At 44.5% G+C, this 144,179-nt stretch overlaps 3 protein-coding genes across 7 annotated transcripts; 1 reads left to right on the top strand and 2 right to left on the bottom strand.

The window, feature by feature from the left end:
- Window positions 1-29,105: 29,105 nt before the first annotated feature.
- LOC139549071 (pleckstrin homology domain-containing family G member 3-like) lies at window positions 29,106-88,372 on the bottom strand. 4 transcript variants are annotated; one of them, XR_011669826.1, is made up of 16 exons: window positions 87,818-88,372; window positions 65,099-65,176; window positions 58,749-59,152; window positions 52,300-52,400; window positions 46,216-46,282; window positions 44,357-44,403; window positions 42,452-42,602; window positions 40,636-40,767; window positions 40,130-40,312; window positions 39,821-39,913; window positions 39,628-39,714; window positions 39,384-39,417; window positions 39,176-39,253; window positions 38,764-38,862; window positions 38,329-38,526; window positions 38,018-38,129 (listed from the first exon to the last, which is right to left on the bottom strand). XR_011669826.1 is itself a non-coding variant. In XM_071359180.1 (15 exons), the coding sequence occupies exons 2-15, from the start codon at window positions 65,145-65,147 to the stop codon at window positions 38,426-38,428; spliced, it is 1,626 nt and encodes a 541-aa protein (XP_071215281.1). In that variant the 5' UTR covers window positions 65,148-65,176; window positions 87,818-88,372; the 3' UTR covers window positions 38,061-38,425. The 4 variants fall into 4 exon arrangements, 3 of the variants coding, with proteins under 3 accessions (XP_071215279.1, XP_071215280.1, XP_071215281.1); XM_071359180.1 differs by having other exon boundaries at window positions 38,061-38,526; XM_071359178.1 differs by lacking the exons at window positions 39,821-39,913; window positions 40,130-40,312; window positions 40,636-40,767; ... (5 more) ...; window positions 65,099-65,176; window positions 87,818-88,372 and adding exons at window positions 29,106-32,082; window positions 34,574-35,732; window positions 36,030-37,668 and having other exon boundaries at window positions 37,875-38,129; window positions 39,628-39,711.
- Window positions 88,373-103,692: 15,320 nt separating this feature from the next.
- On the bottom strand, window positions 103,693-122,782 carry LOC139549070 (kunitz-type protease inhibitor 2-like). The gene is made up of 7 exons (XM_071359176.1): window positions 122,112-122,782; window positions 120,260-120,430; window positions 114,340-114,405; window positions 111,791-111,871; window positions 108,218-108,388; window positions 107,137-107,181; window positions 103,693-104,724 (listed from the first exon to the last, which is right to left on the bottom strand). Exons 1-7 carry the CDS (start codon window positions 122,536-122,538, stop codon window positions 104,534-104,536), a joined length of 1,152 nt encoding a protein of 383 aa, XP_071215277.1. The 5' UTR covers window positions 122,539-122,782; the 3' UTR covers window positions 103,693-104,533.
- A 1,969-nt stretch (window positions 122,783-124,751) lies between these two features.
- Window positions 124,752-143,769, top strand: LOC139549069 (protein phosphatase 1 regulatory subunit 14A-like). 2 transcript variants are annotated; one of them, XM_071359175.1, is made up of 4 exons: window positions 124,752-125,109; window positions 140,300-140,380; window positions 140,585-140,614; window positions 142,497-143,769. In XM_071359175.1, exons 1-4 carry the CDS (start codon window positions 124,912-124,914, stop codon window positions 142,629-142,631), a joined length of 444 nt encoding a protein of 147 aa, XP_071215276.1. In that variant the 5' UTR covers window positions 124,752-124,911; the 3' UTR covers window positions 142,632-143,769. The 2 variants fall into 2 exon arrangements, with proteins under 2 accessions (XP_071215276.1, XP_071215275.1); XM_071359174.1 differs by lacking the exon at window positions 124,752-125,109 and adding an exon at window positions 138,767-140,106.
- The last annotated feature ends 410 nt before the right edge of the window (window positions 143,770-144,179 follow it).

Below are 144,179 nucleotides of genomic sequence, written 5' to 3'. Positions count from 1 at the left end.
ACAACTACCTAATACACACAAATCTAATAAAGGAATGGAATAAGAATATATACAAATAAATATATGGATGGGCAATGACAGAGCGGCACAGGCAAGATGCAATAGATGGCATAAAATACAGTACACACATATGAGATGAGTAATGCAAGATATGTAAACATTATTAAAGTTACTAGTAATCCTTTTTTAAAGTGGCGGATGATTTCAAGTCTGTTTGTAGGCAGCAGCCTCTCTGTTAGTGATGGCTGTTTAACAGTCTGATGGCCTTGAGATAGAAGCTGTTTTTTCAGTCTCTCGGCCCCAGCTTTGATGCACCTGTACTGACCTCACCTTCTGGATGGTAGTGGGGTTAACAGGCAGTGGCTTGGGTGGTTGTTGTTCTTGATGATCTTTTTGGCCTTCCTGTGACATCAGGTGCTGTAGGTGTCCTGGAGGGCAGGTAGTTTGCCCCCGGTGATGCATGGAGAGCCTTGCGGTTGTGGGCGGTGCAGTTGCCTTACCAGGCTGTGATACAGCCCGACAGGAATCTCTCAATTGTGCATCTGTAAAAGTTTGTGAGGATTTTAGGTGACAAGACAAATTTCTTCAGCGTCCTGAGGTTGAAGAAGTGCTGTTGAGCCTTCACCACACTGTCTGTGTGGGTGGACCATTTCAGTTTGTCCATGGTGTGTACGCCGAGGAACTTAAACTTTCCACCTTCTCCACTGCTGTCCCTTCGATGTGGATAGGGTGGTGCTCCCTCTGCTGTTTCCTGAAGTCCACGATCATCTCCATTGTTTTGTTGACGCCACGTGATAGGTTGTTTTGCTGACACCACACTCTGAGTGCCCTCACCTCCTCCCTGTAGGCTGTCTCGTCATTGTTGGTAATCAAGCCTACTACTACTGTGTCATCTGCAAACTTGATGATTGAGTTGGAGGTGTGCATGACTATGCAGTCATTGGTGAACAGGGAGTACACCACCTGGGGGCGGCCCGTCAGGAAGTCCAGGACCCAATTGCACAGGGCAGGGTTAAGACCCAGGGCCTCAAGCTTAATGATGAGCTTGGAGGGTACTATGGTGTTGAATGCTAAGCTGTAGTCAATGAACAGCATTCTTACATAGGTATTCCTCTTGTCCAGATGGGATATGGCAGTGTGCAGTGTTATGGTGATTGCATTGTCTGAGGACCTATTGGGTCGGTAAGCAAATTGAAGTGGGTCTATGGTGACAGGTAAGGTGGAGGTGATATGATCCTTGACTAGCCTATCAAAGCACTTCATGAGGACAGAAGTGAGTGCTACGGGGAGATAGTCATTTAGTTCAGTTGCCTTTGCCTTCTTGGGTACAAGAACAATGGTGGCAACCTTGAAGCATGTGGGGAAAACAGAATGGGATAGGGAGAGACTGAATATGTCTGTGAACACTCCAGCCAGCTGGTCTGCGCATGCTCTGAGGCTAGGGATGCCGTCTGGGCCAGCAGCCTTGCGAGGGTTAACACGTTTAAATGTCTTACTTACGTTGGCCATGGAGAAGGAGAGCCCACAGTCCTTGGTAGCGGGCTGCGTCGGTGGCACTGTATTATCCTCAAAGCGGGCAAAGAAGGTGTTTAGATTGTCTGGAAGCAAGACGTCGGTGTCCGTGACGTGGATGGTTTTCTTTTTTGTAGTCCGTGATTGTCTGTAGACCCTGCCACGTGTCTGAGCCGTTGAATTGCGACTCCACTTTGTCTCTATGCTGACATTTTGCTTGTTTAATTGCCTTGCGGAGGGAATAACTACACTGTTTGTATTCCGCCATATTCCCAGTCACCTTTTCATGGTTAAATGCGGTGACTTGTGCTTTCAGTTTTGCTCGAATGCCGCCATCTATCCACAGTTTCTGGTTAGGGTAGGTTTTAATAGTCTTCTCCTATGCACTTCCTTATAAACTCACTCACCGAATCAGCGTATACGTCAATATTATTCTCTGAGGCTACCCAGAACATGTCCCAGTCTGCGAGATCAAAACAATCTTGAAGCGTGGATTCCGATTGGTCAGACCAGCGTTGAATATTTCTTAGCAAGGGTACATCCTGTTTGAGTTTCTGCCTATAGACAAGATGTGGTGTATGTTTAACCGAGATAGAGAGAGCCTGGAGGAGCAGAACAAATGCCTCAGTATTCCTAATTATCCTGGCATCTGGGAGACAACACCAGAGGCTGATGACCAGAGGATGAACCCAAAGTGGCTTATGGTGCCCTCCAATTTATATGGTAGGGTTTGAACCAGCCATGACTGAGCATTCTTGGTATCAGCTATATAAGAAACAGCATGGTCTGTAAAGGGTAGGCTGCTGGGCTGACTAGTCTCAATTATAGCAATAATTAATCAATATTAAATAAAGATGATTGTTTGAAGAAATGACAAAGTCTTTCTCAGTACTGAATTTCCACGACAAGGCTGGGACAGCGGGAGGGGGGTCGGACACTGTGGCCCCGTCCGACCAGGCAGGATATAACCCCACCCAATTTGCCAAAGCACAGTCCCCACACCACTAGAGGGGCATCAACAGACCACCAATTTACTACCCTGAGACAAGGCTGAGTATAGCCCACGAAGAACTCCTCCACCGCCCGAGGGGACATAAAACCGGACAGGAACATCACGTCGTTGACTCAACCCACTCAAGTCACGCACCCCTCAGAGGTATGGCATGGAAGAGCACTAGTAAGCCAGTGACTCAGCCCCCGCAATAGGGTCAGAGGCAGAGAATCCCAGTGGAGAGATGGGAGTTGGAGTGTGGCTCCAGTACCTTGCCGTTCACATTCGCACCCCTGGGCCAGACTACACTCAATCATAGGACCTACTGAAGAGATGAGTCTTCAGTAAAGACTTAAAGCTCAAGACCAAGTCTGCAGAATTTTTACTAGGATTAATTGTCAGGAAATGTGAAAAACTGAGTTTAAATTATTTGGCTAAGGTGTATGTAAACTTCCGACTTCTGTATGCACGACAGGACCAAATCTGAGGGATAGGTAGGAGCAAGCCAATGTAATTATTTGTAGGTTAGCAGTAAAACCTTGAAATCAGCCCTAGCCTTAACATGAAGCCAGGCTAGCACTGGAGTAATACGATCCAATTTTTGGGGTTCTAGTCAAGATTCTAGCAGCCATGTTTAGCACTAACTGAAGTTTATTTAGTGCCTTATCCAGGTAGCCGGAGAGTAGAGCATTGCCTAGTCTAATCTTGAAGTGACAAAAGCATGGATTAGCTTTTCTGCATCGTTTTTGGAAAAAGTTTCTGATTTTTGCAACGTTATGGAAAAAAGCTGTCCTTGAAATATTCTTGATATGTTTGTCAAAAGAGAGATCAGGGTCCAGAGTAACGCTGAGGTCCTTCACAGTTTTATTTGAGACGACTCTACAACCATCAAGATTAATTTTCAGATCCAACAGCAGATTTCTTTGTTTCTTGGGACCTAGAACTAGCATCGCTGTTTTGTCCCGAGTTTAAAAGTAAAACATTTGCCGCCATCCACTTCTTTATGTCTGAAACATAGGCTTCCAGGGTAGGCAATTTTGGAGCTTCACCATGTTTCAGCTAAATGTACAGCTGTGTGTCGTCCGCATAACAGTGAAAGTTGACATTGTGTTTCCAAGTGACATCACCAAGAGGTAGAATATATTGTGAAAACAATAGTGGTCCTAAAACGGAATCTTGAGGTATGTCGAAACATGCAATTGATTTGTCAGAGGACAAACCATCTACAGAGACAAACTGATATCTTTCCGACAGATAAGATCTAAACCAGGCAAGAACTTGTCCGTGTAGTCCAATTAGGGTTTCCAATCTATCCAAAAGAATGCTGTGATCGATGGTGTCAAAAGAAGCACTAAGGTCCAGGAGCACGAGGACAGATGCAGAGCCTTGGTCTGACGCCATTAAAAAGGTAATTTATCACCTTCACGAGTGCAGTCTCAGTGCTATGATGGGGTCTAAAACCAGACTGAAGCGTCTTGTATACATTATTTGTCTTCAGGAAGGCAGTGAGTTGCTACGCAACAGTTTTTTCTAAAATGTTTGAGAGGAATAGGAGATTCGATATAGGCCGATCGTTTTTACATTTTCCGGGTCAAGGTTTGGCTTTTTCAAGAGAGGCTTTATGACTGCCACTTTTAGTGAGTTTTGGTGAAATACGCAGATTGAAAAAGGAGTCCGTAATTTGCTTTCTAATGATCATGATCTTTTCTTCGAAGAAGTTCATTAATTCATCACTGCTGAAGTGAAAGCCACCCTCTCTTGGGGAATGCTGCTTTTTAGTTAGCTTTGCGACAGTATCAAAAAGAAATGTGGGATTGTTCTTATTCTCCTCAATTAGGTTGGAAAAATAGGATGATCAAGCACAAGTGAGGGCTCTTCGATATTCCACGGTACTGTTTTTCCAAGCTAATCGGAAGACTTCCAGTTTGGTGGAGCACCATTTCCGTTCCAATTTTCTGGAAGCTTGCTTCAGGGCTCGGATATTTTCTGTATACCAGGGAGAACATTTCTTGTGACAAATGTTTTTTGTTTTTAGGGGTGCGACTGCATTTGAGGTATCACGCAAGATTAGATTTAGATCCTCAGTTAGGTGGTTAACCAATTGTTGTACATTGATGTCCTTGGGTAGGTGGAGGGAGTCTGGAAGGGCATCTAGGAATCTTTGAGTTGTCCAGGAATTTATAGCACAGCTTTTGATGATACTTAGTTGGGGTTTGAGCAGATTATTTGCTGCGATTGCAAACATAATAAAATGGTGGTCTGATAGTCCAGGATTATGAGGAAAAACATGAATATCTAAAATATTTATTTCACAGTACAAAAAGATCCAGGGTATGACTGTGGCAATGAGTAGGTCCGGAGACCCACTAAGTCGATGATGGCTCTGAAAGCCTTTTGAAGTGGGTCTGTGGACTTTTCCATGTGAATATTAAAGTCATCAAAAATGTGAATATTATCTGCCTACAAGGTCCGATAGGAATTCAGGGAACTCAGTGAGGAACACTGTATAAGGCCAAGGAGGCCTGTAAACAGTATCTATTAAAAAATGATTGAGTAGGGTGCATAGAAGCTCAAAAGATGAAAACGCAGTCTTTTTTTATTATTGAAATTTGCTGTCGTAAATGTTAGCAACACCTCTGCCTTTGCGGGATGCGCGGTGGATATGGTCACTAGTGTAACCAGGAGAGGCCTCATTTAACACAGTAAATTAATCAGGCTTGAGCCATGTTTCAGTCAGGCCAATCACATCAAGATTATGGTCAGTGATTAGTTCATTGACTAAGACTGCCTTGGAAGTGAGGGATCTAACATTAAGATTTTCCGACAAGATAGATTGCGGTGTTGTAATCTACTGCAGAGATAGCCTGCAGAGTTCTGTCTTACTATCCAGGTCTATACCCAAACAATTTGAGCTTCTACTTTGAAAAATCCACCTTTCCAGAAACAAGTCTCTCACCGTTGCCGCTTGCTATAGACCACCCTCTGCCCCCAGTTGTGCCCTGGACACCATATGTGAATTTATTGCCCCCCCCTATCTTCAGAGCCTGTGCTGCTAGGTGACCTAAACTGGGACATGCTTAACACCCCAGCCATCCTACAATCTAAGCTTGATGCCCTCAAGCTCACACAAATTATCAATGAACCCACCAGGTACAACCCCAAATCCGTAAACACAGGCACCCTCATAGATATCATCCTAACCAACTTGCCCTCCAAATACAACTCTGCTGTTCTCAACCAAGATCTCAGCGATCACTGCCTCATTGCCTGAATCCGTAATGGGTCTGCGGTCAAACGACCACCCCGCATCACTGTCAAACGCTCCCTAAAACACTTCAGCGAGCAGGCCTTTCTAATCAACCTAGCCCGGGTATCCTGGAAGGATATTGACCTCATCCCGTCAGTAGAGGATGCCTGGTTATTCTTTAAAAGTGCCTTCCTCACCATCTTAAATAAGCATGCCCCATTCAAAAAATGTAGAACCAGGAACAGATATAGCCCTTGGTTCTCTCCAGACCTGACTGCCCTTGACCAGCACAAAAAAACCCTGTGGCGTTTTGCATTAGCATCGATTAGCCCCTGTGATATGCAACTTTTCAGGGACGTTAGGAACCAATATACACAGGCAGTTAGGAAGCTAAAAGCTAGCTTTTTCAAGCAGAAATGTGCACCCTGTAGCACAAACTCAAAAAGGTTTTGGGACACTAAAGTCCATGGAGAGTAAGAGGACCTCCTCCCAGCTGCCTACTGCACTGAGGCTAGGAAACACTGTCACCACCGAAAAATCCACTATAATTGAGAATTTCAATAAGCGTTTTTCTACGGCTGGCCATGCTTTCCACCTGGCTACCCCTACCCCGATCAACAGCCCTGCACCCCCCACAGCAACTCGTCCAAGCCTCCCCCATTTCTCCTTCACCCAAATCCAGATAACTGATGTTCTGAAAGAGCTGCAAAATCTGGACCCCTACAAATCAGCCGGGCTAGACAATCTGGACCCTCTCTTTCTAAAATTATCTGCCGAAATTGTTGCAACCCCTATTACTAGCCTGTTCAACCTCTCTTTCGTATCATCTGAGATTCCCAAAGATTGGAAAGCTGCCGCGGTCATCCCCCTCTTCAAAGGGGGTGACACTCTAGACCCAAACTGCTACAGACCTATATCTATCCTACCCTGCCTTTCGAAGGTCTTCGAAAGCCAAGTTAACAAACAGATTACCGACCATTTTGAATCCCACCGTACCTATGCAATCTGGTTTCAGAGCTAGTCATGGGTGCACCTCAGCCACGCTCAAGGTCCTAAACGATATCATAACCGCCATCGATAAGAGACATTACTGTGCAGCCGTATTCATCGACCTGGCCAAGGCTTTCGACTCTGTCAATTACCACATTCTTGTCGGCAGACTCAACAGCCTTGGTTTCTCAAATGATTGCTTCGCCTGGTTCACCAACTACTTCTCTGATAAAGTTCAGTGTGTCAAATCGGAGGGCCTGTTATCCGGACCTCTGACAGTCTCTATGGTGGTGCCACATGGTTCAATTCTTGGGCCGACTCTCTTCTCTGTATACATCAATGATGTCGCTCTCGCTGCTGTTGATTCTCTGATCCACCTCTACGCAGATGACACCATTCTGTATACCTCTGGCCCTTCTTTGGACAGTGTTATTAACCTTTCTGAACCACCCATCCCGGATCCGGGATAATTGTCATCAGAAACGCTGACTAGCATAGCCTAGCCTAGCGCCACAGGTATATAATAAAATATAATTTCATGAAATCACAAGTGCAACATTGCAAAACACAGTTTAGCCTTTTGTTAATCCATCTGTCGTCTCAGATTTTGAAATTATGCTTTACAGCGAAAGCAATACAAGCGTTTGTGTAAGTTTATCGATCGCTCGACAAAACAATAAGTACACCTAGCATCAGGTAACTTGGTCACGAAAATCAGAAAAGCAATCAAATTAATCGTTTACCTTTGATGATCTTCGGATGTTTTCACTCACGAGACTCCCAGTTAGACAGCAAATGTTCCTTTTGTTCCATAAAGATATTTTTTATATCCAAATACCTCCGTTAGTTTGATGCGTTATGCCCAGGAATCCACCGGAAAGAGCGGTGCCGACAAAAATTGCCGACAAAAATTCCAAATTATATCCATAATGTCCACAGAAACATGTCAAACGTTTTTTATAATCCATCCTCAGGGTGTTTTTCAAATATCTATTCGATAATATATCAACCGGGACAGTTGGCTTTTCACTAGGACCGATAGTAACAATGGCTGCCTTTCTCTTTTGCGCACAAGTCACTCTGAGAGCCCCCACCTATCCACTTATGCAATGTGGTCGTTCACGCTCATTCTTCAAAATAAAATCCTGAAACTATGTCTAAAGGCTGTTGACACCTTAGGGAAGCCATAGAAAAAGAAGTCTGGTTGATATCCCTTTATATGGGCAATAGGGATGCATAGGAACAGAGAGGTCTCAAGAACAGGCGCACTTCCTGGTTGGATTTTCCTCAGGTTTTAGCCTGCAATATCAGTTCTGTTTAACTCACAGACAATTTTGGAAACTTCAGAGTGTTTTCTATCCTAATCCGACTATTATATGCATATTCTAGTTTCGGGGGCTGAGAAATAGTCAGTTTCAAATGGGTACGCCTTTTTAGCCAAAAGCGAAAATATCGCCCCCTAGTCTTAAGAAGAATATAGCCCCCTAGTCTAACCTCCAGACGAGCTTCAATGCCATACAATTCTCCTTCCGTGACCTCCAACTGCTCTTAAATGCAAGTAAAACTAAATGCATGCTCTTCAACCGATCGCTGCCCGCACCTGCCCGCCCGTCAAGCATCACTACTCTACAAATACCTAAGTGTCTGGTTAGACTGTAAACTCTCCTTCCAGACTCACATTAAACATCTCCAATCCAAAATTAAATCTAAAATCGGCTTCCTACTTCGCAACAAAGCATCCTTCACTCATGCTGCCAAACATACCCTCGTAAAACTGACCATCCTACCGATCCTCGACTTCGGCGATGTCATTTACAAAATAGCCCCCAACACTCTACTCAACAAATTGGATGCAGTCTATCACAGTGCCATCCGTTTTGTCACTAAAGCCCCATATACCACCCACCACTGCGACCTGTACGCTCTCGTTAGCTGGCCCTTGCTTCATACTCGTCGCCAAACCCACTGGCTCCAGGTCATCTACAAGTCTCTGCTAGGTAAAGCCCCGCCTTATCTCAGCTCACTGGTCACATAGCAGCCCTCACCCGTAGCACGCGCTCCAGCAGGTATATCTCACTGGTCACCCCCAAAGCCAATTCTTCCTTTGGCCGCCTTCCCTTCCAGTTCTCTGCTGCCAATGACTGGAATGAACTGCAAAAATCACTGAAGCTGGAGACTCATATCTCCCCCACTAGCTTTAACTTCTTTGGGGTAGGGGGCAGTATTTTCACATCCGGATGAAAAGCGTGCCCAGAGTAAACTGCCTGCTACTCAGGCCCAGATGCTAGGATATGCATATTATTAGTAGATTTGGATAGAAAACACTCTGAAGTTTCTAAAACTGTTTGAATGATGTCTGTGAGTATAACAGAACTCATAAAAACCTGAGAAAAAATCCAACCAGGAAGTGGGAAATCTGAGGTTTTTAGTTTTTCAACTCTGCTTCCAAGATACAGTGGAAATGGGGTCATGTTGCACTGCCTAAGGCTTCCACTAGATGTCAACAGTCTTTAGAGCCTTGTTTGATGCTTCTACTGTGAAGTGGGGGAGAATGAGAGGGGATTGAGTAAGGTCTCTCCCAGAGTGCCACGAGCTGACCATCTGCGTTCATGTGAGAGTTAGCTTGAGTTCCATTGCATTTCTGAAGACAAAGGAATTCTCCGGTTGGAACATTATTGAACATTTATGTTAAAAACATCCTAAAGATTTATTCTATACTTCGTTTGACATGTTTCTACAGACTGTAATATAACCTTTTGGACTTTTCGTCCACACTTTCCGCTGGACTTGCACGTGCATCGTGAATTTAGATTGTGTACTGAACGCGCGAACAACAAGGAGGAATTTGGACATAAATGATGGACATTATCGAACAAAACAAACATTTATTGTGGAACTGGGATTCCTGGGAGTGCATTCTGATGAAGATCATCAAAGGTAAGTGAATATTTATAATGCTATTTCTGACGTCTGTTGACTCCAACATGGCGGATATCTCTTTTATTTTTTTGAAATCTGACACAGCGGTTGCATTAAGGAGAAGTATATCTTTAAATCTGTGAATAACACTTGTATCTTTTATCAATGTTTATTATGAGTATTTCTGTAAATTGATGTGGCTCTCTGCAAAATCACCGGATGTTTTGGAACTATTGAACATAACGCGCCAATGTAAACTCAGATTTTTGGATATAAATATGAACTTTACCAAACATAACATACATGTATTGTGTAACATGAAGTCCTATGAGTGTCATCTGATGAAGATCATCAAAGGTTAGTGATTCATTTTATCTATATTTCTGCTTTTTGTGACTCCTCTCTTTGGCTGGAAAAATGCCTGTGTTTTTCTGTGACTTGGCTCTGACCTAACATAATCGTTTGGTTTGCTTTCGTCGTAAAGCCTTTTTGAAATCGGACACTGTGGCTGGATTTACAACAAGTGTATCTTGAAAAAGGTGTAAAATACATGTATGTTTGAGGAATTTTAATTATGGGATTTCTGTTGTTTTGAATTTGGCGCCCTGCAGTTTCACTGGCTGTTGACGAGGTGAGACGCTACCGTCCCACATACACTAGAGAGGTTAAGCACCAGCTGTCAGAGCAGCTCACAGATCACTGCACCTGTACATAGCCCATCTGTAAATAGCCCATCCAACTACCTCATCCTCATACTGTATTTATTTATTTATCTTGCTCCTTTGCACCCCAGTATCTCTACTTGCACATTCATCTTCTGCACCCCTCCAGCTAGGATGGAGTCCGTCACTCCTCAGCAGACCAGGAAGAGGGCCAATTATCTACAAATTCTATCTTTCGGGAGGGGCAGAAAACAGTTTTCAACCAGTAATTGAGTTGTAAGACTCTGCTGTAGAGCTCATCACTCCCCCTAAGGGGGCCAGAGACAATTACTTGATGCCGACAATTTGAGTAATTGACCCACTGCAAAATTAAACTATCCCAGGGTTAGGTATTCAGACGTCTGAGGCGGGCTTTCCTTTAACTTTTTACCTGGGCTTTGCTTCTTTCATATTTATTTTGATCCTGACAAACTCCCCAGTCCTTGCCGGTGATAAGCATACCAATAACATGATGCTGCCACCACAATACTTTACAATACATAGGGTTCACTCTTTGTTGTGTTGTATTGGATTTGACCCAAAACTATAATTTTTAACTCAGGCCAAAAAGTTATTTTCTGTGTTGTGGGATAGGAAAATTAAATAATTACCTGATTTTGTTTGAAATTAATAGTTAACGATTATATATTTAATTAAGAGTAAAGACTGGCCTGCTTTTATGGTGTCCACTCTAGCTTCCTGCAGCTAGTCTGGGTGTCGAGTACATGGGTTTTACTAGAGATAGCTTGAAGCTGACAATTGATTGATGTCTCTGTGATAAAAAACCAAACAGCCACATTTCATTCTAGGATTAGTGGTGCGTGTGAGACATATGTCTCCGGTCTGTTGGATGGACGACCTCAATACTGCAATAATTTATCGATATTAAATAAAGATGATTGTTTGAAGAAATGACCAAGTCTCTCTCAGTACGGAATTTCCATGACAGTTGTCTTGCAGTATTACCTAACGACCTTGTTGCAAACAGAATGGATGATTTTGACCTAACATAATCGTTTGTAGTGCTTTCGCTGAAAAGCATATTTGAAATCGGACACTTTGGTGGGATTAACAACAAGATGACCTTTAAAATGGTATAAGATACATGTATGTCTGAGGAATTGTAATTATGAGATTTCTGTTGTTTTGAATTTGGCGCCCTGCACTTTCACTGGCTGTTGTCATATCATCCCGTTACCGGGATTGCAGCCATAAGAAGTTTTAACACAGGCTTCCTTCTTTTCAGTTTGTCATACAGGCCTGTAATGTTAAGTGAATGCAATATTGTTGATCCTCTGTATTTTCAAGTATTATGATGGCAGCATCGTGGTATGGGTATGATTGTTTATTCCAAAGACACACCAGAATGGCTTTAAACCAGTGTTTATGACTGGTTTAGTCTCAGACCTGGCTTAAATTTTCTTGAAAATCTGAGAAAAGGTTTGAGTACAGCTGTCCGTCAACAATTCCCAACCAAATGTACTTATATTATCTTGAGTAATTTGGACAAAAACAATGGATATATGTTGCCCTAAGAGTTGTGCATGGTTAGTTGAATTTTATTCTAAATTATTCAATGCTGTAATGGCTGCCAATGGTGCTTCCACCAATTATTAACTCTGGGATGTGAAGACATACGCAATCAATACATTTTTTTTTTTTAATGATTAATTAATTTGGGAAATGTTCTATACTTTTCTTACACTTTGAAAATGTGGAGTAGGTTGTGTAAATCTGTAGGAAAAAATCCAGTTGAATCCCTTTTTAGATAAAATTTTTAAGACAGCAAAATATGAAGACTGCAAGGGGTGTGTAGGCTTTCACTAGCGACTGTATTAGGTATGCAGAAATAACACATAAAAAGATACCACATACCTTATAATCAGCTAAAGTTGGGGTGTACAGTCTGCAATCAAATGATTCCTGGTATAACAGAAAATAACAGGCTTCAACACAGATAATGTAAACATAAAAACAAACAGTCAAAAAGTATTGAAAATTAGTGCTGTAACAGATGGATGTTGATTGTACAGTGACTTCAATGTATTCCATCATACACTGAGTGTACATAACATTAGGAACACCTGCTCTTTCCATGACATAGACTGACTCTGTGAATCCAGGTGAAAGCTATGATCCCTTATTAATATCACTTGTTAAATACACTTCAATCATGGTAGTAGGCTCCATCCGCATCGATTTGAGTATGTCAACTTGCAACGCTGTCGGGTTTTTCACGCTCAACAGTTTCCCGTGTGTATCAAGAATGGTCCACCACCCAAAGGACATCCAGCCAACTTGACACAACTGTGGGAAGCATTGGAGTCAACATGGGCCAGCATCCCTGTGAAACGCTTTCGACACCTTGTAGAGTCCATGCACAGACAAATTGAGGCTGTTCTGAGAGCAAAAAATGGCCCCACTCAAGATTAGGAAAGTGTTCCTAATATTTCGTACACACAGTGTATATTTCATGAGGTAATATGATTTTTTTTTATACTGAAAACATCTTGGATACCATCTTGTGAACTTCCTCCTTAATAAATGTTTGCACAATTTGGTGAATTTCTGGAGTGCTAATGGATTGTCCATAAGCCTGTGTCATTGTCATGTCAATGAAGAAGAGAAACCACAGCAAAACGTTTAGAAGAGAGTCAGTCCTCTGTCTCCTCAACATGGCATGGGCCCACTCTGTCACAGGAGCTTCAGATCAGTGGGAAAGTCGCTTAAATGAGGAGAATTAGTTTAAAATCCTCCATTGTTTTGGGGTTCAGCCTCTTGTCCATGTCATCTGCAGCCTTCTTTGTGACACAGTATATCCCCTGTGTGTAGTAGTAGCAGTAGTAGAGATGAGTCAAGACTCCAGCTATATGCCTCCTCCTTAGCCAGTAGGCTCCCCACTTTTGGAAGAAGGGTAAAACGTCCTATCTTCTATCTTCCTGGTGACTTATTATGCAGCATCTTTCTTGTGTGTACTGGAACGCAGCAGAAGAAATTAGTCAAGTCTTCAGCATCTGCCTCCTTTTTCTTGGATAGGCTCCTCACTGTTGAGAGAGAGAAAGAGTAACTGTTTAAGTGAACAATGCTTATGAAGAGAATATTGCTGACATTTATGAAAGAGAAGTCATACATCATTTATCACTGATTATAAAAGGTACAACATTTACATTGTTATCTATGTTATCTACTTGAAAAAAATAAATCACATTTCAAAGGAGAACAAGGCTGCCATGGAAATTTGAATGTTCTTGAGAAATGACATTTGTTTTATATGAATAACATTCTTCACTATGTGTAATACTTTTCTAATAATAAGGCTATAATATATATATATTTTTATATATATTATTTAACTAGGCAAGTCAATTAAAAAGAAAATTCTTATTTACAATGAAAAAACCCGGACGACGCTGGGCCAATTGTGCGCCGCCCTATGGGACTCCCAATCACGGCCGGATGTGATACAGCCTGGATTCAAACCAGGGACTGTAGTGACGCCTCTTGCACTGAGATGCAGTGCCTTAGACCACTGCGCCACTCGGGAGCCCCGTAGTCTATTTAGAGGTATGGAATGGAGACATGACACATTGGACACTGGACAAAGACATGACTCAAATGAGCATATAAATGACATAATGAGGAATAGGCCTAATATATTTTGAATCCACCGTTGGCAACTTATGTGACCATAAAAGTCTGTGCGCGACCATGCACAGTAAAACTATTTGGTTGCAAAAGTTACTGTCCTGCCATACAGCTTAAGGCAGGTTTTCAGTTTGTCTATCGACATGTCTGTCGACATGCAGTGACATCATAAACATTCTATTGTCATCCGTCATCATACTTATCGTTGTCGTTATGAAAATAAACACAAATATTACCGGCTGCATGACATCAGCAGCCTGGTGGTCCAAAATAGCATAACTGCTGTATTTTAACACCAATAAACCCATCCTTTTAAAAATAAATGAAGTTTATGTCAATTTAGCAAACCAGGCAACTAAAAGCAACTGTCTAAACAATGTTTTGGTTATTTTCTAGCTTGTTAGCTAGCCAGTTCAAATAATGACCATATCATAGCTGACAACAGCTTTGTATTTATTATTACAGGAAAATAAACTTACAACAAGATCATTATTTACAAGTTAATGGTGAGCTAATTACAGAAAATAGCTTGCAGTTGTGTGTGTGACGAAACAAAAACAGGGCATTCTAACAGAATTTTCAAACTTGTGCATAAGTGGTGGGGAGTCCCATTTCTGGGTGTGAAGCTTCGATTCTGTTAGGAATCGACTCCTCGACTCCTAAGATTCACTACTTTTGCAACATTGGAAACTACACTACATGTCTAAAAGTATGTGGACACTCGCTTGTCGAACATCTCATTCCAAATCATGGAAATGAATATGGAGTTGGTTCCGCCTTCGCTGCTATAACAGCCTCCACTGTTCTGGGAAGGCTTTCCTTTAGATGTTGGAACATTGCTGCGGGGCATTGCTTCCATTCAGCCACAAGAGCATTAGTGAGGTCGGGTACTGATGTTTGGCGATAAGGCCTGGCTCACGGTCTGCGTTCCATTTCATCCATTTCAAAGGTGTTCGATGGGGTTGAGGTCAGGGCTCTGTGCAGGCCAGTCAAGTTCTTCCACAGCGATCTCAACGAACCATTTGTGTATGGACATCGCTTTGTGCACAGGGGCATTGTCATGCTGAAACAGGAAATGGCCATCCCCAAACTGTTGCTACAAAGTTGTGTTTGATTCTAGCTTGAAATACTTGCTATACTAGAAGTTAATGATTACATGTACAAGGAATGTATATGACGGGATCAATGGAGAGTGAAAAAGCACTAGGGATATGGAAAGTTACTGAGTGAGGAAAACTGCAGACACTTGATTGCGGTCACTGATAAAGTTGAATAGCCGTGGATTAGGGAGGAGTGAGGAATTTGGGCTGAGGTCAGGTCAGATACAGTTTTATTACACACACCACTTAAGTTCCTGCCTAGCAACAGAGATGTATTGGCTATCAAGATGTGCAAGGAGTTGTCTCCACCAAAATTGAGTGTATAAATACTTGTGCTGGTGGAAACATGTCTTTATCTTTTCAGCTGTTTGACCCATTGGGTGAACTTGGTTGGAGCTTTACTAGTTGTCCTGAGTTTTACTCTGTTTGTTCTGAACCTTACATTTGAAAGCACAGAATCGTCTAGAGCGTCATTGTATGCTGTAGTGTTAAGATTTCCCTTCCCTGGAACTAAGTGGCCTAGCCCGAACCATGAAAAACAGCCCCAGACCAAACTGTACAGTTGTCCCTGTGCATTGCGGCAGGTAGCGTTCTCCTGGCATCCACCAAACCCAGATTTGTCCGTCGGACTGCCAGGTGGTGAAGTGTGATTCATCACTCCAGAGAACGAGTTTCCACTGCTCCAGAGTTCAATGGCGGTGAGCTTTACACCACTCCAGCCGAAATCCATTTCATGAAGCTCCCGACGAATAGTTCTTGTGCTGACTTTGCTTCCAGAGACAGTTTGGAGTGAGTGTTGCAACCGAGGACAGACAATTTTTACGTGCTACACGCTTCAGAACTCGGTGGTCCAGTTCTGTGAGCTTGTGTGGCCTACCACTTCATGGCTGAGCCGTTGTTGCTCCTAGACGTTTCCACTTCACAATAACAGCACTTACAGTTGACCGGGGCAGCTCTAGCAGGGCAGAAATATTACTAAATAACTTGTTGGAAAGGTGGCATCCTATGACGGTTTTGGTGAAAGTCACTGAGCTCTTCAGTAAGGCCAATCTATTGCCAATGTTTGTCTATGGAGATTGCTTGGCTGTGTGCTCGATTTGATATACCTGTCAACAACGGGTGTGGCTCAAATTTTCAAATCAACTAATTTGAAGGGGTGTCCACGTACTTTTGTATATATAGTGTATCATGGATGTAGGTGACGGGTAGCTTGGGAGAAGCTAGGCTGCTCCTATTGTTGTGTTCTGTATGACTGGTAGTTTGTTTTTGAGTCCAAGGGAGGAGTACTTGAAGACACACGAGCCGATAGTCGATGTGAGTAAGCCAACGTGAGTTAAACAGGTCAACATTCACAAGGCCGCAGGGCCAGACGGATTACCAGGATGTGTACTCCGAGCAATGGTTGACCAACTGAGAAGTGTCTTGACTAACATTTTCAACCTGCCCCTGACCGAGTCTGTAATACCAACATGTTTCAAGCAGACCACCATAGTCCCTCTGCCCAAGAACACCAAGGTAACCTGCCTAAATGCACTCATGTCTGTAGCCATGAAGGCTGGTCATGGCTCACATCAACACCATTATCCCAGAAACCCTAGACCCACTCCAATTTGCATACCACCCCAACAAATTCACAGATGATGCAATCTCTATTGCACTCCACACTGCCCTTTCCCACCTGGACAAAATGAACACCTACGTGAGAATGCTATTCATTGACTACAGCTCAGCGTTCAACACCATAGTGCCCTCAAAGCTCATCACTGAGCTAAGGACCCGGGGACTAAACACCTCACTATGCAACTGGATCCTGGAAATCCTGACAGGCCGCCCCCAGGTGGTAAGGGTAGGTAACAACATATCTGCCACGCTGATCCTCAACACAGGGGCCCCTCAGGGGTGTGTGCTCAGTCCCCTCCTGTACTCCCTGTTCACACATGACTGCATGGCCAAGCACGACTCCAACACCATCATTAAGTTTGCCGCCGACACAACAGTGGTAGGCCTGATCACCGACAACGATGAGACAGTCTATAGGGAGGAGGTCAGAGCCCTGGCAGTATTGTGGTAACCCTGGCAGTGTTGTGCCAAGATAACAACCTATCCCTCAATGTGATCAAGATAAAGGAGATGATTGTGGACTACAGAAAAAGGAGGACTGAGCACGCACCCATTCTCATCGACGAGGCTGTAGTGGAGCAGGTTGAGAGCTTCAAGTTCCTTGGTGTCCACATCACCAACAAACTATCATGGTCCAAACACACCAAGGCAGTCGTGAAGAGGGCACGACAATGCCTATTCCCCCTCAGGAGACTGAAAAGATTTGGCATGGGTCCTCAGATCCTCAAAAAATTATATTGAGAGCATCCTGACTGGTTGCATCACTGCCTAGTACGGCAACTGCTCAGCCTCCGACTGCAAGGCACTTCAGAGGGTAGTGCGTACGGCCCAGTACATCACTGGGGCCAAGCTTCCTGCCATCCCGGACCTCTATACCAGGCGGTGTCAAAGGAAGGCCCAAAAAATTGCCAAGGACTCCAGCCACCCTAGTCATAGACTGTTTTCTCTGCTACTGCACGGCAAGTGGTACCGGAGCACCAAGTCTAGGTCAAAAGGCTTCTTAACAGCTTCTACCCCCAAGCCATAAGACTCTTGAACAGTTAATCAAATGGCTACCCGGACTACTTGCATTGTCCCCACCCCACCACCCATTTCTACACTGCTGCTACTCTGTTTATTATCCATGCATAGTCACTTTACCTCTACCTACATGTACATATTACCTTGACTAACCAGTTCCCCCGCACACTGACTCTGTACCGGAACCCCCTGTATATAGCCTCGCTACTGTTAATTTATTGTTGCTCCGTAATTATTTGTAATATTTCAATTTTTTCTTTCAATTTTTTCTTAAAACTGCATTGTTGGTTAAGGGCTTGTAAGTAAGCATTTCACTGTAAGGTCTACACCTGTTGTATTCGGCGCATGTGACAAATAAAATGGGATTTGATTTGATGTAGCTCTGGTACACTTTCAAGACAGTAGCCTAGTTGGCGCTGCTCCAGTACTCCTTCCACACAGTGCTTTTTTTGGGTGGGGGGGGGGGGTAATTCTCTTTTTTCCTTCTGTTTCAAGGTTTTGAATGTATGTTGTATATTTCATATCTTGCTGGAATGTCACCCCCAGGAATTTTGCAGTTTTTTCTGTCTTTTGGTTTCGTCCATACATGTTTTAATTTTGTTGTTAGTTCAACATATTGAGAGTACAAATTGATTGGCATGAATTTGTTGCTGTCAAAATAGGGCTCCAGAATTGCACATTTATTTTGTTCAACAGAGATTAATATACTTACATATTTTGTGTACCAATAGGCTGTCACATAGGCTAATTCACTTGTGGCTAATCACTGAGGAAAGGGAAACTTTGAAACCAAAACGACAACTGTAGCCTACTGTTTTTGTTGTGTGATTGCATTGTGAAATGTTCTCTCCGTATACTCGGAGTGCACAGGGAGAAACAGGGGCAGGGCAAACACTTTAATGCAGGAATCAAGACTCCACTGACCAAATTATGGTTTTAGCTGCCCCCAAAACTAGAAAGTTGAGTGAAGCGACCAGCTAGAATTTGTATCTCGCACGGATGCGACCACATCCAAGTGTGGAAGTGTAGTAATTTCCACCTCTCCAGTGTGTCTACCAACTCACGTTTGTTGCCTATGTTAAGGTCCTAGTGCTTATTTGACTCATTATATAGGCTTCCTCAATCCACTGCATCTGCCGATGTCGCACTTCCGCATCTGTGGTGAAAGGTGACCGAGCTACAACAGTGTTTGTCAGACCATGACACATCCCGAAAATCAATCTTCTCACGAAAACGTCTAGCCTACAAACTATGACCACTCTATGGATAGGGGAGACTCTACCGAACACGGCTCTACGACCCCCACAAGTGTCAGGGGGCTCATCTGAAGTTAACCGGTACCGGGGGATTTTTTTTATGGAAGTATGAAGGTAGTTTTGTGCCTACCACCCAAAAAGGGGTTAAATATGTAAAGAAGAAAAAAATATATATAGCCCATAATGACAAAGCGAAAACTGGTTTTTAGAAATGTTTGCATTTTTATTAAAAATAGAAAACAGAAATATCTTATTTACATAAGTATTCAGACCCTTTGCTATGAGACTCGAAATTGAGCTCAGGTTTATCCTGTTTCCATTGATCATCCTTGAGATGTTTCTGCAACTTAGAGTCCACCTGTGGTAAATCCAATTGATTGGACATGATTTGGAAAGGCACACACCTCTCTATATAAGGTCCCACAGTTGACAGTGCATGTCAGAGCAAAAACCGTAGAGCTCCGAGACAGAATTGTGTCAAGGCACAGATTTGGGGAAGGGTACCAAAAAATGTCTTCATCATTGAAGGTCCCCAAGAACACATCATTCTAAAATGGAAGAAGTTTGGAACTACCAAGACTCTTCCTACAGCTGGCCGCCCGACTTAACTGAGCAATCGGGGGAGAAGGGCATTGGTCAGGGAGGTGACCAAGAACCCGATGGTCACTCTGACAGAGCTTCTCTGTGGCGATGGGAGAACTTTCCAGAAGGACAACCATCTCTGCAGCACTCCACCAATCAGGCCTTTATGGTAGAGTGGCCAGACGGAAGCCACTCCTCAGTAAAAGGCACATGACAGCCTGCTTGGATTTTGCCAAAAGGCACCTAAAGACTTTCAGAACATGAGAAACAAGATTCTCTGGTCTGATGAAACAAAGTTTGAATTCTTTGGCCAGAATGCCAAGCATCATGTCTGGAGGAAACCTGGCACCATCCATACGGTGAAGCGTGGTGGTGGCAGCACCGTGCTGTGGGTGTCACGCCTGCTCCTGCTCCCCCTCCCTGGCGCTCAAAGGCGCCAGGCTCCCCAGCATTACGCACTCCTGCCATCATCATTACGCACACCTGCCTTCCCCCCATCACGCGCATCAGTGATTATTGGTCTCACCTGGACTCAATCACCTCTGTCCTCACCTTCCCTATATATGTCTGGTTCCCCGCTCTGTTCCCTGCTTCAACATTAATTGTTGTTTGTTGTTGTTTATCCGTGTGCTTACGCTGTTCCTGTTTTGTTACCTGTCTGTTCCTGATTAAATGTTTGACTCCTCGTACCTGCTTCACATCTTCAGCGTCGGTCATTACAGTGTGGATGATTTTCAGCGGCAGGGACAGGGAGACTAGTCAGGATCTAGGGAAAGATGAACTGAGCAAAGGACAGAGAGATCTTTGATGAAAACCTGTGCCTGAGCTTTTCTTATATCTCCTAGATATAGAACAAGCACTTAAAATCCATGTTTCTTATGAATAATTTTTTGACTGTCTTTTTTTGCCATTTATGAATTATTGTTATTCAATGTTATTCAGTGTTATTCAATGCGTTTCTCTGGGCTATAGTAGTAAAGACCAAATTCAATATTATATCAAATATGTATTTATTTAAAAAAATATATACCTAAAAGGGTCCTACATTTCTAAATCGAATAGCTTAATGATCCATAGTATGACCATCTTAAAACAACTCCATATGTCAGCTTAGAAAATAAACAAATACCCATCTAGTCGTCAAAGTTAGTTAAAAAAACCTCATTTTTATTTATAACACTTTTGCCCAGTGAGCTTTGCAGCCCAAATGATGGTTAGTGAGGGTGGTTAGCTGATGGTTAGTAAAGGACTTATGGTCTCCTCCTGTTGTACCTCACCGTCTGAGTGGCTCTTTTCCTTCTGGACCCGTGCTTTTATCTAGGGTGCGTTCGTAAATTCATTCTGGGTATCTACTCCGAGTTCAGTGGACTTTCGTCTGCGTGTGCCAGAGCGCAGAATAACTGATGAATTTACGAACGCACAACCCCCGTTGACCGGTGTCAGTAAAAACGTCGCCAAAAAACGTAGCCTAATTCAATTGTTGCCAGCAGCACAGTCAACAACTCTCTAGATAACATGAAAACAGCCTTACCAGCTTTGCTAGGGCGAGTAAAATGGTCAGAGTGAGGTTCTCTCTCATTTGTGTTAAAAGTAGCTAGCAAGCAAGCCATCTTTAGCCAGTTAGCTTGTGAGGTCAGAGCGCTCGGATCAACTCTACTTCGCGGCCAGAGCTTCCATTGTGCGCTCTGAACGCTCCGAAAGCGAACATTTATGAATGGACAATCTGACAACGGTTATGAATTTACGAGTGATCATCCCGCATTTTATAATCCGATAGGATAGATGTGTAAACAATTGCCATTGGTGCAATTTATTGGTTATTATTGAACTTCAAACATTCAATTGAAAGCAGTGCGCAACTGGTAGCTGATCCTAAACACCATAGGATTCATGAATGCTACTGTATGGGAAATTATAAGAATCTCATACAGCCTAGCCTACTGTAAAACTGAGTCACAGAGCGATTTATGCAAAGAAGATAGTTCATTTTTTTCAGTGGCATTTGGGATAGGTACTCTCAAGAAATACAAATTATTCTCTGTTACAGTAGGCTGTTGGTTAATACACATAGCAAAAACTTACCCTGGCATGGTAAATCAGCTTGAGCGATTTTTGAAGTTTGCATCATAGGTAGGTACAAAGTGAAAACAAAAGTTATTCCGTCAAGAAGCAGACCTAGAACACTTTTTAAAATCCACAGTTGAAATGCAAAAATGTAAAATATGTGTTGCTGCCGCAACAAGATCCTGAAATGTCACATGCTCAGAGCACTTGAGTCCACCTCCATTTTTGAAAAAATCTTACTGAATCGAGAGTCATGATTCATTTTTCTGATTGACTCTACATCAGGATTAATACGGGCATTTCCGGTGACTCAAATGAACGAAATTAGTCGAAAGATTCGTTCTTTTGGCTGAACGAGTCGAAACGATCCGACTCAGTAAAAACAGCCTAACTTCCATCACTATTCTTCATCAGTGGTGTAAAGTACTTACATTCCTAAAGAAAACAATGTACTTTCTACTCCATACTTTTTCCCTCACACCCAAAAGTACTTGTTACATTTTTTTATGCTTAGCAGCAAAGGAAAATGGTCAAATTCACGCACTTATCAATTGAACATCCCTGGCAATCTCTACTGCCTCTGATCTGGTGGACTCACTAAACACAAATGCTTTGTATGTAAATAATGTCTGAGCGTTGGAGTGCGCCCCTGGCTATCCGTAAAAAAAAATACATATGAAAACAAAATTGTGCCGTCTGGTAAGGAATTTGAAATGATTCACACTTTTACTTTTACTTTTGATACTTAAGTATATTTTAGCAATTACAATCACTTTTCATACTTAAGTATATTTAAAACCAAACATTTAGACTTTTACTCAAGTTGTATTTTACTGGGTTACTTTTGCTTTTACTTCTATTAAGGTATCTTTACTTTTACTCAAGTAGGACAAGTGGGTACTTTTTCCACAATTGTTCTTCATAATCATTCACCCACTTCTGATCGATCTTGACACAAGCACATCAACCAGGAGCAGGGAACTATTTTCCTTTTTAAATGTATGCAAGTATGGAAATATGGGCATAGTGTGATGGACATTTTCTTTGTGTGTATGAACGTATGTTTAGCACAATGCTGATCTTCAAATAACCAACTTGGCTGAGTTCATGCGAGTGACTGATTGAGGAGGAATCCACACTATCTCTCGCAAGCAATTGGCAGTACGCCAAGAATAATGTTATAAACAAAACAAATCAAATTGTATTCAAATCAAAACACATTTTATTAGTCACATGCACCGAATACAACAGGTGTAGTAGACCTGACAGTGAAATGCTTACTTACGAGCCCCTAATCAAACAATGCAGTAAAAAAAAAAAACTGGATAAGAATAAGAAATAAAAGTAACAAGTAATTAAAGAGCAGCAGTAAAATAACAATAGCACAACTACATACAGTGGGGGGTACCTGTACAGAGCCGGTTAGTTGAGGTAATATGTACATGAAGGTAGAGTTATTCAAGTGACTATGCAGCGTGTAGCAGCGGTGTAAACGAGGGGGGGGGGGGAAATGCAAATAGTCTGGGTTGCCATTTGATTAGGTGTTCAGGAGTCTTATGGTTTGGGGATAGAAGCTGTTTAGAAGCCTCTTGGACCTAGACTTGGCATTCCAGTACCACTTGCCTTGCGGTAGCAGAGAAAACAGTCTATGACTAGTGTGGCTGGAGTCTTAGGGCCTTCCTCTGACTCCGCCTGGTATAGAGGTCCTGGATGGTAGGAAGCTTGGCCCCAGTGATGTACTGGGCCGTTCGCACTACCCTCTGAAGTGCCTTGCGCTCGGAGGCCGAGCAGTTGTCATACCAGGCAGTGATGCAACCAGTTAGGATGCTCTCGATGGTGCAGCTGTAGAACCTTTTGAGGATCTGAGAACCCATGCCAAATCTTTTCAGTCCCCTTGGAGGGAATATGTTTTGTTGTGCCCTCTTCACGACTGTCTTGGTGTGCTTGGACCATGTTAGTTGTTAGTGATGTGGACACCACGGAACTTGAAGCTCTCAACCTGCTCCAATACAGCCCCGTCGATGAGAATGGGAGCGTGCTCGGTCCTCTTTCTCCTGTAGTCCACAATCATCTGCTTTGTCTTGATCACATTGAGGGAGCAGTTGTTGTCCTGGCGTATTGATCACATACACATGTTTAGCAGATGTTATTGCGGGTTTAGCGAAATGCTTGTGTTTCTAGCTCCAACAGTGCAGTAATATCTAACAAGTAATATCAAACAATTTCACAACAATACACACAATACACACAAATCTAAAGTAAAAGAATGGAATTAAGAATATATAAATATTTGGACGAGCAATTTCGGAGCGGCATAGACTAAATACAGTAGAATAGAATAGAATACAGTATATACATATGAGGCGAGTAATACAAAATATGTAAACAGTATTAAAGTGACAAGTGTTCCATTTTTAAATTGGCCAGTGATTTCAAGTCTATATATATAGGGCAGCAGCCTCTAAGGTGCTATTTAACAGTCTGATGGACTAGAGATAGAAGCTGATTTTCAGTCTCTTGTTCCAAGCTTTGATGCACATGTACTGACCTCGCTTTCTGGATGATAGCGGGGTGAACAGGCAGTGGCTCGGGTGGTTGTTGTCCTTGATTATCTTTTTTTGGCCTTCCTGTGACATCGGGTGCTGTAGGTGTCCTGGAGGGCAGGTAGTTTGCCCCCGGTGATAGGTTGGGCAGACCTCACTACCCTCTGGAGAGCCTTCCGGTTGTGGGCGGTGCAGTTGCCGTACCAGGCGGTGATACAGCCCAACAGGATGCTCTCGATTGTGCATCTGTAGAAGTTTGTGAGTGCTTTTGGTGACAAGCCGAATTTCTTCAGCCTCCTGAGGTTGAAGAGGCGCTGCTGCGCCTTCTTCACAACGCTGTCTGTGTGGGTGGACCAATTCAGTTTGTCCGTGATGTGTACACCGAGGAACTTAAAACTTACTACCCTCTCCACTACTGTCCCGTCGATGTGGATAGGGGGGTGCTCCCTCTGCTGTTTCCTGAAGTCCACAATCATCTCCTTTGTTTTGTTGACGTTGAGTGTGAGGTTATTTTCCTGACACCACACTCCGAGGGCCCTCACCTCCTCCCTGTAGGCCGTCTCGTCGTTGTTGGTAATCAAGCCTACCACTGTAGTGTCGTCCTCAAACTTGATGACTGAGTTGGAGGCGTGCATGGCCACGCAGTCGTGGGTGAACAGGGAGTACAGGAGAGGGCTCAGAACGCACCCTTGTGGGGCCCCAGTGTTGAGGATCAGCGGGGTGGAGATGTTGTTACCTACCCTCACCACCTGGGGGCGGCCTGTCAGGAAGTCCAGTACCCAGTTGCACAGGGCGGGGTCGAGACCCAGGGTCTCGAGCTTGATGACGAGTTTGGATGGTACTATGGTGTTAAATGCTGAGCTGTAGTCGATGAACAGCATTCTCACATAGGTATTCCTCTTGTCCAGATGGGTTAGGGCAGTGTGCAGTGTGGTTGCGATTGCGTCGTCTGTGGACCTATTGGGTCGGTAAGCAAATTGGAGTGGGTCTAGGGTGTCAGGTAGGGTGGAGGTGATATGGTCCTTGACTAGTCTCTCAAAGCACTTCATGATGACGGAAGTGAGTGCTACGGGGCGGTAGTCGTTTAGCTCAGTTACCTTAGCTTTCTTGGGAACAGGAACAATGGTGGCCCTCTTGAAGCATGTGGGAACAGCAGACTGGGATAAGGATTGATTGAATATGTCCGTAAACACACCAGCCAGCTGGTCTACGCATGCTCTGAGCACGCGGCTGGGAATGCCGTCTGGGCCTGCAGCCTTGCGAGGGTTAACACGTTTAAATGTTTTCTCTCACCTCGGCTGCAGTGAAGGAGAGCCCGCAGGTTTTGGTAGCGGGCCGTGTCAGTGGCACTGTATTGTCCTCAAAGCGAGCAAAAAAGTGATTTAGTCTGTCTGGGAGCAAGACATCCTGGTCCGCGACGGGGCTGGTTTTCTTTTTGTAATCCGTGATTGTCTGTAGACCCTGCCACATATGTCTCGTGTCTGAGCCATTGAATTCCGACTCCACTTTGTCTCTGTACTGAGGTTTTCCCTTTTTGATTGCCTTTACGGAGAGAATAGCTACATTGTTTATATTCTGCCATATTCCCAGTCACCTTGCCATGGTTAAATGCGGTTGTTCGCGCGTTCAGTTTTGTGCGATTGCTGCTATCTAGCCACGGTTTCTGGTTTGGGTAGGTTTAAATAGTCACAGTGGGTACAACATCTCCTATACATTTCCTGATAAACTCAGTCACCGTATCCATGTATTCACCTATATTATTCTCAGAGGCTACCTGGAACATATCCCAGTCCGCGTGATCAAAACAATCTTGAAGCATGGATTCCGATTGGTCAGACCAGCATTGAATAGTGCGTAGCACGGGTCCTTCCTGTTTGAGTTTATGCCTATAGGAAGGGGGGAGAAAAATGGAGTCATGATCAGATTTGCCGAAGGTGAGGGCGGGGGAGGGCCTTGTAAGCATTTCGAAAAGTTGAGTAGCAGTGGTCCAATGTTTTCTCAGAGCGAGTGCTACAGTCAATGTGTTGGTAGAACTTCGGTAGCATTTTCCTCAGATTAGCTTAGCTAGTTAAAATCCTCGGCAACAATAAATGCTGCTTCAGGATATGTGGTTTTCAGTTTGCATAGAGTCCAGTGTAGTTCTTTGAGGGCTGTCGTAGTATCGGCTTGAGGGGGAATATACACGGTTGTGACTATAACGGAAGAGAATTCTCTTGGCAGGTAATACGGTCAGCATTTGATTGTGAGGTATTCTAGGTTGGGTTTATAAAAGGACATGAGTTTCTGTATGTTATCACAATCACACTATGAGTAGTTAATCATGAAACATACACCCCCGCCCTTCTTCTTCCCGAATAAATCTTTATTCCATTCTGTGCGATGAACTGAGAACCCAACTGGCTGTACGTACTCAGACAGTATATCCCAAGAGAGCCATGTTTCCGTGAAACAGAGTATGTTACAATCCCTGATGTGTCTCTGGAAGGAGATCCTCACCCTGAGCTCGTCAACTTTATTATCCAGAGACTGAACTTTAGCGAGTAATATACTCGGAAGCGGTGGGTGGTGTGCATGCCTCCTGAGTCGAACTACCTCTTCTCCGCCAGGTAGTGTTTTGGATCAGTTCAATTGTTCTGGGGGGTACGAACAAAGGATCCAATTTGGGAATGTCGTATTCCTGGTCGTAATGCTGGTAATGCTGGGGATTTACCGATGCTTTGATATCCAAAAGTTCTTTCCGGTTGTATGTAACACAAAAGATTTTCTAGGCTAATAATGTAAGAAATAACACATAAAAACAAAATACTGCAAAGTTGCTTAGGAGCTAGAAGCACGGCTGCCCTATCTATCGGCGCCATCTTGATTATATATGACCTATATCCATCCTACCCTGCCTCTCCAAAGTCTTCAAAAGCCAAGTGAACAAACAGATCACCGACCATTTCGAATCCCACCGTACATTCTCCGCTATACAATCTGGTTTCCGAGCTGGTCACTGTTGGACCTCAGCCACGCTCAAGGTCCTAAACGATATCATAACCGTCATCGATAAAAGACAGTACTGTGCAGTCTTCATCGACCAGGCCAAGTCTTTCGACTCTGTCAATCACCGTATTCTTATCGGCAGACTCAACATCCTTGGTGTCTCTATGGTGGTGCCACAGGGTTAAATTCTTGGGCTGACTATTTTCTCTGTATATATCAATGATGTCGCTCTTGCTGCGGGTAATTCTTTGATCCACCTCTACGCAGACGACACCATTCTGTATACTTCTGGCACTTCTTTGGACACTGTTTAAACAAACCTCCAAACGAGCTTCAACACCATACATCACTCCTTCCGTGGCTTCCAACTGCTCTTAAATGCTAGTAAAATGAAATGCATACTCTTCAATCGATCGCTGCCCTCACCCGCCCGCCTGACTAGCATCACTACTCTGGACGGTTTTGACTTAGAATATGTGGACAACTATAAATACCTTGGTGTCTGGCTAGACTGTAAGCTCTCCTTCCAGACTCACATTAAGCATCTCCAATCCAAAGTTAAATCTAGAATCGGCTTCCTATTCCGCAACAAAGCCTCCTTCACGCATGCTGCCAAACATACCCTCGTAAAACCGACTATCCTACCATTCCTTGATTTCGGCGATGTCATTTACAAAATAGCCTCCTTCACGCATGCTGCCAAACATACCCTCGTAAAACTGACTATCCTACCAATCCTTGATTTCGGCGATGTCATTTACAAAATAGCCTCCAACACTCTACTCAGCAAATTGGATGCAGTCTATCACAGTGCCATCCGTTTTGTCACTGAAGCCCCATATACCACCCACCACTGTGACCTGCATGCTCTCATTGGCTGGTCTTCGCTACATATTCGTCGCCAGACCCACTGGCTTCAGGTCATCTATAAGTCTTTGCTAGGTAAAGCTCTGCCTTATCTCAGCTCACTGGTCACCATAGCAACACCCACCTGTAGCACGCGCTCCAGCAGGTATATTTCACTGGTCATCCCCAAAACCAACACCTCCTTTGGCCGCCTTTCCTTCCAGGTCTCTGCTACCAATGATTTTAATGAATTGCAAAAATCACTGAAGTTGGAGACTTCTATCTCCCTCACTAACTTTAAGCGTCAGCTGTCAGAGCAGGTTACCGATCGCTGCAGCTGTACACAGCCCATCTGTAAATAGCCCATCCAACCAAGTACCTACCTCATCCCCATATTTGTTTTTGTTTTTCTGCTCTTTTGCACACCAGTATTTCTGCCTGCACATCCTCATCTGCACATATCACTCCAGTGTAAATTGCTAAATTGTAATTACTTCGCCACTATTGGCCTATTTATTGCCTTACCTCCTTACTTCATTTGCACACACTGTATACAGATTTTTCTATTGTGTTATTGACTGTACAATTGTTTATCCCATGTGTAACTCTGTGTTGTTTTTGTCGCACTGCTTTGCTTTATCATGGCCAGGTCGCAGTTGTAAATGAGAACTTGTTCTCAACTGGCCTACCTGGTTAAATAAAGGTGAAATAATTATTATTTTAAATATCTGGGACTAAATACGCGATACAAGGTCTCAGCTTTGAGAGAAGAAGCCTCGTCAGGTATCAGTCAGTCACATGCAGGAATCAACGTTAATGATGAATAATGTAAATCATGGTTATATAACTTGTATGTGTAGCAGTATATAAGGATTGAAAGGGAACCCCCTTTTCAGAGTTCTCATTGGACTTGTATTGAGTTCGTGAACCTCTCCAGGCCGTGATAATGAAGATTTCTTAATTTACTTTGAATTTGAGTCCTTAGTGGTGCATTTCCACAACAATAGCTATGTTTTCCAGGATATTGACTAATCAATATCATAATGTATAATTGGAGGATTTATAAAGGAGACAGACAACATCAAAGGGTCTTTAATATTTTTTTTATTATTATTGGAGTACAAATAACTGAAATGCACATCAGTAATAGACACAGTGGTTGTTCTTTGAGTCTTTTGACCACAGGAGTTAACATAATTTCAAATCTGATATTTAAATACTGTACTTAAAAAAGTAGTTAGCATAGTCCTATCAAAACGGGCCAATGTAGCCTGAAGACACTGTGTTGTGTAGCAATAAAAATGCATGTTGGTTGTCACCATTCATTTTCTTGCACTTTGTTTTCCCTGAAATTTGTTGCTCTTATTTTCCCTTATTTTCTGCTCTTGTGTAACCAAATAAATCATGTATTTTTTCAACATGAACCACTGATAAAACGACATAGGAAAGAACACATAAAAACATCAACATCATGATTTGGTCTGAAATAAAAGCTACCTTCACAGACACGTCTTAACTACACACACAGCTGAGGACATTGTGCAAAATAAAGACATCAAATTAAGTGCCAGAAATGCAGACAAAATAAGACTAGTTCATAAATAAAAAGAATTGACCATTTTTACCATGCCAGCCACAAGCACAAACATAGGAGTTTGATAAACGAGACATAGTTTTTTTGTTTAACAGAATAAACTGAATTTATTTTGAAACAACAAACAACAAAAAGACTAAGAAAAAGGACACTGGCAAACTATTTGTCTGTGGGTTCAGTCGGTGTCCTGTTGGACAGGGATATAGGTGGCCGAACGATGATATGTGGGGTTGGTTGCAGAATCCCTGACATTGTCAGATTGTCATCTGGAAGAACAGGTGATTCAGTCTACTGTCCAATTAAGTCTAATGTAATTCATTACCATATTACCTGGAGTTATATCTCATAGGATCCCGATGAACACCACTGTTTCAGGGTAAAGTGCCTATTTAGACTTTCAGTGAGGCATAAGGCACCTTGGAGGAGTTCCCCAGTCGTAGCTCCTCACAGCCTCTTGCAGTTCTGGGGAACGGGAAGGGTAAGGTTGCAGGCATTGATGCTGACCCTCCGTCTGCCCTGGCTGTCTACCACAGGGGCTAAGGTCTGGTTAAGGCTCACCTGGGTGTTGCTGAAGGAAGTGATACGTCCACTGCCAGCAATCTGCAGGTTCACAGTGGTAGCATAGCTAGTCTTTAGAGTTATTTTGGCTGCCTGCATTGAGGTGTCCTCTGGCTTTGGCTCACTCCTGTGAGGGTACTGGATGGGCACGCCCATGTCTGGGGCTGGGGAGGCCCGAGGCACATAGGCACAGATCAGGCGGCTCCGGCAACTGTCCTCCCCAAGGTCTGGGTCACCCCATTCATCCTGAGGCCAGACAGGGGAGGTCGGAGCACTCTGGTCAGGGCTGTCCCCACTGTCATAGTTGGTCAGGAGTTCTCGCACGTCGGGCCAAGCAATGCTGGTGAAGTGTTGCTCGCCGTGGGTGCTCTTCCCAGGGGCCAGTCTGACAGGGGACAAGGCCCCGGGGCTGAGGCAGGATGGGGAGCCACTGTAGGAGCTGCTGTAGGAGCAGGATCCCCCTCGGGGGCTTATCAACCCAGACTCCTGCTCCGCACCCACAGACCTGCGCCCTCCGCTCTCTCCCCAAGACCCCCTCCCATTCCTGACTGGACTGGGTGGTCGGTCAGCCAGGCTAAGGAAGGGCAGGCTGCTTCCCTTGGTCCTCCGCAGGTTCTGAGAATGGGTTGGAGAGCATGGGGAGAAACCAGATGGGGGAGGGGAGGTGGTGTTGGAGCTTCTCTGAATGGAGGGGGGGAAAACATCTATCCATGTGGGTGAGGCTATGGAGGAGACAGGAAATGCTAATTTGGCCTTCCGCGGCTGAGGAGCGGCGACTCCCCAGACATTGGCAGGAACCCCAATGGGCGGAGGGGAGGTTATGCCTGAGGAGCAGGCTGAGGAGGCCCTGGGGAGCTCCAGGGAGAGGCCCAGGTGATTGAAGGGGCAAGCCCCTCCTGCCCGGGTGCTTCTAGGGTTGGGGGGCTTGTTCATCAGGGGGCCTGTGTGATTCTGGACTGGGGGAGGGGAGCAGATCCTGCTGAATGGAGATGGGGAGGGAGAGGGGGACGGGGACTGCACTCGTGAGCTGGGCTCCGAGGCAGAGAAGGGCCTTGCCACCCTGTTGAGTGTGTGAGTAGAACCACTCCAAAGAAGATCATGGGGATGGGGTATACTATTGGCACTCGCTAACGGTGGCTTCCGGTGATTCGCGACCCATCCTCCGTTAGTGGTGTTATTGTTATTATTGTTGTTGCTGTTTCCATTCAAACCAATATGACGTGGCTGGTGTAGGGCAGCAGGCCTGGGCCGGGGAGAGGCAGAGGAAGAGGCGATGTGATGCAGGCTGACTGGGGGGGCTGGGGAGACTGAGCGCTGGCTGCGGTACGGTGGGGGGGACAGGGCTGGGGCTGTGGATGCGCATGGGCTGGAGCGGAGTGAAGTAGACCGGAGAGGGGAAGGGGGACATTTAGGTGGCTGGCTCCCATCTCTGGAGTAAGAAGCATGGGCATAGCCAGGGCTCAGAGGGGGGCCGCTGGGGCCAGAGGTGAGTTTGGGGGAGGGAGACCTCATCCTGAGTGGGGATGCAGTGGGAGCGGGAGCCAGAGGGGCTGGACTGTCTGGGGGAGGGGTGGCCTGGTCCTGGAGGCGAGCGTTGTTCCTGGCCAGACTCTGGCTGATGGACTGGCTGATGCAGGAGGCAGCCAGGGACTTGGTCAAGGCAGAAGGGGTGGGAGAGGAGCAGGGGAGTCCCTTGATGGGGGAGGGAGAGTGCTGGTGGAGACTGGGGCTGAAGGCAGAGGGGGGCTTGGCATCCATGGGTTGGCCAATGCCTGGAAGCATGGTGGCTGATCTCTCCAGTGAGGCCTGGGAGGAAGGCCTTCTGACGGGGGACAACCCTGATGCATGGATGGATGGGAGTAATGGATCCTGGACTGGCTCTCTGGACCTCAGTGGAGAAGGTGGTAGTCTATAACCAAAGGAAAGCATAGAGAAGAGGAAATGAATAGACTTGATTAATCAGTCCCTCCAGGATTCTGTGATGGCAATTTGTTATGCAAAATCAACAATTTCACACACAATATGCGAGGGGTTGCAAATTTGACCAATCACTGCACTATTTCAGCATAGAAAAGCCAAATCATCCCAATGTTATCGCATAGAACTGACCCATCAACGCAGTACAAAAAGAGGGCTCGGAATTTCAACCAATCATTGCACTTTTACCACATAATATGTTTCAATCAAGCCACACGTTAACAAACTTTTTTCCTCGTCAGTGCATTTTCGCTACAAATTCAACTAAATCATCGCATATTGCCATGCATATTATCACTAAAAATCCCTGTGAAACCCTGGAGGGACTGATAAATGCCACTGCCACAAAACTTGGCTTGGCTTGAGGAGAAGCAAAATTGAGAGGAGAGGACAGGAGTGCAGGCAGCGATTACTCAGTTTTGTGAAAATAAGCTACTTTGATAGTACGTTAGTACATTTCTATATGCAATTTAGCTCTTAGCTGCGATGTACACAAAATAAAATAAATCAATTACTTTTATTTTTATTATACAGCCAAATAGGAACTCTTGAACATTTTCCCACTCGATGCGACCTCTAAAGCGATGGACATTCATGACAAAACACAGTGATTTCCATGTCAGGGGCCTTCTCACATACTTTGCATCTACAGTGCCTTCACAAAGTATTCACACCCCTTGACTTTTTTCACATTTTGTTGTGTTACAGCCTGAATTTAAAATTGATCAAATTTAGATTTTTTGTAACTGGCCTACACTCAATACCCCATAATATACAAGTGGAATTATGCATTTAGAAATGTTTACAAATTAATAAAAAATGAAAAGCTGAAATGTCTTGAGTTAATAAGTATTCAACCCCTTAAATAAGTTCAGGACTAAAAATGTGCTTAACAAGTCACATAATAAGTTGCATGGACTAATAGTGTGCAATAATAGTGTTCAACATGATTTCAATGATCTGTAAGGTCCCTAAATCGAGCAGTGAATTTCAAACACAGATTCAACCACAAAGACTAGGGAGGTTTTCCAATGCTTCGCAAAGAGCCCCTATTGGTAGATGGATTAAAAAAGCAGACATTGACTATCCCTTTGAGCATGGTGAAGTTATGAATTACACTTTGAATGGTGTATCAATACACCCAGTCACTACAAAGATACAGGCGTCCTTCCTAACTCAGTTGCCGGAGAGGAAAGAAACCGCTCAGGGATTTGGTGATTTTACAGAGTCTAATGGCTGTGATAAGAGAATATTGTAGTTACTCCACAATACTAACCTAAATAATAGAGTGAAAAGAAGGAAGCCTGTACAGAATAAAAAGTATTTCAAAACATGCATCCTGTTTGCAATAAGGCACTAAAGTCATACTGCAAAAAATGTGGGTAAGAAATTAACTTTATGTCCTGAATACAAAGCGTTATGTTTGGGGCAAATTCAACACAACACATCACTGAGTACCAGTCTTCATATTTTCAAGCATGGTGGCTGCATCATGTTATGGGTAGACTTGTCATCGGCAAGCACTAGGGAGTTTTTTAAAAATTAAAATAAACGGAATAGAGCTAAGCACAAGCAAAACCCTAGAGGAAAACCTAATTCAGTCTGATTTCCAAAAGACACTGAGACAAATTCACCTTTCAGCAGGACAATAACCTAAAACACTGGTGTTGCTTACCAACATTGAATGCTTCTGAGTGGCCTAGTTCCAGTTCTGACTTAAATCAGCTTGAAAATCAATGGCAAGACTTGAAAATAGCTGTCTAGCCATGATCAACAACCAACTTGACAGAGCTTGAAGAATTTTAAAAGAATAATTAGCAAGTATTCTACAATCCAGTTGTGCAAAGGTCTTAGAGACTTACCCAGAAAGACTCGCCACTGTAATTGCTGCCAAAGGTGATTCTAACATGTATTGACTCAGAGGTATGAATACTTATGTAAATTGGATATTTCTGTATATCATTTTTTATAAATTTGCTAAACTTTCTAAAAACGTATTCACTTTGTGATTATGGGTTACTGTGTGTAGATGGGTGAGAAGAAAAGGAATTTAATCCATTTTGAATTTGGGCTGTAACACAACTAAATGTGGAATAAGTCAAGAGGTATGAATACTTTATGAAGGCACTGTAAAATGCTTTCTTTCCATCTACTCTGTGAATAACACTGTTTTATCTGATTCATCGAATTTCTTTCAGAACTCTTAGTGGCGAAACAGGAAACAGTATTTGCACACTTCCGGTCAGAGGCGCATTCCTTTAATCTTTCTCCAGTTTTACATTTTGCCCCCATCACCTTCACAAATCGGTTTAGGGTATGTAGTAGATTCTGCCTATTATCTACAAGAACTCTTAGGGGAAGAATGAAGCTATGGACTGGTGAAATTGTGTTACTACTGTATTAAGTCCTATTAAATACTGTACCTTTGGCTGGGGAGTGTGGCGTTGTTTGATCCGTTCCAATTGATAGGAAGGCTCCTTCTGCCCTTGGTAGTGGGCAGGTGCAGGTTGGGTGGTCTTTGGCTGGTGAACTTAGGCAGACAGTCAGAGAACTGCACCCCTGGCGGAGGTGTAGGCATCAGGCTTTGGAGCGATGACCACGGACGGGGAACCATGTCCCCCTCTTTTCCTTTGGAATCCTCTGGGACTTGACTGTCCTTGACTCTCTGACCAGATGTATGTGTTGCTTGCATGGGTTCAGTCATAGCTGACTGAGTGGCACGCCACACTAAGGGGTTTGACCCCTCAGTTAGCCCAGAGATGGACCTCTGTTGTGTGGGAGATGTGTCGGAGATGTGAGTGGAAATCTTTGGTGCTGCAGGTGAAACATCCCGATCATCTAGAGTGCCATCTTGTGACTTGGCTTTGGTGGATTCAGCTTTGCTTTGATGACCAGGGGCCATCTGGGGTGAACTCCCCCTCTCAGCCCCACTGGCCACATAAGGCGACATTATCTTGGTGTTTAAACTGGCTTCGTCTGGCTTCACCACCTGGCTTGTCTCTGGTTCAGTTGGAGCCTGCTGTTGAATGGTCTTCAGCAGCTCCTCTGCAGCTCCAACCCCTGGAGACCTGTCTTGGTTCCCACATGGGTCTGCTAAAGAGGCTGCTGCTGCCCCCAGAGCAGGATCTTCCCTAATGGAGTACAGATTATGTCCTTTCTGCTCAACCCAAGTCCTGCTGAGATTCACAGACCTCTCTGGGGTCCCTGGATAACCATCAGCTGGAACCTCCACCCCTACCCCTTGGATGGGGCCTTCCTGGACTGGGGAGGCCCTCTTGGGGTGAGGCCTTCGCATCTCAGCTCCTGAGATTACTTCCTCAGACTGGTTCTCCATAAGCTTCCCCTCCACAGCAGTAGTCACTACCTCCTCAGGCCCAACCTGCGTGGTTTTTGATGGGGTGGTCAGAGGGGAGGAGGTGGGAGAGGCAATGGATGTGGATCCCAGGTTGGAAACAATGTCCCTGAGTCCGGACAGGGCGCAGCTGTTCTCTTGCTGGCGGTAGGTGGGGGACAGCTGTTCGCTGACAAGGACGTGGCCAAAGAGCTGGGGTTCTGAGGAAACTGAAGTCATCTCCTGGCAACCTGTAAAACCCCCCAAAAAACATCCCAAACACTGTCATTCACTGATACACAATATGGAGGCTTTGCATGTCACGTTTTATTTGTTGTGTTTCCTGACCAACCATGTGAAGGCTTTACTTTCACTATCAAACATGGTAAATCACAGTTTATATGTGTTCTTCCATTATTTAGCAGTGCTTACTAAAACAACTCAATTAAACAATAAGACCAATAAGACCAGCAAGTCTTTAGATATCCTCACTATTACACTATCTAATCAAATCATAGCCATTTATACAGGATGTTAAAGGTACTGACCAGTGGAATGGCTCTGAGCTCTTTTTACTGTAATCTTCTCCTCCTGATGCTGCTGTGGCGGCTGGGCCTGAGGAGGGACACTGTGCCTGGTGGTGACGGTCCACGGTGCACGACCCTCACACACCCTCTTGTGGTGAAGTGGCACCTTCATGATGCTGGCCTTGGCGCTGTACATTCGAGCCAGCATTTGAACTTTACTGAGGATTCTCTCTGAGTTCTCCACCAGACATGGATCACCGGGGCTGGCCTCGAACAGGCCTATCCCCGCCACGTCTGCGACCGCTGCTCCCTCGTACAGGGTCCGGCTGGAGGACACCATCTTACAGTGGCGGGACCAGCGGCCCACCTTGATCTGGCTGGGTAGGCCCTCTAGGTTCCCAGTGAGGGAGCTCCTGTCTCTGATTCTACCCCACCCAGCCTGGGACACTGGGGCGGTCTTACTGTCATGAAGACCTGTAGGTGGAGGGACAGTGGAGTCTTTCTGGGCCTCTTTAGGTTCTGCGTCTAGATCACTTGGACTTGGTCCGTGGCCATTGATTACCTGCTGGTCTTTTGTGATCGCTTTGGCTGCTTCGTCGCTGAATGAGGGCTCTTTGGTGATGTCTGTTGACAGGTTTGGTATGATTTCCCTCTCTGTGCTAACAGGGGCTCCTACTTTCTCCTTCTCTTTCCAATCCTTCGTCAGCTCTGTGCAGGGCAGCTCACTCCCTGGCTCAAACCTGCTACATTTCTCCAGAGCAGGCTCACCCTGACCTGGTGCCTGGCTGTGCTCTTCCTGGGAACCAGCAGCAGAAGTGGAGGAACAGTCTGGGCTGAGGGCTCCCTCTCCCTGGTCAGGCACTGACGGAAGAGGGGAGGGCAGCTCTGACTCAGGCTCTGGTTCTGCCCCCCCATCGGAGCGCCCGCTCTCCGAGTCACACAGGCTGTCCTGGTGGCCAAAGACAGCAAAGCGGGACACGGAGTCTTTGACCAAGCCGGTGGGGATGATGAGGGAGAAGCTGTTTCTCCTGGGGGTGGGGCTGCTGTCACCTTCTCCTGCCTCGGCCTCAGCCGCCTCGTAGTAGCTGCGGATCTTCTCGATGATCTGCCTGTCGGACTTGGTGAGCTGGGTCTCTTTCTTGGGCGCCAGAGGGCTCTGTACAGTCTGCTCTGGGCCAGAGAGAGGAGCTTCTGAGGGCTTGTTCTCGTTGGGGAGGTCAGAGCAGAGTTCCTTCTCCCTCTCTCTTTCGTCTGGGAGGTTTACAGGAGAGAGTGGCGTCGAGGTTTCGAACATTTGCTCGTCCTCCACCTCTGAGGCATTTCTTTCCCCAACTGTCCCGGTTTCTTTGGCTGATGTGCTCTCCTCCTGAGGCCTCTCCTCTATAACATCAGTTGGCAAAGGTGTTGACTCTCCCTCTTCACAACCACCCTCCTCTGAGGATTCCCTGGACAGACACGGTGGAAGAGTTTGGTCTTCCATTTTGGTTCTGCGCTCCTCCAGTTGCACTGTTATCTCCTCTGGACTATTGGGATGGGGGTCTTGCGACTCGTAAGTCTCCTCCGTAGGGGAAGCAAGCAGCAGGTCATTTCCTTGCTGAGCAAGTGGACATGGATGTGGCTCAGTTGCTTGGTCCTCCAGAGACTCATCCAGGGGTGAATCCTGTGGAGAGACAGAAACAGACACAAAACAAAGACAGTCATCCCCGCAGCTCCTACTATACGTACATGGGGAAGTAATGCAGCACTAAATCGATAGCTCATAAAACTAGACACTAACGTCTAGTGACTAGACAAGTGACACAGGTTGCTTCAAATCCATGGCAGCTGTTTAATAGTGTGTGAATTGTGAAAGACAGTATAGCCCACCCATACTATGTCAGACTTGAGTTCGGCCATGCCCTCTCGCACGCGGCTCTGGTTAATGAACTGCATGATCTCCTCGGTGATGGAGAGTGTGGGCGGGGCGCTCAGGGGGGGTAGGTCCTCCTCTTCCAGGCCCAGGCAGGGGTCCGGCCGCTCTGTCTCAGCCTCCACCTCCATCACAGAGGAGGCCAGGGTGTTGGTGCTGCCTGAGGATCCCAGGCTATCTGCCCCAGGACACAGCTCCCCCTCGCTGCCAGCCTGTGGAGATGGACATGAACATCAACACTGAGATGGAGAATGTCAGGAAGGGAAGGTGTACTACTCGATAGCATTGTCAACAAGGCGTTGCTCATAGTAATTATTGTCAAGTCATTCTTGCAAATGAGATACCATGTGCATGACGTGCATGACAGTTGTGTGGGTGGATAGGGGCGAAACCAGTCTGAATCAAGCTTACCTTTGAAGAGACTGGATTCCATGAGAGGAGGATAGGAATGGTTGGGGGGAAACAAACAAGGGTGTGTTTACTTTCCATTAAAAACGTACCAAATCTTTCAGCCCTGACAGACTGAAGCACTACAAGGAAACAAGATAAACAAAAATCCTTTAAGAAAATTCTCACCATGATATGCTGTTTCGAAGTCTTTAGTTGGAGCTGGAAAGAAACAGCCATAAGCATTCAATAATGAGTCATTTCCAATTATTACATTTATGAATTCATATTTTCAAGCTCCGTATGTTTACTCCATGTGCTGTGCAGTGGGTGATTCCTCTCTGGGCCCTTGTTCATAAAGCGTCTTAGAGTAGGCGTGCTGATCTAGGATCAGGTCAGCACTCCTACTCTGAGACGCTTTGTGGACACAGGTCCTGGACTATAGACATGAAGTCTCACCAGACTGCCTCCTGCCGCGGCGATAGGACAGATTCCCCTCCAGCAGCAGGGGAAGGCTCTTCTTGGCCTTCTCTGGGGTGTAGATGAACTCTGGGGGCTCTGGACATACACACACATACACACACACATACACCACACACACATACACACATATACACGCACACACACACAGAATTAATTTAACTCAGCAAACACAGACCAGACAGGCATATGGCAAAATGGCTTTGTTATTTGTTAGATTTATGACAAAGAAGAAGCCATCACCCTCATCCGACTTTGGGGTAACAAAAAATGTGCTTAAAACCAGTAAAGATATCCAACAGAAATAAAAGTGTTTTGAACGAAAACAAAAAGTCGTTCACACACAAATGAGATACTAGGTGCATTACAGGTAAGAATGGCTTGTCCTGACCTGATTGGCGTCTCCCTCGATGGTATTCATCGCATCTTGGAGATGACTTTTTAAAATTATCCTGATCAAACTGAGGAGCTGTGAAAAAGACATTGCGAGTTGTGCATGATTGTAAACTGTGCACAATTGGTGTCAAATACAGTGTAAATTGAAAGTGAAAAGTGTAGGTGTATGAATGTATGATGGTTTGAAATGACATGAAACTCACATTGACAGAAGTTGTCACCGAGTACCTGCCTTGCCTGAAAAATACATGTATGGTATTTCAACGATTGCTCAACTTGTGACAGTGTTTGCGGTAACTATAAACAACCACAAGGTGGAAGCACACCCTAACAGAGTGATTACAATATTCTCTGTTTCAGTTTAGCCACAGCCTTCAGTGTTACATTGGCTGAAAAGTATTGCCATTCATATCGGCAACATTTACAGTAATGTACCATAAGCCTTACCTTCTGGGGTAGAGAGGCAAGATGGTTCTCCACTATCAGTCTCTTGAGGTAGTGCAGCCAAAGGCGTTTCTCCTCCTGGTTCTTGGTCTGTAACATGGGTAGGAGGGTAGTTTAAGTACACTGGTCTGACACAATACAATGTCCTGTTCTTTGATAGTGGTTCACTTGTAATTTGATAGTGGTTTACTCGTACCTGTACAATGTGCTGCTGTTTGGGGATGGTCTGATCGGACACCTTAAAACACAGGGGGTCCTTCATGGTTTCTACGAGAAGAAGATTACAGCACTGACGGGAGAGAAGGGTAGAGAGAGTGAAAGACAAGAGGAAAGACAGTGGGGGGGAAATAAGGGTGTCAGTACATGATAGAGAATCAAGCATCAAAAACGAAAACATGATACTTTTTTGATTGGTGTAGGTGTCATCTCTAATGATACATGCTCCTAGCATTTACAGACACACAATAATCTGATCAATTCATTCCGGTGTCCGCACGTCACTTACAAATATGTGGGTGCTGTAGATGAAATGCTCCAGCCTCTTTTTAGCGATAAGCAGCATCTTGTCGAAGAGGAAGAATGCCCTCTCCTTCTTGACCCGTTGAACCCTGAAGGCGCCCTCCAACACCAGCTCTCCAAAGCCACTCAGGTCTGGACCTGTCCAGTTGGTCAACAAGCTCTCAACCTCCTGCCAGAGCCAAAAGAAAAACAGTGTTTGTGTTAACCCAAGCTTGACCTCTGACCTTCAAAAACAGTAGTCGAGACGGAGGTGTCCAAAGACCTCCAGATGTAGTGGAGACGGAGGTGTCCAAAGACCTCCAGATGTAGTGGAGACTGAGGTGTCCAAAGACCTCTGCGACCTCTAACCTCTTTTGACTTTTAACCTCTGACCTCTACAGCCAGTTCAGAGTCATAGATTATGATCAGCAACAAAAGCTAACTTCTTTGTTACATTTTCAATGAGAACTGCTGTAGTGAGTGACTGAGCAGAGCCTGACTGGTGGTCCATACCTGCAGCCTGACGGCGTGCTCCTGCTTCCTCTTCATGTCGTTGATGTACCAGGCCACGGCTGTCATGGTGATGATGGCATCCTCCACCACCTCGTAGCCAGGGTCACTTTTATCAAAGTGTTTGGCCAGCTCCTGCCACACGGGGGCGATAGTGAGGTTAGGCTTCTATTATGCTTCGATCACACCGACAGCGTGCAGAGGCAGTTGCAGTGCGTTCTGTGTGGTGCATACGTTGGATTTATCGAACATCCAACGTATACGTCAAACTGTATGCGTAGACGGCTTGACAGAAATGGTAGCAGGAGGGGAATGTTAAACTTTTGTTACATACACATCCAGATGATGCTGCGTACTACTTTGCGCAATGATGCTGCCGGTGTGTGCGAAGCGTTAGTGTCAGTATAAGGAGAAGGGGGTAGCTGCAGCCCAATATGGCGACCGGCCGGAGTATGAGTGGGTGTGTCAAAAGGAAAGGAGTAACAAGGCAACTACTGTACCGCAAGAGTTTGAACTTCTGTTTTGAAGCCAGAGGATGAGTCTGGGTTGTATTTCACTGTTAGTTTTACACCAGTAATTTAACATTTTCAGTCATAAAACTGACGATTGTTTATTTTTTTATTAAAAGTACTGATCATGTGTGTGTTGTTGCTTATAGGCGTTGTACGCGTGTTCTTACTGTGACTGTCACCCTAACATTGGCTACTAGGCATCTACTTCCCACACCGTTGCGGGACAGTAGTGCTTGGCAAGCGAGAGCGAAGGGCATTGTGTCTCGGTGTTTTTGCCGACTGTGTGTTTGTATCAAGCTGACATCTAGATGGTTTTCAATAGGAGTTATTTCTTGTGTAGGCTGCTATCCTACTTGAAATAAAATCATAGGAGGTAAAACAAAATGGCCACGTTAGCTACCGCCTGCAACACTGTGGTACAGCTGCCCAGTGGGAAGCACCTCATGTCGGCAAGCCGCTCCGCACAACACCGGTGCACTAGTCAATGAAGGGATTCGATTATCTGGCCCGGGTGTGATTAAGATGCTCCGTTCAAAGCCCACGGAAAAGTTCTCTCAAAAAGTTCTCTGTTTTCACATGCAAAAGTGATTGCTTTTGATAAAAACGCTTCATCTGCCTTCCAAATGAAAACTAGTTTGAAAATTCAAACATATATTTTATGGAAAAGAGATGTAATGTTTCTGCACGATGCACCATGCTGTCTTGTTGACAACATGATAGAACGGCACAGATTATTGTTCGTTTTGCCCGTTCATGTCACTGGCCAATGGGGCCACAGACCAGTGCACCGTTGCTCAGGTTAATATAACTCCCTCATTCGCACTGGTTTATCAACTTTGAAATGAGCTGATTCTCTTTCCATACTCCTTTCGACACACCCACTCGCCCATACCATATTGGGCTGCAGCTACCCATACATACCACCGCAGAGGTGGGCCTGGAGAGAGAACCCTAGGTCGTTGATCAGTGTCCAAACACAGCTAGTTAAATGCCATGAGTTGTGAGTGTGCGTTTAAACATAGGATCCTTATTTCATTTCACAGAATCTCTATGCTTCATTTACTCGCTAGCTGTACCCTTGGTCTGCTGAGTATCACACACCAATAAAGGCAAGGAGTGCAGAGTAAGAAGCAGGATGATTTCTGATGATTTGGATTGAAGGGAAACAGTCTACAATGGGGCCTGTACCTTTTCTCTGTGTACAATATAGAGGAGTTGTACATATTCTCTGAATAACTTTGACATTGATAGTATTGGATCAGTATCATCATATTGTCTCTCTGACCCACTCCATGACCCATACTGACCTGCAACAGGAGGTGGTACTTGAGGATCCTCTGCACTGGCTTCAGCAGGTAGGTCTCCAGGGGCAGGGAGTGGCACAGGGTGGTCTGCCTCTCGTGGAAGAAGCCCACCAGGCTCTTGTTCTTCATGCAGTCCCTCAGAACAGCCACCGAGCTGGGGAAAGAGATCCAGGAGGAGTGGGGGTAGAGGTGGATGTTGGGGGTGGAAGAGGAGGGGGGGTCCACAGTAAGACTCATCAGTTGGCTCATCGCTATGCCAGACAGCACTTCATCTTATGGTGAAGCGTACAGTAATGTGTTCAGCGTATGCCTCCGGTCCCCCCTTCAGAGGGGCCTCTTTTTGTCAGAACGCAACTTTTTACATCCACTAGAACATTCTGCTTCATTCGCCTTGCTGTCCGACTGTGATGTCTTTCTTAGGCAAAAGCTCTGATATCTGTTAACAGCATCTTTTCGGATGAGCTACGAACGTGGTCTTTTTAAGACATCAGTGGATGAATGCACACAGCTCAGGTACAGGGTCAGGGCACCGTCGAAGTCTCATAACAAATCTAATTCTGTTTCTGTTCTCTGTGACAGACACATGAAAGGCTGTTTATACAGAGCACATGTAGAACACCACATCTTCATGGTGACGGGCAGCGATCCAGTGCTATTCAAACATCTGCCAGTCAAATAGTAGTGGCCCGTGGGATTAGAACTGATGTGCCGTGAAAGATGCTGCTTCTAAAAGGCCCGTGATGTTTGTATTTCACACGCACAATATACTGTAAGTTATCCTGATTGAGCAGTGACCGCATCTTTACCGCTATCATTAAATCAGTCACTATAGTCTTTCATTGGATTCACCTAGTTTCACTTGTCTGTCCGACCACTGAGTAGTTCAAGCTAATCAAGACCCTGAGCACGGTTACATGCACACAATAATGTGATTATTGTGGATAGTCAGGTTAATATAATAGTTTGTTTAAAACGTTGACGTGCATTTCAAGAAGAATGATTTCCCTAATAATCCTGTTTACATGACACATCTGAAATCAGGCTAATGCACAAAATCGCTAATCAAAATAAACGTTCTACCACAGTGGCCATGTTATTTTTTGCAAAGACCTTTTGTATGTCAAAACTATTTACAAGATGCATACGTTCAGTTTTTCAGGACTCACTTCACTGCCGCATAAGAGGGAGGCCCCGCTATCCGGGGCTGGCACATGGACAGATCAAATACACCGCTGGAACGCTGATTAAGGTGTTTACATGTCCTAATAATATGAAAGATTATTCAGAAAATCAGGTGTTTTAATCGGCTTATGCTTACTTCGGTTTTGACCGCACTCCGATTGAGATCAGCAGAGTGAGGTGTTTACACGACTAATGCCATACTTGACCTACTGCCACAATCAGTTTAATATCGAATTATTACTGGTGCATGTAAATGTGCTCAATGTTCATAAAAGTCATTTTCCTTTCACTAATGTCTCTCCACAAAGGATGGTGATTACAACTGTACTCTTTCCCCCCCACCATCATATACAATTGTATACTTATTGAAATAACTCATGAAAATGTGTATTTTGAACTTTACTTGTCCACTGTATTGAATTCATTCCATTCTCACCCCAGGTCACTTCACTATAGCTATCATTCAATGATCCAGGTCAAATGAGAGCCCCGAGGGCACATCAGTATAGCTGTGTGTGTGTGTGTGTGTGTGTGTGTGTGTGTGTGTGTGTGTGTGTGTGTGTGTGTGTGTGTGTGTGTGTGTGTGTGTGTGTGTGTGTGTGTGTGTGTGTGTGTGTGTGTGTGTGTGTGTGTGTGTCTGTCTGTCTGTCTGTCTGTCTGTCTGTCTGTCTGTCTGTCTGTCTGTCTGTGCATGTGTGCGCGTGCATGTGTGTTTGTGTGACTTACTTGGGGTAGTTCATACAGTACAGGGTATATATGTCGAAGGCTTCGCTCTAAACAAGAGGAAGAGAAACCAAAAAAACGATTACATTAGTGGGGAGAAGAGAGACAGGTGAGAAAGACCAGCGACACGGAGCGTTGGTCTCCATGTTCCCTCTGCTACAAATCACTGCCATCTGAGAGACCCCCTGTGATCATATGACACCTCTCTTCACACGAGGGTCATTCTCCAGGTCTCACTCAGAAATAAACACTTTGTTTTTATCTCATAGCAAAACCCCATTCCCTGACTTATGTAAACATGTATTCTCATCCAAGAAACATCTCATCTAAACATCTCATCTAAACATCTCATCTAAACATCTCATCTAAACATCTCATCTAAACATCTCATCTAAACATCTCATCTAAACATCTCATCTAAACATCTCATCTAAACATCTCATCTAAACATCTCATCTAAACATCTCATCTAAACATCTCATCTAAACATCTCATCTAAACATCTCATCTAAATATCTCATCTAAACATCTCATCTAAACATCTCATCTAAACATCTCATCTAAACATCTCATCTAAACATCTCATCTAAGAAAGCAAAGGAATGAGAAAATAATTGCATTTTATATTTAAGTAGGTTTAGATAATGGTTCCGTGAGGTCAACTGAATGTTACATTCCAAAACAGTTGTGTATGTATGTATACTTGTCTTTACCACTCAGTCGTACATATGGCCAGCAGGTATAGGGTTTGAGATTCATAGCTTAGCAGATGGTGAATTGTTACAGGCTACAGCTGACTCCATGCAGACCCAGTGTCTTACTGCACCTAAACTAAGAGCACGTACGGCCTCATTCCAAGCAGAAACGGTCACGTTTGAACTGCGTTTCCCACGTTCCACTCCGCGGTAGCGAGTGGCCGTTGTCCTCACACTGTTTAGAGAGGTTAGTCTAGCTCAGAGAAGCATCGCAAAACCCAGAATAACCTTGCCGGTAATGGATTAATCAAATGTACTCTGCATTTCCGCAGCCATCTATAATTGGCCACAACAGTAGCCCAATCAATAGCAGAGAACTATAGCGACCTGCCGGATAAGGGGGTTTGGGCGCCAAAGAGGAAAGTACAGGCTGGAGACTGGACTAAGAATAGGCACCCTTGGATCCTGGACCGCAAATGGGATTCTGGTTCTTGTGTCTTGGTCCGGCTTTGGCAGGGCCATACGTGTCCGTCTGCAGCCCCACATATGGAGGCATACCCTGGGAGTCAGGGACATAGACGCTGGCCATTCTCCCAGCCAACACAAAGGAGAGCCTGTTTCCCCAGGTTGGTTGGACCCTTCACTGTTCCTGTTTAGTCAGCGGTGGTTCAGTGTCATTACTCAGACGACTAGAGTATAGCACCATGAGGGTGTGCAGACCCCCTCAACTGTAGTGAGCACATGAGTTGAATGGTCACCGCCACCACCGCTTCAGAACCAGAACCAATCCAGACATCTCTCTGGTCACGGGCCTGCACACACTCACATAGCCCAAGTACAAACATTTCCTCTGACACACTGCCCAATGTCAGCGGCCCACTTCAAACAGCTGTGGTTCTCTATTTGGCCGAAAACAAAAGTTTGTTTCACACGATCTGCTTGCTTGATATTTTAACAGCGCTCTGCATCCAGAGAACAAAATAGCTACTGTATACAAGCACCATATTAGCCTACACAGCGAGCCAGTCTTAAGACATGACCCAACAGGGGCTGGCTGTGACCAACCATTCGGGAAAGACTGGTTGAGGTCATCGGAATACCCACCAAAAATGTGCAATGTGAATTTACTGGTTGTTTGTGCTTTATCATAGCAATGTGGTGACTCACCCTCTCAACGAAGCACTCAGCGATGGCTGCTGCATGAGGACTCCTCTCCAGGTCCTCCAGAAGCTCGCTGTGGGACAGACAGACAGACAGACAGACAGACAGACAGACAGACAGACAGACAGACAGACAGACAGACAGACAGACAGACAGACAGACAGACAGACAGACAGACAGACAGACAGACAGACAGACAGACAGACAGACAGACAGACAGGCAGGCAGGCAGAGGTCAGTTATGGGCCATGAGAACACCACCAGAGGTCATGGAACTTGTCTACATTCCTGGGACTCATGCTCTACGAGTCAGTACACCAGCTCTCAGTCATGATAAAACATATCACTGTCAAATACTGTAACATCCATGTAACAACTACTCATAACACATAATGATGAGCACATAAACTGCTTTGTAAAATGGACAGCACAGATATTGCTTGGTAGACACTGTGCAGTGCTTATGAGTGCATGTGAGTTTGTCAAGGTCTAGGACAGTTCATGAGAACTGAGCACCCCCATTTGTTTGGAGACTGTTATTCCGTCTCCACCGAGGCTCTTGGAGCTGGTGTTGAAGACGATCCTGGCAGGGATGGATCCCAAATCCCAACTCCATTTCCACAAAGGATTCATTTATGTCTCCCCTTCCGATCCTTCCAAACGATCTCCTAAATGCATGCAGATGGGACACATCTAGCCTTGGCTCTACATCAGCCAACCCCAACCAGAACCCCCTTCCAGCTGTCCCACTACCCGCCCCCCTCCCCACCCCTCCGCAACACCCGCACCTTACAAACACAGACCTGAATCAGACTGCCTTTAACAGGGGAGAGTGGGTGGGCGTTTGCTTTCAAGGGTCAAATAACCACGTACACCCGTTTCACCTTTGGTCCCGTGCCACGAGCTCACCCTAGCCTCTTCATGACCATGGACAGACGTCTTATGAAACACATACGCAACCTCGACTCCAGGACCCGGTAACTTTTGATTAACATCCTACTTCGTGAACGTCAGCGGAGGGAGAGAGCGGAGGGTCTCTCTTTTCAGTATCTGAATTAATCAAAATTATCGGTGAAAGATTTTCTTGGCGGGAGAGTGTGGAAAAGGTAAGGAATAGTCGTGAGGAGGGGAGATTTGAGGGAGTGGGGATAGTGATGGCGGTTTGACTTCTGACTCCGATTAGGAGAGGATGGAGGTTGATGTAGCTAATGTAATGGCCGTCTCTAGTGGTTACTGGGACATCTCAAAAGGGACAACTAGCCTCACATTCCTGGACAGCGAGCTGAAACTGAGGGTGTCGTTCGCCGCGGTCCCATCAGCCCGTATCTGAGGTTACACGACTCAGTTCATTAGCGAAGCCCAACTTCCCTGCATCTCTGAGAGGCCCAGGGCCGCCGGACTGGCCAGTCTCCCGGGATCCCCCCTCTTCCGAAGGAAAACAGAGAGGCGCTCTGTAAACACCCGGAGTTCGCCTTCATATGACCGGGGGGAAAAGTTCGGAGTGAAAGCGCAGCCCTCCATTCTTTCGCGTCGCTCTCTCCTCTCTCGGAGACGAGGCTTGTTTCGTGGCTGCCCTCCGCGGTGAGAGGGCGTCATTAGGGTTTCGGGGGAAGCAGAGGGGAGTTATGGGTGGTTTTTATCAAATGGCCACAGAGCAGGGTGTCTCTGAGTGCCACTGGACCTGACTGATGTGGGAATTCTGTTGTTGACAGACAAAGACAAAGAGAAAGAGGGAACAAAGAACATGCCACAATGGAGACATTTCCTCCATCTGCAAGAGCAAAGGGCTTTCAACAAGACTACATCTGCAGTGCTGCAGCATGTTTGCAAACTTGTATCCTCACGTTGGATTTAATTAAGGCTTGGCACTTACTAGAAGGGCCTGGTACTTTAAGAGAAAAGCCCTGGAAAGTATTTGGCTGTCAGAACCTTGGACTTGAGTTATGCTTGTAACAACCCTACTAATTACTTTCCCAGCTTTTCATTTTGAAAACACTCCATCCATAGACTTCTAACAGAGATGCTCCATATTTGAGTTCTGAGAAAAAGTGGAGTTTTAAGTCAAGCCTACTGATTTGATCTCCTCGCTGTATGTGTATTGTTCTTCCCTGTGAAATATGACACACGACAATCTGCTATTTGAAGTATGTGCATTTGATCCTCCTCTAGATAGAGGGTGAACTGTGAGGGGAAAGAGGAGTTTCCTCCAGATGATCCCCCTACAGTCGTATATTTCACGAAGAGTTACAGTCAAACAGGGGAGTCACCTGAGAGGCGCACTGTCAATGAACTCGCACGCTCCCTCACTTCTCTCTGTTTCGTTCTTTCCATTTCCGTACTTCTGAACCTCTCTTTTCATTGTGTTTATAAGGTAATACCTTCCATACTGCCTGTTCCCCCTTCTCTTTTCCTCCGGTACTCCTCACTTCCCTCCTTTCTCCTTTAATAATCATCCCTCTCTCATGGAGTGTGATCTCTGCATTAGATTTATGCACTTGCAGGTCTGTTTCCTCTTTAGTAACTACACAGTAAGTGCCAGCAAAAAGCAACAGAGACCTATCTAGATCCCTTCATCAGAGAATGTTTATATGCACTTGAACCTTGCTGGCCTTGTGTTCCCAATCCCATCCCTGAGTATGGTCACATGCTGACTTCACCGCCTCTCTCAAAGTGAGAACTTCTTTCATGTGACACCACATCCTCAGCAACACCAGCCACTCCCACACAAGCCACGGCAGATAAAAGCAGACAGCATGGATCCAGGGCTGTTCAGGGGGATCCCAGCCAGGCAGACTTCTCCGGGTCACAGGGGTGACTGTGAAGTGGTGGGTGGCCTGAGCACTCAGACTGACTCAGTCTGGTCAGGTGCGAGAGGCTGAGGGGTTATGTCTTTCATGTGAGACTTCACGGGAGCCTTGACCCCAGGCAAGCATGCAGGGGTCACAGTGGGGTCTAAATCACACGTAGTGGAGGAATCTAACCCGGCTTGACTAAACGTCACCACACACGGGCCGCCACCGGGATATCTATGGTGCCACGCGTCCACATTCCAATCAACCCTATGGCACAACTTAAATACCAGCAGTATAGGAAATAGTGGTGGTACTCCAAACGGGTAATAAAACCATTATCCACAGTCACTGGAGGTAATTGATCTGTTTATACTGTAACGTCATGAACTATCAATGTACGCTGTCCATAGCCAGCTTTGAAACCCGTGATATTATACAGAACATTTGCTTCTTATTAGGCTTTTTCTTACACATCCTCTACTTCTCATTATCATTATACAGCAGCTGCATGCCAAAAACAAAAGAGTTCCTTTTGAAAGATCTATGTTTCTAGTTGGAATTGGCTTTGCGTGTGAGTCGTGGCTGGCTTCGCACCAGGCCGTAGACGGACACAAGAGATAAATCATGGAACTCAGACAATGCAACTGAACATCTTCATGTGCAGTAGTAAAGTCTCTTTCGCTCTCTGTCTCTCTGTTTCTTTGTTTCTGTGTTTCTCATACGCGCTGTATTAGACTACAGAGGATTCAACGTCTCCGGCAAACTTTCCATATGAGGGATTTGGAGCAGAGAGACGAAAGAGAGGATGGGCAGAGATTCTTAGCAAGAGACGGTTAAGCCATCTTGATAAGCTCAGGCCTGACTAATCTCTCTGTCTCTTGGTCTCTCATGATGGGTTGGGTTAGAAAAAGTTACAGGTCACGATTCCACGTATAGTCACGTATCCAAAGAGATAAATCTATACGTGATGCTCGATCCTTTTTCCATGGCAGACTAGACAATTACAGCACTTCTCTGACTGTCCTAGTGGCCCTGTTCAGCCACAGTTTCTACTCAGCCGCGAATCTAATAAAGATGGACAAGATTAACCGCACTAACTACTAGAATAGTACAGAGCATGTCTGTCTGTCCTGGCTGTACTGTTCACCAGGCTGTGCCCTGTCTCTCGCCGCGGTGTGGTCGGCTCACAGCAGGGTCCAGAACTCTAACCCCAGGCTTTGTCCACCGCGGCGGGCCACGGCGAACGACATCCGCATGCTGCCTGGAGAACAGGCCAAGAAAGTAGACGTAACAACACCAGTGAGGATACAGGGGCTGCATACCACAGCGATGAGGAGATGAGATTTAGAAAAGGCAGAACAAGAGAAAGGACGAAGGAGAAAAAGGCCGATTTTTGTTTTTCTCTCTACTTATCGGGGCAAGAAGAGGATAAAGGTGAAGTCTATCCTTGTTTCTCTCTCAGATGAACAGTGCGCTACTTTGAGTGATGAAAAAAAGAAAAAAGAGCTAGCAAACAATTTGTTATTTTTCTCCCTGGGAGCCTGTTTGGGAACTGACTGCTCTGATTCTGCTCATTACAAACAAATGTAATTTATGGCCTAGCTAGCCCCACAGCAACGAGCGATGGGGGTAAACCCCTGGCACTGATGCACATACTCTACTGTACTGCAATGAGTTACTCTGCACAGAGCCTGGAGCAGACGGGAGAAATCCCTCTCTCTCTCTCTCTCTGTTTCTTTCTGCAACAGTGAGGCCATTTCCCATGATAACCGGGGGCAGGAAGCCATATTGGATTTGGAGAAGGAGGGGGCAGGTTGGGAGCACTTACTCATGTAGGGGGAGGCATGTAATGAAAAGAGCCGACTTGGCACGGGCATTGAGACTGAAGTGTGAAAACAAGAGTGTCGGCAGGGGGCAGGGCGAGGAGCGTTGAGGAAATAGGAAAAATATGAGCGATACTCTTCCCAGGGCTTCACTGGAAGCCGCCGGGTCCAAACTCATCCCTGCCATTTCTCCCTCCACAACGTTCCCATCACTGAATGAACTGAACTAATGACATGGGAGTGATTGATGCTTTTCATTGACACATTCGCTATTCCAGGCAAATAAACAGAAATACTGTACCAACGCATCACTCCTGAAACGGGGAAATTATGAAAATCAGGCTACAGTTAAACAAAGTCCAATCGCTTGAGCAACTATAGCAAGCCAAATGGTTGTTTCCCTACCCTCCTGTAAACGGTATCCAGGAAAATAAATGGATCTCTACTTTCAGTGTAAACAGCAATCTGAAAACATCTAGCTGGAGAGAATCTCAGATACGCTGCCGTGCCACTGTGTACGGAACATCATCTCACACATATAAGCAATCTCAAGCCTCCTCTCTGGTTATGGAATGTAAAATCTGGTGAGCCATGACTTAAGACGTATACCTTAACCTTGAGAGCTGTTGTGACCATAACTGGGCTCGCTGGATAGTATCACTTATTCCAAGTTTCTCTCACTGTCTTTTTTTGCCTGCATCTCTCTCTCTCTCTCTCTCTCTCCCACCACTCTCTCTCTATCTCGCTCTGTGTCTGCACGTTGTCTGTCTGGTGGAGGCCTGGGGCCTGGGCCAGCCATTGTGTCTGCAGCACATTAAACGGACATCCCTGCCACCCAGGCTGCAGCCTGTAGACAAGCTGCCTCGAGAGAGAGAGAGAGAGAGAGAGAGAGAGAGAGAGAGAGAGAGAGAGAGAGAGAGAGAGAGAGAGAGAGAGAGAGAGAGAGAGAGAGAGAGAGAGAGAGAGAGAGAGAGAGAGAGAGAGAGAGAGAGAGAGAGAGAGAGAGAGAGAGAGAGAGAGAGAGAGAGAGAGAGAGAGAGAGAGAGAGAGAGAGAGAGAGAGAGAGAGAGAGAGAGCAGAAGAGTGAGAGAACAGAGACAAGCAGAGAAACAGAGGAGAAAGGAGGGTAGGGTTTAAGGGTAGCTGCAGGAGAGTTTTCACCACCATAGTGTAGAATTTTACATGGATCAGCGCTGAGTGAAATTGAGCCGAGTAAAATGGAAAAAGTTGCAATTTTCGTTGATGGTAAGTGGTAGCATTGATCCCCAATTAGACATTGCACTGGGATGAAAGACGTAGTGTACCTGCAACATTTTCATGGACAGAAGCTAACATCTACACAAAAGCACGAGGACACATCTCATCGACCCCAGTTCAGGGATGATAATCTAATCTAACAGCTGTGGCGACCAGTGAGGATGAAGTAGGTCTAACATGTAAGCAGACAGAGACAGAGAAAACACACACTAACCCACCTGTTGAACTCATAGATGTCCTCAATGTTGCAGAACAGAGTGCTGACTTCTTCCGGCTTGAGCGGCAGGTCCCCACAGTCAATGATGCAACCCAGGTAGTCCTGAGAGCGAGAGAGAGAGAGAGAAAGAACGAGAGAGAGAGGGAGAGATTCTGTGAATGTGATCATGTAAAGTATGTTTATTGACAAAATAAACAAAATACAATCTTCATCATAATCTCATCATTCATACTTCAAATTGGTTTGTTTCTGACTTCATAACACAAAATGCCTCAGCATAGTTGCTCAAACGGACAGAAGTTCCTTCTTCGTCCCTCCCCAGCGTAGTAGCTGTAGTTCTTCCAGATGATTCTCTGATAGCTGTCTTACGGTCTTTTGTAATTGAATTATCATGAAGGCTTTCTAAATGACAAAAAACGGATACTTGAGCCCTACACCAATCCTTACTGTAAACGCACTGAGAAGCCCAAGAAAGCAAACCTAGCAATTAATACAGTGGTAAAGGCCTCGCGGTTACAATATTTTTTCATTTTCCTTTCGTGCTCCTCTCTCTGACCTGGGAGACAGAGCCATGCTCTAGTCTCATAACAGACTAACATCCCCAAGTACCACCGCCCACAGGGCACGTTGCTCCGCGAAACCTGGGAGAGAGCATTCCGAGCTGGGCTAAGGGCCTTAAGAAAGAAGGGGGCTTCAAAATGTGTCTGGCCAATCCACAGGCCCAGAACACAGTACTCTCCAAGTCTACCACCTTCAATGTAGTGTTCATTAGTTCGGCTAAAAGACCTTATATAGGCTAGCTTTCAGCGCTTTGTCAGAGGCCTCCAGGGCCCAATAGTCCCGTAATCAGCATGTTTTTTAAGTGGCCGACAAGCCCATCTGATAACGCCACATCCTACAGACAACTCTCTCTCCAGATGCCAACCCGATGGAGAAACCACAGAGGATCCTATCCAGGGTTGCTGTTCATTCTGTTGGTCTGAGTTTAACAGAGAGATCTGAGTAACCGTGAGGGCGGCTGCAGTCCACCCAGAGACCCAGTTACCATTCTGGCCCGCGAGAACGAGCCAACAACAGAAAAACAAAGAGGGGCTAAAATAAGATGAAGCCAATTTAATTGCAAAAATAAACGGGTGTGAATAAACAAACAGACAAAGTATGCGTGAGAGTACAGGGGGATGGGGGGGGGGGGGGGGGGGGGTGGCAGGGCGTTATGACCGGGAAGGGGGCTTCAATGTACCCTGACAGAGCCGAGCAGAGTGGAGCGCTCCTAGGGTACATTCCTGGAGGGTAAAATGCTTTTTTCCTCCTTTGTCTCCAGTTGTGTTTGTTTCCAGAGCCACTGGGGTTCTGGGAAAAGCAAACAGGCCGAGGTGGGACAAAGTGAGACAAAAAATAAGGGGGCTCCGCCACATTCATCACCTTTTAAAGGCAAGGGAACACTGGCACTGTAATTACTGTCGACTTACAGACAGTCGTGGGTGAACAAGAATTCCCCCACACACGCACGCACACACAGACAGACAGAGAGACAGACACACATACGCAGGCATGCACATGCACACACACACACACACACTCCTTTCGGAGGGCAAGGAGGACCCATAGCGAGAAGAGAGGAGGAGAGCGAGAGACAGATGGATGAGTGAGAAGTTGACAGAAGAAGCGAGGAGAGAAGACCGGAAAAATGAGGAAGAGACTTGAGGGGGAAATTGAGACATTAAGAGGGCTAAACGCAGGAGAGCACAAGAACAGAAAGGACTGAGAAAGAGATACATGTTTCACTGTGAAAAGGAAGAAAGACAGATAGAATGAGAGTGAGAGAGAGAGAGAGAGAGAGAGAGAGAGAGAGAGAGAGAGAGAGAGAGAGAGAGAGAGAGAGAGAGAGAGAGAGAGAGAGAGAGAGAGAGAGAGAGAGAGAGAGAGAGAGAGAGAGAGAGAGAGAGGCTGGAGCAGCCGGCAGGTTTTGGTCTCTTTGTCTGAGAAACTAGGTCAGAGTTTGGAGAAAGGAGTTTGTCCCTCTGTGCTGCCTGCGAGGGCCCCTCCATCCCCTCCGCATGTGCCCCAAACCCAAACTGGGGGGTTACAGTCAAGGAGAGGCAAAAAAAAGCTCCGTTCCCCCAAACCCCCACCCCCAATTTCCTGTCCTATTTGGCAGGAGTACAGCGAGAACGAAAGGGGGCTTCGCTCTGCCTGGCTCTCCCCATTTTCTCTCCACCTTTCTCCTCTTGTGTCTTCCAACATACTGTATACTGCACATTCAAGAAATATATGAGCAAATACATATGGGAGCTCACACATGCACAAACACGAGAAGGCAAGCTATCTAACTGTTCACACACACAAAGACACACACACACACACACACACACACACACACACACACACACACACACACACACACACACACACACACACACACACACACACACACACACACTGACTCCAATCATCATACTTGGTTCTTATTACCAGCAACTTTGACATCATCCCTGGATCAAAACCAGATTTCCATAGCTGTAAAGGCTGAGCCTAACGCACGCTCGAGCCGACAGACATCACATGTGCAACTCACACAGTCAGCAGTCTGGGGCAGACAACAACTAACTCCATTCCATCAACTCAGGGGCCCACAGCTGTGCTCTGTCCCAAATCCCTGTCCTGCAAAAACAAATGTATGGACATTTGGTCTGTAGGCATCCCTGCACAGGCCAGCTCTGTCAAATGCCTGCTCATTTTACAGGCTCTTAAAAGGCTGAGCCTCAAAAAGGGGGTTACATTTCAGGCATTCTCGAGCCTCTAACGCATACCCCACACCCCTACCATGACATGTCCCGAAGAAGCTTTTCTCTCTCTCTCTCTCTCTCTCTCTCTCTCTCTCTCTCGCTCGCTCGCTCGCTCGCTCTCTCTCTCTCTCTCTCTCTCTCTCTCTCTCTCTCTCTCTCTCTCTCTCTCTCTCTCTCTCTCTCTCTCTCTCTCTCTCTCTCTCTCTCTCTCTCTCTCTCTCTCTCTCTCTCTCTCTCTCTCTCTCTCTCTCTCTCTCTCTCTCTCTCTTCTCTCTCTCTCTCTCTCTCATGCACGCACAGACGCACATTTACCCCTCCGCTCTCAGCACCGTTCTCCCAGAGCGCTGATTGCACCACCTGCTAATGGGCAGCATTGGCAACCATTGTTCCTGCCTTCCCAAGAAGGCAAAGATAACTGAACTAAATGCTGCCGTCCTGCAGCACTCACTTATGTCATCATGAAGTGCTTTGAGAGACTAGTCAAGGATCATATCCTTACCGGCCACCCTAGACCCACTTCAGTTTGCATACCGCCCCAACAGGTTCACAGACGACGCAATCACCATCACACTGCACACCGCCCTATCCCATCTGGACAAAAGGAATACCTATGTAAGAATGCTGCTCATTGACTACAGCTCAGCATTCAACACCATAGTACCCCTCAACCCCGCCCTGTGAAACTGGGTCCTGAACTTTCTGACGGGCCACCCCCAGGTGGTGAAGGTAGGGAAACAACATCTCCACTTGGTTGACCCTCAACACTGGGGCCCCACAAGGGTGCGTGCTCAGCCCCCTCCTGTACTCCCTGTTCACCCTCGACTGCGTGGCCATACACACCTCCAACTCAATCATCAAGTTTGCAGATGACACAACAGTAGTAGGCTTGATTACCAACAACGACGAGACAGCCTACAGGGAGGAGGTGAGGGCACTCGGAGTGTGGTGTCAGGAAAACAACCTCTCACCCAACGTCAACAAAACAAAGGAGATGATCATGGACTTCAGGAAACAGCAGAGGGAGCACCCCCCTATCCACATCGAAGGGACAGCAGTGGAAAAGGTGGAAAGTTTTATGTTCCTCGGTGTACATATCACGGACAAACTGAAATGGTCCACCCACACAGACAGTGTGGTGAAGAAGGCTCAACAGCGCATCTTCAACCTCAGGACACTGAAGAAATTTGGCTTGTCACCCAAAACCCTGACAAACCTTTACAGATGCACAATCGAGAGCATCCTATAAGGCTGTATCACAGCCTGGTACGGCAACTGCACCGCCCTCAAACGCAACCCTCTCCAGAGGGTGGTGCGGTCTACACAACGCATCACCAGGGGCAAACTACCTGCCCTCCAGGACACCTATAACACCCGATGTCACAGGAGGCCAAAAAGATCATCAAGGACAACAACCACCCGAGCCACTGCCTGTTCACACCGCTACCATCCAGAAAGCGAGGTCAGTACAGGTGCATCAAAGCTGGGACCGAGAGACTGAAAAACAGCTTCTATCTCAAGGCCATCAGACTGCTAAACAGCATTCACTAACTCAGAGAGGCTGCTGCCTACATTGAGACCCAATCACTGGCCACTTTAATAAATGGATCACTAGTCACTTTAAACAATGCCACTTTAAATAATGCCACTTTAATAATGTTTACATATCTTACAATACTCATATCACATGCATATACTGTATATTATACCATCTATTGCACCTTGCCCATGCTGCTCGGCTATCGCTCATCCATATACTTATATGTACATATTCTCATTCACCCCTTTAGATTTGCGTGTATTAGGTAGTTGTTGGGGAATTGTTAGATATTACTGAAGCTCAAGCATTTCACTACACTTGCATTAACATCTGCTAACCATGTGTATGTGACCAATACAATTTGATTTGATTTGACCTAGATCACTTCCTCCCTCCAGCACAGACCTGACCTGCATGAACCACACTGTCTTGCACCTCACCCTAACCCTAACCCTAACCCTAACCCTAACCCTAGGTCCATCAGGCTGGCTTTCACAATCAACAAAACCAAAATATAACCAAAAGGTGGTTGAATAATGTTCAAGTAGCTATCAACAAACTGTTCAACAAACTATCCATTAACCTTTACCCGAGCCATGCCTCTACAGTACCAATCCGGCATCTGAAATGGCCAGAGGGTATTTACTGCGATGCAGCCTCTGCAGACGTCAGGGCTTTCATACTTCTTGTGTTTAGTGGAGCAGAGCTGTTGTGAAGGAAGTTGTCAGGGAAGTGAGTTTGTGTTTAGACAGGACCTCACGCCCTCACCTACTGTCAACCAGCCACGTCAATGCGGAGCTATACAGAGCTCTCCACATTGTTACACAATTTGAGAGGCGCACGACGATGCGGTACAGGGCTTGATTTGGCCTCTGCATGCATTCGGGAGCTCCGCAATTGCTTCACACCCTCCATATGGAACCTCCAGCCCCATTTTTGGATCAAGCATAAATGGGCTTTTACCCTAACCGCTGCCCTACATGTAAACGTAAAACTAACCCTAAACCAGGAAAAGAGTTGCTAATTACTTTTTCAAGGGATCGCTGGCCTCCCAAAAAATAGAGGCATCATAGTGATGTCACTTCCTTTAAGACTATCTTTCGTCTGTTTTCCTCCTCAGTCCCGTAAAGAGACTCCTGATTCCTGACCTATCTTAAAGGTCAGAACTAAATCCATCCGCTTCCAAGGGCATTATGATAAAAGTGTTGACGGCCGTCCACTCAGAGGGCCCCTGACTCAACAGCCCCACTCTGTTCCTTATCAAACTAATCCTCCCTCTGTCTGTCTGTCTGTCTGTCTGTCTGTCTGTCTGTCTGTCTGTCTGTCTGTCTGTCTGTCTGTCTGTCTGTCTGTCTGTCTGTCTGTCTGTCTGTCTGTCTGTCTGTCTGTCTGTCTGTCTGTCTGTCTGTCTGTCTGTCTGTCTGTCTGTCTGTCTGTCTGTCTGTCTGTCTGTCTGTCTGTCTGTCTGTCTGTCTGTGTGTGTGTGTGTGTGTGTGTGTGTGTGATCAGTCACAGACTCCTCATTGTCGCAGGCCAGCTGACCCTATCGGATAAGAGTGTGAAACATCCTTTTGAAGTAATGACTTGGATTTACTGCTGCTTTCATCCCGTGCCATACCCTCCTCTTGCCCTCCTCGTGTTCCACCTGGGCCACTGATGGATGGAGCCACAGAGGCACACGGGGAGGCCAGACAGGGCTCCAAGATGGCCACCGAACGAAGAGGGGATGAAAGCATTGTTCACATTTTACTAATAAGAAGCTGGTGGGAGAGTCGAGGAGTTTCTTTGCGGAAAGGGGTTGAAAAACTGCTGACACAACCTACAGTATCCATGAGTTCCAGTTTCACTATAGACATTAGGCATTGTGGTAATTCCAATTCAGAAATAATCAACTCAATATGTATACTGTAAGCTGTATACATGCCAATATGTAAACCATATGATGATCATGTTAAACCCTATTCTTTCCATGTCAACGTGGTACCAAGTACCAGGAATGGGGAGGTAATGCTGACCTCAGACCAGTACCAGCAGCAGGCCAGAGCACAGAGAGGAGACACACTGACTGTACTGAGGACAGGAGGAGAGGAAAAGAGAGTGGATGGGAGGGGAGGGCTTCTTTCTTACCTCTACGATGCTCTTCAGGTCCCTCACGTACGCCTGCTCCGTCTCCACTATCTCCAGCGCCACCCTCTCCAAGCGAGACAGCTTGGGCAGGGACACGGCGGTGGCAGGGTTTACCCCCGCTGGGAGCTGGGAGAGAGGGGTGAGGTCCAGGCTGATGTCGGAGCCGTTGCGCTGCGGCGAGGAAGGGTAGGCAGGCACGGCCCCGTAGGGCAGCGAGGAGGAAGAGGAAGAGTGTCCGTCCTGCAGGGAGGCGGAGGAGGCAGAGGAGCTGAGGCTGGCCGTGCGGTCGCTGTCTGAGCACACCGTGTTGACCGAGGTGCAGCTCCCGCGGGAGGCGCGCTCCGACGAGGTCATCCTACCCACAATGCTGCTCAGGGAGGACACGGAGGAGGGGCGCTTGGCAGCTGGGTGAGGGGAGAAGGGAGAAGATGGAGAGAAAAGGAGGATACGGTCAATGTCATGTCAACATAAGTCAACACAAACTACTCCAACCAACCAACCACGCAGGCCTGTTTTAACCCGACAGGCTTTTCTTGGATCACTTTCACACTTTGCTGAAGTGTATTAAAATAAATCAGTTCAAATTACCAGGTTGGGCTGCCAGCAGCAGTTGGGAAATAGGTTGACACAGGTGCTAGAACACTTTGCCTTCTTCTTTTGGGGAACAACTCGACAAAATACTTACAGTACAGCTACAAGACTAATATGTAGGTTGGTTTCTGCCATGAAAGTCAGAGCAGGCTGCCTGAACAGCTTACTTTGTGTTCCTCTGAACATGACCACAAAGCTGCCATGCAGGAAACAAGGGGTGTCAAAAACAAAAGGTGTAATTACGAGAAAACCTTCTCTTTTTTTCACAGTTTGGTTGCTACAATCTCGCTGTCAATCTTCTTGTTCTGGCAACCTCCTGCACTTTTGTGCAAAAACACACAAAGCCAATTCAGGGCTGACAGGAAACAGAGAGACCAATTTCCTCCCCCCAGCTTGATCTGCCGGTCGGTGGACTAAATTCGCTGAGGTCCCAGTGACCCCCTTCATTAGGACCATCTCAGCGTTGTCAGGCAAGGCCAATTGAACACAGGAAACAGAACACTAGACAGAGAAAGGTTCTGTCTGCAATCAAACAAATTGAGAGAAAATAGACTGGTTGTCATGGTAAATGAGCATGAAATAAGCCCAGGCTACGAAGAAATAGTGTATTGTGTCGAGAGTAAAATGTAGAACTGGTGGTGCTACAATGGTTGCCCACTTTAGAAAGGGAGGGCCAACCGAGAGGAACAATCCATCACTTCCTGCGGCATATGATTCAGTTTAAAGGACTGATACATGCCCTCTCTCGCTCACGAACCCTTCCATGACGACAACGAAAACAACAACTCCTTATTTAGCTACTGTATGCCATCCTCAACAGAAGCCAGGGCCACTGTTTTCTTCTTAAAGTGTTACCCAAATCCCACCATGTAACCAGGATATCACGATGAATCGCAATGAACCGTGATTGCGCAATTGTTTGTCTGTGACTGAGGTGTGTATCCCCATCTATCAGAAGCTTCATTTAACCATTAGCTGTTGCAGAGATTCACTATGGTTTCCTTGCTCGAGGACATTCACATATGATTCTAAAGCATTTTGGCAGAATTAATTGTCTGAATTTGATTTAAGTAAACTCATGAGCTGCTTGAAGGGCAGTGTTTATCTACTTTGGGCTGATTCCAAGAAAAGCATGAGAATGACTCCAGTCTTATATGGACGGAAAATGAGTTGGCTTCAGTAGAGAAAAAAGGGAAAGACAGCAGAATATGCCCTCCAGCTAAACATAGATGTGAATGCTTGACTGGGGCTAATCTCCATTTAGTAAGATGCCGGGTGAGACTCCTTGTGCATGTGTGCATAAAAAAATCGTATCTCTTCAGGAAACAAAAAGGTCAATTATAATAAGCTATCCTATTAAAGTCAATTGTATTATAAACAAGGATTCATTAACTTTTTTTCATTGGTTTGTTATTACAATCGGTTAAAAGGTGGTCAAATAGCCCTTATTCTATAAACACACTGGATATTTATGTTAAGACACTTGACTGCAAAAGGGCAGATGTATCGTTACCAATAATTATATAGAAAAATGATATAATCAGTATAATTGCTCCAAAATCGTACTATACTTTCTAATTGCAGACATGTTACACAATGAATCTTACTGGTTTTCCATGGCGAGTGTCCAAAGTTTAATTTTCAACCTCACGGCTGCCCAATTGGGAATTACCTTATTTGAGGCTAACACAGACTATAAACTTGCAGTATGTAATGTATATGGATAGATATATGTATATGGATAGAGTTTCCATGGTCATGAGTCAAATCACTGCATTACGCAGTGCTATATTGCTCTAGTCAAAACTGATACCTGACCCATTGTCTGTATCCTCTCCCTGGAGGCTGTGCAGCACCTGTTGTTTTCCTACACTCCCATTCAAAAAAACTAACACCCCTAGAAAAAAAGATGCTATCTAGAACCTAAAAGAGTTATTCGGCTGTCCCTATAGGAGAACCCTTTCAAGAACCTTTTTGATTCCAGGTAGAACCCTTTTGGTTCCAGACAGAACCCTTTTGGGAGAGTTCTACCTGGAAACAAAAAGGGTTCTCCTATGGGGACAGCCTATGGGGACACCCTTTAATCATGGCTGAGTAGGAATTTGTTGATTCAACTAATCCTCTTTTACACAGTAATGTCACCGTAATTAAATATTTTGGGGGAAAACTGGCAATTGAGTCATGAGAGTAGAATGGACCCATGTGGGCTCAAGTGGAACATTCAGAAAGATTTTTCGACACTGACGTATCACCAAAGCTGCTCCACGGTAGGTATATACAATCGCAGTATTTTCCCTGGCGTCAAAATGTTTAAGACAGCCCACCAAAACACAGCCGTGGGCTGAGATGAGATCAGAGAGAAGGTCGGAGAGGGAGCCCTAAGGTCTGGAGTGGATACATGTAATACTCTGAATAATACTGCCACAATCAGGGTTAAACATGTTAACATTATTGTACTAACACAGGATATATGGCCAAAGCCATATCTGAGGTGACCAGTCCTGTGCACACTAACCTACCCAACACTCATAGTAGTAAACTCACCAAAGAAAGAAACTTCAATCAGCAGTGCTAAAAGTCTCCTGCAGTGCCAAAAGGGGCATGCCTTCATCTACTGACGGTTATAATCTATTAGAGACCTACTCCAGCAAACAGCAACAGTCCCCTGTTAAGGTAGGGACCTGCTAAAGGGACCTGCTAAGGGACCTGCTAAAGAGTGAGCTCAGCCTCTCCCCTGGCCTCCAGAACGCATGAGGACAGCCTGTTTAAACTACGGGATCCAAAACCACAGCCATGTCCCTGTCAACGACTAATTCACCACACTGCTGCTGCTACTGCCACACTTGGGCTCGGCTCCCAGACAGTCCCACTCAGGCAGAGTTCTCAGACCACTGACCAGCCAGCTCCACACCCCACACTGAACTGTTTGGCCTGGATCCACCACCCGTCCGCCGTTCAACCAAACTCAGTTACGTCAACCACACTCCAACTCAACTAACAGTTATTACATTTGATCGTTTCTTCCCCCCAGACAGCACACCTCCATCTCACTTCGTTCATCTGGCAATGGCCTGCCTAGAGCACTTTGTGAGTCTGACTTTGTACAGACTACAGAGACTACAGAGACAGGAACTGTCATTGCTAGCAAGAGACATGCAGAGTGTGTGGGAGAGAGAGAGATAGAGAGAGAGAGAGAGAGAGAGAGAGAGAGAGAGAGGGAGGGAGGGAGGGAGGGAGGGAGGGAGGGAGGGAGGGAGGGAGAGGGAGAGAGAGAGAGAGAGAGAGAGAGAGAGAGAGAGAGAGAGAGCATGGAGCAGAAGAGTGAGAGGACAGAGACATGCAGAGAAACAGAGGAGAAAGCAGGGTAGGGTTTAAGGGTAGCTGCAGGAGAGTTTTCACCACCATAGTTTTCACCACCATAGTCCCTACCACCATAGGAAGGGAGGGAGGGAGGGAGGGAGGGAGGGAGGGAGGGAGGGAGGGAAAGAAAGAAAGAAAGAAAGAAAGAAAGAAAGAAAGAAAGAAAGAAAGAAAGAAAGAAAGAAAGAAAGGGAGGGAGAGAGGAAGGGAGAAAGGAAGGGAGAGAGAGAGAGAGTGTATTTTTTAGTACACCTCAGGGTGCAAGCCAATGATGAAGCAAGGGCAGAGAGGAGGCGAAAGCTTGGCACAGTTGCTATTTTCTGCTCTTTCTGAAACAGAAAAAAAGCTCTGGACCCCGCAGAGAAAACCAAAAGGACATGCTGGCTTTTCATGTTGCATTCACCTTATTTGGTGTTTTGGAATACTGATTATTTGGGGAGCTTCAAGTCAGTGTGTGTGTCAAAGGCGGCCTTTGAGAAAGAGAAAGTAAACAGATGACATAGTTTCGGGGAGAGATGGTCCTCTGCTCGCCGACATAACAGAACAGCCTGTGTGTGTTGAACGAGGCCTGCACCTGACAACCCACCAGAGGATGTGGTTGGAATCAAAACACACTGTTTTTAGCTGAGAGCACGCTTGACTTCGGTGCAGTTGCTAGGGGCGACAAGGGGAAAGTGCAAATGAGCTCAGTGAGGGACGTGTTCCCTGGACTTTGAAGGGGTCATTAGCAGATTCCAACAGCATTGCTTTCTGTTTGCCGTTTTAGGCTGGGTTTCTGTATAGCACTTTGTGACATCGGCTGATGTAAAAATGTATTTGATTGATTGATCAGCAAAAACAAACTGGTAGGGAGTCACCCTGGTCCCCTGCCTCGCTGACTAACCACAAACAGGCCAAGTCACGCTGACCTAGTGTTCACAGGGCAACACAGTAGCTCTCTTGTCCTCTGGCTCAGTCTCTGTGAGATGTGTTTGACCAAAAGTGCCGTGGGCTGCCTGGTGGGCCTCCACTGGGCTCTGCGAGTACGACGAACAAGCACGCTGTGTTTCTTTGTGCTAATCTAGATGAAACTCACTGGGCATTCTACAAAACAAACATTCTCACTTGAGCTAAATACACCTGAGGGACAGGCAGTCAGTGAAAGATAATGCTTTTAGACGGGACAAATTAGTTAGGAGAATGTAACTGTAACCTGAAAGAAAACATCATATACCGTAAGGAGACCCACTGAAGTGAGTGTAACTATAGTGGACTCTTTAGCGACTAAAAGGCCTTCCTGTTTAAATAAAGAATGAAAAAACATTTATTTTTTTTAAACTATAAAAGCAGTATAATATACTTTGCATTATGTGAAACAGTATTTTCTATGTTGGAATAAATGACCGTGCAGTGCAGTAACAATACATCCCAGAAATGTTATCTTGTGACCCTTCACAATGCCGAGCCAAAGCTAGGCCTCCCTAAGACCTTCCAACTTCCCTATGTTTACAGAGGGCTTTCCAATAAGACGTGAACACCCTTAAACAATCCAAATTGTCTGTGCAGTTCCACAACACTTTTTGTCATGATTGACTCCGGTAATATAAGCACTCTCTTTGTTGGGAAAAACTGGGGGGTTGGAAGGGGGGCAGAGTAAGGCCTAAATATAGTCACGCTCAGTGCCCTCCCATGGTCTCTCCACTTCCCTCTCGTCAATTTGACAATTTGGACATTTTGTCATTTCTATGCTAACCGGACACCCTTATCTTGGGCGTGCTCTGTAGCCTGTTTTTCATGTATAATCATACGTGCAGAGAGAGATTTCTTCTCTTTTAACCCCTAAACATTGTTCAGCATTATGCTTTGCGAGCGGCCACGAAACATCCAGTAGACAGAACATGCAGTCTAATTCTATACCCTTAACAAGAGCTCCAACGTTACACCAAGAATCAACCTTGGTGGCTCTTCATAATGCTATCTCATGAATGAGTTCTGTCCGTCTCTATCATTAAAGATGCACTCTCAAACTTTTGTGTCATTTCAGCCAATAGTTTTGAAAGTGGTGCTCACGAGCCAAAAGGCGTCCCTGTTTTTTGTGTACGATGTCATCCAATTGGTGGGATATGTTACGAATTTTGCAATTCGTATGATTTCATACAAATTTTGCAATTGGTGTGATATGTTGTGAATCCAATTCGTTTCAAATGTATTGTGCTTAAGATCCCAGAGTGCATCTTTTACTATATTGTAGCTACAGTGTGAAACTGCTAAGGTAACAATAACAAAACAAGATAAACACATTGAAAATAGGATTTTACATTGACGTAGAGCATATTAAAACATCTGAAGTTGAATAGAATACTCTGACGTTACACAACAATAGCGTCACAGGTGTGACAGTATCAGTGTTGACCTCTGACCTTGGTTGCTGAGCTTTCTCTGGCTGCCTCGGCCCGCCCCCTCAGGCATGGTGTGATGGTATCACAGGAAGTGGAAACCTGCAAAGGGCAATCGACCAAAACATCACAGAAGAAATGAGCAAAATACAGTTGTCATTGCGCAACATAGGACATACTGTAGGATAGACAACACTGTGAAGAAAGCATGATTATTTCTGCAAAGAAACGTCTTTTTCTACCCGTTGCCCACAAGAGAGTGTGTACCTAAGTAAGTCTGAACTGGAGCCCCATTTACAGGGTACTTTCATTTTGATGGAAATATAACAAGGTGTCTGCAATGTGCACTAGCAGAGAATGTGTTCTTTCGCCATTCGCCGCTTTCAGGTGGCTGTTTTAAACCAGTTGTACAGCACACACAGTGGATGTTCCATGGATATATTCTCTCTACTGGTTGGGTGACACTGCTGAGGCATCTTAAACAAAGACACAGAACAAATACCTGAGAAAGTACCAGAGTTGCAAGAGCTTCTAATTCAAAAAGGCCTTTCTCCGGCTACATTTCCAGTCCAGTGAAGCCCACTCTCTTTGGTTTAGACAGAGCGAAGCCAAAAGCGATCTTTATCAGCACCGAAGTGCCTTCAGCTCCTTTCACTCAAAGAGGAAGGTGTAGAAAGGGAGAGGGGGGGGGGGAAATACAGCAGAACTTGGAGCTAAAGCAATTAAAAGGCTGAAACGTGAAAGATGCTGTTTGGGAAATAGGAGGGGAGGAGGAGGGCAGACACTGCCGCATGGAATAATCATTTTCTCTTTCTCCATACACACACAAAAATAATATATGTCATGTTTGGCTGTGAGACAAGAATGTGCTCTTCTCTGGTTCTATAGCAGTGTGTTGAGTATGTGCTGTGGAGGCAGGGGCCAGGGCTGTGAGACAAGAATGTTCTCTTCTCTGGTTCTATAGCAGTGTGTTGAGTATGTGCTGTGGAGGCAGGGGCCAGGGCTGTGAGACAAGAATGTTCTCTTCTCTGGTTCTATAGCAGTGTGTTGAGTATGTGCTGTGGAGGCAGGGGCCAGGGCTGTGAGACAAGAATGTGCTCTTCTCTGGTTCTATAGCAGTGTGTTGAGTATGTGCTGTGGGGGCAGGGGCCAGGGCTGTGAGACAAGAATGTTCTCTTCTCTGGTTCTATAGCAGTGTGTTGAGTATGTGCTGTGGAGGCAGGGGCCAGGGCTGTGAGACAAGAATGTTCTCTTCTCTGGTTCTATAGCAGTGTGTTGAGTATGTGCTGTGGAGGCAGGGGACCAGGGCTGGCGCTGGCGGTCTTTAGGAGCAATGTTCAAGTTCCACGTTTTAATGTCACGTGCACAAGTACAGTGAAATGCCATTTTTCTTGCTCTAAACCCAATAATGCAGAGAATCAATATCAATGTAGTACTAAAAATAACACAAGGTAGAACAAAAAGAAACGAGAAGAAGAAATAAGAAGAACACGAGAAAGTAAGAAGTTATATAAAGGATCATTTCCAGTACCATATTTACAATGTGCAGGGATACTGGATCGATATAGGTAGATATGTATAGGTGTAAGGGGGCTAGGCATCAGGATATATGATAAACAAAGTAGCAGCAGCGTAAATGAAGATGGTATGTGTGTGTGTGTGTGTGTGTGTGTGTGTGTGTGTGTGTGTGTGTGTGTGTGTGTGTGTGTGTGTGTGTGTGTGTGTGTGTGTGTGTGTGTGTGTGTGTGTGTGTGTGTGTGTGTGTGTGTGTGTGTGTGTGTGTGTGTATAGAGTCCTGTGAGTGTGCATAAAGGCAAATACAAGGGTCTACTCAGATAGTCATGAAGCCATTTTGTTAGCTATTTAGCAGGTTTATGGCTTGGGGATAGAATCTGATCAGGAACCTGTTGGTGTCAGACTTGCTGTGCAGAAGCATAGAGAACAGTCTATGGCTTGGGTGGCTGGAGTCTTTGACGATTTTCCCGGGCCTTCCTTTCACACCGCCTGATATAGAAGTCCTGGATGACAGAGAGCTCAGCCCCAGTGATGTACTGGGATGTCCGCACCACCTTCTGTAGCACCATGCGATCGAGGGCAGCGATGCAGCGAGTCAAAATACTCTCAATAGTGCAGCTGTACAACTTTTTGAGGATTTGCCAAACCTTTTCAACCTCCTGAGGGTTGTGCATGTGGACCATTTTAAGTCCTTAGTGATTTGGACCCTTTGGAACTTGAAGCTCTCGACCCGCTCCACTACAGCCCCGTTGATGTGGATGGGGGCGTGCTCGCTTCCCAGTTTCCTATAGTCCACGATCAGCTCCTTGGTCTTACTGATGTTAAGGGAAAGTTTGTCCCGGCACCACACTGCCAGGTCACTGACCTCCTCCCTGTAGGATGTCTCATCATTGCCGGTGATCAGGCCTACCACCGTCGTGTTGTCGGCAAACTTGATGATGGTGTTGGAGTCATGAACAGAAAGTACAGGAGGGGACTAAGCACACACCCCTGTGGGGCCCCCGTGTTGAGGGTCAGGGTGGCGGAGGTGATGTTGCCTACCCTCACCACCTGGGGTCAGCCCGTCGGCAAGACCAAGATCCAGTTGCAGAGGGAGGTGTTCAGTCCCAAGGTCCTAAGCTTGGTAAAGAGCATGGAGGGGACAATGGTGTTGAATGCTGAGCTGTAGTCAATGAACAGCATTCTCACATACTATAGGTATTCCTCTTACTGTATCTAGGTGGGTGAGGGCAGTGTGGAGTGCAATTGAGATTGTGTCGTCTATGGATCTGTTGGGGCGGTATGCAAATTGGGTGGGTCTAGAGTGGATGTGTGCCATAACAAGCCTTTCAAAGCACTTCATGACTGCAGATGTGAGTGCAGGGCATTAGCCATTGTGGCTTGAAGCCTTTGAGGTCTTGGGAACAGGAATGATGGAAGTCATCCTAAAACATGTGGGGATTACAGACTGTGACAAGGAAAGGTTCAGAGCTCCATGTTAGATGTGAGGCGTTTGTTTATGGCTGGGAGATAGGGCCCTGACTTCCTCGGCACCTGCCCCGGTCGTCACTCTCTCTTGACCCATATCTTTCACTTCTTCGCGAGACAGCTGCAGACAGCAGGGATGTCCTACATTGTAAAGACGCTCCTAAAAAAACTCCACAGCCGAAACATCATCGAGGAAGTACGGCGAGTGGCAGCGATTAGGGTACTCCAAGTCGAGTATCGGAGGGAAATGTTCTTGTCACCGAAATTTGACATTTCTGTTCGAAAATCTTCTAACTTGCTTGTTTTGCCAAGAATTTCACAGCATGACAGAGCAAGGAAATGGCTTCTACTGGGAATGAAGCAATCCCTCTAATCTGTCATTGTCCTGAGGACCATTCTGTGGGTTGTGTAGGAGTTCAAATTGAAATCTTCAATATTGGGAACAAAGAATCGTGTCTTTGTGTTTGTGTTGGCATGACGCAGGCCATAGAGGCCTCTCTCCATCTATCATAATGCTTCATGTCTGTGATGGAAGTCAAACGTTACTTCATTAGCCAAGTTTAATGATCTGTTCTGGACTTTTTGCAGCCATAAGAAATGTAGAAATTGCCCTGGAGCTATTCCAAGCCGTGTCCTCAAAAACATATCTCACCACAACTCCCCCATTTCATTTCCAGAGCCTGTTTCCAGTACTGTATTACCTCATTAAAAGCCATGTCTCTTCCTGTAAGCACTACGATGAAGACATCAGAACACCACTCGGCCCTGCCGGTCTACCCCATACATACTTTCTTGGCTCCAACGCTTGTTTGCTGTGAAATTCCTGAACTGAATTCCAGAAACAGGATTGTGGTAAGAATGAACTTTGTTTCCCCCCACAAAACCTCTTAAGTGTAGTTTCTAATAGTGTTTGTCTGTTGGGGGGTGGGGGGGTGGGTGGGGGGGGGGGGTCGTATTTGTGTGTGTGGGGGGGTGCAAGTTGTTGGGTTGTTTGAGAGAGAGGGGTGGAAATGGGCCAACAGCTGGTTTACTCTGAGGTTACAGTCAGGATAAAGAGGCTCTGCTGAAGCGTGAAGCGTAGCAGCCACCCCCAAGCCCCCTTGTACAACAGTGGACACTGTACTGTTCTCTGAGCACTCAACCATGTTCCTGGTACATGGTACATGTCACTTTATCATTATGAAGGATAGGCTGTGAGAGGCCTCTTCAGGCCCTGTAATTTGGCACATTTTGGTCGGATCGCTCATGCTGCTGCTCCAGGTGCATCCGAGAGTGCTTTCAGCTCAGCTGGGCTATCTGACACGGCCGACGGATAGAAATCAACCTTCGCGCTGACAGAACCCAAATACTGGAGAGAACAGCTGGACAGTTGCTTCAGAGTGTGTGTGTGCATGTGTGTGTGCGCATGTGCATGCATCTGTGTGTGCTCTGTGTGTTTGTTCTGTGTGTCTGTGTGTGATTGTATCGGTGTATGCCTGTTTGTGTGAGTGAAAAAAAATTGCACTAAATGTGCATTTTTCACTGACTACAGGCTTGAGTTGTATATTTTTAACTTAGTTCAGGCCTGTACTTTTCTATAGTGATGTACAGTTTTAGCAACGGATGTGTTCCTTTTCCATAAAACAGTTATTAAAAAACAAACCATAATGTGTGTCACGACTTCCACCGAAGGTGGCTCCTCTCCCTGTTCGGGCGGTGCTCGGCGGTCGTCGTCGCCGGCCTACTAGCGGCCACCGATCCATTTTTCCTTTTCGTTTGTGTCTGTCTGTATTGTTTACACCTGTGTCTTATTAGTTGATTTCAGTGGGTATATTTACCTCTGCTGCCTGCTAGTCTTTGTGCGGGACTGTTTCTGTGGTTTGGTTGTTAGGGGTGTGTGTCTGCACCACGGGGTTTTCTTTTCTCACGGCAGTTGTGCCGGTTGATATGAGTTTAGGAGTTGAGGTTTCTCCTCCGTGTGTAGTGTTTATTTCCCTGCGTGTGTGGCGACCTCGTTTGGGCGTGTTTCCGTCCCGTCTTGTAGTTGAGTTGGGACTGCTCAATAAACTATTATGCCACTGGGACTTCCTTGCTCTCCTGCTCCTGATTCATGCACCTCCCTCCTTTAGGAGGCACGTAACAGAATCCTGCACCACCTATGGAATCAGCAGGAGCTGACACACTCTCCACATCCATGGAGGAGCGCGTGCAACACCACACCACCGTTCTCCATCGTCTCGGGACCACTATGGATCAAGTGATGGTGACGATGGAGAGATGGGAGAGAGGTGGCCTGCCTGCCTCTCCACCGGCCACACTCATCCGGCCCCAGCGGTATTCGGTTCGCGCTCCCAAGGGAGTACAATGGGACGGCTGCCGGGTGCAAGGGTTTCCTGCTCCAGCTGGAGCTTTACCTGGCAACCGTGCACCCGGCTCCTTCGGGGGGTGAGAGCGTGAACGCCCTCGTCTCCTGCCTGTCAGGCAAAGCTCTGGAGTGGGCCAACACGGTCTGGGATGGACCAGACTCGGTGAGGGACCACTACCCAGGGTTCGGGTGAGCGTCTGTTCCATCTACGGCAGGAGACGAGGAGCGCTCAAGAATTCGCGCTGGAGTTCAGGACTTTGGCCGCCGGCGCAGGGTGGAACGACAGGGCCCTGATTGACCACTATAGGTGCAGCTTACGTGAGGACGTCCGCAGGGAGATAGCATGTAGAGACGCTACCTTCACCCTGGACCAGCTAGTGGACATGTCCATCAGGTTGGACAACTTGCTGGCTACGCGCGGGCGTCCGGATCGGGTCCTGTTGGTTCCACCCCCCAGCGCCTTCCCTCCAACCCCCATGGAGTTAGGGGGTGCTGCAGCGAGGGCGATCGGAGGAGGAGCCTCCTCCTGAACTGGGTGTGGTCGGAGAGGGCACACTGCCGACCGGTGCTGGAGGAGCTCGTCTGGGAGTCGAGACGGCAGGCTGAGTACTGTTCGGGCACCCCAGGTGAGTCAGCACCAGGCTCACCCAGAGCCCCCTGTTGGTCACATGTATGTGTTAATCTCTTTCCCTGAGTTTTCCCCCCATTCCCAGCATAAGGCGCTAGTAGATTCAGGTGCAGCGGGGAATTTCATGGGGCGCGGTTTCGTGCATAGGTTAGGGATTCCCCTGGTTCAGATGGACAAACCATTCCATGTGCACTCCCTAGATAGTCGACCATTAGGTTCAGGGGTGGTCAGGGAGGCCACGGCTCCACTGGACATGGTTACGCAGGGTGGTCACGAGGAGAGCATTAATCTTTTCCTCATTGATTCACCTGCATTTCCAGTGGTGCTGGGGATTCCCTGGTTGGCCTTTCACAACCCCACTATTTCGTGGCAACAGAGGGCTCTAAAGGGGTGGTCAGAGGAGTGCTCAGGTAGGTGTGTGGGAGTTTCCATCGGTGCAACGACGGTGGAGAGTCCAGACTAAAGCTCCACCGTGCGCATTCCCCCCAAATATGCCGATTTGGCTATCGCCTTCTGTAAAAAGAGGGCGACCCAATTACCACCCCATCTACGTGGGGATTGTGCGATAAACCTCCAGGTAAACGCCGCACTTCCCAGGAGTCACGTGTATCCCCGGTCACAGGAGGAGACGGTGGCTATGGAAACATATGTCTCTGAATCTCTGAGGCAGGGGTACATTCGGTCCTCCACGTCACCCGCCTCCTCGAGTTTCTTTTTTGTGAAGAAGAAGGAGGGAGGTCTACGTCCGTGCATTGACTATAGAGGTCTAAATTCTATTACGGTGGGGTACAGTTACCCGCTACCTCTCATCGCTACGGCGACTGAGTCATTTCACGGAGCACGCTTCTTCACAAAACTGGATCTCAGGAGCGCGTATAACTTGGTGCGTATCCGGGAGGGAGATGAGTGGAAGACAGCGTTTAGTACCACATCCGGCCATTATGAGTACCTCGTCATGCCGTATGGGTCGAAGAATGCCCCAGCAGTCTTCCAATCCTTCGTAGACGGGATTCTCAGGGACCTGCACGGGCAGGGTGTGGTGGCGTATATCGATGACATTCTGATCTACTCCGCCACACGCGCCGCGCATGTGTCTCTGGTGCGCAGAGTACTTGGGCGACTGTTGGAGCATTACCTGTACGTCAAGGCTGAGAAATGCGTGTTCTCCCAACAGGCCGTCTCCTTCCTGGGTTATTGCATTTCCACATCAGGGTTGGTGATGGAGTGTGACCGCATTGCAGCCGTCCGTAATTGGCCGACTCCCACCACGGTAAAGGAGGTGCAGCGGTTTTTAGGGTTTGCCAATTACTACTGAAGGTTTATCCGGGGTTTTGGGCAGGTGGCTGCTCCCATTATCTCACTGCTGAAGGGGGGACCGATGCGTCTGCGATGGTCGGCTGAGGCGGACAGAGCGTTTTGTCGCTTGAGGACTCTGTTTACCGAGGCTCCTGTGTTGGCTCATCCGGATCCCTCTTTGGCATTCATAGTGGAGGTGGACGCATCTGAGGCTGGGATTGGAGCCGTGCTCTCCCAGCACTTGGGCGCGCCACTGAAGCTCCGCCCCTGCGCTTTCTTTTCGAGGAAGCTCAGCCCGGCGGAGCGAAACTATGACGTGGGGGACCGGGAGTTGCTGGCTGTCGTAAAAGCCCTGAAGGTGTGGAGACATTGGCTTGAGGGGGCTCAACACCCTTTCCCCATCTGGAACGACCACCGTAATCTGGAGTACATCCGGGCGGCAAGGAGACTGAACCCTCGCCAGGCAAGGTGGGCCATGTTTTTCACCAGATTCAGATTTACGATATTGTATAGACCAGGTTCCCAGAACGCTAAGGCAGACGCACTGTCCCGTCTGTATGATACAGAGGAGTGGTGCATCGATCCCACCCCCATACTTCCGGCCTCTTGTCTGGTGGCGCCGGTGGTGTGGGAGGTGGACGCGGACATCGAGCGGGCATCTCGGTCAGAGCCTACTCCACCTCAGTGTCCAGCTGGACGGAGGTACGTCCCGCTTGGTGTCCGTGATAGGTTGATTCGGTGGGCGCACATGTTACCCTCCTCTGGTCATCCGGGTATCGATAGGACGGTGCAAAGCCTTAGGGGGAAGTACTGGTGGCCCACTTTAGCTAAAGACGTGAGGGTCTATGTCTCCTCCTGTTCAGTATGCGCTCAGTGCAAGGCTCCTAGACACCTGCCCAGAGGAAAGTTACAACCCCTCCCTGTTCCACAGCGGCCTTGGTCACACCTGTCGGTAGACTTCCTGACCGATCTTCCTCCGTCCCAGGGTAACACCACGATCCTGGTCGTTGTGGATTGGTTTTCTAAGTCCTGTCGTCTCCTCCCTTTGCCCGGTCTCCCTACGGCCCTACAGACTGCGGAGGCCCTGTTTACTCACGTCTTCCGGCACTACGGGGTGCCTGAGGACATCGGGGTACCCAGTTCACGTCCCGGGATTGGAGGGTGTTCATGGAGCGTCTGGGGGTCTCGGTCAGCCTGACCTCTGGTTTTCACCCCGAGAGTAATGGGCAGGTGGAGAGAGTAAACTAGGATGTGGGTAGGTTTCTGCGGTCGTATTGCCAGGACCGGCCATGGGCAGAAATAGCCCAGAACTCACTCCGTCACTCCTCAACTAACCTTTCGCCCTCTCAGTGCGTGTTGGGCTATCAGCCGGTCCTGGTACCGTGGCATCCGAGCCAGACCGAGGCTCCTGTGGTGGAGGACTGGGTGAAGTGCTCGCAGGAAACCTGGGAGGCCGTCCACGGGCACCTGAAACGGGCCGAAGGGCGACAGAAAGCGAGCGCTGACCGCCACCGCAGTGAGGCCCCGGTGTTCGAACCGGGGGACCGGGTCTAGCTCACGACCCGAAACCTGCCCCTCTGCCTGCCCTGCCGGAAACTGGGTCCGAGGTTTGTGGGGCCATTTAAAGTCCCGAGGAGAATAAACAAGGTGTGTTATAGGTTACAGCTCCCCCTTATTACCGTATTAACCCCTCGTTTATTCTCCTCAGGGATTATGACGCTATATTCCTAGTTAAAACAAAAGGTTGCATGACTCTAATCAAAACCCCCATGAGTCTAATCATAGACGTAAAATCCAACAAAAATCATTCTAATTCACTTTGTGTTCTAATTAATCTACTCTAAAGTGAATCTTCTGAAGTCAGCTTAAATATCATGCCCTGCAATTCATTATTCTAATGCAAGTGTCTGTTAAGATGTTGAACTCATTGATCAAGTGTCTGTTATGCTGTTGAATTCATTGACCAAGTGTCTGTTATGCTGTTGAACTCATTGATCAAGTGTCTGTTATGCTGTTGAACTCATTGACCAAGTGTCTGTTATGCTGTTGAACTCATTGATCAAGTGTCTGTTATGCTGTTGAATTCATTGACCAAGTGTCTGTTATGCTGTTGAACTCATTGATCAAGTGTCTGTTATGCTGTTGAGCTCATTGACCAAGTGTCTGTTATGCTGTTGAACTCATTGACCAAGTGTCTGTTATGCTGTTGAACTCATTGATCAAGTGTCTGTTATGCTGTTGAACTCATTGACCAAGTGTCTGTTATGCTGTTGAATTCATTGACCAAGTGTCTGTTATGCTGTTGAACTCATTGATCAAGTGTCTGTTATGCTGTTGAACTCATTGACCAAGTGTCTGTTATGCTGTTGAATTCATTGATCAAGTGTCTGTTATGCTGTTGAGCTCATCGATCAAATCCAATTAAACTCTATTTGTCACATGCGCCGAATGTGACAAATAGTGTAGACCTTACCGTGAAATGCTTACTTACAAGCCCTTAACCAACAGTGCAGTTCAAGAAGAGTTAAGAAAATATTTACCAAATAAACTAAAGTAAAAAATTATAAAAATAACACAATAAAATAATAATAACGAGGCCGTACGCACTACCCTCTGTGGCGCCTTACGGTCAGATCCCGAGCAGTTGCCATAACCAGGCAGTGATGCAACCAGTCAGGACGCTCTCAATGGTGCAACTGTAGAACTTTTTGAGGATCTGGGGACCCATGCCAAATCTTTTCAGTCTCCTGAGGGGGAGCCATGATAGTTTGTTGGTGATGTGGACACCAAGGAACTTGAAACTCTCCACCCGCTCCACTACAGCCCCGTCGATGTTATTAATGGGGGTCTGTTCGGCCCGCTTTTTCCTGTAGTCCACCAAGTGTCTGTTATGCTGTTGGACTCATTGATCAAGTGTCTGTTATGCTGTTGAACTCATTGATCCAATCCACAGAACCATGCAGACATCAGTCGAGCCATTACTTTACTCTGTTGATTCCTATTACCAATTGCATGATTATAAACAATTGCCTGATTCCTATTAACAATTCCATCCGGTCGGTCCCGTCTGGCCGGCCGACTGGTCCTATCTCAAAATTATAGGCATGACGCAAGATAGGATTCCAAACAGATTTAAATAACAGTTATTGGCTATCCAGCAAGCTAGCTAGCTAATTTTACTAGCTAACAGTGAGGAGAAACAATAATACAAACATTTAACTGTTTAAAATAAAATCTCTAAAACTGACATTGGAGATTCTGAAGCGTCTGCGGGTCATCCACTGCCATAGGTTCCTCAGCTCTACCATCTAAGATAATTGATGTCACAATCCAAACAACTCTCAAACACATACAGAGTGGCCTTATCAAACTTCCCTGCAATCTGTGTCAAGGATGTGAAGAGAGAGAAATGGTCAACCTACTGAACAATTGAACGCACACACACAGACACACACACACAGACACACACACACACACACACACACACACACACACACACACACACACACACACACACACACACACACACACACACACACACACACACACACACACACACACACACACACACACACACACACACACACACACACACACACACACACACAGTACTCTTGAACATACAGTACAGTATGCGTGTGGGGAGGGGGGCAACCTTGGGATGTTCAACAGTTAACACGGTCACAGAGGGGGTCAGTTTTGGAGGAAGGGTGGATGGGGGGATGCTACAAAAACAGAAATAAATACAGAGAGAGAGGGAGGGATGATGACCGCTGGGGATCACAACAACGGGGTGTGCGTCAGCGACAGGGAGGCTGCTCCATTGTCCATCCAGAGGCAGAGCGGGCAGTGGCCATTGTCAGAGGACCAGCTGACCTTCATGTTCCCCCTGGGTCAGAGAGGCCCAGCAGCCCATACAGTGGGCCACAGCCCAGACTCTTCTCTCCTGCCATCTCCTCATTCTCTCAGACAACAAAGGGCTTCTTTTGTGTGAGGGAGGGAGTGGGGAGGGAGGGCTGGACAAGCCCCTGGTCCTAATGGAAAACGCTGGGTAGGGAGGCGGCACGCACACGTGGAACACACACTAACAACCATACACAAACTCATACAGTCGCCCCCAGAAATATACACACAGGCACATACAATAAACGGAAAGTGTTTGGTCAAGAGAGGTAAGAGCAGTAGTTTAAAGAGACCTGGACCAGTGGCGGTGTTTAGGCTACTGAATGTAGGGAACACGGTATGTGGTCTCTGTTGTACATGGTGCTGCTGTGCAGCAGTTTTTCTTTTATTATCTCGGCACTCAATTAATGAGCTGAACACTCAGTCGTCTCAACCACTAAATCAACATGACCCTCAGAATTCTAGTCGGAGACAATACTCTCTGTCTAGCAGCTGACCAGGAGCGGATAATACATTGAGTTTGGTTGTGTCATGGTGGATTACAGTAGACCCAGTGGCTCTTAGGATTAAGGGTTAAAAGCTCATTGGTTTAAAGGTTATCTACATATAACGATGTAATACGTGCCATTTCATAGCAGACACTTTATTTATGATCTGGACTGGTCACCTGAAGTTATTTGAAGCAGATGGACACAGTCGTGCTGCTATTGTCACGGCCGTTAAAAGAAGAGAACCAAGGTGCAGCGTGGTAAGCGTACATTTTCCTTTTATTAATAAAATGACGCCGAACAAAACAATAAACACTACAAACACAAACCGTGAAGCTAAAGGCTATGTGCCCTAAACAAAGTCAACTTCCCACAAACACAGGTGGGAAAAGGGCAGCCTAAGTATGGTTCTCAATCAGAGACAACGATAGACAGCTGTCCCTGATTGAGAATCCTACCCGGCCAAAACAAACGTGCTTCTACACCTGCATTGCTTGCTGTTTGGGGTTTTAGGCTGGGTTTCTGTACAGCACTTCGAGATATTAGCTGATGTACGAAGGGCTATATAAAATAAACTTGATTTGATTTGATTTGAACTACAAAACATAGAACATAGACCATAGAACATAGAATATAGAATACCCACCCCAACTCACGCCCTAACCAAACCAAAATAGAGACATAAAAATTATCTCTAAGGTCAGGGCGTGACAGCTATGGCCAATGACGAACACTAAATGTGATTTGAGAAGATTTTAAATTGGGTGTGATGGACAGGCTTTCTATTTTGAGCTGGGTTGAATCAACATCTGTTGGCCTATGTAGGCCCGCTTTACAACTCTCAGAGGCTCCTCTGTCCAAAACTGAGAAGTTGCACTTCTGGTTAACTACGTCAAGCAGCCGCTCCAACAAAATAGCAGCTGTGTTCTTCAGTAATATGCTGCATGTGAGCAATTACCAAGTAAACAATGTGGCAATGTCACCAGGGAAAAGTTGGTGTAACTGTGACACTACCTGGCATGGGTGGGGTAGTTGACATCGACCTTGGGACGTCAGCAATCAGAGACAAGAGACTAAAATGATCCTGTGTTCTGTTCCTTTCTGGGATGTGTCATGATTGCACACAAAGGCCATCAATCCCCTAAAGAGCTTCCATAAGGGAGGAAGTAAATCCATCAAATTGGCCCGGGAAAGTTGTAACATCCAAAGTTTCTGGACCTCTATAAATGTGTCATCGGCTGTAGTAAAGAATGGGGCCATAAAGAAAGGCAATGGGGAAGGCACTAGGATCCAAGAGGCAGTCAAACAGCATGCCAGGAGGGAAATTCCATTTCTCTTCGTGCATGCACGGGACTAATTATAGATGCTGAGATGTCTGTCTGTCTGTCTGTCTGTCTGTCTGTCTGTCTGTCTGTCTGTCTGTCTGTCTGTCTGTCTGTCTGTCTGTCTGTCTGTCTGTCTGTCTGGTACTGTATTGTACTGTATTGTACTGTATTGTACTGTATTGTACTGTAGGAGGTGACAACACAGTATGCTGTTTTAGCACTTTACCATAGACAGAAGGGTGGGAGGTTAGTGGGCACAGAGGCGCCAGGAAAGGTGGAGAGGTGTCATACATAGTGCATGGAGTCAGGGAGGGAGAGATGGTATTGGGTGGGAGATGAAGAGGTATTGGGTGGGAGATGAAGAGGTATTGGGTGGGAGATGAAGAGGTATTGGGAGGGAGATGAAGAGGTATTGGGAGGGAGAGATGGTATTGGGAGGGAGATGAAGAGGTATTGGGTGGGAGATGAAGAGGTATTGGGAGGGAGATGAAGAGGTATTGGGTGGGAGATGAAGAGGTATTGGGTGGGAGATGAAGAGGTATTGGGAGGGAGATGAAGAGGTATTGGGTGGGAGATGAAGAGGTATTGGGGAGGGAGATGAAGAGGTATTGGGGAGGGAGATGAAGAGGTATTGGGAGGGAGATGAAGAGGTATTGGGTGGGAGATGAAGAGTTGTTGGGTGGGAGATGAAGAAGTATTGGGAGGGAGATGAAGAGGTATTGGGTGGGAGATGAAGAGGTATTGGGGAGGGAGATGAAGAGGTATTGGGTGGGAGATGAAGAGGTATTGGGTGGGAGATGAAGAGGTATTGGGAGGGAGATGAAGAGGTATTGGGAGGGAGAGATGGTATTGGGAGGGAGATGAAGAGGTATTGGGTGGGAGATGAAGAGTTATTGGGAGGGAGATGAAGAGGTATTGGGTGGGAGATGAATAGGTATTGGGTGGGAGATGAAGAGGTATTGGGAGGGAGATGAAGAGGTATTGGGTGGGAGATGAAGAGGTATTGGGGAGGGAGATTAAGAGGTATTGGGGAGGGAGATGAAGAGGTATTGGGAGGGAGATGAAGAGGTATTGGGTGGGAGATGAAGAGGTATTGGGAGGGAGATGAAGAGGTATTGGGTGGGAGATGAAGAGGTATTGGGTGGGAGATGAAGAGGTATTGGGGAGGGAGATGAAGAGGTATTGGGGAGGGAGATGAAGAGGTATTGGGGAGGGAGATGAAGAGGTATTGGGAGGGAGATGAAGAGGTATTGGGAGGGAGATGAAGAGGTATTGGGAGGGAGATGAAGAGGTATTTGGAGGGAGATGAAGAGGTATTGGAAGGGAGATGAAGAGGAATTGGGAGGGAGATGAGGAGGTATTGGGAGGGAGATGAAGAGGTATTGGGAGGGAGATGAAGAGGAATTGGGAGGGAGGTGAAGAGGTATTGGGAGGGAGATGAAGAGGTATTGGGAGGGAGATGAAGAGGTATTGGGAGGGAGATGAAGAGGTATTGGGAGGGAGATGAAGAGGTATTGGGAGGGAGATGGGGCTGAAAGTTGGAGTACTGTGGATGAGGAGACGGGGTATTTACAATGAAAGCGTTGCAAGGAAATAGTGGGGGCCTTGGACCCATGGGAGGAGACACATTTATGTGTCATGGAAAACTCATGGAAAACACTCCCAAGAGACAGTCTGGTCCTGAGTCACCTGACAGACAGAGGAGCACATTCACAGCCACACACACCCACAAAATACACACCTGTACATGGGAATAAAATCACATAACCACACACAGCTGCCTCTAAGAAAAAACAAAACGGCTTATCAAATCACAGTGAACACATCACTCTCTCTCTCCCCCCTCTCCTCTCTCTTTCCCTCTCTCTCTGTCTCTTTTTCTTCTGACATCTTCGAACCTGACAGCCCTTTGAAAAGCTTCCTGGCCACTGAGTGAGCTGTGAGGTCTGTCATATTGTGGTGTCCTGGTCTCTCACTGTCGCCGCTAGAGCTCATTCTGAGTATCCCGTTCTCTCACTGTCACCGCTAGAGCTCATTCTGAGTATCCCGGTCTCTCACCGTCACCGCTAGAGCTCATTCTGAGTATCCCGTTCTCTCACTGTCGCCGCTAGAGCTCATTCTGAGTATCCCGTTCTCTCACTGTCGCCGCTAGAGCTCATTCTGAGTATCCCGTTCTCTCACTGTCGCCGCTAGAGCTCATTCTGAGTATCCCGGTCTCTCACCGTCACCGCTAGAGCTCATTCTGAGTATCCCGTTCTCTCACTGTCACCGCTAGAGCTCATTCTGAGTATCCCGTTCTCTCACTGTCACCGCTAGAGCTCATTCTGAGTATCCCGTTCTCTCACTGTCGCCGCTAGAGCTCATTCTGAGTATCCCGTTCTCTCACTGTCGCCGCTAGAGCTCATTCTGATGTATCCCGTTCTCTCACTGTCGCCGCTAGAGCTCATTCTGATGTATCCCGTTCTCTCACTGTCGCCGCTAGAGCTCATTCTGATGTATCCCGGTCTCTCACTGTCGCCGCTAGAGCTCATTCTGAGTATCCCGTTCTCTCACTGTCGCCGCTAGAGCTCATTCTGAGTATCCCGTTCTCTCACTGTCACCGCTAGAGCTCATTCTGAGTATCCCGTTCTCTCACTGTCGCCGCTAGAGCTCATTCTGAGTATCCCGTTCTCTCACTGTCGCCGCTAGAGCTCATTCTGAGTATCCCGTTCTCTCACTGTCACCGCTAGAGCTCATTCTGAGTATCCCGTTCTCTCACTGTCGCCGCTAGAGCTCATTCTGAACAGCATAGAGGAATATGGTAGTTCTTTCTCTGTCCCAACCAAATACTCTCCTATTATTGTGCATTTAGGATTTAGAGAGTCCTAAAAAGTGACCGACAAATCAGAGCCAAGTGTGTCAGCTCCAATGGACAAAACAAAGGAGTGTCAGACAGTCACAAAATACAGATCACCATATCTTGCAATTCAAAGAACATACTTTCATCATAGGCAGGTAAACCCACATAGACCAATGAGACACATACACATACTGTACTTCTGTCTCCATACATCACTGATCTTATAAAAATCTAGAGACCAAAGCCAAGACTACATTGTTGTGTGCAGCTTTCTGGCTGTGCTGTATATTCAAATGTGCCCTGCTGGTATTGGCTGGCTCTCTCTTTACTTCTGCTGGGGGACCCATTTGCACAGAGCTGGGAAGCTCATCAGTCCAAATTCCTCCAGGAGGAAATGGGGATTAAGCCTATTCCCTCTGAGCATTTGGAGGAAGGGGGTTCACACTCCTGAAGTTAGGGGGTTAGGGGGAACAAAGAGAGGAGACGTTGCTGAAAGAGAGGGGTCTGTTTCTATTACAAAAAGGATGGAACTGGGCTGAGGAAGGAACGGAATGCCAGCTTTCAAAGCAAACAGGACTTATTGGCATGTAAGTTCCAGACTGCAGCGGCCTGAACACTCAGAGAGGGAGGGTTTGGGTCGCATCCTGTTGCTACGTTCAGATTCCATGACCAATTCCTATTTCCATTCTTCCATTTGATATGGTCCAAAAAGCCAAACAATACCCTTTCTCCCCCAAGACTCCAGCTTCAGTCCAGCTCCTAAGGTTATGTATAAGGTCACGCTACACGGTCATGTTCAAAATACAGTGCATTAGGAAAGTATTCAGACCCCTTTCCTTTATCGACATCTTGTTACGTTACAGCCTTATTCTAAAATGGTTTAAATAAAGAAATGTCCTCATCAATCTACAAACCATACCCCATAATGACAAAGCGAAAACAGTTTTTTTGAAATTTTTGCAAATGTATTAAAAACATAAGTATTCAAACCCTTTGCTATGAGACTCGAAATTGAACTCAGATGCATCCTGTTTCCATTGATCATCCTTGAGATGTTTCTACAACTTGATTGGAGTCCACCTGTGGTAAATTCAATTGATTGGACATGATTTGGAAAGGCACACACCTGTCTATATAAGGTCCCACAGTTGACAGTGAATGTCAGAGCAAAAACCAAGCCATGAGGTCAAAAGGAGTTTTCCGTAGAGCTCCGAGACAGAATTGTGTTGAAGCACAGATCTGGGGATGGGTACCAAAAATGTATGCAGCATTGAAGGTCCCCAAGGACACAGTGGCCTCCATCATTCTTATTGGACTGAGTTTGGAACCATCAAGACTCTTCCTAGAGCTGGCAGCCAGGCCAAACTGAGCAATCGGGGGAGAAGGGCCTTGGTCAGGGAGTTGACCAAGAACCCAATGGTCACTCTAACAGAGCTCCAGAGTTCCTCTGTGGAGATGGGAGAACCTTCCAGAAGGACAACCATCTCCGCAGCACTCCACCAATCAGGCCATTATGGTAGAGTGGCCAGACGGAAGCAACTCCTCAGTAAAAGGCACGACAGCCCGCTTGGGGTTTGCCAAAAGGCACCTAAAAGACTCTCAAACCATGAGAAACAAGATTCTCTGCTCTTATGAAACCAAGATTGAACTATTTGGTCTGAATGCCAATCGTTAAGTCTGAAGGAAACCTGGCACCATCCCTACGGTGAAACATGGTGGTGTCTGCATCATGCTGTGGAGATGGTTTTTAACATCAGGGACTGGGAGACTAGTGAGGATTGAGGGAAAGATGAACGGAGAAAAGTACAGAGAGATCCTTGATGAAAACCTACTCCAGAGTGTTCAGGACCTCAGACTGGGGTGAAGGTTCATCTTCCAACAGGACAACGACCCTAAGCACACAGCCAAGACAACACAGGAGTGGTTTCGGGACAAGTCTCTGAATGTCCTTGAGTGACCTAGCCAGCGCCCGGACCTGAACCCGATCTAACATCTCTGGAGAGACCCGAAAATAGCTGTGCGGCGACGCTCTCCAACCAACCTGACAGAGCTTGAGAGGATCTGCAGAGAAGAATGGGAGAAAATCCCCAAATACAGGTGTGCCAAGCTTGTAGCGTCATACCTAAGAAAACCCGAGGCTGTAATCACTGCCAAAGGTGCTTTAACAAAGTACTGAGTAAAGGGTCTGAATATTTATGTTAATGCGATATATTTATATATATATATTCATTTTTTTATAAATTTGCAACAAAAATCTAAAAACATGTTTTTGCTTTTTCATTATTGTCACGTTCGTCGTAGTGAGGAGACCAAGGCGCAGCGTGATGTGAATACATTCTTCTTTAATAAAACGAAGAACACTTAAACAAACTAACAAAACGATCGTGACGCTATAATAACAGAGTGCTGATATGCAACTACACATAGACATCTACCCACAAAACCTAAATGGAAAATGGCAACCTAAATAGGATCCCCAATCAGAGACAACGATAAACAGCTGCCTCTGATTGGGAACCAATTCAGGCCACCATAAACCTACATTACCTAGACATACAAAATCCCCATAGATAAACAAAAACCCTAGACAGGACAAAAACACACATACCCACCCTAGTGGAAAACTAAGGTCAGGGCGTGACAATTATGGGGTATTGTGTGTAGATTGATCAGTAAAAAAACAAACAATTTAATCAATTTTAGAATAAGGCTGTAACGTAACAAAATGTGTAAAAAGTCAAGGGGTCTGAAAACTTTCCGAATGCATTGTAAGTAAGAGACAGAAAAAACACAGTTGTGAAAAAACGTTTGTGTTGGAGGGATTCACAAACGATAATTAGGAATTACACGTTTGGAAATCCTCCAACAAAGATCTTCAGAAGGCAAGATCTTCAGAAGGCTTGTCAAAGAAGACAAGGAATTCTAATTCCGTTCAGTCCAATGCCAGTGAATAATCTGTGTTCGCTATTGAATAGGTGCATATGCACACAACATGTTTGCAGGGGAAATCTTGCCCGTTTATATTGGCAGTGAGTGACATTGAAGGAGGGATGTTCTCTGAAAATAGCTCCAACCAGTTGATCCCCTGCTTAAAACCTGGCTGAGATGAATTCATCCAGGTTGACTATCAATATACTCAGGGACGACTGTGGTTGTTTCAGATTAAAGTATTGCTACACTTATTCAAACTTCACTCTCGTTTCCTGCCATGATAGGGATCTCTCCCATGACTAATAAGTGGTGTTCAATCATAGAATTAGGCATTAGAATACTAGAATGGACATGAACCTTGTTATGATGGTCCAAAGGTCAGCCATGTTGGTCAGGGAGTTGGTTTGCCAGTGCTGTGATAAGATATTGTGTAAAACAATGAATGTGAAGAATTGATCTGCACTGTATGTGTGTTAGCTAGCTAGCCTGTCAGTTTTAGAGGAATGATTCCATACATTTTTCAAATGAACTGCCAATATGCCAACATTCTATTCAAAACAACGCAGTCAATCTCTACAGCCATACACTGGCTCAATTCAGTTACGATAGGACTTAGAGAAGTTGTAGATGTAACAAGTAATGATATTGTATCATATAATAGCACTCACAGTTTCCCGAGAAAACAAAATCTGAGACATTTATGGTCTGTTTACGTAAGGGATAATCAACTAGGGGCCATGCACTCTATGCAAAATAATGAACTACATGGAAGGTGTGTTCAACAACTTGCTAGCGGATTTGGAACTAATCTTCCACGGAGTTGCATTATTTTCCAGAGAACGGATAGAGCGCCAAGTTGATTATCCCTTTTATACCACTGCCATAATTTAACACATGTCAACGCTAGAAATGTGTTCATTTGCTGGTAGAAATGTGTTCAACATTCACTGAAGTAGATAGCAGTTTACTAGATAGCTACAGTAGTTGCCTTGGTAACCAAACAAACAGACTTGCTTGTTTAGCTAACCAAACTATCAGTCCTAGCTCACTATTATGAAAATCGAATACAACAATGCCAATAATGTTTTTAAAAGCAGCTGAAACATAGAACATGTACAATAGGTAATGAACTATAGCCATTGAATTCAATCAGAAACAAGTACCCGCAATGCCATACTATAAATATATTGTAGAGGCTATTTATACTGTAAATGTGTAAAAAAATAAAAAATAAAATAAAATAAAATGTATACATTTTATTTATAATTACAGTTGAAGTCGGAAGTTTACATACACCTTAGCCAAATACATTTAAACTCAGTTTTTCACAATTCCTGACATTTAATCCGAGTAAAAATTCCCTGTCTTAGGTCAGTTAGGATCACCACTTTATTTTAAGAATGTGAAATGTCAGAATAATAGTAGGGAGAAGGATTTATTTCAGCTTTTATTTCTTTCATCACATTCCCAGTGGGTCAGAAGTTTACATACACTCAATTAGTATTTGGTAGCATTGCTTTTGAAATTGTTTAACTTGGGTCAAACGTTTCAGGTAGCCTTCCATAAGCTTCCTACAATAAGTTGGGGGAATTTTGGCCCATTCCTCCTGACAGAGCTGGTGTAACTGAGTCAGGTTTGTAGGCCTCCTTGCTCGCACACGCTTTTTCAGTTCTGCCCACACATTTTCTATGGGATTGAGGTCAGGGCTTTGTGATGGCCACTCCAATACCTTGACTGTGTGGTCCTTAAGCCATTTTGCCATAACTTTGAAAGTATGCTTGGGGTCATTGTCCATTTCGAAGACCCATTTGCGACCAAGCTTTAACTTCCTAACTGATGTCTTGAGATGTTGCTTCAATATATCCACATAATTTCCCTCCTCATGATGCCATCTATTTTGTGAAGTGCACCAGTCCCTCCTCCAGCAAAGCATCCCCACAACATGATGCTGCCACCACCGTGCTACATGGTTGGGATGGTGTTTTTCAGCTTGCAAGCCTCCCCCTTTTCCCTCCAAACATAACCATGGTCATTATGGCCAAACAGTTCTATTTTTTGTTTCATCAGACCAGAGGATATTTCTCCAAAAAGTACAATCTTTGTCCCCTTGTGCAGTTGCAAACCGTAGTCTGGCTTTTTTTATGGCAGTTTTTGAGCAGTGGCTTCTTCCTTGCTGAGCGGCCTTTCAGGTTATGTCGATATAGGAAGTGTTTTATTGTGGATATAGATACTTTTGTACCTGTTTCCTCCAGCATCTTCACAAGGTCCTTTGCTGTTGTTCTGGGATTGATTTGCACTTTTCGCACAAAAGTACGTTCATCTCTAGGAGAGAGAACACGTCTCCTTCCTGAGCAGTATGACGGCTGCGTGGTCCCATGGTGTTTATACTTGCATGCTATTGTTTGTACAGATGAACGTGGTACCTTCAGGTGTTTGGAAATTGCTCCCAATGATGAACCAGACTTGTGGAGGTCTACCATTTTTTTTCTGAGGTCTTGGTTGATTTCTTTTGATTTTCCTATGATGTCAAGCAGTGGCACTGAGTTTGAAGGTAGGCCTTGAAATACATCCAGAGGTACACCTACAGTTGACTCAAATGATGTCAATTAGCCTATTATAAGCTTCTAAAGCCATGACATCATTTTCTGGAGTTTCTCAAGCTGTTTAAAGGCACAGTCAATTTAGTGTATGTAAACTTCTGACCCACTGGAATTGTGATACAGTGAATTATAAGTGAAATAATCTGTCTGTAAACAATTGTTGGAAAAATTACTTGTGTCATGCACAAAGTAGATGTCCTAACCGACTTGCCAAAACTATAGTGTGTTAACAATAAATTTGTGGAGTGGATGAAAAACGAATTTGAATGACTCCAACCTAAGTGTATGTAAACTTCTGACTTCAACTGTATATGACAATATTTTAGATTGACTATGATTCTATTACACCAATTCTGATACATCACATGCCTCACTTTTATTTTCCTGCATAAGTAAAAGCAGGAAATGCTTCACCTATGCCTCTACTGCCATTCATTTGCAATCAGATGGCTGCCATTTTTGCCCCATTATGGCATTTTGAGGGATTATGACATAGCCCCTCTAGTAATTTAATAGTCTTCATGGCTTTAATTAAGATCGTAAGGGATCATGAGATGTTTTATTTGTCCACTCTGGATAGATGACATTCCAGTTGATTTGCTGGAAAACGTCATGTTGGTTGAGCGAGAAGGCACCTCCTGAGCGATAATTTAAGGATAATTTCCATTTAAAGTTATTTTTAGTCCAGGACTATAGGCTTAATCTCTGTCCAGGAAACCAGACCAAAAAGTCCTCAATGAGAACATTGTTTCAGCATCTCTGAGTGAGATCTTGGACATTTTCCTGCTTGCAGTACTCTAGGCTAAAGTGCGGTTTTGGCAAAAGGGCGGAGGGCAGGCAATCAAAACCGGCAAAGAAAGACTCAATTAAACACTTGAAATTGTGGTGACGATTATGGTGAACAGCTACAGAAATGTTACTGTGGCCAAAAAAGTATTTTTTATTAAACTGTGGGTTTTTGATCACGTCTCTGCGCACTAATTAGTATATGCTACCAATGACTCAATGAGGCTGCCCGGTATTCAGTCACATGAATTAGTTTTGTTTGACATGCTCAGACAGTTTGTTATTATTACATCAGTAAATCATGTATATGATCAGTAACAGCCTATACTGTACTGTCTGTGTCTTATCTGCTATACAAAGGCTATCCTCATTCACTTTGTGGCAGACAAACACGTGCCATTAATAACATGAAACATTAGGCCTACATAGCCTAATGTAGGTAGATTGAGGGGATATACATATATGTACATAAAACAGAGAAACAAAAAAACATAAACATATTTTTATCATAGGTTTGTCCAGCGGTGTTAAACATGCGATGTTGTCATCCTGTGGTGAAACTAAATAAATCACTTGGCATTATCATCTAATAATGCATTATTATAGAGAGCATAAACTTACCTTTACAGGTGTGTGGAGAGGAGACATGAAAACCTATGCTGCTGTGCTGCTGTCTTGATCGGTGTTCCTCTTCCAACCGCAGCCCGATAAACTCCTTTGACTCAACCTGTACTTTGTCACTCTGCTATGTTGTTGATTTATCACACAGTCCGGACGCTTTGGGGTGGATAACGCGTTTCTCTAAAAGGAAAACTGTTTTATTTCGGTGTCTTCCGCACACAAGAGCTCCAAAAAACGAGAAATTAAACTCTGCTTTCAATTCTTGGTCTTCCCCCTTCTTGGCACAAGCCTCGCTTGCTGCTTGATGCCAAGAACCATCCCCTTTGGCTTGAATCACTGCTTCACCTGATGGATCATCCCCACAAAGTAACGGTTTCACATCACCCGAGCGTTCGCAATTGTATGACAATCCCGGGAAAATGCGGCACATCAATGTAGCTCAAGGTCTCCTCAACATATATCACCCAGTACTAGTGAAAGTGAAGGGGTATAATCAAAGTACACCGAGCCGAGGAAAAGTCCGATTTCCCACCGCATCTGAAAACTCAAGCGCATATATGGTTTTCCTTTCGTTCCTCCTTGAAAAGGCGTCGCGAACGTCTCTAATTGCCAGTACTACATTACAGATACACTAATAGTGTTATAGTAAGTGTCTAATAGTAGGCCTGTGTGCATAGCCGCGGGAATTAGGGGTGCTGAGGGTGCTGATACATCACAATACAAAAATAATTTTGAGATAGTATGTAAAATGTTTGACAGTAGATCACACATGTTTCTTAATTTGTAACATTGTGTGGAGGTTTCAGAGGTGGCATCCCAGAGTGGTGGAGGGGACGGGGGGAGAGTTTTTCTGGGGCCAAGAGATTTTCCTGATCTTGTAGGCTAACCGAACCAGGTAAAACTCTGGGCCCTAGTTGAAGGGTATGACATAGAAAAAATCAGCTGTTAAACGGATTTATAATGTCGTGTTTTAATATAATAGGCTACTTATAATATGTTTATATGTTTAATTTGATCCTCATTATCTTTTGCAGCAGCTACTCTTCCTGGGTCCCATAAAAAAAACACAACACATTACAAGTAACAAAACACTGATACACTGATAGACAGTGGTGTTCTAATGAGGTCATTTTTTAAAATCGGGTCCTGGAAAAACTCCTGGCTATGGAAGCCCATTCCGCTCACGAATACACAAAAGATCGATACTATCTCAAAATTTCAAGATACTATCTAAAAATTCTGAGATACTATCTAAAAATCTGGAGATGCTATCTACATTTTTTTTAGATACTAACTCAACATTTTTAGATACTAAGTTGAAATGTGGAGATATTAGAACATATACAGTATATAGGATATGTTTCTTCATTTGTAGCATTATGTGGGGGCTGGCGAGCTGGCATATTGCCCAATACTTTTAATTAGGTTTAATACAAAATATTGATGCAAAAGCATTGAAAATAGTGACACAGTACTGTTGTTTAGGCTGATTTGCAACTTGTGCACAATTAATCTGTGCTTCAGTATGATCAACTGCCATCTGATCAAAAGTGTTGAGGCAAATGGCAGTTCGCCACACGTTTACCTGCTGTACGGTTCTCTGCAACGTGGATAGATGATTATCGACACATAATGCTACAACAAACGAAGAAACATATCCTGTACGTTCTACTATCTCAAAATTATTTAGGAAATTTCAAGTTTGTATCTCAAATTTTGACTTAGTATCTAAAAATCCAGAGATAGTGTCCAAAATGTTGAGAAAGTATTGACATTTAAAAATGATTGGTGTGGCGGGAATGGGCTTGAATAAGTTCCAGTAGTTAACTACCACTGCTACATAGCAAAAAATAACTTAACTACTGAAAACACTACCAAGATTTGAATTGAGTTCAACTACCACCAAGGTACTGCAAAATGTAGTTAAATTACTAGCTGAACTACATGTAGTTCACTACCCCTCAACACTGGCGACTTCTATCTATCCACGTTGCAGAAATCAGCACAGCAGGGCCACCGGCCTGTGGCAAGCTAGCATTTGCACCAACACTTCTGACATAACCAGAGAAAAACTGCTGATGCACAACCAAATTTTGAAATTGCTCATGGTTTATTATCTACTCTCAATAGTAAGTTGAGACCCCGACTCAGTTCAATTTCTTTTTATAAACTGTACATATATATATTACTGAGTTACAGTTCATATGAGGAAATCAGTCAATTGAAATAAATAAATCAGGCCCTAATCTATAGATTTCACATGACTGGGAATACAGACATGCATCTGTTGGTCACAGATACACAAAAATATAAATGCAACATGTAAACTGTTGGTCCCATGTTTCATGAGCTGAAATAAAAGATCCCAGAAATGTTCCATAAGCACAAAAGGCTGGTTTCTCTCAAATTTGTTGCACAAATTTGTTTACATCCCTTTTAGTGAGGATTTCTGCTTTGCCAAGATAATCCATCCACCTGGCAGGTGTGGCATATCAAGAAGATGATTAAACAGCATGATCATTACACAGGTGCACCTTGTGCTTGGGACAATAAAAGACCACTCTAAAATGTGCAGTGCCACAGATGTCACAAGGGTTGAGGGAGCGAGCAATTGGCATGCTGACTGCAGGAATGTCCACCAGAGCTGTTACCAGATAATTTAATGTTAATTTCTCTACCGTAAGCCGTTTTAGAGAATTTGGCAGTACGTCCAACCCGGCCTCACAACCACAGACCATGTATACGTCATCGTGTGGGCGAGCGGTTTGCTGATGTCAACGTTGTGAACAGACTGCCCCATGGTGGCGGTGGGGTTATGGTATGGGCAGGCATAAGCTACGGACAACGAACACTTTTACATTTTATTGATGGCAATTTGAAGGCACAGAAATACCATGACGATATCCGGAGGCCCGTTGTGAGGCCCATTTGTTATTAAGGTACAGTGTATTTTATTATATTTTTGAGGTTGGGGGCCCCCCCTGCCGGCCCTGGTTGGTAATGACTGTGTGGCCGTAATAACAGGATAATGTTAAATTGCATTAGTGGGTGGAAATGGATACATTTCAATATCATTGATTGCTATGAAGACAGTAAAATACTGTATCATTTGATAAGCAGTATTGAGCAGGGGTATACCCATTTTAAACAAAAGTTATACAAAAGGTTGCTACTTTCTGATGGCAATAACCTGGAAATCGTCATTACAGACACATTTTGTTTTAGTAATGAGTGTTTGTAATGACAATTTGCACCATTTTGGGTTTTGACTGCCAGGTAGTAAGGTTTACTTGGTTAATATAATCAGCTGTCATTTGATAGGTGGAAATATAATATCATACACTCTCCTTGTTATGTCCTTGTCTCCTCAGTCACTTACCAGTTTGTGTGTGAATTAATCATTTTGTTCAGAGTGATGGTCATGACGCAATACTGTGAGGCGACAGTATTTTTTTTAAAGAAAGTAACAAACGCCTTATGCACATCAAATATTTATATAGTATTTTTGTAAACAGGTGCATCACATATTTTCAAATTATCAGAATTTTTCTAAGTGTAATACATAACAGAAAATTAAAAGTCTAGTTGTGAGACAAGGCAAAAACATTTTAAAACAGTGAAATCCAGACATTATATGCTTTACAAAACAAACACTAAATCAAAATTTAAAGCTGAAAAGTGATGCTTAAGATTATTTCAGTCTCTACTTAATATACAGTATGTAAAATAAAAAATCCCGAAATATATATACATTTTCATCTTCCCCTGAAACACAAAAAATCATATAGTTGCAAAATCCTCTTATTATGATGTGAGTCAGTCACGGTTCAGACATAGCAACATAAACTAGGTGAAACGATGTGAGTCAGTCACGGTTCAGACATAGCAACATAAACTAGGTGAAACGATGTGAGTCAGTCACGGTTCAGACATAGCAACATAAACTTGGTGAAACGATGTGAGTCAGTCACGGTTCAGACATAGCAACATAAACTAGGTGAAACGATGTGAGTCAGTCACGGTTCAGACATAGCAACATAAACTAGGTGAAACGATGTGAGTCAGTCACGGTTCAGACATAGCAACATAAACTAGGTGAAACGATGTGAGTCAGTCACGGTTCAGACATAGCAACATAAACATCTGCACAGGTATTTAATTACCAACAACACAGAAGGTTGCCTTGGACACGCCAGGAAACCATTTGGGGGTTCACCTAGTAAACCTGATGTGGATACAATAAAATAGTATAGTGTGGGCTTGGCCTATAAAAACAGTATAATTTATTCCTTTGAATTCATTTGACTACTGTCATTATAGGAACACTTAACATTAAGTTGTTCTTATAGCCTACCCGTACTTACACAGTACTAACAGCAGTCACTGTTTTGTATTGACTTACAGTACTTTGTCATTTTACTGTACTTGTATTTACTCCTATATAATAAAGTAGTGACCAATAAACAGCTGTGTAAAAAAGTAATTCTGATGAAAATTAATTGTTTATCATATGAGCTTTTCATTCTACACGAGAATTTGAACACATCTGAAATTCCCCCATAGACTAAATTACCTCAAATCCCTAAATTGCCATGATTTATTCCAATCAATTGCATGTAGTTTAGCAGCACAACCCACATTTGTATTGTATTACAAATATTCATTCCCACACCTGGGGTCTGCTCTAGCAGTGCTGGTGAAGGATCTTGCTCAAGGGTACAGAAACCATGCATTCTGAGACATAAGTTGCTTTGGTATCCAGAGCCAAGCCACTGTTGTTGTGTATGCACATGCACAGAACTCCACGCTCATTGGACTTCTTTACGGATCTCCAATGAAACACTATCATACTAAAGACCCACATTTTTGAGGTCCATATTTGCACTTTAATAGGCTGTTGTCAAACAAAAGTGCACACTCTGTCGTAGTAAACACTGTATGAGCTTAGACGCTCAAGCCCGACATGCACATTCAGTCACGCACAACTGAACACAAACACATGGAATGCCCAGAGACCGACTAAGCGCATAACGAGAGTGTGGGGAGAAAGGGTAGAAGAGGGGAACATTCAAAAGGCACATCTGACCCTGACAAAAACAAACACCATCCCTGCTTTCAAAAGGAGCAGACAGACCAGGTGTTTTCCAGTCTCTGCATGGGCACAAGGTTTATTTTGGGAAGATAAACAGAAATGTCATGTTTGCGCCGTTCATGTGAGTCTTTTGTGCCACAGTGAGAAATTCTTGAGTCCCATTTTCTCTGCTAACAATCCGTTCAAACCAGGAGCCAGCAAACACAGTGGAGTGGATACCCATACTGGGGGTCACGGAATGTCAAAGGGTCACCGTGCTTTGTCAATAAATGAAGCACAGCACTGACTACTTTAGTTCCACACGATGACCATATTCTATGCTCCTTGATCTGTTACGTCATCAAATCCCGTCTTTGATTTACTATTGCAATATCAAGAATCATATACTTTTTCATTGATAATAATCACACACTTCAGCCATGTGGAACCGTTTCCCATATCATTACTGTTGAAGGCCCAGCAGGTCACATTGACGCATCCAACCCGGTCTGACTCTGACGACCAGACGGAATTTGCAGCAGACAGCTAAAAACTCTAAGTGATTCTACAGAACATTCTGGAGTTCAGATACAGCTGACCATAATACCATCCCATGATGCTCCACTCCAGTGCATCTTGGGCAGAAACAGAAAGATAGCAGGAAGCTGAGCCAGAGGGGGTCTGCAGATGTCTTGATGGGCGACTGGCGTTTTAGCCATGCAGAGGCTTTCAAACCCAACAGTCAAACTTTCCAGAGAATCCTGTGTCCCATTCTAGGCCCAGGGAGGGAAGCCAAACAGAAGTCGTAAGATGGTTTTTCATTGTTTCAACGACTGGCCTGCTCGCGCTGAAGCTGCTGAATCGTTTATCAAGGAGGAAAGAGGGTAGGAGAATTGTACAGGACAGGAGTTGAAGGAGAGGAAAGGCTAGATATTTCACCATGCAACAATAGCACTCGAACAGGTCCATATGGTCTTAGATATAGCTTTTTAATATGCACCTCAAAGTACAGAGCGAGATCTAAAGGAACAGCAGGAATGGTGATTAAAGAGAGGAATCTCTGGCCCCTGGAGTTAGAATATCATTCATTCCACTTGGTTGAAATATCACAGGACTAGCCAGCCAAACTTGCTAAACCTAAACCACCAGCCGCAGAGTGCAGGGCTAAAAACACACGCTCCATCTCCACCACAGATGAAAGTGGTTGACTGGAGCAAGCCCGTAGATTAGGCCGGATCCCAGCCAAAGCCACACACATCCCGATGACCTACATATACGCTGAGGTGATTTCTGGCCCCTGCCTGGCCCTATGAGCCTCGTTACCGCTAGTAGCTAGCACTGTCCGGCTCGGAGGAGAGGAGACCACAAATGGACGAGGAGCGCAGGCTCATGTTACTCTTAATTACCCTTGTCTGGCCATTGGCATTGACCCGTAGCTGTTTAACTGCCCAGAGCTCCATCCCCACTATGATGAGTGACAGCCCTCAAGTGACTACTGTACAGAGTGATTTACACAGACACACCTGCTTCCCAGTACAGGTCACCTCTCACCCTGGGAAGCCAGGGATTGGCCCTTTGACTAATTACCCTGTCAGACACCTGCCGTGGGCAACCAGTCGTCACACCAGACTTGTAGCAACAGCCGAGCTGTGACAGACTGGCTGGACTAATAAGGTGAGTGAGCTGCTGGAAGGGTTTTTGGATTTTAAAATGGCAGCTGAACATCCATGAGGAGGGAGCAGGATTGCGTAGGTCACCTGGATGAGTCAGAGCACGTGCTAGGGAACACACACAGCTGCCAGTCACTAGTTCTAGGCCTGTTTCAGTTGAGAATATTACAGGCCTGACAGAGGCTGTAGTTAAGCAGATATTTTTTAGAAGTATGGAGGAACAGTGTCAGTAGAAGCGGCTATGTAATTTGGTACTCTGCTGTTTGCCATTTCAAGAACAAGTGACGCAACAATCCAGCTGTAGTTCTTCTTGTTACTTAACATCACTGGTGTCCAAATTCCCTTCCCTATGAACAACTTCTTCCTCAAGATGGAAGTTGAAAGGCTGATAGCATTCATTGCATCAGAAGATACTGAAAAAAACTATCTAGGAGAACGTTCCTTCAAAAACTAGCTTTCCAAGCACGTAAAATAATTAGTGTCGTGTTTTACATTAGAATCTCGAGAGCCGATAAGAACAAGCAGTAATGATCTCATTCAGAGAGAACTCTGGGTCTTGGAAGCATTTTTACCATTACCATCCCCTTTCCCTACACAGAAAAAAATAAACATTCTTAAATGGTTCTTCCTCAGCTCTTAAGGTTCCTTGGAGAACCTGATAAAGAAAACTCATTTCAAAAACATTTATTTATTTCATTAGTTGACTGTTAGTGCAGTCCCAAAATGTTTTGCATGTCAGCATTCAAGTTTTCAAAGTATTGGACTTTCAAGAAGCAAAGTGTCAACGGCCACATCATCATGATGATTCAAAATGCAGTTGTGTAAAAGAAGCTCATTGTTGGTGTTAATAACCAGAGTTGAACCAAAACCTTGCCCATCATTATCATATTTCCCAGCATGTGCTATTGCAGGTTGATTTTTAGAATTATTTGTTTCAATATATACGTTTTTTACATTGATGGACTAATTAATCTTATACATTTTTCTAAACTATTCCAATCTGTTACTTGAACTTATTGCACCCGTTACAGAAATGGTTGTTCCAGTTTAGATGTTTAAGGCAGTCTCATATCTTAGTCTTCCCGACCCTGACAGTCATTCTGAATGCAGGTTGCTGTGGAATAAAAGTTCAAAATGCTGGATATCCCCACTTTGGCTGAATAGGAATTACACATCACTTTGCGAGCCAACATAAGGTGTCTTGCAGGCCTGATGTGGCCTGTAAACTATGAGTTTCAGTCCACTGTGTCAGGCTAAAACCAGGCACTCAAAAAAAGGCCTTTTGAAGTATATATTGTATTGTCTTAATAATTACATTTTAATGACACCCTCATTCACTTAGGATCTCACTTGGTGAAAGCCACAGAACTGAAAATGAATGAATACAACAAACATGTCTCTGTCACTAGCAAACACAGTCATAGTTGGTACTGTTAACTCGAAAATTCACTTGAAATGCACCCTAGGATGTATGCAAATAAGGTTTAAAACCACCTATTCAATTCTGGTCCTGAAGAGCCTAAACATTTCTCGTTCTGGATTTTTGTAGGGTTCTTGTAATGACGTACGCTGAGAGTCGGGAAGCAAGTTCAGGGAGTGAATACGTTTAATAAATAAACGAACATGAACCAGACAAGAAACACGAACAGCGCACCGACATGAAACAGATACAGAAACAATAACGCCTGGGGAAGGAACCAAAGGGAGTGACATAAATAGGGAAGGTAATCAAGGAGCTGATGGAGTCCAGGGGAGTCTGATGACGCGCTTGTGCGTGTAACGATGGTGACGGGTGTGCGCCATCATGAGCAACCTAGTGACCTAGAGCGCAGGAGAGGGAGTGTACATAACAGTTCTTCAAAGAACCATGTATGGTTCTTCAGAGACCCTAAAATGGTTCCCTATGGCATCGCTCTCAAGAATAACATTTGGTCCCAACTTGCACCATTATTTCTAAGAGTGTAATGCACACATACTGGCTCATACTGTAGTGATAACACTATATTTTGACACTGAGCAGGGTAACCAACACAGGGCCCATCGACCCCAGGCCTGAAAAGGCAGTGACCAGACCAACAACAGGAAATGGTCGTAGCCTTTGGCCTAGAAAACAGTCCCCCAACTTCCTGCCCCGTGCATCTTGCGACTAGAAGACGACGCTTACCGTCCAGCAGTGTGTTGCCAAGGAACCCCAAGGTAAGCAAAATCCCCCCTTTGCCCTCCCTTTCACCTGTTGCTATGACAACAGGGGTATAGGAAGTGCTTTGCCAATTGTGTTCTATTGCCACAGCTGGTGGCAGTTACATTGTTTGCCTCCCCTATCCTTAAACCCCCCTCTCTCCACAACCTCAAGACCCTCACACTCTTAAACGGTGTCTGAAAATGTTGGAGTTGAGGTGAGCCACAGGGGATCATCCCACATGGGATCCAAACCTCAAGGAGGATAAATCTACACATTAACAACAGGGCCTCGACACACTACACTGACACACTGGAGGGGGGGGGGGGGGGGGGGTGACAGTGGTCTGCTGCAGTCAGCAAAAAGAAAGGATGAATCTGGGCAAGGTTAGGGGGAAGAGATGAACAGCCTCCACCCCTCTCACACTGTCACATCCTCTCTAGCGTGAGACTGGAGAGAGGAAGGGAGAGAGGGAAGAAGGGAAGGAATTGGAGGAGAGCGATTGAGAAGGAGTGAACAGATTTGAGAGAGGGGGGAGAAAGATTGAGAGAATAAGCGAAAGATGGAGAGATGGAAAGATAGCGACAGACAGATTAGTTTATCAAGATGGCTTAACTGTGTCTCCAAACTATTTTGCACATCATCTCTGACCTTTGTCTCTCAGTTCCAACATATATAAACTCAATAGGAAAGTACATCAGAAGTACTGAATCATTAGTTATACAGTACATGCAACTTCTGACGCCCACACACACACACACACACACACCTTCCTGCCGATGGCACACACACACCGTATGCTTAAAATGAACATTAAGCGGTGTACTTTATAGGGTCTCTTTGGGGAAAAGAGAGGGCTGTGGTAGACAATTCCAACTGTGTGTCTAATTCGGCAGATGACATCACCCTCTGATGTCATACGAGGACGAATAAGAAACCAAGGCAGGGATCCTGGTTCCATCTCACCAGATATGGGAGCATTGAGATGAAGAAACAGAGAGAGAGAAAGGGAGACCGACAGAGAGATAGGAACTCGTGCCAGATGTTGGAGTCCGGGAGATCAAGGCGGTCTACTGTCGTGGATGCTAATCGCTGAGACAGCAATAACCCATCAGACAATAGGAGAGCCCCTAAAGGAGAAGTATTATATAATATACCATGTAGCAGAAACTTATATCCAAAGTTGCATGCATGCAAACATTATTCGGTTGGGTGGCCCACAGCGGGAATCAAACCCACGATCGTGGCATTGCAAGCGCCATGCTCTACCACAGAGGACAACATGTGCGACTAACTACATCATGATAGAGATAGGGCTAGAAGACCGAGAGGAGGTCAGGAAAAGGGACATTTATTTTCATGATGTGGTGAATACACACTAATTGAATACAGCAGGCTCAACTAACGGGAGGCGGGCCCTCGATTTACGCCGCCCTACGTGGCAGACATTCCCTAACTGTTTGTCACCCTCTGTCCTGGCACTGGCATATACTATGTGTGTCTGTGTTTTTCTCTTATAATTTTGTACAATTTTACCCCGATTTCTCAGGGGAAGCTACAGCACCTCCACTTCCCGCGGCTATGTCTCTGTGTGTGTGTTTCTGTCTCTCTGTGTGTGTGTGTGTGTGTGTGTCTGGAACAAGTCAAGTAATATTTGCTGCATAAGCACAGCTCCTGTTCTCACTGTGGATGTAGTAGGGTATGAATTGGTTGTGAGTTGGTTATGAGTTGGTTAGGATGTGTGTGTGTCTGAGTGGCTGTTTATAATACTGTTTATGATTATGTGTCTGGGAAGCTATTTCTGTAAATATCTCTGTAGTCTACTAGGATGTGTCATTAGTCTGGAATGTGTGTACGTCATGAGTGTCTGAGACAGAGAGACAGAGAGACAGAGAGACAGAGAGACAGAGAGACAGAGAGACAGACAGACAGACAGACAGACAGACAGACAGACAGACAGACAGACAGACAGACAGACAGACAGACAGACAGACAGACAGACAGACAGACAGACAGACAGACAGACAGACAGACCAAGAGGGAGACAGACAGACAGACCAAGAGGGAGACAGAAAGAGACAGAGAGAGAATCGTTTGTTACAATACACGTCCTTATTCTCTCCCTGTTCATAATAGCTTTGTCAGCACACGTTTAAAGGCCTCTCGTCTTTCTCCCTGCGTTGGATCCTCTCTCTACCTCCACAGCCATGGTGAATGATCCACTCCGAGCCTCTGGCCTGGGGACACTCATCTGGTTTCAGTGGGCCCTGACAGCTCAAACCACAAAATGATTCAGCCAAATAAAAGTGTCAGACGAAGCTTCATCCCTCCAGGTGTAGGGAAATAAAAGCCAGCCCTTAGATGACTTCAGTTTCCTAACATGGTCATATCCATACAGAGATAGTCAGGTTCAAACCAGCGGCACTACCTTTGAACAGTAAACATTGATTATTCATATGAGGCACACAAAAAAATCATATTCGAGTTGCGCAATGTATGTAGCCTCATGACCGTGCCACAGTATCAACTTTGTTGTCTTGCCTGCAATGAATCATCCATTATGTCTGCACCATTATCTATTACGCATCTGTTCCCTGAGGCAGGATCACCATGGACATTTCTCTGATGGTAATGAGAGAGTAAAGTTGCTTCTCACGCCTCCCAGGTAAACTCCCAGGTATCTCTGTTTTCATTTCCTCAAACGAAATAGCTCAATAGCTCGACGTGGTTTGTAATCATAGCTGGCAAATGACAAAGTGTCGACCCCTCTCGTGCCTCGCTCCAGAGTGTTTCCTTGTTTATGTCTAAGTGGTGCAACGGACATGTGTTTGGGAGAAGACGTCAAGAGAGGAGGAGGAGAAGCATTATGGGTAGAGGGTGCCAGCGTTTCATAGGCCTAATTTCACCTCATCATGTCGTTACATGAAAAGTATTACCACAGTTTCCACATTACCGGTGAAACCATAAGAATGAAATACTGACTGTAGTAAAAATGTGCATGTCTTCAACTTTAATTCTGAGTCTCTACGCACAATGTTGTTTACCTAACGGTTAATTACATACTTGAATCGCCACCAAAACATTCCTCTACACTGATGATTGTATCTCGCAATAACACACAGGGTCTTTCTGCCAAAAGTCCAAGTCGTTCAGTTTCACCACAACTGAAATGACCTTAAAACAGTTTAACTTCCCTCAGGTTTGACATCAAACTGAAGAGTCCTACCTCGGAGGTGAATAGCTGCTCGCTTGAGAGAACACCTCTCTCACATTCCTCTAATGTCATAAATACAGTTAATTGCCTGTAAAGTTTACCACACACATCGACTTGGCTACCATGAGGAATACCACACAGATTTCACCTGGCTTTAACTCGCAGTAGATACAAGGCCCTGATTGGTCTGTTGTCCTGGCAAGGGAGATGTACAGCCATCAAGGACCATTTGGTCTTCATCTCAAGGTAACAATAGGTTATAAACTTATCCCTGATGTAACACAGAGTCTGGAGGCATTTAGCATTCAGTCTGCATTAAAAGACAGATCAAAATGTTTTATGGCACTCTATCGTAGAATGGGCGTGCCAAATGAAGAGGTTGGGAGAACATACACAAGTACGTACTGTACCCCTTTGTGTAGGCATAGCCACATATTTCATTGGATACTGTTAAATACACTGAATAGCCATTCGCAACACTTTACCGTCATGGACTCGGTACAGCATGGCACTTGCAACGCCAGGATTATGGGTTTGATTCCCGGTGCCCATTCGTAAAATGTATGCATGCATGACTAAGTCGCTATTGGATAAAAGCTTCTGCTAAATGGCATATATTGTTATTATTATATTGACATTACATATCTTGTATCTTGTCAATCTTGTTTTATGCTTGAGAGGTTCTCATGACCTCGGAGGGATGAACGACTGATAAACGATTTATAAACATGTATAAACCCACCAACACTTTGCCCGACATATTTCTTTGACAAAACTTTCCCTCCTCCACACATTCCCTTCATCATCATACTGCTCTCGGTTTTTCTCTCACACTTTCACAAAAACAAATCATCAGTGAAATAGAGCCACATACCAGGAAGTGTTTGGAGGAAAAGAGGGGTCAAAGGACATGGTGTAGTCTAGCCACCTCACCATCGCCTAAATCATCCGCCAAAAGTATTTTCCATTTCATGGCCATTTTAGCATTCTCAAGGCTGTTTTTTATAAGCATCTTCTACTCCAACCCAGTGAAACCATCCCCACATTTTTAAGTGTGACTGGTCATGGCCGGCGTTCCAAAATATCACCAGACTTCCCATTTATAGGCACGGGGACCAACGAAAGAATGAGAGAAAGAAAGAGAAAATAGAGGGGAAGTGGATAAAAAAAAGAGAAGTGGAGGTCGGTTGGTGTCGTGGGAACTGGGAGCAGAGTCTGGATCGCAAAAACTTCGGCCCTCCAGAGGATTCGCAACTGCTTTCAATTTTAGTCGGGGTCACTCGGATTTCAGTCCCCTTTACTGCCAAGATATCAACTCCCCTTTCGGACCTTCCCTCCACGCTCTAGAGAGCCAAAGTCATGACATCATACTTAGTGGAGAAGTATTCTTTCCTAGCCTTCACCTCACTACTTTCTTTCTCTTGCTTTCCCTCTAGTTCCCTCTGTCTTTCCTCCCTTTTTGTCCCTCTCTCTTTCTCTCCTCTGTTCCTCCTCTCTGGCATGGCTGATTTGGGGTCAGTTCTTATGGTTGGCTCTGTGGAGTTTTAGGGCTCTGTTATCAGCCTGCTAAAGACCTGGTGATGGGTGGGAGAGGGCTGGAGGGGAGGGGAAGTACCCAAGGTGTGGGACACCCTCCTTAGGGAGGTAAACTGGTCCACGGTTAGAGGTCCTACGCTGCTGGGGGGGGGGGGGGGGGGGCTCTATCGGGAGGAGTGTGAGGACAGACTGTGGTGTCCCTGGGCATGAAGAGCTTACACACAGACACACGTACACACACAAACAGACTCACTTTTACTTGACATAATACCAAACAGACAAACACCCTCCTTCACGCATTCAAACCCACCATCTATAACTTCCTGACACACAAACCCCGACACACACGTCTCAATGTGTGTTGGAGAAGGGGAAAAGGGAGGGATCACACTCCCACTCATACCCCCAGGAATGCAGAGCATCCCTTAAATCTGTCAGGCAGCTGGTGAGGGGTGGAGGTGTACAGGAGGTGGGGGGGTTAGGGTTTGGGGAGGGGGTCATGCTAAACAAGCACAATTACACCAACACTGGATTGAAAACAGATGACCACAGGCACTGACAACAACACAGAGATAGGTTACCAAGGCCAGGGTACACATCGGGCCAAACAAAGCCCCACATAGTGAACACCACTGGAACTGCAGGAGGAGAGTTACGGGTTTTGGGCCTGGGGGCATGCTGTGGAGAGAAGAGAAGGATTAGACTGTAGGAGCAGGGCTGACAGTGTCCTATGGATTTACCTTGGACAGTCAGTGAGAGTTATAGGGGTGGGCAGTGTCCAGTGTATCTGCTTTCAGACAGTGAGTGAGGGTTACAGGCTCTCTATAAACATTATCCCCCATGCTGCGCTGTTGGAGTCCTGCTCTTGAAGTCTCTCTGGTCCACCCAACATCCGTATCGCGAACCCTCCCCTGTACTTTCTCGATCTATCCCATTCTCCTCTCATTCCTACCATCCTCTTTGGCCATCAGTTACCTCAACATTTTGTGTCAGAGCCAGGGCACAACTAAAATTATCATTATGTTTGACTATTTATGGAAATGAGTTTGAATCTCATTGACTAATAATGAGTGTGTGTGTGTGTGTGTGTGCGTGCGTGGGAGGATTTACATGGTTGGGAAATGAGCGAATCATTTGGTCTTTAGGGCCTCATTTTAGAGCTCAGCGAAAGCAGAGCACTTTAGTACCCAAGGACACATCAAGGAGGCCAGCTGCTTCGTATTGAGTCTCTTCAGCAGAAAGGAACGGGAGAGGAAGGTGAACGTTACACCGGGGCTCTCTCAATTTGTCTTTCTGTGGTTCCACGCATCCTATCGCCTCGCCTCCTTCTCAACCGTATTCGAAAAGGTCCAAAGTCCCTCCCCTTGTACCTTGTTCTCCAATGGATTGTGGTGAGAGGGTGCAAGGAATCGAGAAAAATGAATTGGAAAAAGAGCCAAGAACACAACACAGAACCCTGCATGACCACACCCACTCCACAGCCTCTGTAGACGGCTTGCTACCTACTTTATCACTAACCATTTCCCAGGCCTTGAACAGATTAATAGGGAATTAAGTTTGCTCAATTAGCTAGGTCATTTTAGAATTGGTGCGGGATGAAAATGTTAAGCTAATTCCTACATTTTATTACAAAACGACCCACCACATCAAGATAAACTAAGAGTTTATCTTGAGTCCTTTTGCATGGCGATGAAATGTGCAAATAAATTGAGTGAAACAAATTGTATGAGAACCTACATTATAATAATTTTGAATAGGATGTTGATGTAAATTAAATCACTTAATGAAATACCATAACTAGTGTTGAAGAAAACATTTGAATCCTACACTACGCATAAACTGTACTAATAAGATCAGTTAAGGAGTGCCCACAAATATCAGTCTCTTCACCAGGAAGATACCGAGTTTGCATCATGGTCACTTCTGCCCTCTAGAGGTAAGAAAAAGAAACCGTCCAGCCTTGTCCTCTCCAATCTGTAGCAATACGAATGCAGATGGGAGTGAGTTGACAAATTGGACTTTAAGAAAAATATGGACATACATTACTGCTTTTACCTAGGGCGCTTTCAGTTGTCCACTGTTTGACCATTCTGAAAGGTATCCATTTACTACTTATTTATAAATGTATTATTCTCCTTTAATTATTTTATGTGACTCAATTTGCACTGTACAAAATGTGCTTATAAAGAGATATTCAGCCATTAATCAAGCACCAGCACTTTATTAAACACAGTCAGTAGTTCATACAGAGGACGCAGTGTTGACGTCATCCAGCTCACTGCTGCAGAGCTACAGGTAGAACCGGAAATCCCACAATAAGATACTGAACATTTACATTCTATATGGAGATGTTTCGTATTAGTGTTAGTCATGAAAATAACAGTTATGTCATGTTTAAGATCGAAATGATGTGCATCTCTTAAACTGTAAGTAAAATATTACATGAAATAGGTTGTTGGTTCATTAAATTGACTTCATTATATTTTAAAAAGGCAATCTTGCCACTGAATATAGGGTGTACAAAATAACATCTCACAGTAAACATAGTATAGCAGTATGTTCATTACCTTAAGTTTACAAAAAGGGTTTTAAAAACCACATTCAAGCAAGGTTTCCCGGACCCATTGATGTGCCTAACCCTGGACTAAAAAGCATTTTAAAAATGGAGAGTCTCAATTGAGTTTAACTCCAAGATTAGGCGTAATCTGTGTCCGGGAGACCGCGCGTCAAAGTCTTTCCCTTTTAAATAAACACAAAGTAAATGACACCAGCAGAAATTCACTATGATCTGAAAATGTCAAGCATAGGCCTAAATCACTCACTACACCCCAAACCTAAACACCACTCAGGTATGCATGTATTAGCAATGCACGTATCACTGTATCTACATAATTAGTACAGTGGCTATTTGGACAAAAAGCCACAATTAAACAACTTCCCATCATATCTGAATACATCCCTTGACAACCAACAGATGCAGGCATTCCGGGTCAGTGATATTTGTGGAATGGAAAGTGACAGTGGAGTGAGTCGACTGTGGCTCCCCTCATGGTGCAGTGCACACTTTTGGGAGCGCTTCCTCGGGCAGCTGCTCCTCAAACAGCTGCTCGTAGGGCAGCAGGTCCTCCTTGTCACCGAGGTGGCGACGTTGCAGCTTGGAGCGCCGGACGGTGATGACGATCAGACCCATCAGGATCAGAGCTGAAGTCACTGCCAGCGTGGTCACCAGGAAGAACCCTGGAGGGGAAGGATGATGCATTTACTTAAGTACACTCCCCTACGTATTTATTTGGACAGGAAAGTTTAAGCTTAAAATTTGGCTCTAAACTCCTGCATTTGAGAGCAAAATGTTTCATATGAGGCAATAGTACATTACTTTTATTTGAGGGTATTTTCATAAATATGTTGTACTGTTTAGAAATATCATCGCATCCCCCCCCCATTTGAAGGTGCTAAGTATTTGGAGAAATTGAATTATATGCATATTAAAGTAATCAAAAGTGTACTATTTGGTCCCATATTGACTCTACAAACTTGCAGTTTTTTGGGGTTGTGTTGGAGATGAGTTACTTACTGCAAGTAAGAAAATATGTTACTAAACACTGCTACATTTGTGGATGCTACAATAATTACAGATAATTATGAATCATATTCATAGCCCCAAGTGCTAACCTCCCCTGTTATTGGTAATGGTGAAAAATTAGCAGATCTTGGAGCTATGATCTTTGTGCCTTTGTAAGTTTCTCATTATTCACGATTTATTCATAATTATCCGTAATCATGGTAGCATACACAATAACGTTTGTTTTCAGAAACATACATAAGTGTGCTTCCTGAAAGCAAAGCACAACTTTAGAAACAGTTGGTAATTATACTTTTTATATTCCGCTGTAGCACATGAGCTTTTACGGTTTTGATGCTACAACACCAAAACAATGTCCAGACTGCCACTGGTCCGGTAGCTTGACAAACCTTTTGATACCACTAATACTTTGCACACTACAACCATATCTGCATAAATCCCAATGCATCTCAATGTCCATAGACTTGAATGGGAAGAATTCCGGTCGTAACCAGTCTTCCACCGTTTAAGATTGAATTGCATTTCTAACTTTAAAAACGCGCAGACCGGTCTGAAATAGGTTGCTTGTATACAGCTTTTTGCTGAGAATGACAGTTTGTGCCGTCATTGTGTTACAAAACTTTGCATCTGCACTGTTCAAGTAAATTTGTTTAACGTTTTCAGCGGAAATTGTTCAAACTAGTCCAAGTGCATAGAAGTGTGTAGTTAGTTTAACTTTGCAATCATTGGTTTTTGTTTGACATGCATTTTAAAGTGAAATAGGAGTCTTAGCATCACTTTAATCTTGGAATTGTCCAAATGCAGACAAGTAAGTAGAGTCAAACTTTATGTAGTCATTGAATGCTAGGAATAATGGGACCAAAGACTACTTCAAAACACAAGTGAATTTGTCAAAATACTTACGACACCTTCAAAATGGACAAGATATACATAGTGCTTTTATTTCTAAACAGTAAAACTTCCTCATAAAATGGTGACATTCTGGCTGTACGGTCACTGAAACATTGGATCCCAAATCCAAAATGCTGGAGTACAGAGCCAAATTAAAAGTTGTAGCTTCACTGTCCAAATAAATACGTAAGGAGTGTACAAATCATTAGGAACAACTGCTCTTTCCGGGACAAACTGACCAGGTGAATCCAGGAAAACGCCATGATCCCTTGACGTTAAATCCACTTCAATCAATCAGTGTAAATGAAGGGGAGGCGACAGGTTAAATATGGATTTTTAAGCCTTGAGACATGGATTGTGTATGTGTGCGTCATTCAGAGACTGATTGTGCAAGAAGATATTCAAGTGCCTTTGAACAGGGTATGGTTGTAGCTGCCAGGCGCACCAGTTTGTCAAGAATTGCAACGCTGCTGGGTTTCACATGCAACAATTACTCGTGTGTATCAAGAATAGTCCACCACCCAAAGAACATCCAGCCAACTTAACACAACTGTGGGAAGCATTGGAGTAAACATGGGCCAGCATCCCTGTGGAACGCTTTCGACACCTTGTAGAGTCCATGCCCTGGCAAATTGAGGCTGTTCTGAGGTAAAAAGGGGGGAGCAACTCAATTAGGAAAGTGTTCGTGTCCCAAATGTTTTGTACACTCAGTGTATCTTTCAGTTGTTCATGATGACTCTTTGTTATAGGTAACGTGATGCGAAACCAGTCTCATTTATCAATGAGATCAATGCAGTGGCTTGGGCACTCAGATTTGAATGTTAAGAGTTTGATCCCCAGACGAGTCATACCAAAGACTAAAAATGGCACCTGATGCGTCTCTGCTTGGCACTCAGGATTAAGGAGATAGATTGGCAGTAATGCCCTGTGATAAACTAACCTGCTGTCCAGGGGGTGTACTTGTACATCAAGCTGCCTCTGGCTCCTGCTCCTTGTGCAAGCCATTCCGGCTCGCACAAGCCAAGTTCATATACTACCCAAAACAAACTTTAAATCAAAACCTCTAGACTCTCCTGAAGCTGTATTCAGAACTGTTAAGTTTTGCCATCACACCCACTGGAACATGACCCTTTAAACCTCACCGCTAGCCTAGAACCTAAGGAAGGTTAGCTTACCTGGTGTCATGTGGTTATTAAGGCCATTGTGTTGCCCTTGCTCACCTGTGAAAATTATGGAATCAGAAAAGAGAGATCACTATAGCCACTACAAAAAATCGAATGAAAGTCAACGTTAGAAACACATTTGGCAGCAACGATTACAACTGTTAGTCTTCTTGGGTAAGTCTAAGAGCTTTGCACACCTGGATTGCGCAATACTTGCCAATTATTATTTTCGAAATCCTTCAAGCTCTGTCAAGGTGTTTGGGATGATGGCTAGACAGCAATTCAATTAGTGTCAGATTTTTTTAAGCAGATTTAAATTAAACAGAAACTTGGCCACTCAGGAACATTCACTGTCTTCTTGGTAAACAACTCCAGTGTAGATTTGGTCTTGTGATGTAGATTATTGTCCTGCTGAAATGTGAATTACTCTCCCAGTGTCTGGTGTAAAGTAGATTTTCCCTGTCATGCCTCAAAATAAGGCGTCAGTTACTGTGTTGGATTTGACCCAAACATAAGGCTTTGCATTTCGGCCAATGTTATTGATCTACCTCAGTTCTCACTTCACAGCCATTGAACTCTGTAGCGGTTTTAAAATCACTAATGGCCTCATGGTGACATTTCCTTCCTGTCCGGCAGCTCAGTTAAGTATGACTCTGTCTGGGTGATTTAATACATAATCCACACCCTAATGATGAACTTGGCCCTGCTTAAAAGAGATATTCAAAGTCTGATTCGTTATCGTTACCCAGCTACCAATCACTGCTCTTCTTTATGAAGTTGAATCTGTGCTTGAAATTAAATATTTGACTGAGGGACCTTACAGATGCATGTATGGGGGACAGAGGAAGGGGTAGTCATTTAAAAGAATCATGTCAACCCTCATTATTTCACACAGAGTCCATGTAACTTGTGATTTGCTAAGCCATATTTAACCCATAATTTAGGCTTGCCTAAAAAACATATTGCAACTACTTTATTTGTTTACATTTGCAGAATTTTCTTTTCACTGACCTATGGAGCATTGTGTTGATCAATGATAAAACGAAATCCATTTTAATCCCACTAACGCAACAAAATGGAAAACAATTCTTACCGTGCTCTCCAGTGCACCGGGCCATGCATTCGTCCAGTGTGTCGTAGCGGTTGCCGTTTCCCTGGCAGCCACCGTAGATGAAAGACTGGCAGGAGCGAGTGCTGGGGTCAAAGTAGAACATATTGAAGGCAGCGCGGCAAGGGCCTGAGTCCGAGGGCACCATGCAAGCATCTGTGGAAGACAGGAAGACCAGAGGACATTCAGAACGGATCTCAGAAGTGGGGCGCTAGCGCGCGTGAGGTAGAAGCGTTCCTTCATATCTCTTCGACACAAATTTTGAAATCTTAATTCACCATTTTACAAGTTCACCCCTCCAAAAAAACACAATGTTTAGTAGTACTGTAAACTATTTTTACAACACTGCTCATCATGTGCCAAGCCACACACCATAATTGCAAGGGTACATAGCTTTCAGGAAAAGGAGCTCATTATACAACAGGGAGAAATGGAATACAAAAGGTTCTCATCTTCCCCAACGACACGGTGGAGGTGATGGAGCAACGTTCTGCATTCTGTTTCTTGACTTCCTGCTGTGATGCAGACCATGAGGCGGAGGTGAAATACAGCCTGCATTTTAATCACAACGCCATGACAGGAGCCTTCACCAAGCCCGAAGACGCTGCAAGCTACGTGTCAAAACTACAGCAAATCCCCTGGCCACAAATTTCTGGAATATTGAATGAACAGTGGATTATGTTTATTCATAAAAGCGGCAAAGTATTACAAAAAAAATCCAACAACCGCGGAGAGGACTGTTAAGTCTGACTGTTGCTAGCGTAGTATTGGTCTGTTCTAGATGATGGGGAGAACAATGCTTCATTTGGAGTAGTGGGGAGGGTGGGTTTCGCTGGGGTCTGTTACGGTGTTTTGTGCTGCCAGACAGCAGCATCAGATCCAACTGGATTTCTCAAGTTTATTAAACACCCTTCTCTTCCAAGGCAAGAGGTGTTGCTATTCTTTCGTAAAAACAGCTCTTTAACTCTTGTCCACAGACCCACACAGTAGGTACAACATTAACGCTTTCCCGGTCACCCTATTGAATGTCTATGGCCCAAACATTGACAACCCACATTTCTCTCCTAATGTTTTTTTTATTTACTCCCAGATCTTAATTCCACTAATCGGAGGCGATTTTAATTGTTACCTTGATCCATATCGTGACAACCTGTCTACACAGACTCTACAAAATTTCACCCGTGTCCAGGTACTAAATAATCTAAACAAATCCAGGAATCTAGTGGACGGACATCTGAAGAGACTGCAACATCCCACAGAGTAGAATGAGCAGTCTGTCTTATTCTAGAAGACAGCAAAATGATACCCAAAGTGCTCAATTCAAAATACCATAGATTCTTAAGTGACCACAGTCCAATTACGTTGTCCCTCTCTTCGCCAAAACAGAAGAGAGGGACAACTGCATAACAGTTAAGTTGAATGAGTTCCTCAGACTAATGACACAGGAGTGGTATCTGATTCTACACTACGGGAAACGTTAAGTGGTTATGAGGTCATTATTTCATATGAGTGACAAAAACAGGGAATCGCATGATAGAAAAATAACTCCCAGCTTTGGAGACAACCAGAACTTCAGGTTGACTACAACAATATTTTGATGTTAAAATATGAATACAACTCTATTATTGGTTCTCAGGTCAGTAATCTAGTAAAGCTGAGACAAAAACAATTTGAACTAGGGGACAAACTGGAAAGGTAGCTCGCTTGACAACTAAAGGGTACACAGGCAAATCGAACAATCCATTCAAATCAGGTCTAAGGCGGGCACCTTGCTGACAGATCCTAAAGAGATAAACTGCTTCAAAGAATTTCAGTTATATTTTTCCAGATCCGATCCGTCAGCCTTCTGTGATGCCGTCAGCTTGCAAAAACTTAATAGCGACCAAAGAAACTCAAATTTCACAATAGAAGAAATAATTGAGGCAATAAAAGCTCTCCCCCCTGGAAAGGCTGCAGACCCTGATGGTTTTGGCTGTGAATTTTATAAAACATTCAGTGAAGCTCTCGCTCCCCTCTTACTCAGGATGTTTACTGATTCAACAGAAAATTACTTTTGCCGAAATCATTGTAAGCCAATATTTGCCTTGTTTAAAGGCAGAGAGGTAACAGATCCCGCAAATTTTAGACCGATAGCATTGCTTAATTTAGATTTTTTTTTTAAACGTATCAACAAAGTACTTGCTAATAGGTTAAACAAACATGCAACCATTATTCATCCAGATCGGACCGGGTTTATCCCCGGCAGGTTATTTTTCTAATGTGCGCAGGCTGCTTAACATTCTATACGCAAATCATGGGAAGCGTGCCAAGGCGGCTATTATAATAGCTAGATGCTCAAAAAGCGTGTGACCAAATAGAATGGTCATACATGCGAAGCGCTCACTAGGTTTGGATTTGGCGACTTATTTATCGCCTGGGTCAAAATGCTCTACCTGCCCAACAGCGACAAATCTAGGCCCTTTGAACTACATAGCTCTGTCCAGCAGGGTTTCCCACTTAGCTGGCTGCTGTCGCCCCTGTACCCCTGGCTATACAAATAAGGAATCATCCTAATATCCAAGGTCTTAAATTAGGGGGGAAAAAGCCGCATTTCGTTATATGCAGACGATGTGCTTCTATACCGCAGACATAGCCTCTGTCCCTAACCGACGAGACTTAATTCGATTAATTTGGCAGACTGTCTGGCTATTCATTAAAATGGGCGAAAGTGATCTCATATGCATCTCAGATAATATTATAGCAAGTGAGCTAGAGAGGATACCATTTAAAGTAGTGCATGACCAATTCACTCCTGTTCCATGAATGCCAGATATCAATTGATACAATAACGTTTTGCATAGACAATCATTACTCCAAAACCAAGTGATAGACCTGGGGGTAAATTCTCCCCACTGTGTGACAAATGTAAAGCCTCAGAGGGTTCATTAACTCATCATTTTAGGCTCTGCCCCCTACTTCATTTATGGAGGAACATCTTTGATTGCTATTCAAAAAGGTTTCAGAGAGGGCTATTGAACCTGACGCAGAGCAAGCCCTCTTCGGCTGCTCAGCGTCTGTTCTAAGATCGTCCTATGAGGAACAACAGGCTTTGAAGTTTGTAATGGTGGCTGCAAAAAATAATAATTATCCTCACAGAATGGAAGTCACCAACCCCCCCCCCCCTTAACTTGGAAAATATATTTGTTTCCCCCCCCTGCAGATTTCTCAAGATGTGGTGTCAGTCTGATTGTGAATACTGACTAGGAACACTTTGTCGTTGTAAGTCATTTTTGCTAGATTCTTGTCCCGTGTCTTGCTTAAGCAATACTTCATTTCATATGTTTGTTATTTGTGTGTGCTTTTGTTTTGTACTAAAGTGCAAAAGGAAACCGTTTAAAATAAAATAACTGATCTCAAACCTGCAGGCCTCAACTTGTGAAAAAGGCTATCACATCTGGAAGGACGCTTGAGACCGATCCCAGAACAGCAAACTACACCGTGCAGGGAGAATGGTTTACATAGAACCTCAACCTTAAGGAGCTAGACAAAAGCCAAAAAAAGTAGTGACTATCCAGTTACCTTTATATTCAATGCTCTTGTGATCTGTAGGTTTGTCAGCATCAGATCCTTTCCTTCCCTTAGAGCCAGCGATGACAGTCACTGGAAAGACAAGTAAATGTAAGAGGGGTTGCTGGGTAGGGAGGCCTGTTGGGGTTTGTTGAAGGTGAGAAGTGTTAGTTAACAATGGGAGGAAGTGAGCGAGTGGGAATCAGTAGGTGGTACGGTATATAAGTAATGGAAATTGAATTTAAACTGAAGGCAATATTCACCTAAGTTTAATTATGAAATACAATTTATGAATTCAAATGATTAAATGTGTGCGTTAGAAAATAAAACATGGGACTAAAATATAATCTGTTGGCAATGAAATTGCACCACACGTTAGCCAAAGACTGAACAGACTTGACACCTAGTTTAACAATAAATGTGCAATAAGCATTAAACACAAGGTAGGCTACTTGATTTCAACATCTGAACAAAGTGGACAGGCTAACATGCTGTTCAAACAGTTGGAGACGGAGAGAAGGGTGTGTTCATAACAATTCAAGCAAATATTTAAATCTGAAGATTAGCTGGCTACTCACTATCACGTGTTCATTTTCTATAAACGCCTGCTCCATGTAGTGAGTGTGAATTATGCATGGTTCTGGTGGTTTTTTGCTTTTACAAAAATGCAATTTTTTCATAGAGACTTGAAAGCCAGATCAGTGATTATTGGGGGGAGGGGGTTAAATGATAAACGATTTAGATACAATAATAAAATTAGTGGGTCTTATGGTTGTGGAAGGCTTATATTTAGCCTGAGTATAATTTCACAAGCCCTGAATGTTGCGCATTCCAGGTGTGAAAAGCTCTTAAGCCTTGTTCACACTGATACTTTCCGAAGGCACACGGAAAAGATTCAGACCCCTTAACTTCTTCCACTGTTACATTTTAGAATAAGGCTGTAACGTATTACATTGAGGGAGAAAAAAAAAAATCCACACCAAAATGGACAAAGCAAAAGAATTAAAAAATAAACTGTTTTAGACATTTTTGCAAATGTATTAAAATAAAGGAAATTTCAGACCCTTTACTCAGTACTTTGTTGAAGCACCTTTGGCAGCAATTATAGCCTCGAGTCTTGGGTATGACGCTACAAGCCTGGCACACCTGTATTTGGGGAGTTTCTCCCATTCTTCTTTGGAGATCCTCTCAAGCCGCCAGGTTGGATGGGGAGCGTCGCTGCAGTTATTTTCAGGTCTCTCCAGAAATGTTAGATTGTGTTCAAGTCTGGGCTCTGGCTGGGCCACCCAAGGATATTCAGAGACTTGTCCCGAAGCCCCTCCTGCGGTGTCTTGGCTGTGTGCGTCGGGTCGTTGTCCTGATGGAAGGTGAACTAGTCGAAGGTCGAGAGCAGGTTGTCAAGGATCTCTGTACTTTGCCTAAATCCTGACTAGTCTCCTTGTCACTGAAACATCCCTACAGCATGAAGCTGCCACCACAGGGATGGTGCCAGGTTCGCCAGACGTGATGCTTGGCATTCAGGCCAGAGAATCTTGTTTCATGGTTTGAGATTATTTCGGTGCCTTCTGGCAAACTCCAAATGTGCTGTCAGGTGCCTTTTACTGAAGAGTGGCTTCAGTCTGGCCACGCTACTATAAAGGCCTGATTGGTGGAGTGCTGCAGAGATGGGAGAACCATACAGAAGGACAACCATCTCCACAGAGGAGGCCCTTCCCCCCCCAATTGCTCACTTTGGCCGGGCGGCCAGCTCTAGGAAGAGTCTTGGTGGCTCCAAACTAGGAATGGAGGCCACTGATCTTGGGGATCTTCAATGCTGCAGAAATGTTTGTTTTGGCATCATTCCCCAGATCTGTGCCGACACAATCCTGTCTGAGCGCTACGGACAATTCCTTCGACCTCATGGCTTGGTTTTTGCTCTGACATGCACTGCCAACAGTGGGACCTTAGACAGCTGTGTGTGTGCGCGCGCCTTTCCAAATCATGTCCAGTCAATTGAATTTACCACAGGTGGACTCCAAGTTGTAGAAACATCAATGAAACAGGATGCACCGGAGCTCAATTTGAAGTCTCATAGCAAAGGGTGTGAATACTAATGATATTAAGGTATATGTTTGTTTTAACCTTTTGTTCACTTTGTCATTATGGGGTATTGTGTGTAGATTGACGAGGAAAAGTTTATTTAATCCATTTTAGAATAAGGATGTAATGTAACAAAATGTGGAAAAAGTCAAGGATTCTGAATACTTTCCCAGAATGCACTGTATGAGGCTTCCTAACATGACCTATGACTTGAAGTGTGTTAAACAGATAAGCGGAGCTGTACACATTACGGAAGGACTGAGGAATGTGGAACTGTTCACTGATTTATCGAGAACCCCCTCAGGTCTCACAAGTAGTTGACATTATACACATCAGTCAAGTTGTGTTTTAATGTTGAGGATCATGACATTTTGCCTTTTAAAAGCAGACACCAGCCAAGAGATGCTGTATGATATGACCAGTTTTACTACAGCGAAAGAAAGCGTTTAAAATAGGTGATGGTAAATAGTACTACGTGTTACCTTGATCGTCGGCAGGCATAGCCATTCTTCTCTGCATGGGCGAGTCCTTGGACAGCAGCACAGCACCTGTTGAGAAAGTGATGGTCCATGAAAGCCATTAACTGAACAAAAGCACGTTGACTCACGGTTTAACCTTACTGTAAAACGGTGTGTCGGTTGATAATGAAGTGATTAATACATGGAAAACGCAAGGGTCTTTCATCAGCTGTGGCTTCTTCCTGTTAATATTAGCAACAGCCGTTCATGAAACACTACAACCCATTAAAAAAAAGTAAAAGAAAAGAGCGATAGTGGATTAGAGTGCAATTTGTATTCTTAAAAATCCTGAATTACAGCCATTTCCTGTCTAAACAAGCAGCCAGCAATAATTCAGACTTACTGATGCCTTAAATGGAAGAATGTGGAATTTGTTGGGCACTTCCATGTAAAGGACCCATGAGAACCAACAGGTGAAGTTTATAAGAGCATGTCAAATCTGGTGTCAAATGAAAGTGTATATTATACACATACGAAGTCGCAAGTTTACATACACTTAGGTTGGAGTCATTAAAACGTGTTTATCAACCTCTCCACAAATTTCTTGTTAAACTATAGTTTTGGCAAGTCAGGTAGGACATCTACTTTGTGCATGACAAGTCATTTTTCCAACACTTGTTTACAGACAGTTTATTTCACTGTATCACAATTCCAGTGGGTCAGAAGTTGCCTTTAAAACAGCTTGGAAAATTCCAGAAAATGAAGTCATAGCTTTAGAAGCTTCTGATAATTGACATCAATTGACTCAAATTGAGGTGTACCTGTGGATGCATTTCAAGGCCTACCTTCAAACTCAGTGCCTCTTTGCTTGACATCATGGGAAAATCAACAGAAGTCAGCCAAGACCTCAGAAAGAAAAAAAATTGACCTCCACAAGTCAGGTTCATCCTTGGGAGCAATTTCCAAACGCCTGAAGGTACCACGTTCTTCTGTACAAACAATAGTACGCAAGTATAAACACCATGGGACAACGCAGCCGTCATACCGCTCAGGAAGGAGATGCGTTCTGTCTTCTAGAGATGAACGTACTTTGGTGCGAAAAGTGCAAATCAATCCCAAAACAGCAGCAAAGGACCTTGTACCTTTCTACCAGCATCTTCACAAAAGTATATTTTTCCACAGTAAAACGAGTCCTATATCGACATAACCTGAAAGGCCGCTCAGCAAGGAAGAAGCCACTGCTGCAAAACCGCCATAAATAGCCTGACTACGGTTTGCAACTGCACATGGGGACAAAGATTGTACTTTTTGGAGAAATGTCTGATGAAACAAAAATAGAACTGTTTGGCCATAATGACCATTGTTATGTTTGGAGGAAAAAGGGGGAGGCTTGCAAGCCGAAGAACACCATCCCAACCGTGAAGCACGGGGATGGCAGCATCATGTTGTGGGGGTGCTTTGTGGTAGTTCACAAAATAGATGGCATGAGGCAGGAAAATTGTGGATATATCAAAGCAACATATTAGACAGTCAGAAAGTAGAAGCTTGGTCGCAAATGGGTCTTCCAAATGGACAATGACCCCAAACATACTTCCAAAGTTATGGCAAAGTGGCTTAAGGACAACAAAGTCAAGGTATTGAATGGTCATCACAAAGCCCTGATCCTATAGAAAATGTGGGCAGAACAGAAAAGCGTGTGCGAACAAAGAGGCCTACAAACCTGACTCAGTTACACCAGCTCTCTCAGGAGGAATGGGCCAAAATTCATCCAACTTATTGTGGGAAACTTGTGGAAGGTTACCTGAAACATTTGACCCAAGTTACAACGCTACCAAATAAGTTTGTAAACCTCTGACCCACTGGGAAGGTGAACGAAATAAAATATAAATAATTCTATTATTCTGACATTTCACATTATTAAAATAAAGTGGTGATCCTAACTGACCTAAAACTGGGAATTTTTAATAGGATTAAATGTCAGGAATTGTGAAAAACTGAGTTTAAATGTATTTGGCTAAGGTGTATGTTAAACTTCAGACCTCAACTGTATATATATATAAAATAAATTATTCAACCCATCTGGTTGGCGCATAGGTGGTGGGTACAATTTGTTTTTCAACAGGACAATTACACAAAACACACATCAAGGCTGTGTAAGGGCTATTTGACCAAGAAGGAGAGATGGTGTGGCCTCCAGAATCCCCCGACCTCAACCCAATTGAGATGGTCCAACTCATCCCAAACCAAAGAGTGAAGGATAAAAAGCCAACAAGTGCACAGCATGTGTGAACTCCTTCAAGACTGTTGGGAAAGCATTCCAGGTGAAGCTGGTTGAGAGAATGCCTTGACAGCTTTGCACACTGTTGGCAAAGTGTGGCTACTTTGAAAAATCAAAAATATATTTTGGTTTTACACTTTTTTGCTTACGACATGATTACATGTGTTATTCATAGTTGTCTTCACTATTATTCTACAATGTAGAAGTAAAAATGAAGAAAAACCCTAGAATGAGTAGGTGTCCAAACATTTGACTGGTACTGTATACGTTTGCGCCAATTGCAAGAGCCTGATCATGAACAGTTTATTATTATGGAATGGATGCTAGAATGTGGTGCTTAACCGGTTTAACCACTTAACCGGTTTGGCATTGGGTAAGCTGAAGCAATCATAAGACTATCTATGCACACGACACACCCATAACAAACACTCTACACCTCAAAGGGATGATGTAAAACTAACTAGCTTAGCAGTAGAGACTCACATTAAAATGGTCATGGTTCTGTTGAACAGTTCCAAAAGCCTTTAAAATGACCCGTTTGAGTTAAATGTACTATTATATCTTCTGTAGCATAGTTGGAAACAGACAGTAGTTGGACTAGTAGCCTGCTGGACTGATGTGACAGACTTAAGGATGCTGCCAGGATCCTAGTGGAGGGAGTGTGTGCCTGAACACAAGCCACAGATGAATTTTTGCCTGTCTCCCCATGGGGTGCACGGTGATGGAGGTTACTGTGGTTTGGAGTGGGCCACTTTGTTTAACAGTAGGTTGCCATGTCAAGAGGCTTAATGCTCTGTGTATGACCACTGACGAGGTGTGTGACCTAAAGGAGATGCTCTTTTGACTATAAAAAAAAAGAAAGAAAAAGGACAATAGTATGTGCAGTATACCACTAGTGATGCACGCTAGAACTTCCCTCTAACAATAGAGGATTGTTTACAGATTAACACAGGCCTACAGGGAAATTCCAAGACAACAGAATTAGATTTATCAGTTTAAAATGCATACCAAACATACCATTGATTTTCTACATTTTACAAGCCATGCTACGCTATGCACAAGGACCACTTAATCTCCACAGAACATTTTACAAAAGCACACTTCGAGGAAGAACTGTGCAAACAAAGTTTGTAATAGGATAAAACAGCGGGTGATTTTACCGTAAATATATATTTTTTTAATAGTGCACAAAGTTTGAGAGAAACACACTTATACATATGGAACAGTTCTTTACATTTTTGTTCAGTGTAGAATACACAAGGCGCCATGTCGAAATTAGGTTGTGCATCAGTGTTTCTGTAGTTATGTCAGTCACTCATTTAGCCCATGATGAGTTCCAATTTTTTGTGGCCCCCACCCCCATCAAAGTTGCCCATCCCTACAGCAAAGAAACAATAGAACCGGTACGGATTGCTATGAAAAACCTAAATAACATTGGGGTGTGGACAAAGACACACAAGAGAGTTAGTTAAGCCTGCTGAAAAGGCGTTGACACAATCGTTTGTGTTTTGGCAGTTTTAGTCGAGACAAAACGCTGACTGCCCAATCCAGTTTAGGAGTTTTGACTTCGGGAGATTAATAAAATGCACATTAAATAATGATAAAAAATGTAAGACGTTGAGAAAAGTAGGACTACCTACTTGTTTACAGAGAAAACAAAGACTTACCCCCAACAGATCTTTTAACCCAGGGCATTTCCACAGTAACAGAGTTACGCTGAAGACTCAGATTGTTCACTTTCAAATCTCAAACCATTGATAGAAAAACAATACAACTACGCACCATGACAAATGAGCAATTTACACAGTGTATATAAATTCAGCAAAAAAAAGAAGTGCTCACTGTCAACTGCGTTTATTTTCAGCAAACTTTACATGTGTAAATATGAACATAAGATTCATCAACTGAGACAAACTGAACAAGTTCTACAGACGTGTGATTAACAGTAAGGGGGGGGGGTCAAAATCAAAAGTAACATTCAGTATCTAGTGTGGCCACCAGATGCCATACTACAGTGCATCTCCTCCTCATGGACTGCACCAGATTTGCCAGTTCTTGCTGTGAGATGTTATCCCATTCTTCCACCAAGGCACTTGCGAGTTCCAGGACATTTCTGTCCTGGAAGGCCCTAGCCCTCACCCTCCGATCCAACAGGTCCCCAGACGTGCTCAATGGGATTGAGATCCGGGCTCGTCGCTGGCCATGTCAGAACACTGACATTCCTGTCTTGCAGGAAATCACGCACAGAACGAGCAGTATGGCTGGTGGCATTGTCATGATGGAGGGTCATGTCAGGATGAGCCTGCAGGAAGGGTACCACATGAGGGAGGAGGATGTCTTCCCTGTATCGCACAGCGTTGAGATAGCATCATCGGACTGAGCTTGTTGCAGTGACACACCGCCACAGACCATGACGGACCCGCCACCTCCAAATCGATCCCGCTCCAGAGTACAGGCCTCGGTGTAACGCTCATTCCTTCGACAATAAACGCAAATAATAAACGCGAATCTGACCATCACCCCTGGTGAGACAAAACCGCGACTCGTCAGTGAAGAGCACTTTTTGCCAGTGACGATGGGTTTGTGCCCATAGGTGACGTTGTTGCCGGTGATGTCTGCTGAGGACCTGCCTTACAACAGGCCTACAAGCACTCAGTCCAGCCTCTCTCGGCCTATTGCGTACAGTCTGAGCACTGATTGAGGGATTGTGCGTTCCTGGTATAACTCGGGCAGTTGTTGCCACCCTGTACCTGTCCCACAGGTGTGATGTTTGGATGTACCGATCATGTGCAGAAGTTTTTACACGTGGTCTGCCACTGCGAGGATGATCAGCTGTCCGTCCTGTCTTAGGCGTCTCACAGTACGACATTGCAATTTATTGTCCTGGCCACATCTGCAGTCCTCATGCCTCCTTGCAGCATGCCTAAGGCACGTTCACGCAGATGAGCAGGGACCCTGGGCATCTTTCTTTTGGTGTTTTTCAGAGTCAGTAGTAAGGCCTCTTTAGTGTCCTAAGTTTTCATAAGTGACCTAAATTGTCTGTAAGCTGTTAGTGTCTTAACAACCGTTCCACAGGTGCATGTTCATTAATTGTTTATGGTTCATTACAAGCATGGGAAACCGTGTTTAACCCTTTACAATGAAGATCTGTGAAGCTATTTAAATCTGTACGAATTATTTTTGAAATAGAGGGTCCTGAAAAAGGGACGTTTCTTTTTTTGCTGAGATAGAGAATATATATCTATATTCACTGGAAGAACTGCAGATGCAAAGAATTACAGTAAAATCTCACTTGTTTTTTTCTGTTAACAAACTTAGTATGTGCACAGTTCTTCCTGTAAATATGCCTTTGTAAAATGTATACATGTTTAAAAAGGTATTTGCGTAATTCTATCACCATGGAATTGCCCCCCAGCAGTCCCTGTTGAAGGTTGTTAGTAACATGAGACTTCCCTCTCGCTGTTACTTAGTTTACACAAGGTCACTTCCTTCTCATACAGCTGGCTCTGTCCCACCCCCTCAGACTGCCTGTGTTGACTTAAGGACACAGCCGAATTCCACTGACAACCCCTCGGCAGTGACGCCATGGCTGGGCCAACAGAAACCACAGATACACAAGTATTTCCCCCAAAAATGGAAAATCAACTAGGTAGAACAACATCTTACCTGTCACCCCACTACAAGCCCCCTCACATTCCTCCTGACTCTGAAAGTTGTTGCTGTTGCCGTTGCAGCCGCCATAGATGAACAGCTTGCAGGTCTGGTTGGTGACGTCATAGTAGTATTTGGGGAAGGCAGCGCGGCAGGAACCCACTACCATGGGCATGCGGCACTTATCTGAGGGAAGAGGAAAGGGCAGACGAGAGGTTAACACTGAAGCGGGTCACGATAAGCTCAATTCACAAGGAAACCTATCCGTTGTCAGGTAAATTACATGCTTAAAATTTTTTTTTTTATACTCAGAGTAGCAATCGGGAACTACATCAGTCAAGATGAAAATATGATTAACACCAATACAAAATAGTATAAGTGCAAATAAATGTATGATGAGGGCCTAGTTGTCAAAGAAAAGCACCCTTCTAGGAGGAGTTAGAAGTCCTACTGTAGCTCTCTCCGGCCTTTATTTCCCAATGATTTACATACTGAGTGAAACCATGAGAGCTGGAATGGGTAAACAAAACATGACAAAAGAGCAGAGACCTGAATTCCTCCACCACACCTTTTACGCCAATCAATCTTATCTTGCAGATGCAAACTTGGCTGACTTGTTGGCCCAGTCTCTTGCCGCATTCAAAACTGGGAAATGTGAAGTCGGACATCTCTGACTTCCGACTTCAGTGCATTCAAGACAACTGGGAACTCGGAAAAAACGACCACAAACTGGGGAGAAAAAAAAATCTTCGGAATTCCAAGTCGGGAACTTGGGCCTCTTTCACGAACTGACTTTCCAACCTGAAGATCACTGATGTCACAATACTAGAGCAAAAGTACTCAGTTTTAAATATTAAGTATCAAAAGTAAATGTAATTGTCAAAATATACTTAAGTATCAAGTAAAAGTATAAAACTTCTATTAGGCAATCCAAGCGGTACAATTTTCTCGCAAACACTCAGACATCTACATTAAGCATTTGCGTATAGTCTGCCAGATCAGAGGCCGTAGGGATGACCTCTTGATATAAGTGTGTGAATTGGACCATTTTACTGTCCTGTTAAGCATCCAAGTACTTTTGGGTGTCAGGGAAAATGTATGGAGTAAGAAGTACATAATTTTCTATAGGAATGTAGTGATGTAAAAGTAGTCAATTATAAGTACTAAAGTACAGACCCTCCAAAAAAAATACTTACGTAGTACTTTCAAGTATTTTTACTTGAATACTTTACACCACTGAAATAACTTGGGTGAAGTTGACAAACAAGAACTATTCTGGAGTGTGAGTCAATACCCCCACATCACAGGATTCGAGTCAATACCCCTGGCACAGAAACCACTTTCCTAATTTTTCCACTTCATAAACCGCACCTGACTTGGTTACGAATGTATGACCAACATGTATGAGACGCAAACACAGCACCATTGATCGCTCTAGAGATAATGTGAATGAAATCCAGAAGAATGAGCACTGGTGGCCACTGAGATAATGTGTATAGGAAGAAGCAAATAAAGAGACATTACTGTATAAACTTGAGTGGTGGTCCACAAGTCATTTTTTTTCACTTTAGCCTTTGTCAGTTTAAAGTACAGATCAAATCGAAATGCTAGAGTATTTATCTTGCACTAAGACTACTTAGCTCAATAAAAATAAATTGGAAAACAAGGAGAGAGCTGGGGAATGGTAATCTGTCACATGACCCCAATTTGTAAGCCATATTGACCCCCCCCCCCCTCCCAAAAAATAGGCTATTGGCATATTAATTGACAAAGTGCTAATATAGCCTAGCCTACTTAGCTAAAGCAGTCCCTATTAGTGCCAATGACGCCCCTGAATTGTCATTGTCCTAAAGATCAATATGCCTACCTGTCGAGTTGACTTCCCTGGGCACACCAGCTTCACTAATATCGTCAACTTCGATTTTTGTAGTCTTTGGATGCGTCTTTTTGCGGTAGACCTTGAACTGTGTATCGGACTGTAAGACGCAGACGTCCTGTCCATCTTTCATGCAGTTGACGAGAAAACACTCCGAAGTTCCATCCCCTGGGGTTCCAACCAAAGCGAGCTGGCAGTCCTGGTATCCGCAGCAAGCGTCCTGACACCCCTTGTTGTCTGAGATCTCCGGCAGGTGAGCCAAATAGCTGGCTCCAGCGTCAAGGGATTTTGGGTCAAGACCTTGGTCGGTGTCGGTGTCTACATCCCAAGCGCATCCTTGTTTATCTTCGCCCAACTGACCGCGGACCAGTACCGCGAGCAGTACGAACAATAGACCACCACTCCACACCTGTTTCATGTTTTTCTCCGTCAATGTAAATAACACTCTTCCAAATAATATTTTCTCGATCGACGTAGCAATTCGTCTTAGATGATTAGATGCTGTAGGCGAGACTACTTCCCTGTTGAAACGACCTCTTTTTGTTGTCTTGAATATACTGTAATTAGCGACAGGTGCTCTTTACCCCGCCCACGGAATAATGCGAGGCCATGTTCAATTGCCAAACGTTTTCGAACGTTGCAAATAGAGAAATGTCGTGAATAGAGCCAATGTGTTCCAACCGGTTCCGTCCGGCTGAGGCGCACCAAGCGGTCTTTTGGGCGTGAAGTTAGGTAAAACTTTTTCAAAAGTTCCATCTTCTGTGTTCTTTTTCATGACATTCAGATGTATCAGATATTTACTTTGTTAGGCCTTCGGATTCGTTCAATCTAATCACTAATTTAGTTATGCTGTTGTTGTCGTAGACTAACACAGACGCTGTACACAGGTTGTCTTCATTACCTTCTCAGAAAAGTGAATCCATTTTATTTTGATACCACAAGATGGCACCATTGCCCTTCTGCCATAAAGATATCCCGTGTACATGGTAAGTCACCCCATTAGAGCGCAGGCAAGAGCAACAAAAAGTACGAGAAATACCAGACTGGCCAAGTTGATTTTAATTCTTATTTAGGATAAAAGCCTGTCACAAGTCTACTATAAAAGGTTGTGAAATAACATTGTTCATGCTTTCCAGTGTTTGGTGAGCGAACAATACCAGCTGCATGCATCCTCTAGTAGCAGGTACAATGTCGTATTAGGTATGTTAAAACATTTGCTGTTTAGGAGTGTGAGAATGGGGGTGTGCAGATATGAGTCAAAGTCCAGTGCTTACAGCAAGGACAAACTAACAGACATGAGTAAATAAGTCAGTAGGCTGCAAACAGGGTTTATTGCATGGTGCAACCCTGGGTATAACCTAAAACCAAATGGCTTAGTACATCAGTAAATAGTCATTATTATCATATCTACTACAGGCAGCTGTGTTTATAATGAAGGCAGGGCTTTTGAGCACAGGGGGATGGATGTAGTAGAAGAAGAAGACAACTTGATTGATCCATTTGCCTTAGTCTTCAGAAAAGAAGACAGAAACAATAGGTTGGAGCAGAGGACAGCCACAGTGGAGCGCCTGCACAGTTTTAGGTGCCTTGCTCAAGGGCACAACGGCAGGAGATGGCATTTAGGGCACTGATGCAAGTAACCCTCCCGTTGCTGGACCAAATATTATTTATTCCCTTCGGGCATTGGTTTTGAATCTGCAACCATCTAGTTCAGGATTTTCCAACCCTGTTCCTGGAGAGCTACTGTCCTGTACGTTTTTGCTACAACACTAATCTAGTGCACCTGATTCAAATAATTAGCTGTTTGATAAGATACATCAGGTTAGTAACACTTGAAGCGAAAACCTACAGGAGGGTTGTGCTCCAGGAACAGGGTTGGAAACCCCTGAACCAGTTGCTGGCCCACCTCTCTATTAACCTCTAGGGGTGTGTTACATTCAACTATATCATTGTCATTACAGCATGACAGTATAACAGTTTATGAATAACTTTAAAATTACCAAATATTCTCTTTCTGGATATAAATAACCAATGAAAATAGAAAGTAAATCCAGAGTGAAGCACTAGGCCCCTCAAAATCAAATCTAGACCATGAAACCAGTTCCACTGCTTTTTCCCCCATTATTCCCCTCTAATCAGGGACTGATTTAGACCTGGAACACCAGGATGATGAAATTAATTATCAGGTAGAACAGAAAACCAGCAGGCTCCGGACCTCATAGGGTAAGATTTGAATACCCCATGCACTAGGCCTCATTGACATACTAGAGGATTCATCTTTGTATCTGTGCCATCATAGCGTCTGTGACAGCATGGGCAGCGCCATTGAGGCATCTCCAATATGAAGTAGTTCATTTTCTTCTTTCTTTGATTGGCTGATCACCTGGAGAGATCAGCCAATGAAGTTGGAAGTCCGACCCAGTTGACTACATTACAACAGTGAAAGCCCTCAATGTTGCTGCCCATGGTAATAGGCTTCCCTATTTGTAGGCAAAATAAATATAAATAGTGGTGACTAGGATGGTGAGTCATTGTAATTTCCCCAGAATACTCAGTCACTCACATTTCTGGTGAATTCTTGTCACACAATTCAGAAAGTGTAGAACTTCCTTACAGCTAATCTCAATCAATAAACATTGCTCTCGGCGCACAACAGTTACCCGGTCTGTATAGGTGTGGCACTAGGACCCATAGTCGATTTCTCCACCAGTGCGCTACTATTACCAATGATAGTGCACTTCTTTAACTCCCTTGGTCCATAGTCTGCACGTGTCTGTCACCCGAAGTGGATATGGCTGCGAACCGGGTCGGGAGGAGATGTAACAACAAAGTCCATTCCCCGAGTAGGGGTCCAGGTAGGGACCCGGGGCTTAGCTTGCAGAAGAGGCAAGCACGGGTCACGGTAAAGTACAACAGAAAGGAGCTCCAAAGACGCTTGGATGTGGAGAAGTGGATTGACTGTAGTCTGGACGAGCTCTATGTGGGCAGGGTGAGTCCTATCTATTTGAAATTAAACGTATTTCTATTGATAGGCTACGCATACAGTCACATACCTAGACAATGGGAAACATTTATTTGACTTATTGTAAGAGTACAGAAAGGGTTTTACGCAATAACAATTATTCAGTTTAGCATCAGTGTCCACTGAATGAAGTAAAGCGACTTTGGCAGCAGCTTCGGGGTACGCAATCCACTGTAGCGCTGCACATCACTCTTCAGTGGGACTTAAATCACTATAATGAATATATCGGTTTGGCGTATTTGGGTACAGCGGTTACGCAGCGATGGCGTATTTTCAGTCTCCTCAAGGTATGTAAGTAAAACTATTCACAAAATGTGACTGGAGTCGGTTTTTCAGAGATTGTACTGCCTAGTGTCCCTTGCGGTCTGGGATGTGGCTACGACGTTAATCCATTTTACGTGGGGGGTTGCCTGCCTTGTCTCCTTGCGCCCTGTCTGCTTGACATTCGATGAATCAAGGATGTGTAGATAGATGCCTTCTAGGCATAGGGCCAAATGACTGTCTAGTCAAAACACTGCCTGCCATAATGGTAAATTCGTGGTCTCATCGAATCAGAATGATAGTATTGTGCATGTGTTTTCTTATCAGACACTATTAACTGGACACTTGTCCTCTTAGCTAATACTACAAGCAAACATTTCTGAGTCACCAGAAGAAGATGGGATTAGAATAAACTACAAAGCCATTAGCAAGGCCATGGAGCACATGCACAGGACAATAAGGTCAACCATGTCACGCTTTGTTTTCGTTTACACCCCTTTTAGCCTATGTCAATGTTCTTTGCACGTGATCCTTCTCTACATTCATTAAGAAAATGCGGGTATTGTCTGTGAAGTATATTAGCTGAACAAATATTATCACACTTCATAGCACAAAAATAGACTTGACATCCACTGCAAAATACAAAAGTAGATATGGTAGATTCCCTCCATGTTGTTCCCTTCCTGTTGTATGTGAGGGTTGTATGTAAGGGGATGGATGGTCATTGGAGGACATTATACTCCCGGTGAGTGGGAAAGGCTGTCTCGCTGCCAAGGGTGACATGGGAAAGATCAGAGGTCCAATTGAAAGTGCTTCCAGAAATATAACAGGTCTGTGGCAGGCTGGCCAGGTCGCTTAGTCTTTGCTGCTTTACATGGACAGCCTTGAGGGTTTATGCGCTTCTGGCTGACAGAACAGGAGGACCCTGGGGGGACCTGGTGTGGTGTGTGGCATCACCAGCGAGGGCAGGGCCACCAGAGGATGTTGGTGGGCATTGGGCCAAGGCCCTGCATGGTGGTGGCTGTGTGAGTAGGCGGGGTTGGGGACGATGGTTGATGTAAGGATGGGGTCAGTGCTATGGTACAGATGTTAGGATTATTACATACCAATAATCTCTCCATCAGACACAACCATCTCCTGCTCAGAATGTATTTAACTAGAATGCTATAGAAACTGGACGCCCTGTGTTGACCTATTTGAGTCTAAAGCCTTCTGGGTGGGTCTCTTTTTTTTCCTGCAGAGCAATTAGCAGTCTGTTGTTCAGCATCTACGTTCTACATCCAATTCATAACACAGTAATAAAACATGGTAGTAAAAACTCAAAGTGTCTACTGCAAAGACCACCACCTGACAGATGCTACCCAATGGCAGGAATTAAAGCAATGCTGTCACAGGGGGATGTCTCTGTAGTGACCATTATACAACCACAATGACAGTAAAAACGGCATCAGCGAGCCATCATATATATATATATATATATTATAGTGTCTCTCCACATACACTTAAAGAATAGAGAATATAGAAATATTGCGTTTGATCATGACAGTTTGATCTGCTGTACCATTCTGTTTCTCGTGGATGGGTACAGTAAACACACTCAATGTCTTGCTTTCTCATAAACACACACATGGCCACAGCTTTATATCTATGTTAATTAGTTAATTGCTTTGCTGATAGTGGAGCAAGCATGTGTAATGACGGTGTAATCGGATCTCCCCCATACTCATTTCCTGCTACACCAAAGCCCACCCTGTCTGGCCCTGCGACGTGAAAACCCCCTGACCAGGCCTGAACGGACGCTAACTATCCCAGTTATTGATTGATGACATCTTTGTTTTCTGGGATGAATCTTATGAATGGGGGGGATGGGGGTTTAGGGGAAGTGAAGGTCCCATATGTCGCCAAAGAGCACAAAGAGAATACCCCCCCCAGCTCCCCCCTAACCCCCCCCCCCCCCCCCCATCACTGAGCCTGTTGTTGAAGCATTGAATGTAGCGCATCGCTTGGCCCATTATCAAGGGCCATTAGTCTTGTATCAACGCTCAATCGGAGGCCCAGATTAAGACCCCCGCAGTGTTCTGCTATCTGCGTGATTGTCTCCCAGGCTCGGAGTCTTTTCACTTTTCAATCCCGTCCCGCCACTACACCCAGTCATTATTACCGTTCTATTGAGTCGTCACGGCCCAGTAAGCCACACTGATGTGACAGCCAGTTGTTATGCAATTTACCACTGCAAACTGGGAGAGAAAAACAACAGAGAACTAAGGATTGTAGAGTGCAATTGTTTATTTTTGTAGCAACAATCAATATCTAATGGATGTGAAATATCTATTGTAAATGATCTATAACAGCTGGTTCCCCAACGAATGCAATTTGTCGAAGACGTGGAAATTAATTTCATAAGACTCAAATAACATGACATAATTGCGTTTGTCTTGAACCAGAGCACCTGCCCACAATTTAGTTGACGAATGAATAACCTAATGGGAATGCGTTTAATTTGCATGCATATGTAGATGAGAGAAACAGCCATCAATCAACTGATGACCAGGCCCATTTCCTGGTGTAGAGAGAACCTCTATTGGAAATCTCGCTGTGCCCGATCATATCTCAATCATTTGATATGAAGTCAATAACCACACAATCAATAACCACGATTTCACTGACAGCACTAAACCCATATTTTCCCCTTACATTCTTGACAATGAGACATTTTGGTAGTATTCAGACCAGATGTGCTAATAATGTTGTAATTACAGTTTTTCTCAATTGCTAAAACACAATTTCTGAAACCTTGCTCCATTTCCTGAAAACATTAAACACAAAACCTCATCTTCAAGCACTATTTACATAACCTCTGACTCCTCTCGCAAAATGAAACATTCTCCTCAAAAAAGTTTTACCTGTGTTCAAAATCAAACACTGCTCTCAAATCATAAACAAAGTGATCAAAATGATATACACTCTCAAGCAGTCAGTAAACAATACACCGAAAAATAGAAAACACATTGTTCAAAACATACAATTCTCAGGGAGAAGAACATTTTCATTCTAAAAAAATATTCATATTTTTCCGTCATTGTCTTTTGATGAACGAAAACATGTTCTATCATAGTAGCTCAACATTGATCAGAAATTACTACTCTGCTTTGCTCTTTGCAATTTTGTTTTTTGTTCTTCCTCCTCCTTGTACCCCTATTTTTACAGTACTGTACCCTGCATCTCACAAACTTGTCCTTTGTCTCTGTGATACTGTAATTCTTGTTCTTTGTTGATATGAACCTGCAACCAGTCAATCTATTGAGCAGTCAGTACTGTTAATAAATGGAAAGCACAATGTTCAGGGCCATACAATTTGTCCATTGTACATTATACAGCCTACGATGCACTGTACTACAGTATACAATACTAAAAGGGACACAAATCAAAGGAGTAAACATGTGATCAATGTGCTTCTTCTTGTCTTTGGGCTGGGTCAGGCCAGAGCACTTCGTCGACATCACAAGCAATATTGTCCCTCCTGAGGCAACGGGGGAAGAACCCTCGTGGGCCGTATCCAGCCCTGACATGATTCCTCACCTATATCACCACAGGCTAAATCCATGGCTTGCAGCAGATTTACTCTGGTGTAGGGTTGTCTATCATACACTTTCCATCTCCAAGAGGAGAAAAACTCCTCAATCGGATTCAGGAAAGGCGAGTATGGAGGGAGGTACAAGTTCATAAACTGCTCATTGATGTTAAACCATTCCCTTACCTGAGCAGCTCGGTGGAAACTGACATTGTCCCACACTATCACATAGGTGGGAATGGGATTCTCATTTAGCTCTTGACCCTGCTGCTCTTGAACCTGCTGCTCAAATAAAATATCTCTTAGATTGGCAATAAATCTTAGAAGGTGCTGGGTGTTATATGGCCCGAGTGTAACATGGTGATGTAGAACACCATGGTTGCTGATAGCAGCACAGATTGTGACATTGCCACCTCGTTGACCAGGGACTTCAACAATGGCCCGCTGTCCAATCATGTTTCGGCCTCTCCTTCTCCTCTTTGTTAGATTGAAGCCTGCTTCATCGACAAAGATGAACTCATGGGGTCTGTCCAAGGATTCCAAGTCAAATATTGTCTGTGTAGAAATACAATATACTGTATGTAGGATATTGTAAGTCGTACAGAGACAGTGCTATACTGTAGAGTACAATTAGGCTTCTGATTCACATACATTGTATGTACTGAAGAGTAATGTCATTCACATAGTATGTGTTAGTACTGTAGACAATCTGGATTACAGTAAATGTTTCTGAATGTACACTTACTTGCACATACTGAGCTCGCAGTTCTTTCACCCTTGGTGAGTTGCGCTCAAAAGGTACTCTGTATACTTGTTTCATTCGCATCCTGTTACGATGGAGGACACGGTCAATTGTGGAAATGCTCACACTGTCGATTCCCTGGAAGTGTGTGTTGTCTTGTATCACTCGTTCCTGGATTTCTCTGAGTCGTATTGCATTATCTTGAAGGACCATGCCAACTATAATGGCCTCTTGCTCCCGAGTGAATATAGCTGTCCTTCCACCTGCATGTGGCAGCCTTGCAATTCTACAAAAAGTAGTTGTGCAGTTACAAAACATATTCATGCAGTACAATACATACAGTGATTAACTTTACAAATGTCTATTGAAACAGCTGCATATAGTGTAGTACAGTAAATTTGCAATTACAAAAATACAGTAGTATACTGTACCTGTTCTCTGAATGTCCTTACTATGGTGGACACAGAAAATCGGCTCAAATTGGGTTGCACTCTAAGTCCTGCTTCCCTCATTGTCAGTCCATGGACGAGAACATGGTCTATAACTGTTGCTCGAATTTCATCAGATATTTCCACTCTTTGTCTTCCTCTTCGTCTTCCTCTTTCTTGCCCTCCTCCTCCTCTTCCTCCTCGTCGCCCACCTCGCATACGTCCTCGTCCTCTCACATTGTTTCTTCTATCCATTCTCAGACTTTCTCCTTCCCACCTTCAACAACCTGTTTGCTCTGAACTGGTTAATATTGGTTGTGTCGCATCATTTGAAACAGGTTAAATCAATTTTGAGTGGTTGTGTTCAATCAATGACATGTGTTCTCTATTTGTATTTGATTGTTGCCACTTGTGTTTAGCAGTATGGATGACATGTGCATTCGAGTGCAGAATGTGTTTTGAAGGTATTGACAACAGACTGCATAATTAGCTAAATGAGTCCAGGCAACTGAGAACTTTGTTCAGCCAATGGGTTTTAGTGTTTTAGCAATTGAGAAAAACTGTAATAGTAGAGCGCGTGTCAAACTCATTCAACAGAGGCCCGGGTGACTGCGGGTTTTCACTCCTCCCTTGTACTTGATTGGTGAATTTAAGGTCACTAATTAGTAAGGAACTCCCGTCACCGAGTTGTCTAGGTCTTAATTGAAAGGAGAAAAAAAAAAAATGAGTTTGACACCTCTGTACCGGATTAATATTATGTTTATGTGCTGTAGCAGCGAGAGAGAGAGAGAGAGAGAGAGAGAGAGAGAGAGAGAGAGAGAGAGAGAGAGAGAGAGAGAGAGAGAGAGAGAGAGAGAGAGAGAACACACAACCCAACACAATCATTGAACACACAAAAAATTACCTACCTTGGTCTGACCATATCTGCATCGGGAAACTTTAATAGGGCAGTGAATGCACTCAAAGAAAAAGCCCGCAGAGCATTGTATGCAATAAAATGAAATTATTCAAAATCAACATCCCAATTAGAATTTGGACCAAAATATTTGACAGTGTAATCCTACCAATAGCTCTTTACGGAAGTGAGGTTTGGGGGCCACTCAATAAACTGGACTTTAAAATGTGGGACAAACATCCAATTGAAGCCCTACATGCAGAATTCTGTCGGAAAATCCTACAAGTCCAGAGAAATACACCAACTAATGCATGTAGGGCAGAATTGGGCCGCTTTCCAGTAATAATGAAAATACAGAAAAGATCATTAAAATTTTGGCTACATCTAAATTCAAGTCCAAATTCGAGTCTGCAATTTAAAGCACTTCAAACCCAAGAGCTGAGCCCAGAAATGAGCCCTCTCAGTCAGCTGGTGTTGGACCTAACCAACCAAGCTGACACCAGCACTGCTTCAAAAGAAAGAATTCCAATAAACAAAATCATGAACCAATCAAAGGACTCATATATACAACATTGGAAAAACGAAACAAAATCCCAAAGCCGACTAAATTGCTATCTGACCCTAAACAGAGAATATGAATTGGCTGAATATCTCTACTCTGTCAGAGATACGAAGCAGAGACAGATCCTTACCAAGTACAGGCTGAGTGACCACCGATTGGCAATAGAAACTGGCAGACATAAAAAGACATGGCTACCCAAAGAGGAGCGTGTATGTGGTCACTGCACGACAGGGGATGTAGAAACAGAGATGCACTTTCTCCTTTACTGTGATAAATATTCCTCACCAAGAGATTCATTATTCACAGAAATGTCTACATTTATTCCAAATTTTAACTTATTAAACCCAGAGGAAAAACTAAAAATACTCATGGGCGAAGGAGCAATGGCTCCTCTTGCAGCCAAATATGTATTTGCCTGCCATAGCCTGAGGGACACTGAATAATAACATCTGCATAGTAAGCAGTAACTTACTTATTATGACTGTTATTGTTATTACTGTTATTGTTATTACTATTATTATTGTTGTTTATCATTCCAAGTAGTAATGGTATGGGTGGTAATGGTAATGATAGCAGTTTAATGATGGTGGTGGTGGTAGTAGTGGTAATGATGATAGTAGTTGTAGTACCGATGTAATGGTGAAGATGACCGTTATTTAGTTATAAGTTAGTTATAGTTTCATTTTTTTATTACATTACATTCGATTATTGACTGTTACCATTTTATTGTTACTATTTCTATATTTAATTTTGTATTATTATTTACTGCCATTCTATATTATTATTTGTCATTGTTTATAATTTTATTACAATGTATATTGTATACATTGTTGCTTTGGCAATATTGACACAATGTTTTTCATGCCAATAAAGCAGCTTGAATTTGAAAGAGAGAGAGAGAGAATCTGGAAATGTAGGATATCAAGGGTAGATAGAGACTGACTGTAGTGGTTCTGCATTTAGAAGTTTGCCTGTTGCAGGATATGCAATGGAAGGGGGAGGGAATGGTGGTGTGGAAAATTGCGTAATGCCAGAGAAGCGTCTGTCAGTACTGCAGGCTCTGAAGTAAACCCAACAGCTGAGGGTTATAACACGATGTACACAAACTGACCCACAACAATGACTTTAATGATGAGAAATTATAATATTTTGTGTCAGTGGAATGTAGGGGCTCATTATCAGTGAAGTATACTGTATTGAGGCTGAATGGTTCATGTGTGTATTGATTGGTTTCAGTTATTTTATTGTTTATGTCCTTCCACCTCAATGGGTTATGGCAATTTTGGAAATGTGTGTACATTTAAAGTGTGGTCGCTTCACTTGTAAATGCATTTACTTTCCGTCAGTCTTAACCTGACATGGTATTTTGACCCAGATTTATATTGCACCAGTGTGGGACAGGCCACTTACTGTATCAGGGTGTTGGCTATGGAAAACATTACACAGAAATGAACACAGGTGCACAGCTGGACACCGGGACCAGTGGACTACATTACACCCAGAGTACCCAAGCAAACAAAAAAAACATTACCCTCAACCCACTGGCCTGGAAGTGATGTGGACTAAATTGCTGCCTTGGAGCCCTCTACTGATGCTGAACTAGGTGGAATGTCGCTCTCTTTCTCTCTGTGTCTCTCTCTCTGTCTCTCTGTGTCTCTCTCTCTCTCTCTGTCTCTCTCTCTCTGTCTCTCTGTCTCTCTCTCTCTCTCTCTCTCTCTCTCTCTGTGTATCTCTCTCTCTCTCTCTGTGTATCTCTCTGTATCTCTCTCTCTCTCTCTCTCTCTCTGTATCTCTCTCTCTCTCTGTGTATCTCTCTCTCTGTGTATCTCTCTCTCTCTGTGTATCTCTCTCTCTCTGTATCTCTCTCTCTGTATCTCTCTCTGTCTCTCTGTCTCTCTCTCTGTGTATCTGTCTCTCTCTCTCTGTGTATCTCTCTCTCTCTCTCTGTATCTCTCTCTCTCTGTCTCTCTCTGTCTCTCTCTCTCTGTCTCTCTCTCTCTGTCTCTCTCTCTCTGTCTATCTCTCTCTGTCTCTCTCTCTGTGTCTCTCTGTCTCTCTCTGTCTCTCTCTCTCTGTCTCTCTCTGTCTCTCTCTCAATTCAATTCAATTGACTTTATTGACATGGCAAGTTATTATTACTTACATTGTCAAAGTATACATATCGAAAAATTTCAATAAAATATATATGTATATATATACACAAAATATATATATATTTATATATAAATAAATGGTGGGACTAACAGCAATAATAATAGTAGTAGTGGACATGGGATTACCATTAATAACAGCTACAACAACAATATTAATCAGAACAACAATACATTAAAGCAACAGTAGTAGACCAGTGTCAACATGACTGAGAAGACACATGACCTGGTACGAAAGACAAAACAAAACTAAGCTAAATGGGAAATATTATCAACATTACTTTGCATTTTTCACTGGCTGTCCCTCAGGCTGTGGCAGGAGGACACATATTTGGCTGCCAAAACTGCACATTTTGGCTTTTCACCCAACAAATATTTGAATTTTTCTTCATCTTTTATAGTTTCAAATTCTTTGTATTGAATTATAATTTTGGGAAAGAAATATGCTCTTAGGTCTGAGTATTTGTCACAGTGTAGTAGGAAATGCACTTCTGTCTCTACCTCTCCCCTGGAGCAGAGTGAGCACAGCCTGTCCTCCCTGGGCAGCCAGGTTTGTCTGTGACGACCGGTCTCTATAGCTAGACTGTGCTCACTGAGTCTGTACCTAGTCAATGTTTTCCTCAGTTTTCTATCAGTCACAGTGGTCAGATAGTCTGCCACCATGTACTGTCTGTTTAGAGCCAAATAGCATTGAAGTTTACTTTGATTTTTTGTGGTGTCTTTCCAATAGGTTATATATTTTTCTTTTTGTTTTGTGATGATTTGGTTGGGCCAGATTTTCTGAGGGCTGTCCCGAGGCTCTATGGGGTTGGTTTGGGTTGGTGAACTGAGCCTCAGAACCAGCTGGCTGAGGGGACTCTTCTCTGGTTTCATCTCTTGACATTGTAGAGCTGTGTGATGGAATGTTTTAGGGTCACTTGTTTTTAGATGGTTGTAAAATTTGATGGCTCTTTTTTCTATTCGAATGAGGAGGGGATATTGGCCCAATTCTGCCCTACATGCGTTATTTGGAGTTTTTCTTTGTACTTGCAATACAGTCTTGCAAAACTCTGCATGCAAAACTTCAATTGGATGTTTGTCCCATTTAGTAAATTCATTATTAGAGAGTGGACCCCATACTTCACTGCCATATAGAGCAATTGGTTCTATAACTGATTGAAAAATTTTGAGCCAGATTCTAATTGGAATTTCAATTTTGATGTTCCTTTTAATGGCATAGAATGCTCTTCTTGCTTTGTCTCTCAGCTCTCTGTCTCTCTCTCCCTCTGTATCTCTCTCTCTCTCTGTATCCCTCTCTCTGTCTCTCTCTGTCCCTCTGTGTCTCTCTCCCTCTGTGTCTCTCCCTCTGTGTCTCTCTCTCTCTGTCTCTCTCTGTCTCTCTCTGTCCCTCTCTCTCTGTGTGTCTCTCTCTGTGTGTCTCTGTGTGTGTGTGTGTGTGTGTGTGTGTCTCTCTCTCTCTCTCTCTCTCTCTCTCTCTCTCTCTCTCTCTCTCTCTCTCTCTCTGTCTCTCTCTGTGTCTCTCTCTGTGTGTCTCTCTGTGTGTGTGTGTGTGTGTGTGTGTCTCTCTCTCTCTCTCTCTCTCTCTCTGTCTCTCTCTGTGTCTCTCTCTCTCTCTCAGACCATCCGTCATGGTCACTGAGCTTGTTGTCATTGCAGGCAATATCAACGCTGTGCGTTACAGGGAAGACATCCTCCTCCCTCATGTGGTACCCTTCCTGCAGGCTCATCCTGACATGACCCTCCGGCATGACAATGCCACCAGCCATACTGCTCGTTCTGTGCGTGTTTTCCTGCAAGACAGGAATGTCAGTGTTCTGACATGGCCAGCGAAGAGCCCGGATCTCAATCCCATTGAGCACGTCTGGGACCTGTTGGATCGGAGGGTGAGGGCTAGGGCCATTCCCCCCAGAAATGTCCGGGTACTTGCAGGTGCCTTGGTGGAAGAGTGGGGTAACATCTCACAGCAAGAACTGGCTAATCTGGTGCAGTCCATGAGGAGGAGATACACTGCAGTACTTAGTATCTGGTGTGGCCACCAGCTGCATTGACTGTTACTTTTGATTTTTGACCTCCCCTTTGTTCAGGAACACATTATTCAATTTTTGTTAGTCACATGTCTGTGGAACATGTTCAGTTTATGTCTCAGTTGTTGAATCTTGTTATGTTCATATAAATATTTACACATGTTAAGTTTGCGGAAAATAAATGCAGTTGACAGTGAGAGGACGTTTCTTTTTTTGCTGAGTTTAGATACATGAAGCAGTTAGCTAGGCTACGCTGTCAAAACAAGCTAACTAGATTTGGCTTGGAACCTACCACTGGCGGTATTCATTTCAAACTCATGTATGCAGGAAGAGAGGGCAGGGAGGGGACTCAAGATTCACACATTTATGAGAGATGATCTACTTTGATGGGCAATTCGTTGCATTTAAAGTTACAAAAGAAAATAGACTAAAAAGGGCATTATTTTCGTAGGAGGGCTCCATCTGTACACCTGCCTGCTCATCTTTACTATTATCCTCCTGCACAAGTAAGATAGGACTCAAGAAAATACATGTATAGGACACATTAGCACCCCCCCCCGGACATCACACATCCCCTCACAGAAGATTTGAATGTTACCTAAGGATCATGTGACTTGGACAACGAAAGCAGTCGAATCCCGATAAAAGCACTGCATCAGCCTAAAGTGACTAACTCATCTTGACAGGCCTGACACATCATGTTGGTCCCACATGGAGGCTGTGTTTACTCAACACTTCCAGGAATGTGGTTTTTAGCTGCTCATTAACCCCCGCATTACTAGTACTAGTTCTAGCGGCTGCCAGCTAGGATGAGATGAGAGGGGCGGAAAATGAGCTATGAGTTTGCTTAATTGGTGAATATACAGCATGTATAATTGAGCATTACAATAATTATTTTTGATGTTATGGTATGAATTAAGATGTTTTTACAGAATAGATCTGCTGGTGTCCACAATGTGTCGTTTTACTACATGTATATTACTATGCCATGTATTACACACGTTGTTGGTTCTGTGTGGTACGTGTATGAGACTGTTTGTGGACTTGCTCACGTGGCTGTGTTTCTCTATGCCTGTGTCTGTGTGTGTGGGGGCAGTATGAGACAGTATTCCATTGGCATTTGGAGTTGAAAGAAAGGTCAGGGATGCCTGGGTAGGAAGGGACTGCTTGGATCTTCCTGGACGGACCTTTACACTACCGGCATCAGAATCGCTAAGTCGTCCTCCCCCACGACACCCACAGACAGACCCCAATGAGGCTGGTTAACCTTGCTGCTGAGCATTCCGCTCAGACTGAACTCTATGGCCTGTTGTGTCACTAGTCAACACGTCTCACACCACACCTATGCTGTCTGTGTTGTGTACTGCGGTTGATGTTTGGATTAGGTTCTGAAGACAGCCTTCCATCTAGTCTACAGTGGTATTTGCAGTCGTCTTCACCAATTTCCATATTTTGTTATTCAAAGAATCTCTGCCTTACCAAAAAGGGCAATAAAAACCGATCGGGGTTCATTTTTGGCTCAGTATGTTGATAGCAGCACATCATGAATAATGCCCTTTGAATGTGCTGTTTGTGCCAATGAGCCGACTTGCCCCAAGGGGAAAATAAATAAGATGGAATCTCACCATGCGACTCTTGTTCAGTGTTTGGCTAGAAATCACTTTGGAATGCTGTTCAGCATGAGATAAGTAGTTTAGATAAGGAGTGTGTTGGTGACAACAGCATTTTTTACTGAACAAAAATACAAACAACATGTAAAGTGTTGGTCCCATGTTTCATGAACTGAAATGAAAGATCCCAGAAATGTTCTATACACACAACAAGCTTATTTCTCTAAAATGTTGTGCACAATTTTGTTTACATCCCTGTTAGTGAGAATTTCTAATTGGCCAAAATAATCCATCCACCTGACAGGTGTGGCATATCTAGAAGCGGATTAAATGGCATGATCATTACAAAGGTGCACCTTGTGCTGGGGACAATAAAGGCCTCTCTAAATTGTGCAGTTTTTCACACAACACAATTGGCATGCTGACTGCAGGAAGGTCCACCAGAGCTGTTGCCAGAGAATTGAATGTACATTTCTCTACCATAAGCCGCCTCTAACGTCATTTTAGAGAATTTGGCAATACGTCCAACGTCCAGTACGTCCAACCACAGACCACATGTTTCCATGCCAGCCCAGGACCTCGACATCCAGCTTCACCTGCAGGATCTTCTGAGACCAGCCACCCAGACAGCTTATGTAACCGTGGGTTTACACAACCGAAGAATTTCAGTAGAAACTGTCAGAAACCGTCTCAGGAAAGATCATCCGCATCTCAGGAAAGATCTCCTCGTCCTCACCAGGGTCTTGACCTGACTGCAGTTTGGCGTCGTAACCAACTTCAGTGGGCAAATGCTCACCTTCGATGGCACGCTGGAGAAGTGTGCTCTTCACGGAGGAATCACGGTTTCAACTGTACCGGGCAGATGGCTTGTATGGCGTTGTGTGGGCGAGAGGTTTGCTGATGTCAACGTTGGAAACAGTGCCCCATGGTGGCGGGGGGGTTATGGTATGGGCAGGCATACGTTACGGACAATGAACACAACTGCATTTTATCAATGGCAATTTGAATGCACAGAGATATCGTGACTAGATCCTGAGGCCCGTTGTCGTGCCATTCATCCGCCGCCATCACCTCATGTTTCAGCATGATAATGCACGGCCCCATGTTGCACAATACCTGGAAGCTGAAGATGTCGCAGTTCTTCTACACCAGATACTGACTGGTTTTCTGATCCACTTTATTTTTTAAAGGTAACTTTTACCAACAGGTGCATATCTGTATTCCCAGTCATGTGAAATCCATAGATTAGTGCCTAATGAATTGATTTTCAATCTACTGATTTCCTTATATGAACTGTAACTCAGTAAAGTCTTTGAAATTGTTGCGTTATTTATATTCTTGTTCAGTGTAGTTAATGATCTGTGAAAATGTCCCAAATGAAGTAAGTGCATAGACTGTTATACAAATAGTCTCTGCTTTCCTCTGAGAATTTGGGGGGGAGCTGAATGCACTGTTTGAGTATGACCGATTTAGGAGGCCGTGAGAAAGCGTAATGGATGCTATCTGTGATGGAGAATGTCTGGCATTGATGGTGGTGGCTTCCGTCTTACAGCATACCTAGACTAGTAGTAGCCAGGGTGGTGGTTCGTTCTCTCTCTCTCTTCTCCCTCCCCCACTGTCTCTGTCTCTTCTGTCTCTCCCTTTCTCTCTTCTCCTCAAAGGCATATCCTCACATGCAGTGTTCCTACTGAAACTAAATCCTACGATTTATGGAGGCACTTTGATGACCGACTCCAATAGCGGCGCAGCCATCTAAATAATATGTTTTTTTTACCAAATCATCCTTATCCCTTTACTGCCAGCCCATGTTACCAAATCATCCTTATCCCTTTACTGCCAGCCCATGTTACCAAATCATCCTTATCCCTTTACTGCCAGCCCATGTTACCAAATCATCCTTATCCCTTTACTGCCAGCCCATGTTACCAAATCATCCTTATCCCTTTACTGCCAGCCCATGTTACCAAATCATCCTTATCCCTTTACTGCCAGCCCATGTTACCAAATCATCCTTATCCCTTTACTGCCAGCCCATGTTACCAAATCATCCTTATCCCTTTACTGCCAGCCCATGTTACCAAATCATCCTTATCCCTTTACTGCCAGCCCATGTTACCAAATCATCCTTATCCCTTTACTGCCAGCCCATGTTACCAAATCATCCTTATCCCTTTACTGCCAGCCCATGTTACCAAATCATCCTTATCCCTTTACTGCCAGCCCATGTTACCAAATCATCCTTATCCCTTTACTGCCAGCCCATGTTACCAAATCATCCTTATCCCTTTACTGCCAGCCCATGTTACCAAATCATCCTTATCCCTTTACTGCCAGCCCATGTTACCAAATCATCCTTATCCCTTTACTGCCAGCCCATGTTACCAAATCATCCTTATCCCTTTACTGCCAGCCCATGTTACCAAATCATCCTTATCCCTTTACTGCCAGCCCATGTTACCAAATCATCCTTATCCCTTTACTGCCAGCCCATGTTACCAAATCATCCTTATCCCTTTACTGCCAGCCCATGCGTCAAACATTCTGCATCATGCATATGATGACTCAACAGCCAACATGGACGGACACACACACACACTGCAGTGCTTCAGGGTCTGTGAATATCTCAGGGTGTTGCACTCTAAAAACACGCGCAGCTTTCCCTCTGTGTCTGTAAGACCCACGGAACTCAGAACAAGGCAAGACCTGTATTTTTGTCCTTTAGTGAGTGACCTATATATTATATGCTCGTATCTGAGCCTGTCCCTTACATATAATGGGGTATGTGATAGCTGTATGTTAGTATACTGCCCCTGGGCAGAGTTTAGTGGAGGATGCACAGGGCAGTATCCTAACATGCAGCTACAGGATGTAGTGGTGGATGGGTGGACAGTTTGACTGACGCTTGTGTCACCAGGAGGAGGAGATGCCAGAGGAGGTGAACATTGACGAGCTGTTAGACCTGAAGAGTGACGAGGAGAGAACGCACAGGCTCCAGGTATACTGTCCTACTCACTAGCGAGATCATCTGAAGACATTATCATTTGATCAATTTAAAAACTGTGTGAACAAGTTGTACTGTTTTCGATTGTGGGACTAACAGTAATAGCTGCAGATTTGGTTGCTGTTGCAAATATATTGTTTCAGCAGCAGGCTGGCTAGTTGAACTAAAATCTTATTTGGTCTGGGGATTTTTTTCCAGGAAATGTTTCACACCTGCAATAACACAGAGGTAAGTGAGGAAGTCTATAAACAATAGTAATATCTAACAATATGTTTAAGATTGTTTTGGGTAGTATTTTATGCCATTAATGTTCCCGAGACTGAGTACCTATATAGACTGTCACGGTGAAGGGACCAATCAGAGAACAGGGTTACAATGTCATTATAATGGGCCAATCAGAGAACAGGTTTATGATGATGTCATTATTTAGGTATCAACATTTCAAGAAATTTCCTGGTTTTCCAGAAGTCCTGGTTGGAGGATTCTGGATTTTCCCTGCTTATTCCCTCCTGATTTCGGGGGGAAACCAGGGAATTCATTGAAAGTTCCTGGAACTTTGTGATACTGGTCCCTTACAATGATTACAAAATCATAACCTGCTATCTGATTAGTCAATGTGAAGGGACCAATCAAGAGAGCAGGGTTATGACTATGTCATTATTAAGGTTGCAAAATGACTAATCAGATGGCAGGTTATGACAATGTTATGATGAAGGGACCAGTCAGAGAACAGGGTTATGATGTCTTTATAAAAGGACAAAATCACCACTGATCAAGTCTGGGTTGAGTCCCACCCAAGTCCTAAACTCCAGTACTACAACACTGCCTTCCTCCCTCTCTCTGTCACCTCCTTGCTCCCTCTCTCTGTCACCTCCTTCCTCCCTCTCTCTGTCACCTCCTTCCTCCCTCTCTCTGTCACCTCCTTTCTCCCTCTCTCTGTCACCTCCTTGCTCCCTCTCTCTGTCACCTCCTTCCTCCCTCTCTCTGTCACCTCCTTGCTCCCTCTCTCTGTCACCTCCTTCCTCCCTCTCTCTGTCACTTCCTTCCTCCCTCTCTCTGTCGCCTCCTTGCTCCCTCTCTCTGTCATCTCCTTCCTCCCTCTCTCTGTCACCTCCTTTCTCCCTCTCTCTGTCACCTCCTTGCTCCCTCTCTCTGTCACTTCCTTCCTCCCTCTCTCTGTCGCATCCTTGCTCCCTCTCTATGTCACCTCCTTCCTCCCTCTCTCTGTCACCTCCTTGCTCCCTCTCTATGTCACCTCCTTGCTCCCTCTCTATGTCACCTCCTTGCTCCCTCTCTCTGTCACCTCCTTGCTCCCTCTCTCTGTCACCTCCTTCCTCCCTCTCTCTGTCACCTCCTTGCTCCCTCTCTATGTAACCTCCTTGCTCCCTCTCTATGTCACCTCCTTGCTCCCTCTCTCTGTCACCTCCTTGCTCCCTCTCTATGTCACCTCCTTGCTCCCTCTCTCTGTCACCTCCTTGCTCCCTCTCTATGTAACCTCCTTGCTCCCTCTCTATGTCACCTCCTTGCTCCCTCTCTCTGTCACCTCCTTGCTCCCTCTCTATGTCACCTCCTTGCTCCCTCTCTATGTCACCTCCTTGCTCCCTCTCTCTGTCACCTCCTTGCTCCCTCTCTCTGTCACCTCCTTGCTCCCTCTCTGTCACTTCCTTCCTCCCTCTCTGTCACCTCCTTGCTCCCTCTATATGTCACCTCCTTCCACCCTCTCTCTGTCACTTCCTTGCTCCCTCTCTCTGTCACCTCCTTGCTCTTTCTTTCAGGCAAATAAGTAACTAATGATGACTCCGCATATATTAGCCGACAATGCTAGTCTTGTCCCGCTTTCACACTGTCCCTGTATCCTTTGTGATCAGCATTACTCAGCCTGTCCATTATGTGTTGACAGACCAAGTTGACCCCCCCCCCACACACACACACACACATATTGATATCATACACACAAAATGAATGAAGTGCTATCTCTGAAACATGTTCCCTTGTCGTTTCACTGTGAATTGCTCAACATTACCAGCGCTGTGTATCACGGCCGCTCACTGTATCCGTTCTGAGCATGTTTTATATGATGACCGATTGCCCTTCTTCCCTGCTCACACAGGTTTTCATCAAGGAGCTGGTGTTGAAACTCCACGGGCTGCAGAAACAGGAGGACCTCCACAACGATGGCATCGAACAACCCCAGCTACACATCTTCCCCAACCGGCAAGACTCTGCAGACCGAGAGGTGATCTGAAGGCCCTGTTATGTTACCCTTCAAACCCAGCACCCCATTCCCCAGCCCGATGTCATGGACCTTATCTGAAAAACATGCATAACATTGAGTCTTGCGGGTCTATACACTTTGCGCTACACACTGTCGAATACACATTAAACAGCTAGCCAGATCTGACCACTTATCAGAAACATTGCAGACACCTTATCTGTCCACACACACACACACACACCACAATGCACAGGCAGTCCACGCAACATTTGGACCTGTACAATGTCATATGAATTATGTTTTATTTTTGTTAACTTATAAAGTGTCCGAATTGTGTGAAACAGGCTGCTTCTCTGTTGGGTCGCTACTGCTACTTGTGTTCTGTGTTTCCTCGAATTGTTCTGCTGTTCTCTCTTTTTGTCCCATACATTGTATAATGCTTTTATTGGAAAACCCATGAAGGTATCAACTGTTGGTCTGTGTCTTATGTTGTGAGATGCACCTCTGATTCTGTTTAGCTCATAAACCATAGTCAAAGAGTCCAGCAACATACTGTACATACCAGTGTCAGTCTGAAGGTAAGAAAGACCACTTAGCTTTCATATATCCCAATGGGTTAGTCGATGGTACCTGGCTACAAGCAGGCCTACCATCTTTTCAAATTGTATCCATCAACATGAGACAATAGTTCATGTGGTCAAGTGGAAGAAAAAATCTCTCTCGCTCTCTCTCTATATATATATATATATACTGTATATATATTAAAAAGGGGAGAAATATTGTGTTGTGATATTCCCAATGATTTCCATGACCGTATACATAATATTTTTCATGAAGACCAAGAAGTATTGCTTAGTAGGTTGTCAACTGTCACTCACAAAGTGTGTTTAGGCTAGCTATTACGGAAAATGTAAGATAACATTTCATCTGTTCGGCAAAACCAGGTAATTTATTTCTTACCAAAGTGTTTGTAAATCTATAGATGGAGTGCTGAGGAGTTTCAGTCGGCTAAAGGATAGTACCCCAACTGCTTTACTGTGCCCACCAGATACACCATGTTTCCTAACGTTTTGTTTTGCATCGTGTTCAACACGGTTTGTAAATGTGTAGTTCTCTGGCTGGTTGTGTTGCTTGTATATTGGTTTGAATACATTTTAAATTCAGCTTTTCCAAGAGTAACTTTAAATCTTTAGGATTCATACAGTATAGTGTTTTATAGATTAGAGGCTGTATTTACATATTACCGCAACATAGTGTTGGCCAATGTGTTTTTTTAATTTAATTGTTTTATTTTTTAGATATGACTTATGGCTAAACAGCGCCCTCTCCTGGCTAAATGTACTGAGCAGTAATTTACAACAACATTACATTTTGGCGTGACAGTCTACTCTACACACCTTTTGGAAACAGGGTGTTTATGTAATCCAATAATGGTCAACCCATTTACCATCACTGTAAATAGATTGCTAGGGTGTGACTGAGGGTAGACAGATAGTAGCCTATGATGCTAAGTGAAGTGTCAGTGCAATGATGCATGTAAAAGCAGAGACGGGTCAGATTTTTCAAGCACCCATAACT

The sequence above is a fragment of the Salvelinus alpinus genome, chromosome 22 (genome assembly GCF_045679555.1).
Source record: "Salvelinus alpinus chromosome 22, SLU_Salpinus.1, whole genome shotgun sequence".
Lineage (NCBI taxonomy): Eukaryota > Metazoa > Chordata > Actinopteri > Salmoniformes > Salmonidae > Salvelinus > Salvelinus alpinus.
This window is presented reverse-complemented; position numbering and strand designations above follow the sequence as displayed.

Bases quoted from the DNA above. Each gene is read 5' to 3' on its own strand.
- LOC139549071 (XM_071359178.1), bottom strand. From the start codon at position 39,205: ATGAATACCATCGAGGGAGACGCCAATCAG. The intron at 38,130-38,328 runs GTAAGCTTGATT...CCATCTCCACAG, and splicing joins GGAATCCAGTCTCTTCAAAG to GCTGGCAGCGAGGGGGAGCT. The intron at 35,733-36,029 runs GTCAGTACCTTT...GGGGTTTTACAG, and splicing joins AGCTCAGAGCCATTCCACTG to GTTGCCAGGAGATGACTTCA.
- LOC139549070 (XM_071359176.1), bottom strand. From the start codon at position 122,538: ATGAAACAGGTGTGGAGTGGTGGTCTATTGTTCGTACTGCTCGCGGTA. The intron at 108,389-111,790 runs GTAACTGGATAG...TGTCTTCCACAG, and splicing joins CAAGAGCATTGAATATAAAG to ATGCTTGCATGGTGCCCTCG. The intron at 107,182-108,217 runs GTAAGAATTGTT...TAATTTTCACAG, and splicing joins CCGGTGCACTGGAGAGCACG to GTGAGCAAGGGCAACACAAT.
- LOC139549069 (XM_071359174.1), top strand. From the start codon at position 139,147: ATGTTTTTTTTACCAAATCATCCTTATCCCTTTACTGCCAGCCCATGT. The intron at 140,107-140,299 runs GTGAGTGACCTA...TTGTGTCACCAG, and splicing joins ACCTGTATTTTTGTCCTTTA to GAGGAGGAGATGCCAGAGGA. The intron at 140,615-142,496 runs GTAAGTGAGGAA...CTGCTCACACAG, and splicing joins ACACCTGCAATAACACAGAG to GTTTTCATCAAGGAGCTGGT.